Source organism: Panthera pardus, unplaced genomic scaffold (assembly GCF_024362965.1).
Source record: "Panthera pardus isolate Hobbes unplaced genomic scaffold, ASM2436296v1 HiC_scaffold_21, whole genome shotgun sequence".
NCBI classification, from domain to species: domain Eukaryota; kingdom Metazoa; phylum Chordata; class Mammalia; order Carnivora; family Felidae; genus Panthera; species Panthera pardus.
Window position 1 is genome coordinate 55,431,471 of NW_026526777.1, and position 144,179 is coordinate 55,575,649.

At 39.6% G+C, this 144,179-nt stretch overlaps 1 protein-coding gene and 1 long non-coding RNA gene across 2 annotated transcripts; both read right to left on the reverse strand.

Moving 5' to 3' along the window:
- Positions 1-3,557: 3,557 nt before the first annotated feature.
- Positions 3,558-6,504, reverse strand: LOC109250552 (uncharacterized). Its single transcript, XR_002073080.2, has 3 exons — positions 5,884-6,504; positions 4,959-5,120; positions 3,558-4,285 (listed from the first exon to the last, which is right to left on the reverse strand). It is a non-coding gene; the product is annotated as an uncharacterized LOC109250552 (long non-coding RNA).
- An 11,691-nt stretch (positions 6,505-18,195) lies between these two features.
- On the reverse strand, positions 18,196-101,915 carry MROH9 (maestro heat like repeat family member 9). Its single transcript, XM_019424614.2, has 21 exons — positions 101,824-101,915; positions 98,899-98,945; positions 91,207-91,286; positions 76,176-76,311; positions 75,529-75,615; positions 73,261-73,365; positions 59,066-59,201; positions 53,504-53,628; positions 51,017-51,166; positions 47,319-47,473; positions 44,568-44,733; positions 43,272-43,414; positions 42,138-42,275; positions 40,250-40,370; positions 33,258-33,395; positions 30,288-30,464; positions 27,266-27,418; positions 27,048-27,164; positions 26,345-26,447; positions 20,203-20,265; positions 18,196-18,688 (listed from the first exon to the last, which is right to left on the reverse strand). Exons 1-21 carry the CDS (start codon positions 101,876-101,878, stop codon positions 18,402-18,404), a joined length of 2,682 nt encoding a protein of 893 aa, XP_019280159.1. The 5' UTR covers positions 101,879-101,915; the 3' UTR covers positions 18,196-18,401.
- Between the last annotated feature and the right edge of the window lie 42,264 nt (positions 101,916-144,179).

The following is a 144,179-nucleotide window of genomic DNA, read 5'->3' on the forward strand; positions in this document are numbered from 1 at the left end:
GCTAATTTGTACATTTATATGTCTAATATCGCCTCTCTAGTAGATCGTAAACTTCATGAACTTATTACTAACTCAGTGCAGATGAAAGAATTGTAGGGAGTGTGTGTACCCAGGCTTGGCTTTGGAAAAGAAGCTGGGTGTCCTTCTGGCTCACTGGGCTCACTTCTGCTCCATATACCTAAAGGTACCTTAGTCTGCGACCAGGTCATAAGAAAGGTAATTTTTAAAATTTTAAGTAGCAATACAGTAAAACCTTGCATTGCAAGTAACTTGTCAGCGAGTGTTCCCCAAGATGAGCAAACGCTTCTAATAAATTTTGACTTGATGAATGAGCGATATCTTGCCATATGAGTAGTGCGTCATACCAAATGTCACATGACCGCAACTGAACCAATAATTCTTGAAATTCGCTTTGATAGACAAGTGCTCTGAGTTACCATCATGTTTCTGGAGCGAATTATGCTCACGAACCAAGGTTTTACTGTAGATCCTTGCTACAACAAATAACTGTGTTGTGAAGGTGACAGATGAGTAAAGTGTGGAGGCCGCTTTTAGGCAAACAGGCTCGAGCGATGGGATACAGAAAGGGCCTGGTGACCACCTGGCTGAATACAGACAGGCCCTTCGGGCAACTCACCCTGAAATATCCATAGGTTCTAACTGACCAGCCGGCGACTTGCAGCTAGGCACGCTTACCCAAAAAGGGAAATTCTGTACGTCACCATACCTCCTCACTTTCCCTCCTTGAAAGCGGCCCCTACCCTCTGCCTCCTGGCAGACTGCCTCTCCTCTGCTGTCCTGCGACGCCCCCTGTGGTGTATTCCATAAACTTCTATCTCCTTTGTTCTGCCTCGGGTGAATTCTTTCACCTCCCGTGCCACTGGCATCCACCTGATGGTTGCCCCACATTTGGAGGTCCCCATCGAGTTGAGAGACACCATTTAGGCACCACATTAAGGTTTATAATAATTAGGATCTTTAGATGAATGTAAGATACTGTAACCAAAGTGTGATGCCCTCATGTCATGAGCCTAAAACGATTGGAAATAGCAGAGCTTAACAGTCAAAAGTTGGGTAGGTGAGAGTCAGAAAGTTTGGGTTTGAATATTTGAACTTTGCTTACTGGTTATGTATCCTTGGGCAAACTACTGTCTGTGTGCCTTGGTTTCTTTATCTATAAAAAAGGAATAGGGGCGCCTGGGTGGCTCAGTTGGTTAAGTGTCCGACTTCGGCTCAGGTCACGATCTCACGGTCCGTGAGTTCGAGCCCCGTGTCGGGCTCTGTGCTGACAGCTCAGAGCCTGGAGCCTGTTTCGGATTCTGTGTCTCCCTCTCTCTCTGACCCCCCCCCCCCCACCCCCATTCATGCTCTGTCTATCTCTGTCTCAAAAATAAAAAAACGTTAAAAAAAAAGGAATAAAAAATTCCTTACCTTCAGAAGGCCAATATAAAGATGAAATAACACATATAAAGTGCTTGACTCTTAGGGGGTGTTAAAAATAAAACAAAATTCAACCAGCAATTTTGAAGATCTAACTGGCTTCCTTGAGCAATTCATGAATTAGGAAGCTTGCCGTCCAGCAAGTAGAGAGGTGCTGCAAGGAATTGCACAAGATGAAAGGTTTTTACAGGAAAGAGGTTGGAGCAAGGAAGCTGATTAGCAAAAGAAAAGAAAGATTTGCTGCATCTTCTTTTGGCAGGGAAGGGAAAGGCAGGGTTTGTTTGTTTGTTTGTTTGTTTAAGTGGGACACATTTGACACAGAATGCTACATTAGTTTCAGGTATACGACATAGTTCTTCAACAAGTCTATGCGATCTGCTATGCACGTCACAGGTGTAGTTACCACCTGCCACCGAACAACCTGCTAGAATACTATTGACCATATTCCCTCTGCTGTGCCTTTAATCCCCGTGATGTATTCATTCCATGTCTGGGAGAATGTGCCTTCCTCTCCCCTTTATCCCCTCCCTCTCGCTTCCCGCAACCATCAGTTTGTTCTCAGTATTTGTGGGTCAGGTTCTGCTTTTTGTTTGTTTGTTTGTTTATTCATTTGTCTTCTAGGTTCCACATATAAGCGGAGTCCTGTGGTATTAGTCTTTCTCTGACTTATCTCACCCAGCACAGTACCCTCTAGGTCCATCTATGTTGTCACAGATGGCAAGATCTCATTTTTGTGTGTGTGATTTGGTAATATTCCATTATATACATCTTTACCAATTCGTCTCTTGATGGACATTGGGGCTGCTTCCATATCTTGGCTATTGCAAATGATGCTGCAATAAACAGGGGTGCATATATCTCTTCGAATTAGACTTTTTGTTTTCTTCAGGTAAATATCCAGGAGTGGAATTACTGGATCGTATGGTGGCTTTATTTTTAACTTTTATGAGGAACCTCCATACTGTTTTCGACAAGGACTGCATCAGTTTACGTTCCCACCAGCAGGGTGTGACGGATTCTTCTCCCCACATCTTCCCCAACACTTGTTATTTCTTGTCTTTTTAAGACTAGCCATTCTGACAATAGTTCACTGTGGTGATTTCAAGGTGATTATTTCATTTGACAGAGTTGGTTGTGTTTTTTGTTTGTTTGTTTGTTTGTTTGTTTACCATGCAGATTGCTTCTAGCACTGATCAGGAAATTTCGAGATTGACTGTTAAAGGATCACATTCCTGAAATATTCTTGAAACTGTAGTTCTTGGTTTGCTGTCCTGGGGAGCCAATGACTCCATTTGGAACTTGTTGTTTCTTTTTTTTTTTTAACGGAAGAGCCCTGTACAAGTTTACTATGACCTGTTTAGACACAAAAGCATACTTCAGGGAACAGGTATGGGGAAACCCATGGAAATGACAGAACCAAGCAGATGTCGGTTATTTTGTGATTCTGGCTTAACAAATTAAAAAATCGCAAAGAAAGTTTAGAAGTCAATGTCTATGCTTCAAGAGAATAGTACTTTTTATAACTGTTTCATTTAGTAAAGCCTTAAGAGTTTGAAATACCTGTAATATCCTCTGAATGCATGATTGTGCTTATTTTAAACTTTTCTGAAGTAGAGAATATTTCATTGCTGGGATTAGCTTATGAATTTTTTTGTCACTAAACACATCTGTAAAGTGATAGACACTTTATGAGTAAGGAATGACCTAAAATACTCTCAAACTTCAATATATTATTCAATGGCTTTTGCAATTACTAATTTTGCATGTATTACTAATATTGCATGTATATTAGGCCTTTTGGAATTATGGTCTCTATATCTTTTTTTTTTTTTTTTTTTTTTTTTTAGAGAGAGAGAGAGCTTGAGCAAAGGGGGAGAGGGGCAGAGGGAGAGGGAGAGAGAGACTTAAGCAGGCTCCACACTCAGCTTGGAGCCCGATGCTAGGCTCAATCCCATGACACTGGGATCATGACCTGAGTCAAAATCAAGAGTCAAAGGCTCAACCAACTGAGCCACCCAGGCACCCCTCTGTATCTTAAAGAACACAGTGGGAGCACCTGAGTGGCTCAGTCAGTTAAGCATCCAATTCTTGATTTTGGCTCAGGTCATGATCTCACAGTTCGTGGGATTGAGTCCTGCATGGGACTCTGTGCTGACAGTGCAGAGCTGCTTGGGATTCTCTCTCTTTCCCCCTCTCTCTGCCCCTTCACTGCCTTGTTTGCTCTCTCTCTCTTGCTCTCCCTCTCTCTCCCTCAAAATAAATACATAGACATTAAAAACAAACAAACAAAAAAAGAACACTGTGAAACAGCCTTTCCTAGCTTATTTATTGCAATGAACATCATGGTCATTAACCACTGTTGGTCCAGGTAACCCCTATTACTTGGGGCTGTTCTCCACTTTCCTATTCTTCCTGTTTTTTGCTACTCTTGACTATAGTTATAACCCCTTAATGGAATACCTTCCTCTATAGCTTGACAGTTGGTGAAGGAAACTATGCTGGGACATATTCCATATCTGTAGGTGGTGAAAGGGAAAATAAAAGAGAGAAAGGCATTAACTGAAATCAAGCTGTAAAGAAATAGGACATCAAAATACCAGGGATTAAAGTCTCTGACACTGTGGGCTAGCTTAGTGCTTCTGGCCTCGAAAACATACTTCTAAGGAGCGGTCCAGTTCCAATCAATATATGATTATAGAATTGTGGTTCCCGTGTTTCTTGATGAAGGATCTCCAAAAAATAATATTTTTTAGCATTCTCCTTCCAAACTGTAGATTCGTAGTTCTCGACTTTTTCTCTATGTCGTGGTGAGGTGGTGGGGGAAGAGGGCCAGAGAGAAGGTTTCCTAGAAAAGGAATCAGCAGAGTCTAGTGAAACCAGAGCATTAGAAGCAAACTTATGAGTTCTAGCCCGGCTCTGTGACTGAGCATGGGGTGGCTGAAGGAAGCTGGCTTAATGTTTTGAGGCTGTACTTTTTGCGTCTACCCAACTCACTGGGTTGGGAGGAATAGAGAGGGATACTGCCTTTTGTGATAAGTGTGATGCTGAGTTTTGAAATAGTCAAAGTGAAAGGAAAATGTAAAGTTCCATCTCTTGTTCCCCGTGTCAGCCTGGACAGAAGCCCTCACGCGACCTCATTTGTCGGCGTGACTCACTTTCCTGACTCTACCCTTGCTTCTCCCGTCTCCAACAGTTGCCACCAAAAGAATGCTTTTCCTGAGAGTCTGATTAAATCACGGCTCTGCCCCACGTCGCAATGGCACCCTCCACAGAATGAGCTTAAATGTCTCTGCAAAACATTTTTTTAATTCCCCAAATATTTACCCTGTTCCTAATATGGACCAGGCATTGCACAAAGCACTAGGGATTCAATGAGAAATATGGCACAGCCCTAATCGCAGAGGAACTTGTAGACTAATGAGGAGAAAGCAGACAATTTCTGTCTTGGTCTGTTCAGGCCGCCATAACAAAGTACCGCACGGTTGGTGGCTTATGAACAACAGACACTTATTTCTCACCGTTCTGGAGGTTGGAAGTCCGGTTTCAGGGTGCTGGCACCTGGTCAGCTTGCAGACTTCTTACTGTATCTTCACATGGCAGCAGGGACTAGGGAGAGCTGTGGGATCTCTTCTAGAAGGGGTCCACACTCATGACCTCATCACCTCCAAAGACTCCACCTCCTAACACCATCACATTGGGGGCTAGGATTTAATATATGAATTTGGGGGGAACACTAACACTCATGCTATAGCAATTTCTTCATTTACTTTTTCAATGACACTGACTTATTTAAAAAATCATTCACCTGATCAACATATATTTGAGTGTCTATTTTTTTTAGATATGAAATTTATTGTCAAATTGGTTTCCATTGAGTGTCTATGAAACGATAGGACTAGGACTTGGGGTAACAGTGGTGGATGAAATTAAATATTCACCCTCTTAGTGGTGGCTTAGATGACTCCTAAAAATACTACATCTCAGAACTATAGAAAGGAAAATGCAAAAATTAACTTTCCTACCCTATATCTTTCTACTTCCCAAAGGTAATCATCATTAATGACTTTTTGTGTTTCCAAAATGTCCTGTGCTTATGCCAAATGCAGGACTATTTTATTTTTAAGCAAATAGATCAAGCTCTAACTCTACACAATGTATTTAACTGAGTCGTATTTAACACCATTGCAATAGGTATGTGTCTTACAATCAATATCATCTTATATTTCTGACGGACAGAATATTTTTCTTCTATTCTTTTCTTTTTGGTACATAAAATCAGGGTGAGTCTTAGGGTTGAGTCAATAAAATATGGTATTTTAATAGTACAGGACTTGACTACAAGAACACAATACTGAGCCAGTCAGGATTGCCATTAATTACATTAGACTACGAGTAACAGAGATTAAAAACAATAGCTAAAAAAGGAATGTAACTTTTCCTTACCTAGTAAGAAGTTCAGGAGTTGAGAATGCAGCGTATATGCATGGCTTTAATAACCCCCCAGGGTTCAAACTCCTGTTCTCTTTCTGCTTCTCATGGCAGTCACACTTAGTGGCTCTTTTCTTCCCAATAGAGTGACCACATTCCAGGCAGGGAGAAAGATGTCATCTGCCTCTAACCACTCAATATGCAGCAGTGGAGAAGGAACAGGTAAACGCAATAAACAAAAACTGCCATTCAGGAAAGGGGACGATGGGAAACATGTGGTGGTCACCGGTCCATAGCTATCATCAAATTCTGCCTGGCAGACGTGGTGAGGACTCTGGGCCTTAGCACAGGGGAAGCTCATTGGTTACACAAGCTGGCAACTCCCGAGTCTGCTTTCTGGGAGAATCTTCCTTGTGCATTGTCCTCTGTGGACCTCGATCTTTCCTCTCCGAGGTGAGGATTATAATGGATGCACTTCTAGGAGTTTGCCCAGCTTTTGAAACCCATTTATTTTGGTGGCAGTTTGAGTGCACTGAGATTATTCTAGCACCTAAAAGCTTTTACAGGCCAGGTTTAAGGCACCTTTGACCACTTTATTCTCTCTAGATTTTGCAAGCCTGCTGTCTGTTTGCTTCCAGTCATTTCCACACATCAGAAACAACAGCCAAAGATCTTGTGAAGACATGCTTTTTACATGTGACAATTCTGACCTTTTCCCCACTGGCTTCTGTGCTACCTTTTCAGATGGCTCCTGCTGTGAGGAAATTTGAGAAAATGGCAAATTCGATCACACCAGAAGCTTTCTGCTCTTTTATGAAAGTAGCACTGATTTTCTCTCCTAAGCCTGTACTTATAACGCCTTCTGTTTGAAGTAGGGTACCAGTTGGCTTTCTTAACTCTGCAAGGCTACAGACTATGGAAGGTTGTGCTGTCCCAGAATGGGTGCATTATCACCAACCCCCCATGTTCTTCTTACAATCTTACTGTGACACTCCTATTGAATGATGGGTTCTAAGCTCCTTCCTTAAGCATCCCGGTTGCTTGTGGCTACTGTACAAGTGACATTTTGGTCATAAAAGTGATATGGCTTCCTTCCATTCTCTTAGAAGGCTCACTCCTAGGACTGTGAGAAAGCCCAAGTCACACAGAAAAGTCACGGTAGCTATTCTGGACAACAGACCCAGCCCCCATCAACCTCCCTTCATATGAATGCTGGGGACTGTTCAATCAAATGAAATAAAAATAAAAATGTCCATTTTCAGAAAATACTGAAAGTAGACATAGATGTGTAGCACGTTGGGAGATAAAAACTAGTCTAGATGATGTTTGAATAAAGTGTTTCAATTATGGATCGATGAATTAAAGACATAAATCATTGTGATCAGTTAAAACTACTGAAGGGATAACCTCATAGGACTATTACTCTGAAAAACACTGACGGTTTTTTGCTTGCCCATAGCAAGAGTTTTGTTAAGATAACAAGTAATGTTTTTAAGGTTTGAGAATTCTCACTGTACATACTTTTTGAAAATATGCTTTTGAAAGATACTTTTGAAAGACAGTTCCTGATTTATTATTTAAAAAAATTTTTTTAATATTTATTTATTTTTGAGAGAGAGAGGAGGGGCAGAGAGAGAGAGTGAGGTACAGAATCTGAAGCAGACTCTAGGTTCTGAGCTGTCAGCACAGAGTCCAACATGGGGTTTGAACCCACCAACCACGAGATCATGACCTGAGCCGAAGTCGGACGCTTCACCCACTGAGCCACTCAGGTGCCCTGACAGTTGCTGAGATATTAAAGGGAATACTCAAAATGGTACACAGATAATTTGAAACGTAAGATTTTAAGGAAACACTGAATGTGTCTACTGAGGGTAAAATATAATGATAGAGAAATATGAAAGTTTTACATAAAAATGTTTTGAAGACCGTATATCTCAACTCATCTATTGTTTGATTTGTAGACAGCCATCATATGTGAACATTTGCCCATATATCTGAATTCCACACGAGACGCTATGTTAGTCAAGATAATTAGGATAAACTTTGGGAATACACAGACTTGGAAATCCAATGGTTTAACATTAAAAGTGTATTTTTTACTCACATAATGTGGGTTGGACACTTTCTCTGGGAAGTTATCCTCCAAATAGCGACTCAAGGATCCAAGGACCTTTCATGATATATTGCCATCATCTTTCACAAATGACCTTTGATGCAGAAAGGGAAGAGCAAGCATATCTAGTGCTCACACCTCGACACAGAAGTGACACTCGTCGCTCACTCGTATTTGACCGGCACTTGCCAACCTAACTGCAAAGGACTCTGGGAAATCTCCCTCTTCCTATGTACTAGAAAGGGTCAAGGACTTGCTATCGATCACATCACTCTGCTACAAACTCTATTATTAAACTGATTATGCTAATAAAATCCAAGCTCTTATAGACTTGTCCACCTTCTGCACTATGCAAAAAAAAAAAAAAAAAAAAAAAAAAAAAAAAAAAAAAAAAAAAGATCGGAATACAGCTCTACTGTTGTCTGTCCAATGAAGAGTAGCGCGTTGTATATCAGATCAGGCTACGGGAAGCCACGCCCACTGAGGAGTGGCCGCGTCACCCAGAAGTCACCGGATTCGAGCAGAGAGCATTAACTGGATGAAACTACTGTCTTTCTTGGGGGAAAGGGTACGTTCTGACGGAATGGGAGACTTGTGTTATGTTCTTCATTCTCCTCCAGAAAGAATCCTTTAAACTCACTTGTTTGAAGACACAATTGATGAGTACTATTTCATTAGGATAATCCTTAAGGTACAGCACTGACATCTCAACAGACAAGTTTTTCTGGCGAAGGATGAAAGATTTTAAAGCGTAACTTCGGGCTGTTTGAGCTGGGTGTTCGGAGTGGGGCTATATTCATCGGAGTGAAGATAGTTGTTTATTTCTGTGTCATATAAAAGTACGGGATGGGCAGGGTCTACTGAGAAGCCATCCAGATGCCCAGGCTAGTGGGGGCTCTGCCCTCGTCCAAAGAGCGTGTTACTGACTGCAGGGTTGAAGCTGAGTTCCACCTCCACATGCAGCCAGCCGAAAGACACAAAGCAGATGACCAGGCTGTGGGATTTCCTCTTAAGCAAGTGATGCCAAAGTTGTACACTTTGCTTCTACTCGTCTTCCATTGGCGTGAAATTTGGCCACCTCTAGTCTGAAAGGGACTGGTCTCTGCTTGAGAAGCTAAGTATCTATGTGGGGACATTCGGCAGACTCCGCCGTGGAGGGCTTTCCTCTGCTTTGAAATCACTTCTGAAGACCTTCCTCCCCAGAGAACTCCCTATTCAGAAGTTATACCTTGTCTCCCTTCTTTTCAAAAGGAAGAAGATACCTTAGTTGCCATGATAGGCACAGACCGAATATAGCAAACCATTCCCTGCAGTGTGTCCAACCATAGAAAGTAGCTTGTCTTTGGGTTTAGGCTCTGAAACCTTCACTTGCAGACTGGCCTCACTCGCCAAATACATTCATTGGCTGATCTGCGGGCCTTGTAAGGACACACTGAGGCCCTGATTCCAGATGCTTGCCCTCTAGGCGAAATGCACCTAAGGTCGCATAGCAGGAGGGAGATTTGAGAGAGATTCCTCCCAGGCCATACCATCATGGGCAGGGGGGAGTACATTCATAATTTTGTGCAACCATCACCTCTATTTAGTTCTTTCTTTTTTTAAAGTTTTCTTTTATTTTAATTTATTTTGAGAGAGAGAGAATGAGCAGGGGATGGGCAGAGAGAGAGAATACCAAGTAGGTTCCCTGCTGTCAGTGTGGAACCTGATGTGGGGTTCGAACCCACGACCATGAGATTACGACCAAGAGTTGTACGTTTAACTGACTGAGCCACCCAGGCGTCCCACCTCTTCCTAGTTCGAGGACATTTTCATCACTCTAAAAGGAAGCCCTATATATTAAACAGTTACTCCTCATTTCTTCCGGTTCCCTGCTGTGGCCCCACTAATCTGCATTCTGGTTCTCGAATTATCTGTTCTGAAATTTTGTATAAATAGAATCATACAGTATGTGGTCTTGTGTGGCTGGCTTCCTTCACTTAGCATAATGTTTTTTTGTTTGTTTGTTTTTTAAAGGTTTTTTTTTTTTTTAACGTTTATTTATTTTTGAGACAGAGACAGAGCATGAACAGGGGAGGGTCAGAGAGAGGGAGACACAGAATCTGAAACAGGCTCCAGGCTCTGAGCTGTCAGCACAGAGCCCGACGCGGGGCTTGAACTCACGGACCGCGAGATCATGACCCGAGCTGAAGTCGGCCGCTTAACTGACTGAGCCACCCAGGCGCCCCTGGCATAATGTTTTTAAGATTCATCCATGTTGTAATATGTATCAGCACTCCATTCCTTTTTATGGCTGGATAATATTTTTGTATGCCCATTTATCTGTTGATGGGCATTTGGTTTGTTTCCACCTTTTTTCCTTCTACTTTTGACACACACACTGTTATGTAATTTTTTTCCCCTGAGAATCCCAGTGTTCAGGTACCATTGACTTGTTAACTAACACACCAGGTGCTTTGGCATTTTGGCTCTTGGGAACAACCTGTCACACGGCCAGAGGAGGAGGCCAGAGGACCTCCAGCCACATCCTGGGAGAAGCCGGCTCTGTGGAATCCTGCAGAGCTGTGTGCGAATCCGGTGTCTCTGACCTTAGTCAAATCTTAGAGATTTTCTTCGTTGGCAAGCCTGGGATAATAAAGTTCGCCTTAAATTGTTACCGTGAGGATTGCAGGAGGTGAAATGTATATGAGGTAACCTGTACGCGCACGGGCACGCTTTGTGCTTGTCAGTTCCCTGCAAATGGGTAAAGGGCTTCGGATATGTTTCAGACGGGCACGCTTTGTGCTTGTCAGTCCCCTGCAAATGTGTAAAGGGCTTCGGATATGTTTCAGAGGAGATGGGCTGTGAAGACCGAATATGTGTTGCGATCACTGTGATATACGTTCCTGATCCCAGATGCCAACGGCAGGCCCTCGGGCCCAGCCCAGGGGCATCTGGCTGGTGGCCCTTGCTGGTGTCAAGTCAGCTAAAGCTTCCTTTTGATTTCAGGGCAGCATCGGCTACTCACAAATTCCTATTCCTCTCCTCGGGCCCTAAGGGTCGTCTCATTGCTTTATTCTGTGCTCGCTCTTTCATTGAATCTGGCACTCTACCAGGTGCACGGGCATGAACACAGAAGACTCTTTTTCTCAAAAGACTCCCATCTAGTGGACAAAACATCTGAATGCAGCAGTTGAATTTTTTTTTTTTTTAACGTTTATTTATTTTTGAGACAGAGAGAGACAGAGCATGAACGGGGGAGGGTCAGAGAGAGAGGGAGACACAGAATCTGAAACAGGCTCCAGGCTCTGAGCGGTCAGCACAGAGCCCGACGCGGGGCTCGAACCCGCGGACCACGAGATCATGACCTGAGCCAAAGTCGGATGCTTAACCGACTGAGCCACCCAGGCGCCCCTGAATGCAGCAGTTAAAATCTGCTATCATAGATACTGTGACTCTGGTGGGGAGCACAGAGGGACGCTGCCGCTAGTCTTAGGAAGCCAAGGAAAGGCACCAGGAGGGGGTGAAGAATTAGCCAAATCCCCAAATCAAGTGGGAATTAATGAAGTAAAAACACGATTCAGATGAAGCAGGCTGAAATCATTTGACCTTTCTGAGCCTCAGTTGTTAACGTCTGTAAAGTGAGGGCCATATTAGAGTTCTTGTGATAAGTGAAACATAAAAACACTATGTTTAAAATTCCTGGGGGCAGTACCTTGAAATTCATAGCCTTGTGATAAATGGGAGCCCTTGATTCTATTATTTTAAAGGGAAAGAGGAAGAAGAGGGTTGTAAGGGCAGGAACAATAATAAAATTAATAATAACAATGGTAGTAATGTTTATGAATGATTAAATATTAGACAGTGTACTTAAGTGGTCTTTGCGTACTATCTTAGGACAAGTTAGATGAGTGTCATCATACTTTAAGAGTTGGGTACAGTCCGGGGCACCTGGGTGGCTCAGTTGGTTGGGCGTCCCACTTCAGCTCAGGTCATGATCTCAAGGTCCACGAGTCTGAGCCCCGCGTCGGGCTCGGGGCTGACAGCTCAGAGCCTGGAGCCTGTTTCGGATTCTGTGTCTCCCTCTCTCTCTGCCCCTCCCCCGTTCCTGCTCCGTCTCTCTCTGTCTCAAAAATAAATAAACGTTAAAAAAAAAGAGCTGGGTACAATCCGTATCCCCATTTTATGGAGGAGGAAGCTGAGACACAAAAGTGTCAGCGATCCTGCCCGCACCCACGCAGAGCTAGCACACGGTGGGATCCAGGCCAACAGATTCTAAAGTTTTGGCTCCCAATCGCTGTGTGGGGACAGCTGCATGTGGTCCCTTAAGACAGCAGCATAGATAATAGGAGGAGGTCGGGACATCACGAGGCTAGAGAAGGTAAGCAGGGCCAGGAGAGGGAAGGTTTGCCAAACTCAGGAGTTAGAATTGCACGCTGAGAATAACGACTCACTGAGGACTTCTCAGGAGAATGACGTGCCTGGGTTTTCTCTGGGGGGTCCGACAAAAGGAGCAAGGCTTCTAGTGGTGACCCCCAAATCAGTGAGAGGCCAACAGACAGCGCACAATCCAGGGAGGGAGCTCGGCTGTGAAAGATCACCCAGCTATACGCTCTCTTAGTCCCTGCAGCCTGAATAGCTGAGGATGGGGGGAGGGGTGTGAACAGAGGGAAGGTGCATGGAGAGAACGTCTCTCCCAGCTGAGAGGCTTCCAGGAATAACCACCACTCTCAGGGATCCAAATAAGGGGGAAAACCTGCACTAGGGATTTGGCCTTTACTGACCCAACGCCTTATGTTAACACAATCCGTTCTAGGGCGTTCATCTATGATTACACCGTGAAAGCTTCATAATAATCCTGTCTCCTGGGGACTATTAACTCCGTTTCACAGCCAGAGAACCTGAAATGAAGTGCATTACCGAAGGCTTCGAGCTAGTAAGCGGAGAGCGCAAGACTCAACCCCACGACTCCTCAATGCGAGTCTAGGTTCTTCTATTATTATTCCGAGAGGGAGACCTTGGAGTAGTGGTTCACTTTGAACGCCGCCAGGCTTTAAGACCATCACGATACTTCCTTGCTCAAAACACTCCGTTCTTTATCAGACGTGCCTTCCTGTCTGCCCACGTGATCTTTGCCTCCACCTCAACACCATGCGCGTAATTTGCCTTCTATTAACTCGACATCGATGTCTATTTAGATATTGCAAAGAAAGCAAAATCTGCTGGAAAGTAAGCAAATTGATATAAGTGTAGTAAACATCTAATTTTTACTTTGTCAGTGTTTAGAGTCCTGACTATCCTAGTCCACACAGGAGCTCTACTTAGAATTTAGGTACTTTTTCTTTTTACAGGGAAATAGACTCTCTTTTCCTGCTGCTCACCGCGCTGTAGAAGAACTGACTGGCAATATCTTATTAGAATCGTGTATCTGGAAATGCTTAATTTATATCCTTATTCCCCAGGACAGTGCCTTGCTTACACTAGACACTTAACAAATGTTTGTTTATAAATGATTGGTTCCTGTCTAATTGGTTCCTAAGGTGCAATAAATCATAGATACATTTTATAAGGTTTTTCTTCACATGTCAGACACAGTGCTGGATGCTGGGGATACACAAATGTTTAAATCCAGTCTCCAGGATGAACTGATAACATTGATTTATAGTATTGTTTTCCCTCTAGATCACCTGGATTCTTTTTTTTTTTTTTTAATGTTTATTTTGAAAGAGAGAGAGAAAGTAAGCAGGGAAGGGGCAGAGAGAGAGAGAGAGAGAGAGAGAGAGAGAGAATCCCAAGCACAGAGCCTGGTGTGAGGTTCGATCTCATGAGGCATGAGATCACGACCTGAGCCCAAATCAAGAGTCAGACGCTTAACCAACTGGGCCATCCAGCTGTAATCTTAAAAAACACTGATGCCCAGGCCTCAGACTGGAAGATTCTGATGTAAATGGTCTAGATTAAAGTCAGCTTGCTGTTATTTAAAAAACAAACGAACATGGGGCGCCTGGGTGGCTCAGTCGGTTAAGCGTCTGTCTTCGGCTCAGGTCATGATCTCGCGGTTTGTGAGTTCGAGCCCCACTCTATGCTGACAGCTCAGAGCCTGGAGCCTGCTTCGAATTCTGTGTCTCCCTCTCTCTCTGCCCCTCCCCTGCTCATACTCTGTCTCTCTCTCTTTCAAAAATAAATAAATGTTAAAAAATTTTTTAAAAAACAAACAACTGTCCAAGTGATTCCAGTATATATAACCAGGTTTTATAGCCAGTGGGAAAAATCGATCCCTAAAAGGCAAATACAATGTGGTAGTGATTGAGATCCCTGGGTCTGGAGTCCCTGAGGCTAAATATCCTATCTTCCTCTCCCTAAGATGGTGACGATTTACACGACCTTTCTGAGACTTGGATTCCTAAAGGGTAAAATGGAAACAGTAATAAGAGTCAACTGCTGAGATATTTGGAAGAACAAATTTGGATCATGCAATAGAGCACCTTGTACAGTGTCTGGCATATAGTTGCCACTCAGTTTTATCAATTTCTGTCGCTATTTTGTTCGAAGGAAGTGGGCAGAGTGTGCAACAGGAACATACTGAGAGTTAGAGAGGGTATCTCAGTGGGAGGCTATTTCCTTCCCTGAGCGGGTGCCACCATCATTTTGTTGCATAGAAGAGAGGCCAGTGGTCTTTTCTGGAACAGTGACCTCACCGGGGACCACTTACATTCTCTCCAGCTCCGTGGACATCAAAGCTAATAGAGTATATGGTAGTGCCTCATCTGCACAATGGGGCAAAAATATCCCTTTTCCGGGGTTATTGTGAAAATGAATTAAGATAATCATAAGACAAATGCTGACCACATAGTAGGTATCCAACAAATGGGAGCCCATTCCTTATACCAGGGGCCACAACAATGTACCTAATCAAGCTTTGGCTGGGTCTTCCCATTATTATTATTACCAACACATCTAGCCTCTTAGTATCAGAAAACCTGGTTATGTGTTCATTCGTTCATTCATTCATCGATCCATGTGATAAATATATATTAAATATTATTATGCATAAGGCACTGTGCCAGGCCCCTGGTGGATACAGGGGCGACCAAGCAGACACGGTGCATGACCTTCTAGAACTGACGTTTTAGCAATGGGATCAGGGCATAGGCAACTCATTGTGAAATAAATTACTTTTTCCATTAATTTGTTCCATAATTATCCTAGTTATTACCCTAGTTATTCTAGTAATTGTGGTTAGTGCTACAGAGGCATATAGAGGGTTCTGTGAACATGAATTTTGAGTTGGCGTTTGCAAGATGGGTAGGGGGGCATCTGGGTGGCTCAGTGGATTAAGCGTCCAGCTTTGGCTCAGGTCATGATCTCATGGTTCGTGAGTTGGAGCCCTGCTTTGGGCTCTCTGCTGTCACTGCAGAGCCCGATTCAGATCCTCTGTCTCCCTCTCTCTCTGCCCTTCCTCTTCTCTCTCTCTCCCTCAAAAATAAATAAACATTAAAAGAAAGAAAGAAAGAAAGAAAGAAAGAAAGAAAGAAAGAAAGAAAGAAAGATGGGTACTAACTGGCTGGGTGATGATGTGTTTCAGGCACAGGAAGAGCATGAGCACAGGCCCTAATGCATGGGTCACACAGAGATGAGAAAGCCAGTGGCCCCGGAGAGCAGAGTGTGAGGGGTGAGTATTCCAGGACGGTGGCCACGTTCTGCACAGCACCAAAGGTCACATTCATGATTGCCATGGGGAAGCCTGCAAGAATTATTAAAATTTTTGAAAATGGCAGTAACACAGACATGTGCCAGCAGGGAATGTGCTATTTATTTAGAATCACAATTGGACCTCGGGAAGATAGGACGTTTTGCAAGAAGGCCTTTATGTCTTCAGAGCATATGGAAGTTCAGGGTATCCAGGCTAGAGTTGAAACCTGTGGAGAGCCAACTGTTTTACAACAAAGTGAAAAGAGCTCATGGTTCCTGGGAAGTCAAGGAATTCGGGGCGGTGGGCGGCGGGGTGGGGAGAAGAGATGGGAGGGAGAAAGTGGAGAGAGAGCCGGGAGATGATGAAGAGGCTGTAGTGTCAGTTGGGTGTGAGGATGGGGTGGCCTAATGGACTTTGAAGAGCATGTCTAATGTATAAATAGCACAGAATATCAGATCTTTTACAGAAACCTCGACATTTGCGTAAGGTCCATTATACTCATTGCTGTCTGTGTGCGCGCGTGTGTGTGTGTGTGTGTGTTTGAGTGGGGAGAGTTAGAGTTTACTTTGGTTTGCTTTGTTTCGTAGAAATCTAGGTATCTTAGTTTCCTATTTCTGCTCTACCAAATTTAGTGGCTTAAAACAGCATCAACTTATTATCTTACAGTTTGGGGGTTCAGATGTCCAAAACGCGTTTCACTGGGAACAAAATCAAGGTGTTGGTCGCATTGTGCTCCCTCTGGAGGCTCGGGGAGGGAATCCATTCCCTTGCCTTTTTAAGCTTCTAGAGTTGCCTTCCTTGGTTTCTGGTCCCTGCCTCCAGCTTCAAAGCAAGGGTGTTGCATCTCCAAAAATCTCTTTCCTCTCTGGCCTCCTGTTTTGTTCTTATAAAGAACCTATAATTATATTTGGCCTACCTGGATAATCCAGGCTAATCTCCTCACCTCAAGATCCTTTAATTGATCATGTTTGTAAAGCTCCTTTTGCCACGGAAGGTAAAATATTCGCAGATTCTGGGGATCAGGAATTGGATATCGTTAGGAGGGTTATTATGTAGCCTACCACACCAGGTATTCTGCTCGCTTAAAGGTGGGAAAGGAAGTTGCTTTGATTTTGAGAAGTGAGGTCTGGAACATCTGGGTAAGAATGAAGTAATATGGACTAAGGAGTAAATTAAAAGTATCCATTCTTTCATTATGTTTAATATTAACCAACGCTTATTAATATCTGAAAATTCTTACTGAAGCGTGAGGGCAACATGTCCCGTTAGCACTTCATTCATTGGCATGCGTTCACTGAGCATTCATCAGGTGCCAGGCACCGTGGGGCTCTAGAGTACTCCACCAGGCGTAAGATACAGCATTTACCTTTAAGAAACTTGAATGTTGTGGGGCAGGAAGAGAAAAAAAGCAATAATTTCACTACAAGCTGGTAAATGTAACGAGGGCACACAGAGCATTAAGGCAAAACACAGGAGCAACACTCCAAAGGGGCCTGGAAAGTGCATCTCCCATACACGGGTCAGGGTTGAATTAGAGAGGCACGACCAAGGATGTGACTGCAAGCAACCATGGGGGACGTAGTCTCTGCAAGACTGTCGTCTTCACATTGATGCCAAGCTTGAAGTCTCAAGCTCAATGCGGTTGGGAAGGGAAGGGGGGGGATGTAAAGTAGGACAGCAAGGATGGGGTAGAACCCACAGTCTTGGAGCTGCGGTAGTCTCCTATGGCTTCTACCGTCCATGGCTGTCCCACAGGAGAAGCTGGTGTCCTTTGTCAACGGAACTAAACCCACTGGCTCAGAAGTCAGAGAGGTGGAAGGAGGACCCCAGGGCAGATGCAGTGACTGCTACCCCACACCAGTGCGGTGGGCCCACGAAGCGGTGGAAATGTGCGAGCGTTGCGAGTTGACACATTACAAAGACACAACACCTGAACCGTGGGGGTTACCGGTAGTTTCCTGTAGCTGGAGGGGTTGATGCCAGAGAGGGAGCACAGGGTGGGAGGGAGGTACGGTGAGGGGAATGAAAGATGAGCCCAAGCAACAGGTCAGGCAAGACCACTGAGGACTTTCTGATGGGTCAGGATGGCTGGACACCAGATCCTGAGGGCAATGGTCACCACTAACTAGGACGGGTTATCCTATTTTCATTTCAAAAAGTTTAAAGTGATGGGCACAGCATCATCTTCCCCTCAGGCCTCAGCTCTCCCCATTCTTTCCTTGCCCACCTGTGTCCTTAACAAAGTCTCTAGCTCTCCCCCAACACTCTTCTTGCCTCAGTGTCTCCAACAAGAATGCAAGAATACAGGGGCTCCCCTTGGTCTTGCAGTGCAAGTTCCATTCCTTCCTTTTTGAAACTGCCCTGGGCAGCATTTGCCCAAGCAGGATGGAAACAGCCATGCTGTGACTCTCCTGAGAACAGAAACCCTGTTTATATCATCCAGATGTCCCCACCGCCTAGCATCGTGCCTGGTACTTGGAAGGTGTTCAGTAGACGCAGGTTGATTTGATCAAAATCAAGAGCTTCTCATCAAATGCTTTGCTTATATGATTTTTCAATTTTATTAGCGGATTTGATGAGGTGAACTCTCTGCTCAGCATCAAACATAAAGAAGCAACGGATTTCTCTATTTGAATAGAGAGTTAAGAAGCGACAGGAAAGGCTTCCAGCATCCTTCAGAAAAGCACGTACCTATAGACTCAAGTTATCAGGTGGGAAAGGAAAATCATTCCTCTTCTGGGAAGTTCTTCAAGTCTCATTCTTTACAAACATGTATACAGAATTCTCATCGGTAAGTCCTTCCTTATCACCATTGGTTTCCTTAATCTTCATAGGACTGCTGGCCAGGTTGTTGGGCCAGTTATAATTGTAAAGAGGCTTCAATTTTTTTATATAGATGAAGTGAAATAATCTTCGGAAGGTTTGTTTAACATGTGAGGACGTCAGTCTATGGGCTATTTCCTTAAAAATTTTGTGGGTGATTTCTGCCAACTGCCTGATGATGGGATCTTCATCCCAAAGCACTCTGTCAATAGCTGTTAAGAGCAGAAGAACCTTTAGTTCAAGACATCTCTTTCGTGGTCGAGAAGCTCTAACCCTGAACAAACACCATGTCTCACAGAGTCTCTCCTTCTCTCCTCTCCACCCTTAAATTTCACTATTTTGGCTAGAAGCAGCCAGGAGGTTTTATCTGCTATCCCCACCAGACCTCATTAAAAGAAAAATAGGAATTCTCACTAAACATTGACTGAGTGCCTGTCATGTGCTAAGCATTCTGCTACATGGCATAAATATATATTCATCAAGAGGCTCAGTAGTACTCATAATAATGAGAAAAGTTGGAATCTGTCTAAACATTCATCAACAGAGAACCACGTAAAAATCCGCCATATCATAAAATGAAATGGCACACACATATTACTACGATGATGCAAACCCCTGTTTCTTGGCATGAATATGTGAATATTGGCATGAATATATGAGGAAATGAGAAAGTTACACAACTTTTTGATAATTCAAAAAATAAATATATAATAGCTTATATTCTTTAAAAATATCTGAGATAATACATATACCAAAAGGCTAATGTCATTTATCCAGACACCAGGCTTGTGGGAGTTATTTTCTTCTTAACAAGAAGAAATGGGGGGGGGGGGGGGAGGGGAGGACAGATGTGGAAAAGGGAGGAGAAGGAGCAGGAAGAGAAGGAGGAGAGAAAGAAGATTCTGAGGACACGGAGGCAGAATTACAGGGCTTAGCATTTGCAGGTTGTCCACAGATAGGTGTTGAAGAAATTAGTGAATGGGGGGAATGAAGGAATAAAAAAGGAAGATCATAATGTGTCGATGTCGGTTCATCAGTTGTAACAAACATCTGGAGTGGGGGAGACGTTGATGGTGGGGGAGGCTGTGCAACATTGTGAGGGCAGGAGGTATATAGGAAATCTCTGTACCTTCCTGTCAATTTTGCTGTAAATCTAAAACTGCTTTAAAAAATAAAGTCTATTACACACACACACACACACACACACACACACACACGGAAGGGAGGGAAGTTGCCACCCTATTTTCTATCCCACCTGTTTGTAAATCTGATCCTGATGAGGACATAGAGGGTAAGAGAGAGATGCCAAAGTTTGGACGTCTTGAGAGCAAACACTGTTCCTTAATTCTCTCTGGTGCAAGTGGAGAAAGGGGAGGGAATGGAAGGGAGGAAAGGGAAGCAGAACAGGGAAAGGAAGAAAAGAAAAGAGAAGAGAAGAGAAGAGAAGAGAAGAGAAGAGAAGAGAAGAGAAGAGAAGAGAAAAAAAGAAAAGAAAAAGAAAAGAAGAGAAAAGAAAAGAAAAAAGAAAAGAAATAAAAGAAGAGAAGAGAAGAGAAAAGAAAAAAGATACCCTTTAACCTAGTTTTTCCGTTGATTCCTCCCTACCACCCTTCTCCTGTCCCTGGCACCATTATAGAACACATGTGAATTGAATCACAGAGAGTGAATTCATTTAGACTTATACATAACTCATACATACAGATTTCATTATAACTTCAACACTTACCTTCAAGCATGACTTCAATTTCATCTCTGAGCAGTAAATGGCCACCTGATTTTGCCAAGTACCCTACGCACAAAGTAGTATTAGAGTGACCCCAAAATACATTGTGGAAATGCATCCTCTAATCTAGCTGCCTCCATAGCTTTCCTCAAAGCAAACCATGTCTTAGATTATCCTTGGAACACCTTTTAGTGCTTTCAAATAATTATTATTTAATGATACTTTTTATGGAGATATATTTATGTGTATCAATGTGCATAAATCATATTGGCACAGCTCAGTGCATGATTACTGAGAACATTTCTAGCTCCACTTAGGTCATTAAATAGAAAAACTGCTACCATTCCAGAAGTCTCTGGCATGCCCTTCCCAATCTCCTCCCCCACCCCTTAGACTATTCTTTAGCTCAACTTGTTGTTGAGCATTATTGGGAGATTCATCCAACTTCTTTAATGAAGCAATAGTTCATTCATTTCCACTGCTACATATCAGGAGTTGGCAAATAAAGTTTTCTTGGAACAAAGACAAGCTCATTGGCTCATATATTTATGTATTATCCATTGCTACTTTTAGCCATTCTGCTTTTATGGCAGAGCTGAGTAGTTTTGACAGAGACCAGACAGTACTCATATTTTAAAATAATTACTATCTGTTCCTTTACAGAAAAAGTTTGCTGAACGCTGTTATATGATACTCCATCTTATGAATGCAGCATTTAAAAAAATCCATTCTGCTGCTGCTGAACAATTTGAGGCTATACGAATAATGATATTATCGTGGGCATTCTTGTACATGAATTTTGGTATGCATTTGTACGCATTAATGTTTGGTATGTAGCTAGCAGAAGACTTATTGGCTAAGGGATATGCTTATCTTCCCCTTTAATCGTTACCGTTAAACAGTTTCCAAAGTGGTTGTATCAATTTTCACTCCCACCCGTAACCATTGCTTTGCCTCCTACCACTTGACATTGTTAGTCTTTTTCCTTTCAGTTATTCTCATGGATTTGGTGGCATCGCACTGTGATTTTCTTTGCTGTTTTGGTCATGATTAATAAGAATTTTATATAGTATTTATTGGCCACTTTTATATTTCTTTTGTAAAATGCCTGTTCTAACAAGTCCCTTGCCTGTTTTTATATTGAGTTGTCTTTTACTTATATGTTTGTAGGCGTTTTTATTCTGGGTACTAATCTTTTTAAATGTTACATGCCTTACAAATTCTTCTCCTGCTTTGGGGCTAAACTTTTCCATTTTTTTTTTTTTTTTAATAAACAGAAGTCTTTAATTTTAATGTAGTCCAGTTCACCATCTTTTTATTTATGGTGAGTGAATTTTGGGGTCCTTATAAGAAATCTTTGCTGTCTCAAGGTCATCCTGATATCCTACTACTCAGTATTTACTTCTAGAAGCTTTATTGTGTTACCTCTTACATTTTTGGATTGTAGATCCAACTGTAATTATATTGCATAAAATAGGAGTCAAGATATTTTTTATATCCCTGTGTGATTAACCCAGAACCGTTAAAGCAAACACTGTCCTTTCCCTATTGCTGCGCAGGGTCACTTGTATCATAATTGTGTGTGTGGCGGGGGCGGGGGGGGGGGGTAGTGTCTTGACTTCATTCGATCACAGTGCCACTGCCACATTACCTTCATGGATACTGTGTCCTGATATCTACCCAGTACTATAAGTTTTCAACGTTGTGGTTCTTCCTTAAATCATCTTGGTTATTCTCAAACCATTACATTTTCATGTAAAACTTAGAATCAGCTTGTCTCATTTCACACGCAGACACAACACACACACACACACACACACACACACACACACACACACACACACACTCAGAGCCCCTGGCGAGATTTTGTTTGGGATTGCACTGAATTTACAGATCAGTTTGGGGAAGAGTTGAAGTTACCATACTCTCTTGATCCTTTAGTCCACCAACATTATGTATCTAAGTTTCTAAAAATTGTCTCAGGGTTTTCTGGTTTTCTGTGTACCCATCTTGGGCATCTTTCTGTAGTTTTATTTTGAGTTATTTCAGGATTTTTTGGTGCTATTGTATTAGGCATTTTCAAAAATTTGATTTCCCGATGGTTTATTCTTAGTGTATAGAAATCCAATTGATCTTTGTATTTTGATGCTATGTCTAGAAAGCTTGCTAAATTTATGTATTAATTCAAACAATTTTTCTGAATTCCTTCCAGTGTTCTAAATATTTTTAAATATAATTATTTATCTACATATTTTTAAAGTTTTATTTTCCTTTGTCCAAACCTAGATGTGTTATTTCTTGTTATTACCTTATTTCAGTTTTGGAAAATTCTTGGCCTTTACCCTTCAAATATTTTTGTCTCATTCTTCTTCCCCTCTCCTTATGGATGTGTATTTCTCACCTTTTCACCATGTCTCATACTCTTACGCTCTTTTCCTATTTTCTACTCTTATCTCTTCAAACTTTGATCTTGAAGCTGAATATTTTGTTCTGACAGATCTAATTCTCAAAGTCTCTTTTCAGGTCTTTCTAATCTGCTGTTCATTTTACCCACTGAATTATGCATTCCATTTTATTAATCTTTTAAACACATTTATAATTTCTATTTTAAAGCTCATACCTACTTCAAGAATTGTATATCCTGGATTCTATTTCCATTGTTTGGTTTTTTTCTTGCATGAAAAAATTCTTTCTATATGTCTGTTTTTTTAAATTTTATTTTATTAAATGTCAGCTATTTTGTACAGAATTCTATGCCGATAATGGGAATTTTTAGGAATTTCTTGTCTTTTCTCATGGACTTATAAAGAATCTTCGGACAGTGAGAACTCACCCTTCATTTGTGGTGTCATCTCAATTTGGGTTCTGACTGTTTATAGTGGTTTTGCCCTGCAGAAGTATTTACTTTTTTTCATAGTTTATCAATCTTTTCCTCATGGTTCCTAGATTTTGACCTTTACTTTAGAAAGGTCTTGCCCACCCCATGACTATACAATAAATTTTTCCAAACTATTCTACTTTTATTTATCATTATGGTTTCATTTTTAGCATATGAGCCTTTGACTATCTGGAATTTATTTGAAGTAAGTAAGATAGGAATGAAATAATTTTTGAAATTCCAGATGGCTCACCAGGTGTCCCGAAGCTATTTAAGGAAGATTCTATATTCTCATCACTGTTAGTTAAAGCCAATGATTCACTTTAAAACACTGCATGTTTTGATAGTTATTTCTGGACGGTACTTTGTTCTACTTGTTTGTCTATTTATTCCATGTGATTTTAAGTACTGTAGCTGTATTAATATCTGATAGAGCTAGTCCCCCACTCCCACCCCTGGCCCCATCTTTTTTTTTTTCTCTTGGTCAGAATTTCCTGGATATTCTTGCATGCTAACTTTCCACATTATTTTTAGAATCAACATGTCAGTTTTGCAAAAAGAAAGCCATACTGATATTCGAATTGGCAGTTCATTCCTTGCATAGATCCATGTAGGAAAGAATTGGCACATTTTATTTTCTTTGTTTTTTTTTTTTTAAAGTTTATTTATTTATTTTAGAGAGGGGGGAAGGGACAGGGAGAAAGGGAGAGAGCAAATCCCAAGCAGGCTCTGTGGAGCCCGATGTGGGGCTTGGATGCATGACTCTGAGGTCATGAACTGAGCTGAAATCAAGAGTTGGACGCTCAACGGACTGAGCCACCCAGGCACCCCAGAATTGGCACATTTTAAAATTTGATTCTTTCTTTCCCAAAATTTGGTTTATACCCTTCTATTTTTTCAGATCTTCTTTGTGTCTTTCAGTAATACTTGCAAGGTTTTTTGTTTTTTTTTCCATAGAAATATTGCACGCATTGTAGTTTCTTTTTCCATCCCCCTTCCTTCCTTTCGTCCGTCCATACTCCTTTCATTCCTTCCTCCCTCACTCATCTCCCACCCTCCCCCCGGGACTCTTATTTCTTTTTCTTTTCTTCCTTTCCCCCCTCTTTGCTGCTCTCTCCTTTTCCCTTCCTCCTTCTTTCCTCTCTCTTCTTTTCATTCCATTTAGGATTTTGTAGGCACTATTCTACTTTATTTTAGGGTTGAATACCGAAGTGGAGAAATCTAAGGCCAGATTTACTTATTTTGTAACTTATAGATGACATTTCCCCCCCTAAATGCTCAAAGAATTCTTTAACTGTGAAGTTCCATAACTTTATTAGGAAATGTCTTAATGCTGCATTCTGTATAAAATGTTTCTTGAAAAACATTTGATCAAACCTCAGTTTATTTAATTCTTTTATTTCTTAAATTATACCTTTTTTTAAAGTTTATTTATTTTGAGAGAGACAGAGAGCATGAGCAGGGGAGGGGCAGAGACAGAGGGAGAGAGAGAGAATCCCAAGCAGGCTCTGCACTGTCAAGGCAGAGCCTGACGTGGGGCTCAAACTTAACCAAACCATGAGGTCATGACCTCAGCCGAAACCGAGAGTTGGATGCTTAACCGACTGAGCCACCCAGGAGCCCTTTAAGTTATACCTTTGGAATGAATGCCTTTTTGCTCTAATCATTTTCTTTTTAAAATTTTTTTAAATTTTTTTAATATTTATTTATTTTTGAGAAAGAGAGACAGAGACAGAGGCAGAATGCGAGTCGGGGAGGGGCAGAGAGAGAGGGAGACACAGAATCCAAAGCAGGCTCAGACTCTGAGCTGACTGCAGAGAGCCGGACACGGGGCTCAAACTCATCAGCCATGAGAACATAACCTGAGCCGAAGTTGGACGCTTAACTGCCTGAGCCACCCAGGTGCCCCTAATCATTTTTCTTCTTCGGGGATATTTATGCATAGTTGGCATTTCTTTTATCTATCTTCTGGATTGCTCATTGTCCCTTAGCTTTTCAAACTGTTTCTTGCCGGTTTTCATTCCTCTTGCTAGCATTTCTCAACCCTGTACCTGTTGTTCCTTCCTTCCTAAGGTTCTCAACAATATATATTTTCTCTTTGCTGGTTATAGTGTACTAATGGTTATATAGTTTTTTTCTTACGCTTTCCCCCCATTCTTTGAAAGCTGATTTTTCCCGTGCTCCCGTTCTCCTATCATATACTGCCTGTGTGTTGATATTATACCTTAGATCTTTACATAACAAAGTTTTGGGTTCACAGAAATATATATCATGGTTTTTATCTGGTCTGTAGAAACATTTTCTAATTTTTTTTCTGTCCTCTATTTTCCCCATGGAAATACCTCTGTAGAAAGATAATGCCTTTTTCAATTATTTATTTTGGGATCTTGCAATATTAGTTATAGAGGACTGTTGGCAGAAAGTTCCAGGGTAGAATTCAGGAGAGGAGCTCTTTCTGGTTTGAAATAAAGTTCTTATGACACAGGATTTTCTGCACGTCTGTGTTGCGTTGCTCCTCTAAGCCCCAGAGAGATCATGAGCTCTAGTGATGAGCCTGGTTTGATTTGTCTTCTACCTTCGCTGACTGACAGACTCCTCTCTACAAGTCCGGCTGACATGACTATTTCCTCAGTCCTGGGTGCCCCTGCTACTCCATGATGCTAAATAGGGTCAAGGGAAGATCCCACTACCAAACAGGGAACTCACCTCCTGTCATTCCAAATAAAGGTTTATTAATTTTGATCTTTATGGTAACAAACTAGTGAGGGGGCAAAAAACCCCTGTTTGGTCAGGTTTGTACAAGATCAAAAACTTTAGCTGTCCTCTGTTAGAATCTTCCTGCACCTCCCCTCCCCCCACAACACTTTTGAAAGAACTTTATTGGATTGAGTAGCATTTCCTCATGTGTAATTTGTAGTTACAGTTGTCCTGTTTTATTGAAGATGGTATTTGTATTTTTTATATTCTTCCTGCTCTTTGGGTAGTGATTTTTAGGCAGCGAAGGGGAAGAATTAGCAATGGTTTGCCACCATCTTAAAATCTGAAATTCATCCTGTTGAATACACTTTGTATAATAATACTTACTGTGTTAGCAAATAGAACTCAATTCTCATCACATATCTAACTTTGATTAATAGATACCACCATGGCAGGTGCTGCCCCTCATAAACCAAGAAAATTTGTATTTTTTTAAGAAAGACTTCCAGCTGCTACCCCATTCTGTACCTTGTAAGGCAAATTAAAAAATGAGAATTGAATTTTATTTACCAATTAAAATAACTGATGCTTTCCTCAGATATATTCGGGAGCTTCTCAGGAACCCCAAGGTGTCAGATATCAAATCTGTAATGTAGTTCTCATGAGAAACAAGCTGAAAATAAAATGAGGGGGGGAAAAAAAACCTCAGTCATCGGCAAAAGCACGTTTCTTCTAGAGAGGCTTCCAGAAAAAAGAGCTTGGTTGCTTATACCAAATTAGGCCCAATTTAAACCTTGGAGATTTCTATGTATACACTTTACCCTTTTGTTTGTAGATGTTATTCAGTTTATTATATGATTCCTAAGCCCAACTTTGTGTTTCCAACTTTTACGTGGCATTCTTCCAGCCCCGCTTGTCTATTGCTGCAATTCATGCTGGTTTCCAGAGCACCAGCTCATTAAGATGATGACAGAGTAACTCCAGTTTTGTTTCTGGTGATCTGAAATGCTGTTCCTCCCTTTATCACCATCCGGAGCTCAAAGTAGGTGGGTTGGAGAAAGATAATCAGAGGCGATCCATGTTGGGGAAGAAGTGGAAAATTTAATTTTTTTCTGGTCTTAAGCCCTAGCTTGTAACTATTCGTGTCTTATCTTTTCTTCACATTCCTTCTCCAGGGTCCACTCCTGTCCCTGCCACACCTTTCATCACTTTGGGTCTCCTTTCAAGTTATTTCTAGAACTCCTAAGGTAGTAAACATTGTGGGGTTACTTACAAGATTGTTACAGATGTTGAGCACCACCAGCTCAAAATTGTAATATTTGTCTTTGAGCAAATAAGATGTTGACCAGTCTAATTCTGAGGTACAGATTGTTAATGTATGTCTACATGCCTGTGAAGCAGAAAAAGGTCACTGAAGATCTGCTCGTCTGATGTTACCAAAAACACTATGATTCTCTGCAAAACTAGGAAAAACGAGATCACAGGACTTACTTTAACTACACTGATATCTGTGTCCTCCAAAAACAGGATCAGGGGCACCAAGCCTCCGAGAACCACATCATTTAGCATCCACGTGTAATGACTCATGTCCCTGAGTAATTCACCAAAGTGTCGAATGGCCATACTCCGAATGCCTTCATTACTCTACAAATGCACACAGAGAAAGGTCACATCTGAGGATATTACTAAGGCTTTTTTTTTTTTTTATAAAATTTTTTTTTAACGTTTATTTATTTTTGAGACAGAGAGAGACAGAGCATGAACGGGGGAGGGGCAGAGAGAGAGGGAGACAGAATCGGAAGCAGGCTCCAGGCTCTGAGCCATCAGCCCAGAGCCCCACGCAGGGCTCGAACTCACGGACCGCGAGGTCGTGACCCGGGCTGAAGTCGGACGCTTAACCAACTGAGCCACCCAGGCGCCCCTAAGGCTTTTTTATTTAAGCAGTGGGAGATACATATCTCACACTTGTGTATATATGTTTAAATATATTTACATGTATATATACTATATGTGTATATATACCATGTAGATATATGTACATACATACATATATATAATTATAATTATCATTTATTTTTAGAAAAGATTCATCTCAGTCTAAGTAGTCAGCTTTTTTCTGATTGGAAAATAAAGATTCGCTTACTCAAATTCAGATGCATTATGAAAATTCCCTGTGAAAAGTGTTTCTTAAATTCAGGAAGACGGTATTTAAGAACGTTCTAAAAATATAAACTGGAATAATCTGTATAACCTGGAAGTAATTTCTATAAAGGTACTTAAAGTAACCATGGTGCATTCAAAGGCTGGAGGCCTTTGCAGATTACTGGTGAATACCAATGGCATAAGAACCAGGTTTCTAAGAGCTTGCTTATGCCAAATAGGAAGGTTTTGGGATTATAAAAAGCTAGGAGAGAAAAACTGCAAGTCAGAGAAGAGGTTAATCTTTAAAAATATCGTATCACTTCCCAGTTTTTGTTCATGATTTCATTAATTGCTTTTCCTTTCTGTTTTCAGAAATATATTAGATATATTCCCAGCAAAATACAAATGGCTAATGTGGCTTTGTATGTTCCTTCCCGGAGGTAACAAACGTGGATCAAAGCTCAAACCTAAAGCAATGGTCAAGTCATGTCCTTGGGGCTAGGAAGCTGATGTAAACAAGCAAAGCAGGTAGCAGGGAGAGGAGGGGGGCTTGAAGCAGAGGGCTCTGGCCTCTCTCAGAGAGGGCACCTAGCTCCTGCAGACCGTTGCCAAATGGGTTTGTGGGCTCCAGTATTCTCAAATCTTCTGGTATTTCATTTACAATTCAGATTTCTGGGAGAAATCTCCCAGTTTAAAAATAATGGACTCAGACAACAGTCTAAATGTAACACAAATGACATAAAATGACAGCCAAATGTAACACGCCCACAAAGTGCATTCATCTGTGGGTTACCTGTTGTATCCTTAGTCTATAGGAAGACATGCTAACCATTGAAAGCCTATCTGGACCAGTGGAAAGAGCTTTTAGTGCCCCACACCTGACGAAATCCTGTTTTTATTCCCCATAGATTAAGCTTGAGCAAATTATTCTTTTCTTTTAAAATGGAGACACATAGTGGGGCGCCTGGGTGGCTCAGTTGGTTAAGCGGCCGACTTCGGCTCAGGTCATGATCTCGCGGTCCGTGAGTTCGAGCCTCGCGTCGGGCTCTGTGCTGACCGCTCAGAGCCTGGAGCCTGTTTCGGATTCTGTGTCTCCCTCTCTCTGACCCTCCCCCGTTCATGCTCTGTCTCTTTCTGTCTCAAAAATAAATAAACATAAAAAAAAAATTAAAAAAAAATGGAGACACATAGTGTCATTGTTTCATTGATATCCAGTAGTTTTCAAATACTCTATGTCCAAGGGATGACTTAGGGTAAATCGATATTTGGTACTTTCCTCTCTGATTTTGCCTCTTTTCATTTGGTTTGGTTTGATTATTTATTTATTTAGTTTAGTTTAGTTTAGTTTTTTTTTCCCCAAATAATAAATAATTTATTACATGGACATTCCCACTACTTATTAGCCGTGTGAACTTGGCCAAATATTCATTTCTCTTTGCTTTATTTTCCTTACATGTAAACTGGATAATAGTAATAGAGCTGTTTAGAGAATTATATGAGGTAGTCCATGTAAATCCCTTAGAATAGTGATTGGTACTTAGTAAATGCTCAATAAATCCATTTACCATTATTATTACTATGTCTTTATGAAAATAATTTTTGCCACTAAATTTATTCTTTTTTTATAATTTTTTTTCTTTTTTTATAATTTAATAATCTGTGCCCTTCTTCAATGAAACCTGAATAATTAAGAGCCTATAAATTTTGGCAAAATAATTTTCTACGAAATAATTCTCTGGTTCACAAACAACTCATAGAAGTGTTTAAAAATAAATAGATTCTCCATGGCATATCAAAGTGTTGTTGCTTATTAAAATATCTTGCTTTCACCCAACTTTTCTAGAACACATTTACTATACAAAATGAGAATTTTCAAAATGCACAACTTTTTGATGAAAGACCTTTTACTTAGAGTTTTGTATGATAATAACTAACACATTTGGGGCATTGTACCCGTCATCTCTAATGCCCATAATACACGTGCCACTCTCTCTATTTTATAGGTGGAGAGGCTAGAACATTAAGAGACTAAATCACCTGCTCAAGATTTCACAGCTCATAAGAGGCAGAACAGGGATTTGAACCCAGGGAATCCAGACCCAGGGTTAGCCGAGATACAGCTACTGAGCTACAATTCCTCTTTCATGCAAAGACAGAGGCTATTTTTTGCTTCTCTTTTCTTATGGGCTGACTTTTCCAGGTTCTCACGGGTTAGTTTTATATGTATATAACTATATATAGAGAGATTGTACTTCTTTGACTCATATTGTTATCTCTGGAAAAGATGGTGCTTCTGCACAAAATGACTGTCTTCTGGGCCTTCAGCTTATCTATAAAACCGAATGATGTCACGTATATAACTGTAACTCACGTGATCCATCAGAGGGCAGTAGCTGGAAGCAATCCTAATACACAAAGAAGAGTAGGTCACCTTGTCCAGTTTGCCTAAGAGTCTTCGAAGGGTGAGTAAGGCCCGAATTATAACAGTCTTTTCTTTTGAGAGGAAGGCATCCAAGATGGATATTAATAAGCTGCAGACATTTTCTATCTATAGATACAAGAGGAAAATGGTTGGATTTTGGAGCTAGAAGGAGACTTGAGGTAGCATTTGGTACCAAACACACCAGAGTTTGGGCAGCATGCAGGGGTGTGGGGGGGTTGCCCCCAGACGGTCAACTGTCACATTGTCAAAAATTTTGTAAGCTGATTGTTAAAACAGACTCTCAACTCTAGACAACAAACTGATGGCTGCCAGAGGGGAGGGGGGTGGGCAGAGGGTGAAATAGGTGAAGGGGATCAAGAGTACACTTATCACAATGAACACCCCATAGGTGATGTATAGAGTTGTTGAATCGCTCTATTGCACACCTGAAACTAATATAACACGGCATGTTAACTACACTGGAATCAAAATTTAAAAAGTCACTCTTAAAAACCAAGTTTGGTGGGGTGCCTGGGTGGCGCAGTCGGTTAAGCGTCCGACTTCAGCCAGGTCACGATCTCGCGGTCTGTGAGTTCGAGCCCCGCGTCGGGCTCTGGGCTGATGGCTCAGAGCCTGGAGCCTGTTTCCGATTCTGTGTCTCCCTCTCTCTCTGCCCCTCCCCCGTTCATGCTCTGTCTCTCTCTGTCCCAAAAATAAATAAAAAACGTTGAAAAAAAAAATTAAAAAAAACAACAACCAAGTTTGGTAAATCTGTAAAGAAATAAAACAAAGGTAATAAATACTCAAAACTTATCACTTCCTATTTCTTTGCCTCCAGTTTACTCTTATATGCCATTGAGGGCATATGATACATGTATCCTATCTGTATGGTAGGAATATTAAATTGTGATGTGCTACTGTGTATCTCTCCCCAATTCTTTGTTTAATGACGCCCCTTTGACAGCTTGAAATTAGCCGCATTGAGAGTACCTACACCAGAGAAATTGGTGTTATTTCCAGACAGGTGACCGTTAAGCATTCACCAGCACATCACGAACAGTGTGACCTCTAAACCGGGTGCCAGTGACTTGTGTGGACGTGAGAGCCACTGAGCTGCTGAGCCAAGGCCTGGGAGTCAGAGACAGCAGATTATAAAGCAAGGAAAAAGGCAAAAAGGAGACACCTTCTCTTCTCAAAGAAGAGAAACAAAGGCTGGGAAGAAAAGAAGCAAAAGAAACAGAGACCATTTACCAAAAAAAAATAGCCAGAGGCCTTGCATCTGGCTAGAAAGTTGTCTTTACCAATAGATAGTATGTGATCTCAACCCAGCTCCCTCTCCACTGTTTCTCTCTTTCTCTCCTAGCTAACCTTGACATAGAATCTTCCTTTCAGTTGTTAATAACATTGGGAAGAGTGCCAGACAAGGCGATAAATAGCTCTGATTACTAATAGCATATACACTGACATGTGTGATTTATCTAAAGCAAACAGACCATGGCTCATGTCTCTCTAAGTGCAAAAATGGGTGCCCACTGACCGGCTTTGAGCATTCAGAGACCATGCTTCATAGATAAACAAGGATTTATTATTAAATTTATTATTCAATCAACAATGGGTTATGGAATCAGCATAATGCCATTATGCGAGATACTTTGGGATGGGTGAAGTAGGTGATGGGGATGAAGGAGTGCACTTGTGATGAGCACTGGGTATTGCATGTAACTGCCACTAAATTGTACATATGAAACTAATATTACACCGTATGTTAACTAACTGGAATTCAAAAAACAACTAAGGAAAAAGGAATTTATAAGAGAATTACAAAATGTAAGGGTATGCTCAGATTCAATCTTCCTGGAAAGCAAGAAGTGTTCACGTGATTCAGTAGGAAACAGCGTAAGACAGTGATTCTCAAGTTTAAACTGTGTTAGAATCACTTGGAAGACTTACAAAAACACGGGTTGGTGGCCCCCCCACCCCGCCCCCACCCCTGGATTCCTGATTCCCCCACCCCCACCCCAGGATTCCTGATTCCACAGGCCTGGGGTGGGGCCTGACAATTTGCATTTCTAACAAGTTTTCTGGGAGATGCTGACACGGCTGGCCCAAGCATCATACATAGAGGATTTTTTTTTTAAGTTTATTTATTTATTTTGAGACAGAGCAAGAGAGTCGGGGAGGGGCAGAGAGCGAGGGAGAGAGAGAATCCCGGGCAGGCTCTCCACTGTCCGCACAGAGCCTGACTCGGGGCTCGAACCCACAAACCGTGTGAGATTATGAGAGTCAGACGCTTAACTGACTGAACCACCCAGGTGCCCCATAGAGAATTTTTGATATGAAGTATTGTATAAGCGACTGCTGACAGTTGCTGTGGCTCTGAGAAGAACGAGGCTGCCAGGTCAGAATATTCTGCGGAATTTGACTTGAGCTGAAAAAGGAGACAAATGTGAATATGTGTGGGTGAAGGAGGAACGTGTTGTGAGGTGTGGAAGAAAAACCTTGAGCGAGGGCCCCAAGATTGGAATTAATATGTCAGCACCTGTGTGTATTGAAGGGGAAATTAACTTAACGTGTGCGTGGTTTCGACTGAAAGAAAAGAGTTTGTGTAGGACGATGCTGCTCGATTCCGAGGGCAATGAATGATTTTGTGGGGAAAATGTACACAAGGTCATTACGCTCCTGAATTTACTTACACCACCAGTTCTACTCAACCCAATTTTCTTGCCGATAAAACATCAGGCTTTGATACTGGTTTAGCTGTTAGAAACTGAGAAATATCAATGTTTTATCAGTAAAGATATTGAGCAATATCAAATCTCAGGTTAACTTTGATGGTGATGGCATTCACAAACCACACCCACCCCCCTCCCCACACACACACACACACACACACACACACACACACACATTCGCGCGTACCTCATTGATAACTGGCGCCATGTTGGCAATTTTCTGGAGGCTCAGTTTGCTAACTGCAGGATTGGAGTCATTGACCCAGTTTCTGAAGAGAACCAAAAATTCTTCTGGGAATGGGTCCTTGAAGAAGTTATTCAGAAGCTGCAAGAAAACAGTCAACAAGATCATAAGCAGAATAAAGGCCAATGCATGATTCAGTCATAAAAATGAAGACATTCTCAGTAAAACCATAGCATGAATCTCACTAAAATTCCAAATGCTTATATGTATCACTACACACATTTCTGTGTTCATAATTTCTGAGTTCTCTGGAAGGAGAAGTAGCAGTCATAATAGGAAATAAATGCATATATATCTATATATCATCTGTATCTATATCTGTATATGTCTCTAGTTGACCTTTGATCAACACAGGTTTGAACTCTCTGGGTCCACTTATATGCAGATTTTTTACACCACAGTACTATAAATGTATTTCCTTTTCCTTATGATTTTTTAAAATAGCATTTTCTTTTCTCTAGCTTACTTTATTGTTAGAATACAGTATATAATACATATAACATACAGACTATGTGCTAATTGATGGTTTATGTTATTGGAAAGGCTTCCAATCAACAGTAGGCTATCAATGGTTAGGTTTTGGGGGACTCAAAGTTACATGTGGATTTTTGATGGCATGGAGGTCAGTGTTCCAACGCCCATGTTGTTAGAAATTAAATATATATGTGTGTGTGTGTGTGTGTGTGTGTGTGTATTGTTTTTCTCTCCAGTCTCAGGAACTTAGTGACTCAATTTAAATTACCTCCCTCTCTCAGATTGTAGTTCGGTAGGTGAATTCCTTAACAGAGAATGGGTATATATACTCGGAGGCCGTGTCTACCATGGGCCAGGCACTATGCTAGTAAATGGGGAAACAGTAGTGAGCAAAACAGTCTCAATCTATGACCTTGTGGTCATGACTGGCAAGAAAGGCTGATACTGTACAACAATGCTATACTACACTATAAGAGATAGGATACTATGCCAATGAAAACAGAGTTGCTAATTGTGATCAGTACTAGCAAGAAAAGCTACAAGGTGCCACAAAAACATTTAAAGGAGAACTGAATTGGGGCGCCTGGGTGGCGCAGTCGGTTAAGCGTCCGACTTCAGCCAGGTCATGATCTCGCGGTCCGTGAGTTCGAGCCCCGTGTCAGGCTCTGGGCTGATGGCTCGGAGCCTGGAGCCTGTTTCCGATTCTGTGTCTCCCTCTCTCTCTGCCCCTCCCCCGTTCATGCTCTGTCTCTCTCTGTCCCAAAAATAAATTAAAAACAAAAACAAAAACAAAAAACGTTGAAAGGAGAACTGAATTTAGATTTAGATTGTGCATTTGTAGACTGAAATTAGAATGAGGATTGTTATTTAGATTTGGACTTGAAAGCAGAGTTGGCATTAGCTAGATAAAGTGTTTGGAGAAGATAACCCCAAGGAAGGTAACCCATGTGCAAAGGCCCTGCGGTAGATGAACAGGGTGTGTTTGAACATCTGAAAGAAGGCCAGAGTGATAGGATGAGAAGGGAAGAGAAGACTGAAAGGTAGTGAGGCTGGAGAGCGGGCAGGGATGGGGAGGCCAGTTTATGGAGTTTTAGTATTTAATAGCTAATACCCAAAATGAAGATGTGATTACCACCAGCCTTTATACATCTAGTAACTAGCAGCCAAAATATACATATTTTAAAAATGTCTTAGAAACACAAGTGACAGTTTAACAAAAAACATTTCAAGAATTTAAAATATGACTAAGGTCAAGTACACAGAAAAATAGAGAGCAAGAGAGCAAAAGTGAGAGGGAGGGAGAGACCATATATTCTTTTCAACATTCCAAACAACTTTCACAGAAATTGATTATCAGATCAAAAAAATCAATAACTTCCCTAAAACAAATCATTTAAAAAGCACCTTTAAAAAAATCATGATGTATGTAAGAAAAGAAGAAACCAAGAAGAAAGTTTAAATGGAAGAAAAAAAGCCCATAAGCACTTGGAAATTTAAGAGAATTCTCCCTTTTGTGGATCAAAATGGTAAACCACAGAGGAACTCAAACATACAACAAAGATTACTGCAGAACAATGAAAATGAAAATAAAATAGATGTGTACACGGTGGTTGGAAGTAAATGCACAACTTGACTTTGCTTGAAAAGAAGTGTTAAAAATGAATACATTATTTATTTCCTGAAATTATGAGAAATAAAATATCACAAGCAATAAGAACATGCTAAAGAAAACTGGTATAAGAAAATAACAAGGAGAGAAGCAGGGGTTATGGACTTGGGAATCAGAAACACAGTGGATTAATCAATCTAATGGCTGTGCTATGGGAAAAAAAAAGCATTATAATAGACAAATTTTGACCAATATCATATTAAAAAGAACAAACAAAATGAACAGTGAGAAAAGGGGTGTGACATAGATTGAACTTTAAAGAGAATATTGGATATTCTCTATGTCAATTGTTCCTAACCAAGATGCACACTAGGATCTTCTGGGACAGCTTTTCTTTTCTCTTTTCTTTTCTTTTCTTTTCTTTTCTTTTCTTTTCTCTTTTCTTTCTTTCTTTCTTTCTTTCTCTCTCTCTCTCTCTTTCTTTCTTTCTTTCTTTTTTAATGTTTATTTATTTTTGTGAGAGAGGGAGAGCACGAGTTGGGGGGGAGCGAACAGGAGGAAAAGGAGGAAAAGGGTTAGAAGCAGGCTCTGCCCTGAGACTAGAGAGCCCAATGCAGGGCTCAAACTCACGGATGGCAAAATCATGAGAAACTATATCCATTAGAAATAGACACTAAAGTGTACTCATTGCTTTTGGAATATCATGTCTTCTTGGCCTTTACTTGAACCATGATGTATTCTTTTTTTTTAGTCAGGAGATCATTTGGACAATGTTGATATATTCAGTTCAAGTCTAATATAACAGAGTTTATATTAGCTTTTTATGGCTTTATGTTTGCCTCATCTTTCTCTCACCTGGAAAAACTTGGTGCCAACAGTATTAATATTGCTTACTTGCTTTCTGCTGTAAAATTTATACCATAGTCTTAAAATTATAGCATCAACATACAGTATCTATAAACCTCCTGGATAAAAGTGAATATTTCTTTACAGAATTTTTTTTGTCCTTAGAATATATTTCACTAAGGATGTATTTATTGTCAAAGTACATGTTCATAGGTCACTTTATATCCTTCACAAATGTGTGTATTTGAGGGAGAGACACAGAGACAGAGAGAGAAATATACCATTCACTGAGAAAAACACCAGATCAGAATGGGTAAATGGGCAAGGGAGAGGTCAGATAATTCACAAAATGGAACTTTAAAGGCCAAGGCAAAAACACATGATTCAGGAAAGTAATTTGAACACAAGTAACAATATGGTATCCTTATTTTTCATACATCAGGATCATATACCTAGAAAATCCAAAGGAATTAACAAAAATATTACTAGAATTACTGTTAGGGCATAGGAGAGTAGCTGAATTTAAGACAATACAGTCTAATTTTCCTGAACATCCCCAGCAATAATGAGCTTGAAAATTGAATGAAAAAGGCCACATTTGGGAAAACAGTATGGAGGTTCCTCAAAAAATTAAAACTAGAAATACCAGATGATCCAATAATTCCACTATTGGGTATTTTCCCAAAGAAAACAAAAATACGAATTCAAAAAGATACATGCACCCCTATGTTTATTGCAGCATTATTTACATTAGTCAAGATATGGAAGCAACCCAAGTGTCCATCCATAGATGAATGGGTAAAGATGTGGCACACACACAGCGGAATATTATCCAGCCATTAAAAAGGTGAGATGTTGCCTTTGCAGCAACACGGATGGACCTAGAGAGTATCACGCTGACTGAAATAATTCAGACAGAGAAAGACAAATACCACACGGTTTCACTCATATGTGGAACCTAAAAAACAGAACAAACAAATAAACAAATAAGAAACAGAATCAGGTTCGTAAATACAGAGAACAAACTGATGTTTGCCAAAAAGAAGAGGGAGGGGAGAGGGACGGGCAAAATGGTGGAAGAGAGTGGGAGAGACAGGCTTCCAGTTATGGAATGCATAAATCACGGGAATAAAAGATACAGCACTGGGAACACAGTGGTATCGTAATAGCGTTGCGTAGTGAAAGCTACACATGCAGTGATCATAGCATAACGCGTAGAGTCATAGAATCACTATGTTGTACACCTGAACCTACCGTAATATTGGGTGGTAGCTATCTCAAAACACAAAACAAACCCGAAAACCTGTACCCAAAGTGATACTTAATAAAGATAAATTTGAGAACCAAAACAAAGAAGCCACATTTACACTGACAGCTTAAAATTATACAAAGTACGTAAGAATTCCAAAATTAATATGTAAGACTTATATGAAAATGGCAAAATATTGAATAAAAAAAGAGAAGTGGAAATATTGTAAAAATTCCTAAAAAGCACATCGCTTTAATTCAACTGCATAGTTTCAGTGAAAGTGTTTTTCCTTTAAACCTGACAAAATTATTTTAAAATGTAACCAGAAGGACAAATACATAGGAAGGACTAAAGACATTTTGAAGAGAGTGTAGGGAAAGTTGTTTTGCAAGATATTAAAGTTTACTGCAGGGGCCCCTGCGTGGCTCAGGACTGGTTAAGTGTCCGACTTTGGTTCAGGTCGTGATCTCATGGTTCGTGGGTTCAAGCCCCTTGTCAGGCTCTGTGCTGACAGCTCAGAGCCTGGATCCCGCTTCAGATTCTGTGTCTCCCCCTCTCTCTGCCCCTTCCCCACTCATGCTCTGTCTCTCCCTCTCTCTCAAAAATAAATAAACAAAAAAAAATTTTTTTTTAAATTTTATTGCAAACTGCCATAATTCCATTGTGATATTTCCACAGGAGTGAAAATATAAATGGAGCCTAACAGTGTAATCCGGGGTAAACCCTACTATGGGTGTGTGTTGTGTGTATGTGTGTATGTACATGAAATTAATAATAGAATTCATGAAGGTAGTATCACCAGTGAGTAGTGAATTTAAGGCTTATTAATTAAATGATGCTGGGATCGGAAGTTAATTATTCACTGAAAACTAAAGTTATATCCTACTTCATGGTATACCATATAAACTTCATGGGAAACGACATTACATGTAAAAATTTATATAAATGTGAATAGATTATAAACGAATATTTGTCAATTCTTCAGCCACAGATTTTTAATGCTTAATTTTTTTTAAAAAAAATCACGTTTCATAAACAAAATTAAAAGGCAAACAACAAACTGGGCCCCGGTTATCAACAGGCATTATAATTAAATGTATAACATACTTAACATCCTTCGCAAATTTCTGTGTGTGTGTGTTGTGTGAGAGAGAGGGAGAGACACAGCGACAGAGGATCACACAATTCATTGAGAGAAACACTAAGACTTTTGTAGGCAAACGGGCAAAGGAGAGATCGGATTGTTCAGATTATGGAAATTTAATTTCTGAATGATGATAGTTTTAAAATGTTCAACCTCTCGAAACATTTAAAAATTAAGGACAAGTCAAATCACATCCTCCTCTGAAATTGGAGAACTCATCAATAATGGCAAGAGTGCAGTGAGAGCACCCACAAACTGCACGGGAGTCTTCCAGAAATCAGTCTAGCAATAACAATCCTTGGCCTTGAGAATGCTTAGACTCTTCTGTTATCATTTCAGATACTTGGGATCTATTAGAAGGAAGTAAACTAAAATACTAAAAGAAAGAAGATTTAGGCACAAACATGTAAACTCTATGGTTACTTAGATCAGTAGAAAATTAGAAATAACATATATAAATAAATGTCATAAGCATCAATAGTACCGTGTTAAATATTGTTGGCTGACACGACTGAACTAAGGTAAAATACATAGATTGTGCGCTCAGAACAGCTAAAGGCCATGTCACCTCACAGTCAACTGGACAGTTGAGGATGGCCCAGAAGCTTCAATTAGAGAAAGCAGTAGAAGGATGTGGTCATTACTTAGCTCCTGGAAGGACAGGCCTGCCAATCTCCAATAGCAGTAAGCACTATATTCATGATTAGACAGGCAATCAGGGTTCGCTATCGTCTGTCACAGTAATAACGCTTCTATCTATAAATATAAATAAATCTTAGGTCATTTGTAAATTTCTTTTGAATGTATCATTTTATAGGAGCAATTATGTATGTCATATTTAGGCCTATTTAATGTTTGTATATACTTAAAGGACAATACAATGAAAATAATGAATCGTATAATAAAAGTAATGAGAGATTCAAATGGATCAAGCAAGTTTGAGACCATTGGTGATTTGGTACCGCAATGTTCAGTTAAACCGATTTATGTATATTTCTAAAAGCTTTAGAAGTAGGTAGTATATAATCTTTTATAGTTTATTAACTGTTTCGCTGACTATGATGTTTGAAATTACATCAAAATTTTGAGAATATTTAATATGGTGCCTTAGACCAGTACTTCATTATATATTACCTCTATGGAAAAATTATATTTGACTCAGATAGTTTCAACTTATACAACTTTCTACCTGCCTTTTAGAAATCAAAGGACTTCCTCAATTTGCTTGACTCTAGTATAGTATTACAATCTATGGTAGATATTTATACACAAATTAATGTAGTTCTATATCTTCATTTTACTCAGTCATTTGGACCATCCCTTTTTTTCCCCCCAGTCTGAAGTATCATTCATTTCCCAGATGCTACCTGCTATCTTTAAGTAAACTCAATTATCCCTTGATATACTTTCACAAGCATGCAGAGATATACGACTACAAAAATAATTGAGTCTTTGCAAATCCACATCTCCTAGGAAACGACTAAAGTTATCCGTCATTGTCTTAACCCTTGATAAGAATCAATATTCAGAGAGGGAGATAAAAGGTTGGAGTGTTGCCTTAAGTTTGCGTAAGGAAAGAGGACCTGGTTGTTCAGTCTCCTAATAAAACTCACTTCAGTGAAGAATATTACTGTGATGACACTGTCTTCTGACCGTCTAGGACCTTCCACTGAGAGCTTGTAGAGATACTGCAAAGTCTCTGGAAACTGTGGAAAGTTGTATTCACTGAGGGTTCTGTAAAAGAGAATAAGGCACTGAATTAGCAAAGACGATGAAAACTCTTCTTGCATCAGCAAATGCTACTGGTATGCTAGAGAGAAGCATTATCCTCATATTTTGTACTCCCAGGTAAAAATAAAGATCTTTTCTAATCCCTAGTCCAAGGCAAACTGCATCCCCATTCTGAATTCTATGCAGACTCCAGGGAATTATATATACCTGGATCACTGACATGTCTCTTTCCTTAACATCACTCCTTTTCCTATCTTTCCCCTCCTGTGCCACATAACAGAATGCCCTATAATACCGCAAGCTCCTTCCTGCCTGACCAAAAGAAGAGAAAACAAATAGCGCAAAATAAATACCCTAGCAATCCAAGATGGCTGCATAGGTCACCATCATGGTTTTAGACCAAGTCCTTCCTTGGAACGATACAATGAAGAAGAGAGTTTGGGACTATCGTGTGTTACTCGGGAGGAGGGGTGGTGAGTCCCGATTCACTAAGCCATTCTGGACAGTGACCAGGCTTACGGTTGTCCCGACACACCGGTCTGGATCAGATGGGTGGTGGCAGGCCTGGGAAAGTTGACGTGACAGGTTTCATTGGAAGACTCTGGGTTGGCATTCTAAACCAGGGCTTCTCAAACTTTAACGTGCATGCAAATTACCCAGGGATCTTGCTAAAAAGCAGATTCTGGTTCGGTGGGTCTGGAGTGGGCCATATGAGATCCTATTCTGCTTTCTATTTGTAACTTGCAGGTGCTGCTGTAGCTGCTGGTCTGTGGACCACACTTTGAGTAAGAAGATCCAAAAGTACTAAGGATATTGTGGTTCTTAACTAGTAGCCACTTGTGGGGTGCAGATGTATCATGCTTTTATAAAATAAGATGTGTTCCTGAAATCTATGTGCAAATAATATGCCATGTGAAATGCAGCAAAAGCCCAGAGACCATAGAGCCTGTACTTTCTGAGTTGTTACAACTTCAAATGGTCTATTATGTGGTCAAGTCCATGTATCTTGATTTTTGATCAGAAAATCTGATCCCGATAATCAGAAATTTGCTAACTAGAAAGAAAAAAAAAAGCCTCTGGTACAAGAAAAATCAAACTTCTCTTTCCTGCTTTTCCAAATTTGTCTCATTGAGAAGAGATTTCTATTGAACCTCTTTAAGTATTTAAAAAAAAATTTTTTTAACGTGTATTTATTTTTGAGACAGAGAGAGACAGAGCATGAACAGGGGAGGGGCAGAGACAGAGGGAGAAACAGAATCTGAAACAGGCTCCAGGCTCTGAGCGGTCAGCACAGAGCCCAACACGGGGCTCGAACTCACGGACCGCCAGATCATGACCTGAGCCGAAGTCGGACGCTTAACCGACTGAGCCACCCAGGCGCCCCTCTATTGAACCTCTTTAAAGTGGGAGCACATCCATAACTGATGCCTGCAGAGCAGGAATCAGCTCACAGTAGAGGAAAGAAAAAGTAAATTTACCTCGTTCTCCATATCTGAAAGAGAAACCTGCTCTTTGGAGGGAGGATGACTAGGTATCTTCATCATCAAGTAGGAGGACAAGGAAAGGGAAAACTATCCCAATAAGTAATAAACTCCTCAAAATAAGGAAAGCATTAGAAATCAAATGGCAATTCAGGACAATTTAGGAGAGACTGGGAAGTCGGAGTGGATATTGATGGCGTTCACACGTGGCTTCACTGAAGAAAGATGGAGACAGAGACAGAAAGATGAGATAGAGACAGAGAACCCTGTGCAGAGCCCCCGTTCTTACTTGGCAATAAGGTAGACCCCCTGATGGTGAAACAGCTCTTCGGAAAACTGGTTCCAGCAGTTCTTTTTCTTCAGAGCAATATCCACCTGCTGCAGTCCAGAACAATTCAGCAGAACTCTCAGGGCATCCCGGGCATAGCTAAGGTCCCAAAGAAGAGCCGAGTCACCACTTGACAGTGGCCTTCACATAGTGAAGTTCATGTGACCTGCCTTTTCATTCTGTCTGGGGCAGGATGCTGGTTTGGGGACAGGGGATGTTTCAAAGCAAACCAACTTTCAGTGCTCTCCGTCTTTCCTGATTAACAATACATGGGATTGAGGGTTCCATTGAAATGGTGGCATGTAAAATCTGGGATTAATCATGGAGCAGCTTAGTCATTTGTTAGCTTAACAGGTTATTAGCACAAAATATTAAATGATGTGACAATTTGCTGAAAGTGTCCGCAGGGTTTCTTCTTCAGATGCTTTAAATAAATAGATACATTTTCATCTGTGTGGGATGATTTGGTGCATGTCTGCTTGAAAGACAGAGAATGGGTTAAATATCTTAATGGGATGCATTGTGCTTTGGAGTTTTGCCTGGCTTAGAAGTCCACCCCCGATGCGGGCAAATAGCAGGCAGTGGGTCCAGATTTCCCTGGGGCAAAGCTAACTGTACCGCCTTGGGTGAAAGGGAACAGCTGAATCTTACATGGACAGAATGTGTACCCTCTTAAGCCCACACATCACATCACCAATCATAAAACTTCACAGTTCATAAAGCACATTTGCACGCGTTATTTTAATCTCACACGTACAATTACCACGAGAAATCACTTTCAGGGAGTAAATGGCAGAGCTAGCATGGGCCTGGCTTTGGATCTAAAGCTCCTACCTGCTCTCTCTCCCCTTGGTGCCCCCCAACCCGCTCCGACTGTGGCAGAAAGTGGGGGTGCTTCTTTATACACGCCACATACACTCAGGGAGGGTGCTAGCTCACTTCTAGGTACTCGGGGTAGTTTCACAAAGAAAACTGTAATAAATGAATGCATTGCGTAGGATTATAAGGAGTTCCACATGAACCCGAGGGACTAGAAATAGTTGACAGCTGGGAGCTTATTTCTTATTGACTCTGAAATAACCACTGCAATCTCACAACGGCCTGTCCTCTGTCACCAGTCTCAGTTCACTGATGTAGAAGACTTGGAGCATGAGGGCCATCAGGAGCTGGGGGAAAAACTGGGCCACTGCTTTCTTGTACGAAGCAACAGGCAGCAATGTGCACAGGGCCTGGGATGCCTACAAGGGAAGGAAAAAGAAGTCAAGAATGTAGCCATCTGCCTCTAAGCCCAGTCAGCCTTAGTGAGGGGGAAGGGAGGAACACCGCAATCCCTCCTGCAACCCCCTGAAGGCAGCCTGGAGCGTGCATGCATATTCATTCATTCCCTAACAGCTATGGAGTCCATTTTGAATGGAACTATGCCCAGTATTCTATGGCAATGGACTCTCAAAGTACTATCAACAACCCCCTGGGTGCCAGACTGGAAGAAGCAAGCTGGTTCCCAAGGACAGTATACTTTCCAGTGTCCCCTTCATATGTGGCCACGAAGGATGGTCCTGCCAATAACCCAGGTCCTTCCCGTGCTTCAATACTCCAGGCCAGTGAGATGGTTAAGAGGAGACAGGCCAGATCACTAACAGTTGTTGGGCCCAGGAACCACTGCAACACCCACCTGCCACATCAGAGAAACACATCCCACCACCTCACATTTGTGGAGCGCTACCCATTTTGTTTCCCATTGTGTCTCTGTAAGACTAGAATTTACTCCCAGGAGTGGTGAGTTTAGTCCTTGGGAGATACAAAATGGTGGGCGCAAATGACATCAGGGCTTCACATGCAAAGTCTATCCAGTCTAGCCGGTGGCTAGTCTCTGAGACCATCTCCAAACTTCCGCCCTCGCTCCATTCTCTCCTTTCAGTTTCCTTGGAGTCACTCACTTACTAGGCAAGCTCCCATCTATGGGGCTTTTGTCTTTCTGTCTAGATATTCTTCTCTCTTGCCCAGGTATTTGCAAGGATCACTCCTTCACTCTCTGACTGGATGTCACCTCAGCAGAGGCCCCTCCCCTGACCAACCTTCCTAAACTCCCTGTCACTTTCTTTTACTCACATCACTTTATGTCTTTTCTCAGCTCTATATCATCTGATACATAACACAGTTTTGTGTTCATTGTCTGTGTCTTTTACCGGAATGTATGCTTCCTGGTCGAGGTGTGGCATACAGTAGGCGCTCAATAAATATGTGTTGGATGAGTGAATGAATGAATGAATGAAGGAGAGGACAGTGTCCAGAAGTATGACCGAGTCCGTGGGAAGATGGGGATTTTCATGATCAGAAAAACAACACCAGGACAAGGAAGCACTTAGTACTTAATACTTAAGTATTACTTACCGCTACAGGCATCATATTAGTAGTATCGAGAGAGAAACGTCTTCTTTCCTGGAGGCTAGCATGCACTTCCCCAGGCTTTCCTTTCAGTATCAATAAGATTGTTTTCAGCACATGAGGGGCCACGCTTGACTCAGAACCTGCCGCGTGCCACATCAGTATCAAAGTGCTGCAAACACAGCCCCCACCCCCCGCCCAACCATCACGATGAGAATCAGGTTATTCATTTCCTGCTTAATACAGTGTCATGAATCGAAGTCTTGTTTTTTCTTTTACATGTTTATATACCAAAGAGATCACAGACAAGTCTAAACCAAACTGGTATGCTCATTTCCAAATGATCTCATTAAGTCTCTTGTCCTTGAAAACAGAGGAAGAGTGTCCGTGAGATCTTACGGAAAATACAGTCTGCAAGTCGGCAAGTTGATTTCCTACCACATTTAATTTTTAAAAAATGTTTATTCATTTTTGAGAGACAGAGACGGAGCATGAGCGGGGGAGGGTCAGAGAGAGGGAGACACAGAATCTGAAACAGGCTCCAGGCTCTGAGCGGTCAGCACAGAGCCGGACGCGGGGCTCGAACTCACGGACCGCGAGATCATGACCTGAGCCGAAGTCGGCCGCTTAACTGACTGAGCCACCCAGGCGCCGTAATTTTCTACCATATTTAAATATCTGTCCAGCTCAGTATCAAGAACTGATCAGCTTTCCCCACTCTGTACTCTGGTCCTCCCATCTTGTGACCTCGTTTGTCCAGGAATAACAGAATATTTAAAAAACTGGTATGGAAATACAAATTAACATATAAATAAATACATCAACTTAAAAAAAAACCCAAAGAGGTAGAAATACTAAGTAAAAGATTAACTATATAAATTTAAATATTAGAAAATTAGATTTAAAAAATTGAGCTCAGGGGGGTGGGCCCTTTAGTGAAAGGTCACACACATTCCAGTGGCACAGGTGTCACTAGCACCCTGGCTTCTCTACCTCCAGTCCCCTCCCTCCCTCTGCACACCTAGCCACTTTTCAAGATTATTTTTACTAGTGCTCATCTTAAAAACTGCTACACATCTCTGTGTGGGTACATTCCTGATACCTTGTCAATCCATGCGGGGTTCTGGATCCTACTGCTCAGTCTCTCTGAGTTTAGGTTCCTAATAGGGGGCCTGGTCCCCTGGAACAGAGACATACCAGCTCTTTAGAATCCGTTACTCAACTGTTCCTGCCTTTGGGGCTCAGCTTGCAACCAAGCTTAGACCCACATGGACATCAGTTGCACATGGTCTGTCTCATTCCCTTACCTCTCAGATCATACCTTCTAACCGATCAGACATTTCTTCTGTTTGTCTGTTGTAGCTCAACTCTAAATCCCACTCTTTTCTGCCACAGCCCTCACCTAGATACACAAGATCTGCTCATGACTATTTAAAAAAAAATTTCTTAATGTTTATTTTTGAGAGAGAGAGCGCACAAGTCGGGGAGGAGCAGAGAGAGAGGGAGACACAGAATCCAAAGCAGGCTCCAGCCTCTGAGCTGTCAGCACAGAGCCCGACGCGGGGCTCGAACTCACAAACTGTGAGACTGTGACTGGAGCCAAAGTCAGATGCTTAACAGACTGAGCTACCCAGGCGCCCCTGCTGGTGACTGTTTTAATGAAGTTCACTTAACCCTATGCTTGCTTTCTGTACTCCCTCATTTCATATCGTTTGTACTGGATTCATTGGCAACTTGTACCCATTTTCAACAAAATGCTCGAAGGCTGGTAATATTTAACATACAATGGGGTGCTTAATTCCTGAATGAGGAAACGCTGAGTCTTATGAAGATTTTTAATTTCCAGGAATTTTCTAGGTAGTAAAATACTTTGTGAGTTTAAACCTCCTAAATAAATACAAGCTTTCAGTTGGAAAAAGAAAGTCAGTCATATAATTGGTTTGGCATTTTGTGAGTTTTGATGTCCTTTTACAGATGTTAACTCATTTAACCCACAATAATTGATTTACAGATAAAAAAGAATTTTCCTCATTTCACATACAGGGAAATCTGATCAAGGAATTTAGAAATTTGTGTGGCCGGGAAGGAATTCAGATTCGTTTCCAAAGCCTGCATCCTTTTCGTAATGTAACTTCCTGCCTTTTACACTGCTAATAGTAGAGAAGTATTACCTTCCTTCTCAAGGTACAAATGATAGAAATGGAGTGATGTCCTTTACTCTGCTCGTCTAATGTGTGTTAGGCTCATACTGTCCCATAGGCTCACACTGGTATTCTTTTCTCCTTAATATTTTCTGTGATCCTGGATCATGAATTTCAGATAAACATGTAAGTAACAGGGGACTCTCCATTATATCTGGGAATTTTTAATGTTTCATTATTTTATTGGCAGGTGGAAATGCCTTCCATCTGCTCTTCATAAGTGAGAAAAAAAGCACTGTAAGTTTTATTACTTATGGGGAAAACGTCCATCATCACTCTGAGGAGTGATTTGTTCCCGTGGTATATGCAGCAGAACACAATTTAAAGCCTCAGATAAAAAATAGTGACGAGGATCATTTGTCAGTGGTCTATAGTATTGTGTAGATATCGTGCAAGAATATGAATAACATGTATGATCTTACTTAAGCTTTATGATCATCCTGTGTGTTACAAACATAGATATCCTCTTTGAGAAAAAAAAGAAGCCCGAGTCTAGCTCTGTCTGATTCTGGAGACTGGGAACAAAGCACTGTAGGAAGGGGTGAGGGGGCCTTACTTGTCCGCTGGAACTGGATAATCCATAAGCTGAAAGATGACCTTCTTTGGTGAAGTGCGTGTCAGCAAGGTAGTGACCCGCAGCATGGCTTGCCTCATCACATGAGAAGAGTTTTCACGCAGTTTCTTATAAATAGCATCCACAATCTTAGACACCTGGAAAAGTAATTTCAAGGGTCAAACAAGTGCCTCTTGTTCCATGGCAACCTGTCAACCAAGGCATTTCTTGGATGTAAGAATTCGGTCCTTTTCAGAATGGCCACGGCAGCAATCTACACACAAATACGCACTAGAGGAAAGCATATTCACGTGTGCGACTACACAATGTAAAATACTTATTTGGATGAGAAGAAGCCTATCTATTTACTATAGTGGAAAAATACCTGTTTTTTTAAATTTTAATTTATTTACTAAAATGTTTTAATGTTTATTTTTGAGAGACAGAGCATGAGCGAGGGAAGGGCAGAGAGAGGGGGAGACACAGAATCCAAGGCAGGCTCCAGGTTCTGAGCTGTCAGCACAGAGCCCGAAGCTGGGCTTGAACTCACAAACCACGAGATCATGGCCTGAGCCGGAGTCGGACGCTCAACCGACTGAACCACCCAGGTACCCCAACATACCCATTAAAAAGTTTATTTGGGGAAGGTAGGCTTCATTATATAAAACACATAGGCTCAGTGTAGAAAACATGTGTATAATTCAAGTCCTTTAAGAAGGAAGTCAAAATAGGGGGGCCTGGGTGGCTCAGTTGGTTGGGCGTCCAACTTCAGCCAGGTCATGATCTCATGGCTCATGAGTTCAAGCCCCGCCTTGGACTGTGGGCTGACAGCTCAGAGCCTGGAGCCTGCTTCAGATTCTGTCTGTCTGTCTGTCTCTCTCTCTGCTTCTTCCCCACTCATCCTCTCTCTCTCTCTCAAAAAATGAATAAACATTAAAAAAAATGGAAAAAAAGAAGGAAGTCAAAATAATGGAACAGAAAAACAATGGAACTGTATACTTTAAAAACTTTCTGGCAATTAAAGAAGACTTGAATGTGTGTATGGAATGGGGAAACTGTGTTTGGAAGAATGGCCCAGAATGGTAAACACTGAGTCATAAGCTTGCAAATTTTATTCATAGGTCCTATGTGTGTTCAATGTTTTCCCCTTTTTATGCATTCCTAAACAAGGAGATTTCTAGTTAGACCTGAAATTTGTCTCAAGCTAATGGTTGTAGATTCAACATCAATTTTCATCTTCCTGGATGCCTGCGTTTTTTATTTGGAAATATTCCTCAGAGAGCACAAGCTGAGATGTTGGTTGACGTAAATTTACATCCCATTGCGATTGCCTCATGTACAATTCAGTTACTTATCTGTGCACAGCCCTCTACTCCAAACAAAAGAAAAAAAAAAAAATAAGCGAAGTGTTAAGAGTGCAGGACATTCCTTCCGCCATATATGCTCCAAGGGGAGCACGAAGCGGGAGACAATTAAACATTACTCTTCTCCATAGACATTTTTTAAAACATTTATTTATTTTTGAGAGACGGCGAGAGAGCGCACGCGCTCTCATCCCCTTTTCTCCTCATCCCGTTCCTTTCCATGCAGCGCGCCCCCTAAAACAAGCCAGCTATGTCACTGTATGCTCAAGTGTGCAGTGATGATCTGCTTTCATTCTCGAGAAACGACTTGCTGTGTTGCGGTTATTTAGAGACTGGAAACCCACATACTGCATGTGCAGTTTCAGTGGTTTCCAGGGATAATTTTAACTATGCACAATTTCCCATTATAACTGATTTTAGAACCTAGCCCTGTTTAAGATGACAATCCACTGTACTTAGTACTTGAATTGTTTGTGGGAGCTTGGGTGGAGCGATGAATTGCTGAACCCCATTTCTGTTCAGTTGCTTTTGCTTTCTCTCTGTTTAATGATTTTACCGCGGCAGAGGCTAGTTTTACACGTCTAGTTTTCTGTGGGGCTCCTCTTCCCCTCCAGGGCCTTGGTATGGCTTTATCTACCCTCTCTTTCTCACCGCATGAGAGAAGAGCTTAATTTATCAAGGAAATGACTGTCGCCCTCCAGCTTTCCCCTTGGTCCTACTTGCCTTCTGGAATGCTCCTGGATGTAGCCATGTTGGGAGTTCTATTGAAAGCTTTACTTCCCCTTTCCTGCTCGCTGATTTTGAGTATGAACTCTCAGTTTATTTTCTTTTTTCTTTTTTTCAAACATTTTCAAACATTGATTCATTTTGGAGAGACCGAGCGCCCATGGGGGAAGGGCAGAGTGAGAGGGAGACAGAAGCCAAAGCTCTGTCAGCACAGAGCCTGACATGGGGTTTGAACCCATGAGCCGTGAGGTCATGACCTGAGCCGAAGCCGGATGCTCAACCGACTGAGCCACCCAGGCTCCCCTCTCAGTTTATTTTCAGTCGAATAACACCCTGTGTCAGCACCAGAAACTGAGAGTTCAGCCCTCATGTCACCATCAGATCAGGGCTGGTTTCATGAGCATGTGACCTATGCATTTGACAGGGTTCCGCACTTAGAAGGTTCAGAGCTTTGCTGTCGCCCTCTCGAATATTGAAATAATTTTATTTTTGAGCTTGTGTTTTCGAAGTGAAGTCCCATGGGACCATAGAGCATGCACGTGAGCCGGGAAGTTGGTGGCTGTGGCTCCCGTGTGCAGTCCCGTTCACATGCAACGTGCACAGTCTAAGTGTACAGACTTCCAGTGGACCCGAGATGTGTAGCAGTCAGTGGGAAATCACAGCGCGTATAAGATAAGCATTCATTGAAGCCTCAACCACTTAAATGGAAAATGATGACTCATCAATAAGCTGAAGGTAGAAGGCGTTAATAGAAAGTGTGAATGTCAGAAATGAAATACAAATAATCGAGTTAGTTTTGTGTATTGCTTCCACTCTTTTGGTGCGAATGAAAACATATTCGTGTATGAGCTGTCACTTGCATTATTTTCTTAAGTTAAACACTTCTGTGTTTTCACCTGTAAATGGCATGGCACGATGTAAAAATGGCTGGTAAAATTTGTGCTACTTTAAAATTTTAGTTTTTTTTTTTTTTTTTTTAACTTAAAGACATTAAGTAGAAAATAAAAATGCTATGACAAATTGAGAGAAAGAGAGAGACCATGGAGGAAAGGGGGGGAAAAACTTCATAGGACTGTATATATATTTTAGGTTTTCATTTAAATTCTAGTTAGTTAACATATAGTGTAATATTGGTTACAGGAGTAGAATTTAGTGACATATGATTGTATATTTAATGGCCCTTTAAATAATAGCACATGTTTTGAACAGGAAGCCCCACGTTTATTTTCACTTGGCCCCACAAATCATATAGCCAGCCCTGCAGCAACCTGAGGGTCCCTGAAAACTTTCCTTAGCGGTTACGCAGGAGATTTCAGTTATATCTGCATTATTCTCCAGTTATTAATGTATTTCTTTAAAAAAGCTGATGCAAATGTGGCAAAATGTGATTATTTGGTATGATTGGCAGGTGAACATTCATGCCATTGTGTCCCACACTTTCTGTATGCTTGAAATATTTTTTCACACAAAAAAAACCCTCATTTGATCAAAGCGACATGTTGAACAGTAACAAGAAATACACAGGAAAAGAAGTAGCATGTAACAAAGGCAACAAGAGAATAAAGTTAGAGAATCAACTCTGTGCCCCCTACTCATGGTCAAGTGTCTTACCATGGTGACCTTATGGGCATGAGACTCCAGAGTCATTTTCAGTATGGTTGACGCCTTGAATGCAGTTACACAATTAGGTGAAGACAGCGTCATCAGGAGGTTCCACACAAAGTCAGTCAGCAAGGACGGCATTAAAGTTTGTCCTACGCTCTGAAACCAAAAGGAGAGCCATGACCTCAGGGCTGACCAACAACAGCATGAGAAAGACCGCTGAATTCTATCATCCTGGAGAAGCTCCAGGCCCAGGGGCCGGGTACCGCTACGTGGTTTGGGGGGGGCTTAGGCATTTTTGCAGTTCTAGCCCTCTTCCTTCACTCAAAATTGTTAGAAATCATATTTCACAAGTGTGGTGATATTGAGATGACTAGAATTCAAGTGGAATTGCATTTATTTTTTTTTTTTTTCTTCTGATTTTCAAAGCGGCTCAAATATTTTCATCTGGATAAGTCAGCTGTGGGGCCAGGCCAGGAAGAAATGAAAAACTATGAACCGCTTGCAAGAGGCTCAGAGGAGGCTGCCCATCCACTCATTAGCCTAATCATGGCACTCAGGGTCCCGAGTCCAGGGCACTGGATGGAGGATGGAAGGAAGTAGAAGAACTTTCTAGTAAATTCTAATTTTTTTTAATGTTTATTTATTATTGAGAGAGAGACAGATAGACAGACAGAGCATGAGCAGGGGAGGAGCAGAGAAAGAGGGAGACACAGAATCCGAAGCAGGATCCAGGCTCCGAGCTGTCAGCACACAGCCCGATGCGGGGCTCGAACCCACGAACCGTGAGATCATGACCCGAGCCGAAGTCGGTCACTCAGCCATCTGAGCCACCCAGGCGCCCCTCTAATAAATTCTAGATGCTTGGTTTCTTCATGTAAATGGATAACTTCATAGTCAACCAGGCTCGTGATTTTTGAGGTGTGGGGTGGGTGAGAATAAATGCTTGATTCTGGAAAAATGCACTATCATCTGTATCTCTTTGGTGAAATGACTCAGTAATTCAAATTCAAATTTAAGGTGCATATTTAAGACATCTATGCAGTATTTTTGACTATGTTATGTAAGGTGTATCACTTCCACATCTCAGCTTCACACGATTCTATCCCCTCGGCCATGGGAGGAGAAGACACTGCTTCACGTATGTACTTTTTAGCAGGAACCAAAAGACTCTCCCACTTCCAGAGATGAGCTAGCCTTGAAGGGCGTCCCCAGCAACTGTGCTGAGCCGTTGGCTCCATGTGTGTGGCTAGAGGGCCAGGTATTAGACAGCCCAACCTAGGCTGCAGAGCTGGGTGACCTCGCAAGTGTGTGGATAAGCCCATGTACCTTGAAGAAAGTGAGGGAGTATGCAGAGCCCCATAGGTTTCCCCAGGGGTTGGGGTCAGTGTAAAAATTATTTATGCAGTACTGAGGTTTATCACTTCAACTTAAAATTTGTTTTAATAAGGTTTTTATTTTTTAGAGAGAGAGTACAAGCAGGGGAGAGGAGCTGAGGGGGGAAGAGAGAGAGAGAGAGAGAGAGAGAGAGAGAGAGAGAGAGAGAGAGTATTAAGCAGGGTCCATGCTCAGTGCGGAGCCCAATGTGGGGCTCGATCTCACGACTTTGAGATCATGACCTGAGCCCAAATTAAGAGTTGGATGCTTAACCAATGGAACCACCCAGGGAACCCTAATAGGTGTCTTAAAACAAAATCTAAAGCAAGTTATTTGATGTTTGCTGAGTAAATTATAATACTATTGAAAAGTCTGTTGATTGATGACTCCACTAACTTTGCTGAATAACCAGAGTTCCCCATCTTTAGTGACATATTTATTAATCAAACAAAAGAAGTATAAAACTAGAAAACACCTCATGTGCATGCTATAAGGATTACATAAAAATAATATAAATTGCTATATTCAGGAATATTAGGCATCGTTCTTACTCATAGAGATGCAAATCATGAAAGCAAACACTCTACATATTATTTACTCTGTGCTTCACTGAACTTTAAAAACATGGAAAAATTTATTAAAAATAGAAACTGTTGAAATCAGTCGCCACTAGGGACTCCTGGGTGGCTCAGTCGGTTAAGCATCCCACTTCCACTCAGGTCATGATCTCACTCTGGTGGGTTCAAGCCCTGCGTCAGGCTCTGGGCTGTCTCCCAGTCTCTCTGCCCCTCCCCTGCTTACTCTCTGTCTCTCTCTCAAAAATAAATAAACATAAGAAGAAAGAAATAAAGAAAGAAAGAAAGAAAGAAAGAAAGAAAGAAAGAAAGAAAGAGAAAGAGAGAAAGAGAGGGAGGGAGGGAGGGAGGGAGAGAAGGAGGGAGGGAGAGAGGGAGGGAGGGAGGGAGGGAAGGAGGAAGGAAGGAGGGAAGGAAGGAAGGAGGGAAGGAGGGAAGGAAGGAAGGAAGGAAGGAAGGAAGGAAGGAAGGAGAAAGAAGTTGTCACTAAAAGTAATAATACACATGAAAGAAAAGCCATTGGATAAAGCAGGGGGTAAGTTACCTGGACAATTTTAGCTCTGTCTCGTTGCAAGACTTTGGGTACAAATTCTGTATCACAGGATGGAGACAGGAGGCAGTGATTTCCATGCTTCTCATACTTTGTAGATTTAGTTTTTTCAATGTCCTCTGTATTGAGAAAAAGAGTTTAAGGTTTTTGTTGATCATCAGTTCCTTCTATGACATTGCTGTTTCCAATTTCTCCTTCCTATCCGATTCTGGAGATATAAAGTGTTCTGAACATTTCTCTCTGCTGACAGTTTGATCGCATCAGATATTATGACAGCACAGACTCAGAGTCTATAAAGTGTTTAAGTGAGGCCTCTGTGAAATATGAATGAAAGACATAGATCATTTTAATAGGTTCAGCAGATATTGAATATATTTCGGCCATCAAATGCATCATTCAGTGCCCTGGAAAAGCTGTCGCTAAGGTGGAGGGTTTCTTGATAGGAGACCAGACATGGAGGCATTTTGCAAAGAGCTGGGGAAGTCATATAGCAGGAAAGCCAGGAGCTCTCAGTGAAAGCTTCAGGTGCTGATGTCTTTAGTTCCAGAGAAGGTAACTTGTAACGATTTTTGTTTGTTAACAGCTCCATAGGGATATAATTGACATCCAGTTTGTCTAAAATGTACAATTTGGTAAGTTTTTATATATGTATATACTCACAAAAACTGCAATAAAAAAATAAATAAACGAAAAAAAAAAAACCCAATCGTATTCATTGCTTCCACCACACCTGCTCCCCTGTACCCACCCCTGATCCAAAGACATCCACAGATCTGCTTTCCATCATTGGCTTTCTGTCAAGTGTGTACTTTCTGATCTTAGATAAGTGGATTCATATAGGATGTACTCTTCTGTTGTGTCGCATGTTGCCCTCAGCGAAATTGTTTTGTGATTCACCCAAGTGGTTATAGGTATAGGTATAGGTATAGGTTATCATTCCCGTTTTACTGATGAATACTATTCCATCGTCTGCTTACCCATTTGCCTATTGATGGACACTTGGGTTGTTTCCAGGGTTTTGGCTTTTCCAAATAAAGGTGCTATCAACATTTGTGTACATGTTTTGCTCTGGGTATCTGCTTTCATTTCTCTTGGCTAAATCCCAAGTTATGGAATGACTGGGTCATTTGGTCGATGTGTGTTTATCTTTTTAGGATAAATGGCCAAATTGTTTGCCAAAGTTGTTATACCATGTCACGCTCCCTCTGGCAACGCGAGAGTCCCAGCTGCTTCACATCTTTAATAACATATGGTATGGTCAGAGTTTCCATTTTAGACATCCTAATGAATATGTAGTGGGATCTCGGGCAGTTTTTAAGCTACACGTCTTTTATGACCAAATATTGAACATCTTTTGATGTGTGTCTTTGCCATCTGTGTCTCTTCGGGGAAATGACTCAGTAATTCAAATTCAAATTTACCATTTTTTAATTTGGTTGTCTGTTTTCTTACAAAGTTTGGAGTGTTCATTTTTAAATTCTGGGTGTGAGCCTTTTGTCAGATATGTAACTTGCAAATATTTTCTCCCAGTCTGTGGCTTATCTGTTCTCTTAGCAGTGTCTTTCAAAGAGCAGAAATACTTAATTTTTCACTTTTAAAATGTATACGTCATGCTTTTGGTGTTGTGTTTAAGACATCTTTGCCTAACCCAAGGTACAAGGACTTCTTGTTTCATAGTTTTAGTTTTATGGGTCCATTTTGAATTAACTTTTGCATTACATATAAGATATAGACCAGAGTTCTTTTCTTTGGCATAGATACATAACCAATTTTTCCAACACCATTTATCGATGTTTACTCTTTCTCCATTGAATTGCCTTTGACTCTTTATCAAAAATCATTTGACCATATATGTGCGGATCTATTTAAAAACGTTTGCACTTATGTTCTTGAGGAACGTTGGTCTGTAGTTTTTTGTTTTTGTTTTTCTTGTCATGTCTTTATGTGGTTTTGGTATCAGAATGTTGCTGGCCTCCTTGAATGATTTGGCGTGTTTCCTCATTCTCACATTTCTGGGAGAATTTGGGTAGGATTGGAATACTTTCTACCTTTAAGTGTTTGCTAGAACATTACAGTCTGGAGTTTTCTTTGTAGGTATTTTTTCATTTGGTTCAAAATGCTTTCAATTTCTACTTTTATTTCTTTTTTTTTGACTCATGGGTTACTTAGAAGTGGATTACCTGGTTTCCGAATATTTTGAATTTTCCAGGTATCTTTCTAGTTTTATTTCTAGGTTAATTCCATTTTGGTCAGAGAATCCATTTTGGACGAATTAAAGACTTTATACTTTCTTAAGATTTGATTCATGGCTTGAATGTGGTCTATTTTGGTAAGTTTTCTGTTTTTTCCTTGAGGAGAATGTTCGTTTTTCCATTATTGGTGGAGTGTTCTCTATATATTAATTAGGTCAAGTTGGTTCAAGTCTATATCCTTAAAAATTTTCTGTGTGATTATGAATTATTGAGAAAGAGATACTGAATTCTCTGACTATAATTGTACATCTGCTCCTTGTAGTTCTATCCTTTTTTAAAAAATTATTTTTAGAGCGAGCATGTGCACAAGCGAGTGGGGGCAGAGGGAGAGGAAGGGAAAGTGTCTCAAGCAGGCTCCCTGCTCTGCATGGAGAGTGTTGCGGGGCTCAATCTCATGACCCTGAGGTGGTGACCTGAGCTGAAATCAAGAGTCAGATGCTTAACCGACTGAGCCACCCAGGCGCCCCCTAGCTCTATCCATTTTTGTTTAATGTATTTTAATTTTTATAAATTTTTAATTTTAGGGACATACATGTTTAGCATTGTTGTCTTATTAATTAATTGACCCCTTTATCATTATGAAATGATCCTCTTTTTCCCTGGAAGCATTCTTTGCTCTGAAATATATATTTTTTGATATTGATTCAGCCACTCTAATTTCTTTTTGACTAGTGTTACTGTGCTATCTTCCAACTTTTAACTTTTATTCTATTTATGGCTTTGCATTTAAACTGGGTTTCTCATAGGGCAGCATAGAGTTGAGCCTTGCTTTTTATCCAATCTGATAATCTCCACCTTTTCACTGGAGGTGTTCAGAATATTTACATTTACTCTAGATGGCTTTAAGTCTTCACTATTTGTTTTCTATTTTTCCCATCTGTTCTTTCTATTTTTCCTCTTTTTTGTCTTCTTTTAAAGTAGTTTTTAAAACATTACATCTCAATTTGGCTTACTATATGTACCTCTTGGCTATATTATTTAGGAGGCTGCTTTAAGGTTTATATTACACATCTTTAACTTATCACAGTTTACTCGTTAAGTGACACGTCACACTCTGTTTGCAGGAACCTTAAAAAGTAATCCTACTTCCTCTTTCAAGCCTCTATTGTTGTCATATAGCTTTTACATTATTATTTTTTGCCTTGAACAGTTGATTATCATTTTAAAAGATTAAATAATGAGAAGGGGCACTTGGGTGGCTCAGTCAGTTAAGCATCCGACTTTAGCTCAGATCATGAACTCAACAGTTCATGAGTTCGAGCCCCATGTCGGGCTCTGTACTGACAGCTCAGAGCCTGGAGCCCGCTTTGGATTCTGTGTCTCTCTCACTCTCTGCCCCTCTTCCCACTCATGCTCTCTCTCTCTCTCTCTGTCTCTCAACTAAATAAACATTAAAAATTTTTTTTAAAAATAATGAGGACAGAATATTTACCTACGTAGTTGCAACCCATTACTCTTCATTCCTTTATGCGGACCTAGATTTTCACCTGGATGTTTTTCCTTGAGGGATTTCCTTTAATATTTCTTTTAGTGCAGATCTGCTGGCAATGAATTCTAGCAGCTCTTGTATATCTAAACATGTCTTTATTTCACTTTTGTTTTTAAAAGAATTTTTGCTGGCTAAAGAATTCTAGATTGCCTTTTCCTCCCCCCTGTACATTGAGAGGCTGCTCCATTGTTTATGGCTTTTACTGATAAGAAATTTACTGTCATATTTACTTTTGTTCCTGTGAATGAAATGTGTCGTATTTTCTCTGGCCCTCTTGAAAATTACACTGTTAATTTTTGCCAGAGTGTTCTTCACCTCAGATATTATGCTTTTAATCTCCAGATTTTCAATTGAGGTCTTTTAGAAATTTTTCTATGTCTCTGCTTAACATGTTCATCTTTTTCTTGGACTCCTTAAATAATTGGAATACATTATAACAATTGTTTTAACGTCCCTTTCTACGAATTCTATCATCTGAGTTATTTCTGGGTCAGTTTTGATTCATTTCTCTCCTCATTATGTGCTGTGGTCTGATTCTTTGCAAGTGTAATAATTGTTATTGGACCCTGTGAATTTTAACTTGTTGACTGCTGGAATATTGGTATTCCTAGGAGTAGGTTTGAGCTTCATTCTGATTAACATTCAAAGTATTTGGAGATAACCTGATCTTTTTAGATCTTATTTTTAAGGTCTGTTAAGTGGCACCAAAACACAATTTAGTCTAGAGATCGTTTTTTCCTTCTAATGAAACAAAACCCTTTGGGTACTCTTCCTCATTACTTGTGCATTATGAAGTTTTAAATGTTGGCTTATCGTCATAGGCACTATTCCCAGCCTTTGCGAGTTCATTGGATTTTTCTCCTTAAACATTCCCCCCTGGCCTCAGGTAGTTTCCTTCACATTCGTATTCTTTTTTGTTGTTGTTGTTAAGTTTATTTACTTCTTTTGAGAGAGTGAGCATGAGTGGGGGAGGGGCAGAAAGACAGGGGGAGAGAGAGAGAGAGAGAGAGAGGATACCAAGCAGGCTCTGTGTTGTCAGTGTGGAGCCCGACACAGGGCTCAAAGCCACGAACTATGAGATCATGACCTGAGCAGAAATCAACTAACTGAGCCACCCATGCATCCTCTCACATGCGTGTTCTGACCACTACATACCTGAATAAGGAGAACCCTGTGCAAATCTCTGGAGCGCTTTGTGCACTCCTCTCTGGCCCTCAGACCTGTGAGCTCTAGCTATCATGACCTCTCTGGATCCCTAATTCTGTCTCTTCTTGGTGACACCATTGGGTTGCAGTCTACAAACTTACTTTAGGTGGTAAGCTCAAGCAACTGTAGACCCCACCTCATTTGAGGCTAAATCTTTTCTCTAAGTTATTTGGAAATAGTATGATACTTTCAGGACTTGCTTTTATGCTTTGTTAGGCAGGTCACAGCAGCATTTACTGCTGGTGGCTAATTTTCCCCCACCCCTGAAGCAAGAATCTGAATATTCCATTTGATGCCCCATTAGAGGGGGAAAATATACCTCCTTTTTAAAAAAGTCCCATTGGTACCATTTCTTCTCTTTCTCCTCTTCTTCCCCACAGCCTTCCTGCCCCCAGCATTAACACCCAACACTAATCCAAGTATAGTACTTTATAGATCTTGGCATATCTTGATCATTCTAAAAAGATTATGAAAGGCGTGTTAGAAAGTGGAGCTATAGATGTTGGGGCAGGCTTTAGAAATCTAGACATAGAGCCTTCTTGGGACCCACAAGGAGAAGTTAGGGACAATTTGTAGTACCCCTTAGAAGAGGTGGTAAATCATTCTTACCGTTCTGACACTTTGCAATGCAGAGGAGGTGATGCAAGCCCAAGGATGCTTGTTGTGTGATTGAGACGTCATTATGGCAACACAGAAGAGACAGTTCTGCTGCCAGGACACCCAGACAGGGAGCATCAACACTTGCCTAATGGGAAAAAACAAGGGAGAAAAATGCATTTTCTGTGCCTAGTCAACATCGAATGTTGGTATCCAATCCTCTAATATCTATATTGGACTAGGGTTAGAGGATGAGCTTCCAAATTACCAAACCTATGTTCAAATCTGTTACTACCTCAGTTTCCTCCTTTGTGAAACGTAGATAACAAATGCTACCTTGTAATAGTTATCGTGGGGACTATTTACGACAAAAAAGCAAGTTCTTAGCAAAGTGTTTGGAAATAATGGGAACTCAGCTAATGTTAGTTTCTATTCTGTAAATCAGGTAGCAATTTTCAGGCAGCACATTCCAGGATATTGGGGCAGAGGGAGGATATCCAAAAACTGTCATGTGCTCTTGTCTATGTATGACACACTTCAGATGCCTCTGTAAGCCACTGGAGAAATGTAACTTTTCCTCCTGGAGTTGTTCTGATTCTTCCCAAAGAAATTCATTTTTTAAAAATTCAGAGCATTTACTTTTGATGTCAAAGCTACCATCACAACCTTCATGTATTTCTTCCTACAACGTCCTGTGACACAGGCTGTTCAAATAGTTAGATTTTCATCTTGATTGACTAGTCAAGAAGAAAGGAGAGGTGGAAGGGACATTCTGGTTTTGTGAAGGTTTGAGTACCATTACCAATTATTTTTTTAAACAAAGGGGGCTCTGTTCACAGGTAGGTTTGGTAAACTAGTAGGTCTTCTTGTTTCTAAGACAGGTGATTATTTTTCTTAAATAGATGTTTCGAGGATTAGAGCAAATTTTGGTGGTAAAAGTTAAAACCGAGTCAACCCTCTGGGAGGATCCCACAGCCTGTTTCTCTTTCTTTCTACTTCTCTCATATGTCTGCTTAGCCCTGCCTCTCATGTTGCTTGACCCACCCCTTTCTCTCAATCTTAAACACACACACACACACACACACACACACACACACACAGTCATTTCTAAAGAGGAATGTGAAGTGAACTGGGTCATGGGTCAAGGGCATAACTGAACAAGGATACTGGGAACGATGGTCTCAGCAGAAGAAGGAGAGATAATCCTTTACTTCTGTGGATTCTTTGTAAGGCTGGCCTTGGGGTCCCTCTACTCTAGGAGTCCTATGAGTTAGGAGAATCTAGAAGCAGACAGTACAGACATTACACTGGGCTCTAGGGAGACATGTTTTCCTTCCCTGGGTGCTCTTTTCTTTGGAATTGCAGCCCAGGTTTCTTTTTCCATCTAATGGCAAGATTTTAAGAACCACCATCACACTGTGGGACTGAGTGGTACTTCTCTATCCGGCCTGATGGGGGAGTAGTCCTCTCAGCTTAGTTCACAGAAGTTGGGAACCATTTACAAGGGATTGCCCCTAAAGTCTTATTTGCCTCAAATGGCTTTTCTGATTATGCCTCCTCAAGAACTTGTGGATGTGTAATTACCAGGTGTTTTTGTAAATGAAGCTATCAGTGGTCTATCTATTCTGTTTGCCAGGTTGGGTCTGTCTAATTTCTGTCTCTATTGTAGGTGTGGCTGTTTCTAGATTGCATGGCACGTTTGAGGAGGATGGGGAACATGACAGGAGAAAGGTTCTGCACTGTGGAGCACACAGATTATGCCCTTCGGAAGTGTACCAACAACAGCTATACTCTCTCCAACACAAGACTTTGGGAACTTCCAATACAATATGGCCCTGCTTTTATAGAAAATCTATCCAAGTGCTGAAAGGAAAATAAGCATTAAGATCTGGAGAAAAAAAAAAAAAACTTCTCAGAATCCATCCCTAAGCTGGAGTATTTCTGCTCACTTTTCTGATCCTTTCTTAGTGGATTCCTTCTTTGTAGATGCGGCCTCTCCAGTTCCTTGTCTTAACAATAATGGTAGTTTAGGTACTAAATTCCATAGGCAACCACTCCTAAGTGTTTTTAGCTGCTTCTTCTGGAGGTCACCTTTTTATCTCTAAATAATGGACTCCCATTTCTGTTCTAATATCAGTTTGGGACATTGCCTATCTATTCCTGCTGTGATAAATTAGGGGTTATCACATCTTTCTGTTTTACCACCATCCTCTCTATATAGCTTGTTACTCATTATGGCACATTACTATTTGTAGTCCTTCCCTTTTCTGTTTTCATAATATGGCAGTACTTTTATTTCTTGTTTCATAGATACAAATACCTTGTTGATCTTCTGCTTTATGAAGTAAGTGTTTTGGAGCACTTGTATTTCCCTTCAACTTTTTTCTACCATGTCTTCTACTTTCTTACTACTTTTGCCTGTACTTTATTGTGCATTTATTTATTGTGGCAAAAAAATATACATAACCTACAATTTACCATTTTAACCCTTTTAAAGTACCCAATTCAGTAGCATAAATCACATTCACAATGTGGAACAACCACTACCTCTCTCTAGCTCTAAATCTTTTTCATCACCTCAAGTGAAAACCGCTAACCAGTCAGTCTTTATTCTTTGGTAACCACAGTCCCTGTCAACCACAAAGCTGATTTCTGTCTCTGTGGATTTGCCTATTCTGCCATTTCATGTAAATTTCATAGAACATGTAGGCTTTTAGGTCTAATTTCTTTCACTTAGTGTAATGTTTTCCAGTTTTATTAATGTTGCAGTATATATCCGACCTCATTTCTCTTTTTGGCGGAGTAATATTCCATTGTATGAATATACCACATTTTATTTGTCCATTCACTTTGTTGATGGACATTTAGGTTGTTTCCACGTCTTGGCTATTGCGAATTATGCTGCAATGAACATTTGTGTATAAGTTTTTGTTTGACCAGCTCTTTCAAATTCTTTTGGGTATATACCTAGGATTGCTGGGTCATACGGTAATTGTGTATTTAACTTGTTGAAGAACCACTAAACTCTTCCCTGCATTTTTGCTTTTGCATTGTTAAGTTTATAGCATTTGATGGGATTCGATAACTTATTTGAGTTTTCTGTGATTGATCCTAAAAGCTGAAAATCAATAATGTGGTCTTATTATTATGATTAAGTAAAATTGTTTAATGCATAGGCCATTTTTACTTTAATTATATTTTCTTTTGGCATATAAATATGTTTTCTCTACCCTTTTCAAGGCTAAATTCTCACCTGTGACCTGAATTGACTCTTTATTTTGATAATCATGTTTCTCTCTTTATTTATCTTGGGCTGACTCTGGTATTTGGAGGGGTTAATCCAAATGTCTGACAAATCTTGGTTATCTAGTCATACTTACAAATGCAATGCTTCTTGGCAGAATTTATGTATGTGAGCAAGGCTCATCAACAGGTGGGCTTTGCTTTAGAGTGGTTAGGTGGGGACGCTGGGGTTACACTAAAATATTTCTGAGCAATCAGGATAATTTTCTCAGGGGATTTTCTAGCCATTTTGAGGAAGAAGTCCTCAAATTTTATCTGCCAGTGGATCTGCCAGTGGACCCAGGTCCCTGTGGAATATAGTACATGTGTAAAGGGGGATGGAAGGCAATAGAGTCTTCTGTATAAACTTTCAGTGAATCCTTTCAGTTAATGCATGTATTTTCAACCCTGCTTTGCCTCTCACCCTTTGTCATTACTTGGACCTCCAAGCTCCAGCTTCTCCAGAGTTGCATTGGGCAAACTGCTTCCTAAAAAGCCGTACCCCATCCTAATGTTCACGTGCACCTGTCTTTCAGCTTCCTTTGTGAGGCTTTGTCAGTTACCATTTTCTATCTTTTCTATCATCCTGTTGACATCTAGCCCACCTAAAACTTTTTACTAATTTGACAAATTTCATCACTTCCATTTTGTGAGGACTTTAGAGGGAGAGGAGAGAAAGGCATGCAGATAATCTGTTAGCTTTGACTGGAAATCCTCCCCTCATCTTTTATTTATTTATTTATTTGTTTATTTATTTATTTATTTATTTTAAAATTTAATCCCAGGTAGTTAATATACAGGGTTGGTTACATTACTTTCAGGTGTACAATGTGATTCAACACTTCCATACATTACCCGGTGTTCATCATCACAAGTGCACTCCTTAATCTCCATCACCTATTTAACCCATGCCTCTCTCCACTTCCCCTTCGGTAACCATCAGTTCATTCTCTACAGTTAAGAGTCTGTTTCTTAGTTTGTCTCTCTCTCTCTTTTTCCCTTTGCCCATTTGTTTTGTTTCTTAAATTCCACATATGATTAAAGTCATATGGTATTTGTCCTTCTCTGACTTCTTCTATTTAGTCTTATACTCTCTAGCTCCATCTATGTCATGGCAAACAGCGTGATTTCATTCTTTTTTATGGCTGAGCAATATTTCATTGTGTGTGTGTGTGTGTGTGTGTGTGTGTGTATAGATACCACTTCTTTATCCATTCATCAGTTGATGGACATTTAGGTTGCTTCCATATCTTGGCTATGTAAATAATGCTGCTATAAACATAGGGGTGCATGTATCTCTTTGAATTAGTGTTTTTGTATTCTTGGGGTAAATACCTAGTAGTGCAATTTCTGGATCAGAGAGCAGTTCTGTTTTTAACTTTTTGAGGAATCTCCATTCTGTTTTCCACAGTGGTTGCACCAGTTCACATTCCCACCAACAGTGCCAGAGGGTTCCTTCTCCTCCACATCCTTGCCAACATGTGTTGTTTCTTATGTTTTTGATTTAGCCATTCTGAGATGTTGGAGGCGATATCTAATTGTATGAGTTTACATTTCACTGATGGTAAGTGATGATGAGCATATTTTCATATGTCTGTTGGCCATCTGGAGGTCTCCTTTGGAGAAATGTCTATTTATGTCTTCTGCTCATCTTTAATTGGATTATTTGTTTTTTGGGTGTTGAGTTTTATAAGCTCTTTGTATTTTGGATACTAACTCTTTATCAGATATGTCATTTGCAAATATCTTCTCCCATTCAGTAAGTTGTTATTGTGCATGGTGTAAGAAGGGGTCAGTTTCATTTTTTGCATGTAGCTGTCCAGTTTTTCCAATACCATTTATTAAAGATACTGTTTTTTCCCCCACTCAATATTTTTTCCTGCTTTCTTGAAGATTAAGTGACCATGTAAATGTGGGTTTATTTCTGGGTTTTGTATTCTGTTCTATTGATCTATGTGTCTGTTTTTGTGCCAGTACCATAATGTTTTGATTACTACCGCTTTGTAATATAAGTTAAAGCTCAACATTGTGATCCCTCCAGCTTTGTTTTTCTCTTTCAAGATTGCTTTGGCCATTTGGGGTCTTTTGTGCTTCCGTACAAATTTTAAGATTCTTTGTTCTAGTTCCGTGAAAAATGCTGGTGGTATTTTGATAGGGATTGCATTAAATCTGTAGATTCCTTTGGGTAGTTTAGACATTTTAAAAATACTTGTTCTTCCAACCCACGAACATGGAATGTCTTTCCATTTCTTTGTGTCGTCTTCAATTTCTTTCATCAGTGTTCTATAGTTTTCAGAGTACAGGTCTTTCACCTTTTTGGTTAGGTTTATTCCTAGGTATCTTATTATTTTTGGTGCAATTATAAGTGGGATTGTTAATTTCTCTTTCTGCTGCTTCATTATAGGTGTGTAGAAATGCAAATAGATTTCTGGATATTGATTTTTTTAAATTTTTTCAATATATGAAGTTTATTGTCAGATTGGTTTCCATACAACATCTGGGTATTGATTTTGTATCCTCTGACTTCACTGAATTCATGGATCAGTTGTAGCAGTTTTTTGGTAGAGTTTTTAGGTTTTCTCTATACAGTAACATGTCATCTGCAAGTAGTGAAAAGTTCACTTCTTCCTCATCATTTTGGGTGCCTTTTATTTCTTTCTGTTGTCTGGTTGCTGTGGGTAGTAGGACTTACTTCCAGTACCGTGTTGAATAAAAGTGGTGAGAATGGACTTCTTCCTGACCTTAAGGGAAAAGCTCTCATTTTCCCCCTATTAAAGATAATGTTAGCTGCGGGTTTTTAATACATGGCCTTTATTATGTTGAGATATGTTCCCTCTAGATGTACCTTGTTGAGGGTTTTTGTCATGAATGGACATTTTACCTTGTCGAATGCTTTTTCTGCATCTATTGAAATGATCACATGGTTCTTATCCTTTCTCTTATTGATGTGATGTATTACACTGATTAATTTGCAAATATTGAACCATTTGCATCCTGAGAATAAGTCCCACTGGATTGTAGTGAATAATTTTTTTTAATGTATTGGTGAATTCAGTTTGCTAATATTTTGTTGAGTATTTTTGGATCTATGTTCACCAGAGATATTGGCCTGTAGTTCTCTTATTTTGTGGTTATATTTACCTCGTTTGGGTATCAGGTTAATGCTGGTCTCATAGAATGAATTTGGAAGTTTTCCTTTCTCTTTTATATTTTGGAATAGTTTGTGAAGAACAGGTATTAACTTGTATTTAAATGTTTTATAGAATTTGTTTATGAAGCCATCTGGCCCTGGCCCTTCATTTTTTGGGAGTTTTTTGATTACTGATTTCATTTCTTTGCTGGCTATTGATCTGTTCGAAGTATCTATTTCTTCCTGTTTCAGTTTTGGCAGTTTATATATTTCTAGGAATTTATTCATTTCTTCTAGGTTGTCCAATTTGTTGGCATATAGTTTTTAATAATATTCTACTATAATTGTTTGTTTTTCTGTGGTGTTGGTTGTTAGTTCTCTCTCATTTGTGATTTTATTTATTTCAGTCTTTTTACTTTTTTTCATGATAAGCCTGGCTAGAGGCCTGTCAATTCTATTGACCTTTTCAAAGAACCTGCTCCTGGCTTCATTGATTTATTCTACAATGTGTGTGTTTTTGTTTCTACATTTTATTACTTATTATTCTATATTCATTTATTCCTGCTCTAATCTTTATTATTTCTTCCTTCTGCTGGTCTTAGGTTTTGTTTCTTGTTCCTTTTTCTAGCTCATTTAGGTGTAAGGTTAGGTTGTATATTTGAGGTAGGTATGTATTTCTATAAATTTCCTTCTTTTTTTTTAAATTTTTTTTAACGTTTTTATTTATTTTTGAGACAGGGAGAGACAGAGCATGAACGGGGGAGGGTCAGAGAGAGGGAGACACAGAATCTGAAACAGGCTCCAGGCTCTGAGCTGTCAGCACAGAGCCCGACGCGGGGCTCGAACTCATGGACCGCGAAATCATGACCTGAGCCAAAGTCGGCCGCTCAACCGACTGAGCCACCCAGGCGCCCCTAAATTTCCTTCTTAAAACTGCTTTTGCTGTATCTCAAAGGTTTTGAACCACTGTGTTTTCATTTTTATTTGTTTCCGTGTAATTTTTTATTTCCTCTTGTATTTCCTGGTTGACCCATTCATTGTTTAGCTGCATGTTATTGAACTTCCGTATGTTTGCGGTCTTTCTAGAATTTTCTTGTAGTTGATTTCTAGTTTCACGTGTGATGGTCAGAAAAGATCATCTTTTTTGCATTTGTTGAGACTTTTTTCCTGGCCTCATAGGTGATCTATTCTGGAGAATATTCCATGTGTACTTGAAAAGAAAGTGTATTCTGCACTTCTAGGATGGAGTGCTCTGAATATATGTTACATCCATATAGTCAAGTGTGTCATTCAAAACTACTGTGTTCTTATTGATTTTCTATTTGGATGATCTCTCCATTAATTTAAGTGGGGGTGTGAAAGTCTTTTATTGTTATTGTATCACTTTCAACTAATTCCTTTATGTTTGTTATTGTTTTATGTATTTGAGTGGTCTCATGTTGGGTGCATAAATATAATTGTTGTACCATCTTGTTGAATTGTCCCTTTTATTATTTTATAGTGCCTTTCTTTGTCTCTTATTACAGTCTGTTTTAAAGTCTAGTTTGTGTGATCTAAGTTTTGATACTCTTTCTTTTGACATCCATTTGCATGATAAAAGTTTTTCCATCCCTTTGCTTTCAATCTGCACGTGTCTTTAGGACTGAAAGGAGTCTCTTGTCTTTAGTTCAGTTTGTCATCCTATGTCTTTTGATTAGAGCACTTAGCCTATTTCCATTCAAAGTAATTATTGATAGATATGTATTTTCTCTGATCCTTTCTTGTCTTTCTTTTGTAGTTGGCTCATTTTCTTTAGTGATATATTTGGAATTCTTTCTCTTTATTCTTTGCATGTTTATCAGTGGTTTTTGATATATGGTTGCCATTAGTTTGTATATAACCTCTTCTGTATGTCACAGTCTATATTAAGTTGATGGTCACTTAAGTTTGAACCCATTCTTTTCTCCTCGCCTCCCCACGTTTTAGTCATATGTTGTCATATTTTGCATCTTTTTATTTTGTGACTTACTTGACTGATTTTTTTTTTTTTTACAGAAATAGTTCTTTTTACTGCTTTTGTGTTTCCTACCTTCGTATTGTCAGTTTTGGTCTTTGCTTTCCATTCACAGAGTCCCCTTTAGTATTTCTTGCAGGGCTGGTTTAGTGGTCATGAACTCTTTTAGTTTTTGCTTGTTGGGGAAACTGTTTATCTCTCCTTCGATTTTGAATGATAGCCTTGCTGGACAGAGTTTTCTTGGCTTCAGATTTTTCTCATGCAGCGCTTTGAATATATCATGAACTCCGGCCTGCCAAGTTTCTGTTGAAAAATCTCCTTCTGGCCTCATGGGTTTTCCCTTGTAACTGACTGATGCTTTTTCTCTTGCTATTTAAAACATTTTTTTCTTTATCACTGTATTTTGCCATTTTAATTTTGATATATCTTGGTGTGGATCTGCTTTTGTTGATTTTGTCGGGGAATCTCTGTGCTCCCTGGAGCTGGATGTCTGTTTCCTTCTCCCCAAATTAGGGAAGTTTTCAGCTATTATTTCTTCAAATAAATTTTCTCCCCACTTTTTTCTCTCTTTTCTTCTACTGGGACCCCTACAATATGAATGTTATTATGTTTGATGGAGTCACTGAGTTCTCTAAGTCTATTCTTGTTTTGCATAATTCTTTTTTTCTTTTTTCAGTGTGATTGCTTTCCATTACTCTGTCTTCCAGGTCATTGATTCATTCCTCTGCTTCTTCCAGTCTGCTATTCATTCCCTCAAGCATGTCTCTGATTTTATTTATTCAGCCCTCTATCTATGCTATGTAATTCTTTATCATGTGTTAATGGTCTCACTGATGCTTTCCACTCTCTCTTCAAGACCAGCAAGTATCTTTATGATCACTACTTTAAATTTTCTATCAAGCATGTTATTTATATATTTTTTACTTAGATCTGCCTGTAACCTTGTCCTGTTCTTTCACTTGGGACAAATTCCTCTGTCTTCTCATTTTGTCTAAGTCTCTGTGCCTGCTTCTCTGTGTCAGAACAGTCAGCTATGTCTCCTGTTCTTGAAAGTAATGGCCTTATGAAGAAGAGGTCCTTAGTGCCCTATAATGTAAGCTCCCTTATTCCCCAGGGCTTGTCACTTCAGGGAGTATCTTCAATGTGTGCTGTATGTGCTCTGCTGTTGTGTCCTGGCCACTTTATCCTGCAGCTCAATTGTCTGTCTCTCTGCCTATTGTGGGAAATGTTTGGTCCTTGGCTCGAATGTGACAAGTTTTAACTAGGTGTGCTCTGGTCCGCTTGTGAGATGATACCCATTGCCACCTCTACCAGAACTGAAGCCCTGCAAAACTCTTGGGACAGGAGACTCAACGTGGGCAGGGGTTTGGGCCAGCCAGTTTTCTCGGAAAGGGCACCTGCTGGGCTGGGACCAAGCAAGCATGATTGGGAAGGGTGATTCTGCTGGAGCATGGCGGCGGGGGCGGAGCTTCATGTAAGCAAATTAGGTAGTGATTGCGCTGTCCTGGTTGCTGCACATGGGTCTGTGTTAATGCTGAGGGGAAGGAGGAGGAAACGACATCTGCCAGTTCCTTTGTTCATGGAGGGGGGTTTCTGCATGAATGTTGCCTTTCCGGGGCACACTCAGAGAAGAGCAAATAACCTCCTCACTGTGTGCCCCAAGTGCTTTTCATATCACTGTTTCCATGCTGTATGTCCATAGGCTGCCTGTTTGCTTTCCCTCTAAGAGCAGCACAATGTCCTCTAAGCTCTTCTAGAGCCAAGTCTGCTGACCTTTAAAGCTCCAGGCTTTAAGCCCCAGTGATTGCAAGAACTCATGAAATTTGGCTCCTCTCACTTTCCAAGCCAATTGCCATGGGGATTCATCTTCCCCGTGTGCTACCCACTGTGCTAGTCTGTCTCTTACCCTTCTCTTCGACCACATCTCCCTCCCTACCACAGAATTCATGATTTGTTTCTTTCCCAAATGGTGTGTCCACACTTCCTACCATCTTTGATTTGGGCTCTTCTGGACTCTTCTCTACTTTTAGTTGTGGAGTTTATTCTGCCAGTCTTCAGGTTGATTTCTAGGGTACTTAAGATGATTTGATAGTCACCTACTTGTATGTGTTGGACAAGGCAAGCCTAGGGTCCTCCTACTCCACCCCCATCTTCCTCCCTAAATCCCACCTGTCTTCTTTTGGTGGGGGGGGATTCCCACTCATCTAATTATTATTATCATTATTATTATTATTGCTGCTAAAAGCTTTATCGTTTACATTTGGCCCATAGCTTGGGAGAGGGCTGCAGGGTGGTTAAAAAGCTGCCTAGTGGCTGCAGGAAGAGGCTCAGGCACAAGCCCTCCCACCAGGGGGATGCCAGAGGGCCCCTCAAAAAGGCTGCTGGGCTCCAGAAGCTCTTACTTATGCTTGGGGGTGAGGCTTTTTAAGATACTCGTTCAGCCCAGCCTAGGGGTCAGCCAGCCTATGGAGGTTTGTCAGGTGGTCGCCCATCTTCTTGATGACTTTTACCGCTTCATCGAGGAAATGATTCTCTAGCAAGTCACAGAGATGGGGGTCTGCATGGGCACAACCCAGGGCATGCAGACCCAAAAGGGGCTGGTTCAGGCTCTTCTCCAGAACCAGGGCGGCTTCCATGGAATCCAGGGTTTTACTCCCACTCATCTTGATATGACTTCTGCATGTTCTAGAAGAGGGCATGGCTGCCACACTGGTTTTGCATCTTCAGGAGACGCTCAGTGCCCTCCCACTTCTCCTCAGCCAATTCTTGAAAGAAGTGGCTTATGCCTTTAGAGCCACATCCTCATGGCCAAAATAGAAGCCCAGAGAGAGGTAGGTGTAAGAGGCCCACAGATGTCTGTTGACGAGGCAGTTGACAGCAGCCTCCACCTCTGTGGAATAATTCTGACGAATCTGGGTGCTCGTGGTTGATCGGTAATAAGGAGTTAAGCTCAAAATAGGGTATCGGCTGGTCCTGGAGGCAGAGGGTGGCCAAGAAGATGGCTCCAAAGGTTGCAACTGGAAAAAAGTTTGGAGAGTGGTCGGAGGCTGATAGAAGGGGCGCCCCTGAATCTGTTCCATCCAAACACTGTTGAAACAAGAGAAAGATTGGCAGGACCACTGGTGCGCTGCCCCACCCATCTCTCAAATGCTGAAAGACTGTGCCAAAAGAACAAACCCAGGAAAAGTCTTTCTGTTAATGATATAAGATGACACGATTAGCTCACGTTTCTTTGCCTGTTTGAAAACTGAATAGTTTAATTGAAGGGACAAATACTCTCTGAGTGTGGAAGTTCCTCACCTTGATAGGCACATAGGTCATATAAGGAGAATTACTGCATGAAAGAGTATTTTTGATAGAATATAAATGGTAGTTTGGATTATTTAATAATACAAGGGCCACTGAGATTCTGGAAGGTGTAGAATAGGGTAATTTATTTTTTTATGTTTATTTATTTAGTTTTGAGAGAGAGAGAGCGAGCGCCCACAAGTCGGGGAGGGGCAGGGAGAGAGACACAGAATGTGAAGCAGGCTCCAGGCTCCGCACTATCAAGTGCAGAGCCTGAAGCGGGACTCAAACTCATGAAGCATGAGATCATGACCTGAGCCGAAGTCAGACGCTTAACCACCTGAGCCATCCAGGCACCCCAGGATACAGTAATTTATGGAAAAAAAAAAGTCTTTCCAGTGAACGGACAGCACGTGAGCACAGAATAGGTAGTTACATATAATTAGAGAAGGGCAAAGCAGATCTTCACTGATTATCTACAATGTGTCAGACATACAGATACAGAGACAAGGCCTGGGGGAAGCCTAGTTTTTAATTTAATAATGCATTCATCTGTTTTATTTCATATATTTGTCCTCTCTCCCCCATTAATTTCACTGACTTAACCATGTTTAGAGGACATTATCATAAAGAGAAAGTTAACCTAATAAAGTTTTATGCCTGCTTGACTATGACGAACTGGTTGATGCTAGCTTTGCTTCTATGTTCTGGAAAATGCTGGTGTGCTTCCACCTGCTGGTCCTTAGTGAACATTGCAGAACAAAGTAATCCGTTACCCTATTTGACTTCTCAAATCTCAGTTGTAAGTAGGGACACCCAATTTATGACAGGCTTCTGCGCACATGTGAATTTACAGATTTATTTTTTTAACAGTTGAGGGATGAGATGTGTGTAGGGGAGAATGAACTTCATGAACATAATCAAAATTGAGAAGAGGTGATAGAAGATGACAAAACTCCAAAATGTCATACCTGCTACCTGAGTGGAACTCACTAGAATATAAATGAACAAGTATATGTATACTGAATACAAATGCAAAAGCAGACAGCCGCTCATGAATAGATCTCGGTCAGACAGTCGCCATCAAAGACTTGCTGAGTGCATGAAACATTTAGAAACTGTTCAGAAAACAGGCTGGAGTTGCGATCTGCACTTAATCTCAAGCCTTGCTGCAAAATTTTGAATGACTAGCCTTTCAGACATATGAACGGACAACCAAGCCATTTTAGAAATAGAAGGCTGCCTTCCCTGGCCAGGCAACCAGAAGATTGAAGCAAATCACTCCCTCTCTCTTTTGAAATAGAGAATTAGCTGATGCAAGAACATCCTGGACTGCATTTCCTCCTGTAAGTAGATTATGTTACCTTCCAAAGCTGATTTTAAACAAAACAGTAAAAATTCAGATATATTGTAAAGTGTATCTAGGCTTTTTGTCTCTAGAAGCTCTCTGTATAAGAGGTAGAAAATGGGTACGTGAAGGTGTCATCACGAATGTATGTTTCTGGCCCCCTTTATTCTGAACTCCTGAATGATTCAAACAATCAGATGAGCAATTAGAAGACTTATGTTTAAAAATCACAGTTAAGAATGAGTTGCAAAACAGAGACTGGATACACGGTATCCAAAAAGGAGAGAAATGTTCATAGACGGCAAGGATTTTTAGAAGGCAAGGAATGATGTTATTAAAAATACAGAAGGGGCGCCTGGGTGGCTTGGTCGGTTAAGCGTCCGACTTCGGCTCAGGTCATGATCTCTCGGTCCGTGAGTTCGAGCCCCGCGTCGGGCTCTGTGCTGACAGCTCAGAGCCTGGAGCCTGCTTCCGATTCTGTGTCTCCCTCTCTCTCTGACCCTCCCCCATTCACTCTCTGTCTCCAAAATAAATAAAAGTTAAAAAAAAAAATTAAAAAAAAAATTACAGAAAACCCTAGTACATACTGGCAATGATGAGATGCCTGTTTGCTCTCCAGCTGAAAGGCAACCGTTAGAAAGTCCAATAACATCCCAGTGTTGGTGAAGGTGTGGGCAAATGATTACTCTAATATCCACAGGAATACAAACCGGAGGATAATTTTGTAATGCTAAAACTGTAACCTATCCATACTCTTTGATCTATTATCTTTCTAAGCATTTCTAAGTGAACAAACACTTGAAAAAAGATAACCATTTGTATATAGTTTGAAGTAGAAAAAAAAAAAACCAAATATACCCGAATTTCCATCTATAGTTAAATTACAATACATCAAAACTACGGGGATATATGCTTTGGCTGAAAGAATGAGATACACTTACATACATTGCCATGAAAATATCTGAGGGACATATCGTTCGGTGAAAAAATCGAGTTGCAGAGCCATGTAAAATCACGCAGGATATTGACTCTTTTCTCAGTATCCCAACCTGCCCGCATGCTCATACCAAGCAGGCATTTAGAACTCTCCAGCCTCAAGACTTGGAAGGCAGCACTACAGAGACTCGGCCTTCAGGAGCGGGTGGCGTAACTGCACTGTCACTTACGTATCCCCTGACTTTCCTGGAGGCAAAGCTCAGCACCCTGCTGATGACCACTATGGCTCTCTCCTGCAGGTATGAACTGTCTTCATTCATCCACATGGCCATGTCCTGTGGAAAACACAAGAATCATCCTAGAGCGTGGTGTTTCCATTTCTACAAGTCCCCTCCTTTTAGTCTCCGTCTCCACCATGTCAAGGGTCCCCGGGGGGCTCCTGATTATGTCACATCTAACCTACATTGCTCTCAAAAAGACGGACAACCGGCTGGTTGTATGCTACAAGCTATCTAGCACACTTCATCTATTGTAGCAACTACACCTGGGTAGCATGTTACTAATCTATTTGTTTTCTATTTACTATGATATTTTTAATTTAAATTCCAGTTAGTTAACATATTGTGTAGCATTGGTTTCAGGAGTCGAATTTAGTAATTCACCACTTACATGTACCACCCTGGGCTCATCCCAGTAAGTGTCTTCCTTAATGCCCATCACCCATTTAGCCCATCCCCCCCACCCACCTCCCCTCCAGCATGGGTTGTATGTTACTTAATTCTATCCAACGAGTCTTTACTAATGTGCAATCTAACGGTCGCTTTGTCAGTCATCATAAAGAGCTTAACATGAGGCTGTGATGGGATTATCCGCTGCTTCTCCTCTTTTTCTTTCAAAGTACTATCCTCTCTCTTTAATCACAGGATCTGACTTTCTATTTTAAACGAGACTTGAAATGTCATCTGATCCTGAAATGTCATTTTACTCCAGAATTTCCTCTGCAGATTCAACACTCAGTTATTTTCTGGCTCATGGGTGCAGAAAATATTCCTGGAGGCAGCTCGGTTAGAAGGTTCTTGCTAATTTTGATTCAACTCCATCTTGCTGTAACTTCTATTTGTTCTAAATCTCCAGATGCAGGGACATATTTACAAGCTTGGGAAGGGAAGAAGACTGCCTATGCCTCACATGCCAGCTACCATCAACAGATTTCTTAAGGCACTCTGCTGGAGTCCATGGAATTTATGCTAAATGTCCTCCTTTCACTGGCTCCTATTGTATAAAACTGGTCTGAAGTCCATTTCCCAGGGCAGAAGAGTCTAAATCCCTGGAGGTCAGTCTCTGCCTTTTCTACGTGTGGGCTTTCAGCTTTCTGAGGATCAAGAGAGTTTCTAGACATGGAAGGTCTAAGAGCAACATGGTTAAGTACCAGGTTACCAAGTTCGAGTAGCTCCCCCATTCATGAGCATTGTACATACTACTCCTCCTCTCTCTGCTTCCATTTCCTTATCTGCATAATGGGGGCGGGAGGGATGATGGTAACTTCCTCATAGGTTTATTGTAAGGATTAAATGAAATAACCCATATATGAAGTACTCAGCTTAGTGCCTGATGTAAAACAAATGCTCAATAAACAATGGTTTATTGGTTGAAAGAGCATGCATGGGGAAATAGTTGTAAGAATGGAATAATCACAACTACTTTGAAGGGCTGTGAGGTGAAATTTTTAAAGTACACAGGAAATATTTGGCTTAAACTAGGCACAAAGGAACTCAGTAGATTTTATTTTTCCTCACATTCCTTCTTGTCTTCATAAATACCAATTCTGCTTCTTGACTTGAACGTATTTTATAGTTTGCACAGACTCATAATGCTCCTGGTAGAATAAGTCACTCTGGTTCCCCAGTATTTTCAGACAGGTTCCCCTGATGCCGTCTTGCTAGAAATGCACAGCTAAAGGTCGTCAGATATCCTGAGCAGTCTCCTGTCTCTGACTGAGATGTTAAAAACAATGAAGTCTTGATGTAAGTGGGGTTTGGCGCAGCTGTTACACCTTCCTCTGTTAGTTATCATGGTGTCCATGAGGATGGGATGCTCATGGGATTCTCCAGTCCCAGGGCTGTGGGGGAACAAGCAATCATATAGACACTATCGAAGTATGATTTAATGTCGCACGGACCTGAAGGTGATTTAGGCCAGTCACCCTCTCCTCTCTGTTAACCCATATTGGATTCACTTTTACATTGCCACATAACATTTGTCTTAAGTGTCTGGTGATGCCATTCTCCCCAAATTGCATTCTTAAACGTGTGTCTCTGTAATCCAAATAAAGGGAAGTGATTTCATTTGGGGCATATTTTACACCTTCGGAGGGAAAAAAAATCAGCCACCAAATACTTGAAGAAGATGCAAATATGACAAAAGGGAAATGATTAGTGAAATACAGTGAGCTCTTTTAGATTTCAGACCAGAGAACAAAGTGCTTGCTTTCCCTTTACCTTTAAGATTTGCAGTTTGTAGAGGTCTTTAGACACTAAGATGAGAAGAGTGTCTTCATACATGTTTAAAATATTTTGATACAAATTCTGAAAAACAAAAATATTGCACAAACAGTCGGCCAGATAAAATTAGATATAATTGTACTCCACGTGTATAGTTTTGTGTCCCGGGGTCCTGAGTTATCCCCATACACTGAAGGCAAGAAAGGAACGAGGTAGCTATAGAGATGGGACCTCACTCAGTACAATGTGCCGTGAACCGCTCCCTCATCTTACAAGGCAGGTGCACTGTGTAGCTGTGCTGAGGAAATGGAGACCAGAGGTGTTGTTGACCTTACTGTAGGGCTCTTCCTCTCTCCACCTTTCTTTGCTCCTCTTTTCTTCTTTGCAGCCTTGGCCCATAAACTCTGTCCTTGCTAAAACAATTAACCTAAACTCTCTTCACTCATTTGTTCTCATAACTCCTATACGATCCATTAAATCCCAAGGATTGTGGAATTCACAAGGAGTCCAGAGGCACTGGAATAGACTGTTTATTATATCTCAAAAGAGTGAAGGAGGTAGCAAAGGGCATTTGGTGCAAGGGCATTTGTCAGGATTGCTGTGGCGCATAACAGTGCCTCTTCATAACTGAAGCGGAGACTTACCTCTATGTCCTCTTTGTCATCTTCACTGTTCCCCATTTGCCTCACTTTCTCAAGACTTGGAATAGAAAATACCTTTTTAAAGGATGACTCTATTATCTTCAGTTGGGATTCAAATTGCAGTGAGGGATCTACAAAGCTAATGAGAAAAAAGGTACAATTATTCAACAGAGAAGATAACAAATGCAACCTAACTTTGGTGGCTCGTCCTTGGGTCAGAGAGAACGTGCTAGAAAATGAGACCCAGCTCCTGGCTTTATATAACACGTGGACTTTTAAATATTCCCATAAAAATGACAATGGCACTGTAAATATAAAGGAATGAATTTCTTTGTAAAAAATCATCTGTAATCAGATATTTAGAAACCAGAATATATTTCTCCATAGACATAATAATGTAAAGAGTGGTTACATTTCCAGGCAAGCCCACAAAGCCATGCTGAGCTTTAGTTGAAATGTATTACTGCCACATTTTCTCTAAACCACCATACAACGTTTCTCACATTTAATATTTCTGATACTATGGGGTTGCATCCCTCCAGTTATTGGCAAAAGAAACATGCCCATCAGCAGTTAGAAAGACCAATTATGACATAATTGTTATTCCTTTGATATACGTGATGTGGATAACAGTCCTTCCTGATTTTTTGGGAGGTGAAAATGTTTTCTTATTTTTTGAAAAGATGGTGATATTGATGGTAAGGCAGGAAATTTTGTGCTGGACTCGGAATATCTTTTCTCTACTGGACAGGAAAATTGAAATATCTAATACCCACTGTTTGAAATGGAAGCTCTTAGAATATATTAGATCATTTTCAAATCTTGGGAAGATTAATTTGACTTCTTTATGGTTTATGGATGATCAGACTCTGAACAGACTCCCAACAAACAAAAGCTCAGGACCAGATGGCTTCACAGGTATATTCTACCAAACATTTAAAGAAGAGTTAATAACGATTCTTCTCAAACTTAACAAAAAAAAAAAATAGAAGAGGAAGGCAAACTTCCAAATTCATTCTATGAGGCCAGCATTATCCTGATACAAAACCAGATAAAGATACCACACACACACAAAAAGAGAACTACAGGCCAATATCTCTGGTGAACATAAATCCAAAATCCTCGACAAAATACTAGCAAATGGAATCCAACAATACATTAAAAATATCATTTATCACAATCAAGTAGGATTTATTCCCTAAATGCAAAGTGCTGTTCAATATCTGCAAAGCAATTAACATGATACATCACGTCAATCAGAGACAGGATAAAAACTATATTGATTGTTTTAATAGATGCAGAAAAAGCATCTGACAAAGTATAACATCAATTCATGATTAAAACCCTCAACAAAGTACATCTAGAGGGAACATATCTCCACATAATAAAGGCCATGTATTAAAAACCCGCAGCTAACATCTTTAATGGCAGAAAAACTGAGAGGTTTTCCTTTAAGTTCAGGAAGAAGTCCATTCTCACCACTTTTATTCAACACAGTACTGGGAGTAAGTCCTACCCACAGCAACCAGACAACAGAAAGAAATAAAAGGCATCCAAAATGATGAGGAAGAAGTGAACTTTTCACTACTTGCAGATGACATGATACCATATAGAGAAAACCTAAAAACTCTACCAAAAAACTGCTACAACTGATCCATGCATTCAGTGAAGTCAGAGGATACAAAATAAATACCCAGAAATCTTTGCATTTCTACACACCTATAATGAAGCAGCAGCAAGAGAAATTAACAATCCCACTTACAATTGCACCAAAAATAATAAGATACCTAGGAATAAACCTAACCAAAGAGGTGAAAGACCTGTACTCTGAAAACTATAGAACACTGATGAAAGAAATTGAAGACGACACAAAGAAATGGAAAGACATTCCATGTTCATGGATTGGAAGAACAAGTGTTGGTAAAATGTCTACACTACCCAAAGGAATCTACAGATTTAATGCAATCCCTATCAAAATACCACCAGCATTTTTCACAGAACTAGAACAAAGAATCTTAAAATTTGTACGGAAGCACAAAAGACCCCAAATGGCCAAAGCAATCTTGAAAGAGAAAAACAAAGCTGGAGGGATCACAATGTTGGGCTTCAACTTATATTACAAGGCAATAGTAATCAAAATATTATGGTACTGGCACAAAAATAGAGATATAGATCAATAGGACAGAATAGAAACCCCAGAAATAAACACACAATTACATGGTCAATTAATCTTCAAGAAAGCAGGAAAGAATATCGAGTGGGAAAAAGTCAGTCTCTCCTAAAATGGTATTGGAAAAACTGGCTACATGCAAAAGAATGAAACTGCTCGCTTTCATACACAATACACAATAATAAAGTCAAGGTGGATTAAGTATATAAGTGTGAGACCTGAAACCATAAAAATCCTGCAAGAGAACACAGGCACTAATTTCTGACTTTGGCCATAACATATTTGTAGATAGGTCTCTTGAGGCAAGGAAACAAAAGCAAAAATAGACTATTGGGACTACATCAAAATAAAAAGCTTCTGCACAGAAAAGGAAACAACAAACAAAACTAAAAGACAACCTACTGATTGAGAGAATATATTTGCAAATGACATGTTCAATATAGGTTTAGTATCCAAGATATATAAAGAATTCATGAAATTCAACACCCAAAAAACAAATAATCCAATTTAAAAATGGGCAGAAGACATGAATAGACATTTCTCCCCAGAGGCCATCCAGCCAACAGACACATGAAAAGATGCTCCTCATCACTCATCATCAGGGAAATTCAAATCAAAACCACAATGAAATATCACTTCCCACCTGTCAGAATGGCTAGAGTCAACAATACAAGAAACAACAGGTTTGGGCAAAGATGTGGAGAAAAAGGAACCCTCTTGCGTTGTTGGTGGGAATGTAAAATGGTACAGCCATTGTGGAAGAAAATATGGAGGTCTTTCAGAACATGAACAATAGAACTACCCTACAATCCAGTAATTGTGCTACTGGGTATTTACCCAAAGAATATGAAAACACTAATTTAAAAGGATATATGCACCCCTATGTTATAGCAGCGCTGTTTACAATAGCCAAATTATGGGAGCAGCCTAAATGTCCATCCATAGATGAATGGATAGAGAAGTGCGCACACACACACACACACACACACATACACACTAGAATATTATTCAGTCATGAAAAGAATGAAATCTTATCATTTGCAACAACATAAATTGATCTAGAGAATATAATGCTGAGCAAAATAAGCTGGTCAGAGAAAGACAAATGTCATATGATTTCACTCATATGTGGATTTAGGAAAAAAACCACAAATGTACAAAGGGGAAAAAAAGAGGCAAATGAGTAAACAGACTCTTAACTGGAGTCTGGTAGCAGATGGTTACCAGAAGGGAGGGAGGTCAGGGGAATGGATGAAATAGGTGAAGGAGATTAACATTATACTTATCTTGCTGAGCACTGACTAATAATATATGGAACTGGTGAATCACTTACTATATTGTATGCCTGAAACTAATAAACACTGAATGTTAACTACACTGGAATTAAAATAATAAAAAATTAACCAATTTCATTTATGAGTATAAAATTAAAGTTTTTAGAATAAGAGTTTTTTCGAAACGATAAAATAATTTTGAAATGCTACCAATTATGGTTTATCATTGGAAGGTAAGGGTGGCCCAATGTCTTAAAAACTATTGATTAGCACATGCCTATTAATAGATTAAATAAAAAAAAATCATGCTTTAGTCAATCTTGGAAAAGGAATAAATATCAACATCATATTCTAAGGAAAAAGATCTGTAAAATAATTTCTCGAAAGGTTTTATTTAAACCAAGATCCACCATTTTGCTAATTGAGAAGTAGTGTAAGAGTTTTTATTAAAAACAGGAACAACATAAGGGTTCAATTTCCAATTTAAAATATTATGTCAGAGTTTGCTGTATTTCGAATAAGACATGGTCTAATAAAAGTAGTTCAGTGAGCTCAATCAAACACAGGATAAATATACCCCCCTAAAAATCCCATATGCATCCCAGTATATCAGAAATTGCTGTTCAAACAAAATGGGGGTAAACCCTGAAATATAGTATAACTAAGAAGCTATTCTAGTAATGTGCAGAATCTATGTCAAAAATACCTCAAACTTAAAAAAAAATTTAATGTTAATTTATTTTTGAGAGAGAGAGAGACAGAGACAGAGACAGAGCATGAGCGGGGGGGGGGGGAAGGGGGAAGAGAGAGGGGGAGACACAGAATCTGAAGGAGGCCCCAGGCTCTGAGCTGTCAGCACAGAGCACAACATGGGGCTTGAACCCACAAACCGTGAAATCTGACCTGAGCCGAAGTTGGATGCTTAACTGACTGAGCCACCCAGGCACCCCAAAGATACAATCAACTTTTAAGAAAGAACATAAAACAGAACTTGAATAATTAGAAATATAGATTTACAAAGAGGAAGATCATTTATAAATGTCACTTAATCTCAAATCGTTTTACAAACTCTGAAAATGCAATTAAAATTTCAGGACATTTTCACCAGAAGTTGACAAAATATGTTTACCTTTCACTTAGAAAATAAAAATTTATCTTAGGTTACCATGCTGGAAATGATCAATAAAATAAGGAAAATCCAGCTTGATCGGATAATAAAATCTATTACAAAACAGCCCTAAATCAAAACACTTTAGTGGTGGGACTACAACAAAATTCTAAACAATGGAAGAGAATGTATATTCTAGAGAACACCCTAACATGGGAATAGAAAATATCTAGATAAATACTCCATTGCCCTTACCAGGCCAAATGTGGGATTAATTTATTGTGATAGTATTTCATGTTGGGTCAGAACGCGCTTTTAGAACACTTTTTTTAATTAAAAATTTTATTGAGATATTTGTAGATTCAAATACTGTTGTAATAATACAGAGAGGGGCACCTGGGTGGCTCAGTCGGTTGGGCGTCCGACTTCAGCTCAGGTCATGATCTCACAGTTTGTGAGTTCGAGCCCTGTGTTGGGCTCTGTGCTGGCAGCTCAGAGCCTGGAGCCTGCTTCAGATTCTGTGTCCATCTCTCTGCCCCTCCCTTGCTCGTGCTCTGCCTCAGTCTGTCTCTCTCTCAAATATGAAAAATAAAAAAATAAATAAATGAAGGAAATAATGCAGAGAAACATCTAACACACTCACCTCAGTTTTCCCAAACGGTAACATTCTCCAAAGACTATAGTATATCACCATCAGAATACTGATATTGATTCAATCCACCAATCTTGTTCAGATTTCCCCAGTTTTATTTGTGCTCGTGTGCATATGTGTGTGTGTATTTAGTTCTATACAATTTTATCACACATGGAGCCTCATATATCACCACTGCCATCAAGATGCTCAAGAACAGCTTAGAACCCTTAAACCCATAGCTATTCCATTACACAGATGAATTAAAAAAAAAAAAAAACAGAGTTAAATAAGCCTTTGGAAATGAGGCATTTTATTTTTTTTTATTATTTATTTATTTATTTATTTATTTATGAAATCACATATCAAGTTTATTGTAGGGAAAAAGGAAAATATAAAAATCAGATATATTTACCCACTTAGCCCATAGACTTATTGGTAGTATAGTCATATATAAATTCCAAGATTTTTTCATGATGCTAATAAGCACATTGAATGTGTGTTTTCTGTCTCTTAGTCTTTTTTTTTTCCAATATATGAAATTTATTGTCAAATTGGTTTCCATACAACACCCAGTGCTCATCCCAACAGGTGCTCTCCTCAATACCCATCACCCACCCTTCCCTCCCTCCCACCCCCCATCAACCCTCAGTTTGTTCTCAGTTTTTAAGAGTCTCTTATGCTTTGGCTCTCTCCCACTCTGACCTCTTTTTTTTTTTTCCTTCCGGAAATGAGGCATTTTAAATAAGTGTTATCTGTATTGGGGTCAGCCAACATTGTCTGTAACTGCCCAGATAAGAAGTATGTTAGGCTTTGCTGGCCAAATTGTCTATGTCTACTTAGTTTTGTCATTGTGATGTAAAAGGAGTCATAGACAATACGTGAATACATAAACGTAGCTGTGTTCAACAAAACTTCCTCTATGGACCCTGAAATTTGAATTTCATATAGCATTTACATGTTATGAGATAGTTTTCCTCTTTTAAACCCCCTCCAACTATTTAAAAACGTAAAAGACATTCTTTTCTCTCAGAATGTACAAAACCAGGAGGCTGCGGAAAACAGCAGGATTTAGTTCATAGACCATAGTTTGTTGACTTCCGGTCTGTATTATGGAATTGGAAAGATATTTTAAAGTAGTTCATACATAAAAATATCTATTATAGACTGGAGGGTAACAAAAATTGAATCACAGAAAACTAGGAGAAAGTGAACATAATATTAAAGTGCAATGGAGAATTAATTTTATACCAGATATCACATAAAACATGAACAAAAATACAGCTATGACTATAAAATCAATTCTAACAAGATAAAAAAGAATAAAAAATTTTAAAACCATAAAAATACCATGAGAAGCTTACTAAATATATACCACCACTAAAACCCTAATGAAGTGACAAAGATAATGAGAAAATTCTCACATGAGAAAATTTATAAATATATAAACATACAGAAAATATTGAGTCTTGCTTTTTTGAAAGGAATACAAATTAAAATAATAATGAGGTATACTTTTGAACCTATTAAATCAGAAAAGTATAAAAATGTATTTATATATCTGTATCTTCTTGTGGCTAGGCTTTGAAGAGCCATTATTAGTGAGGTTTTTCTGGACAGCAGACTGACTCCTTATGAAAAGCTCTAAGAAACTTTTCATCCCATCTGTGTTAGTTTGGGTCCAGGGGAAGCAGACACCAAAACAGGATTAGAGATGCCTGAGATTTCTAAGAGAGAGAAGGAAGGAAGGAAGGAAGGAAGGAAGGAAGGAAGGAAGGAAGGAAGGAAGGAAGGAAGGAACGTACGTTTGGGTAGAAAGTAGCTGAGACTACATCAAGTTCCAAAAAGGCTTCAGCAAGGTGGATGGGTTTCCTCAATTCAAAAACACTCATCAGAATTGACTCGCCCACCATGTTGCCTGGACAAATGTGCTGATGAATCCACATAGACAGCAGCTGGGATTGTCAACTAATTAGGGTCCCCAGCCAAAGGGCATTTTTGTAGTTACCTATCATCTAAATCAGTAACCTCACCCTCAGAAGGCTATTTAAAAAAAAAACAGAGAAGATACGATCTTTTATATACAAAGATGATTATCATAATATTGGTAAAATAAAATGTAATTTAGAAAATTTCAAAATTTGAGAATATTCTAGTGCCATTAAAATGAAAATATGATTAGGCAGAAAAAATAAACTTAAGACATAGTGCCAAAAGGAAAAATATTACAGAAAATTGAATTGTACAATCTTATTAAAAATTTTTTTTTAATTTTATTTTTTTTAATTTACATCCAAATTAGTTAGCATATAGTGCAACAATGATTTCAGGAGTAAATTCCTTAATGCCCCTTACCCATTTAGCCCATCCCCCTCCCACAAGCCCTCCAGCAACCCTCTGTTCTCCATATTTAAGTATCTTATGTTTTGCTCCCCTCACTGTTTTTATATTATTTTTGCTTCCCTTTCCTTATGTTCATCTGTTTTGTATCTTAAAGTTCTCATATGAGTGAAGTCATATGATTTTTGTCTTTCTCTGACTAATTTCATTTAGCATAATACCCTCCAGTTCCATTCACATAGTTGCAAATGGCAAGATTTCATTCTTTTTGATTGCTGAGTAATACTCCATTGTGTGTGTGTGTGTGTGTGTGTGTGTGTGTGTGTGTGTATATATAGATATATATATATATATATATATATATGCATGCCACATCTTCTTTATCCATTCATCTATTAATTGACATTTGGACTCTTGCCATACTTTGGCTATTGTTGATAGTGCTGCTATAAACATGGGGGTGCATGTGTCCCTTCGAAGCAGCATACCTGTATCCCTTGGATAAATACTTAGTGCAATTGCTTCGTTGTAGGGTAGTTCTATTTTTAATTTTTTTTTAACTTTTTTTTTTAATGTTTATTTACTTTTGACAGAGAGAGAGACAGAGCATGAGCAGGGGAGGGGCAGAGAGAGACGGAGACACAGAATCCGAAGCAGGCTCCAGGTTCTGAACTGTCAGCACAGAGCCCAACGCGGGGCTCGAACTCACAAACCGTGAGATCACGACCTGAGCCGAAGTCGGTTGCTCAACCGACTGAGCCACCCAGGTGCCCCTAATTTTTTGAGGAACCTCCATACTGTTTTCCAGAGTGGCTGCACCAGCTTGCATTCCCACCAGCAGTGCCAAAGAGATCCTCTTTCTCTGCATCCTCGCCAACAGCTGTTGTTGCCTGAGTTGTTAATATTAGCCATTCTGACAGGTTCGTGAGGTGGTACCTTGTTATGATTTTGATTTGTATTTCCCTGATGATGAGTGAAGTTGAGCATCTTTGCATGTGTCGGTTAGCCATCTGGATGTCTTCTTTGGAGAAATGTCTATTCATGCCTTTTGCCCATTTCTTCACTGAGTTATTTGTTTTGTGGGGGGTGTTGAGTTTGATAAGTTCTTTATCGATTTTGGATACTAACCCTTTATCTGATATATCGTTTCCAAATATCTTCTCCCATTCTGTCAGTTATCTTTTAGTTTTTCTGATTGTTTCCTTCACTGTGCAGAAGCTTTTTATTTTGATGAGGTCCTAATAGTTAATTTTTGCTTTTGTTTCCCTTGTCTCCAGAGACGTGTTGATAAGAAGTTGTTGTGGCCAAGATCAAAGAGGTTTTTGCCTGCTTTCTCCTTGAGGATTTTGATGGCTTCCTGTCTTACATTTAGGCCTTTCATCCATTTTGAGTGTATTTTTGTGTAGGGTGTAAGAAAGTGGTCCAGTTTCATTTCTCTGCATGTCACTGTCCAGTTTTCCCAGCACCACTTGCTGAAGAGACTGTCTTTATTCCTTTGGATATTCTTTCCTGCTTTGTCAAAGATTAGTTGGCCACACATTTGTGGGTCCATTTCTGGGTTCTCTATTGTGTTCCATTGATCTGAGTGTCTGCGTTTGTGACAGTACCATACTGTCTTGATGATTACAACTTTGTAGTTTAGCTTGAAGTCCGGGATTGTGATGCCTCCTGCCTTGGTTTTCTTTTTCAAGATTGCTTTGGCCATTCGGGGTCTTTTCTGGTTCCCTACAAATTTTAGGATTATGTGTTCTAGCGCTGTGAAGAATGCTGGTGTTATTTTGATAGGGATTGCATTGAATATGTAGCTTGCTTTGGGTAGTATCGACATTTTAACAATATTTGTTCTTCCTATCCAGGAGCATGGAATCTTTTTCCATTTCTTTTTTTGTTTTTGTTTGTGTATGTGTGTGTCTTCTTCAATTTCTTTCATAAGCTTTCTAGTTTTCAGTGTATAGATTTTTCACCTCTTTGGTTAGATTTATTCCTAGGTATTTTACGGTTTTTGGTGCAATTATAAATGGGATCGATTCCTTCATTTCTCTTTTTGTCACTTCATTGTTGGTGTATAAGAATGCAATCGATTTCTGTGCATTGATTTTATATCCTGCAACTTTGCTGAACTCATGAATCAGTTCTAGAAGTTTTTTGGTGGAATCTTTTGGGTTTTCCATATAGAGTATCATGTCATTTGCCAAAAGTGAAAGTTTGATCTCCTTCTGGACAATTTGGATGCCTTTTATTTCTTTGTGTTGTCTGATTGCAGAGGCTAAGACTTCCAATACTCTGTTGAATAACAGTGGCAAGAGTGGACATCCCTGTCTTGTTCCTGACCTTAGGGGGAAAGCTTTCAGTTTTTCCCCATTGAGGATGATATTAGCATTGGGTCTTTCATATATGGCTTTTATGATCTTGAGGTATGATCCTTCTATCCCTACTTTCTGGAGGGTTTTTATCAATAAAGGATGCTGTATTTTCCCAAATGCTTTCTCTGCATCCGTTGAGAGGGTTCTTGTCCTTTCTTTTATTGATGTGATGAATCACATTGATTGTTTTGCAGATATTGAATCAGCCCTGCATCCCAGGTATAAATCCCACTTGGTCATGGTGAATAAATTTTTTAATGTATTGTTGGATCTGGTTAGCTAATATCTTGTTGAGGATTTTTGCATCCATGTTCATCAGAGAAATTGGTCTATAGTTCTCCTTTTAGTGGGGTCTCTGGCTGGTTTTGGGATCAAGGTAATACTAGCTTCGTAGAAAGAGTTTAGAAGTTTTCTTTCCATTTCTATTTTTTGGAACATCTTCAAGAGAGTAGGTGTTAACTCTTCCCTATGTGTTTGATAGGATTCCCCTGGAAAGCCATCTGGCCCTGGACTGTTGTTTTTTGGGAGATTTTTGATTACTAATTCGATTTCTTTACTGGTTATGGGTCTGTTCAAATTTTCCATTTCTTCCTGTTTGAGTTTTGATAGTTTATATGTGTCTAGGAATTTTTCCATTTCTTCCAGATTGCCCATTTTATTGTCATATAATTGCTCATAATGTTCTCTTATTGTTTTTATTTCTTCTGTGTTGGTTGTGATCTCTCCTCTTTCATTCTTGATTTTATTTATATGGGTCCTTTCCTTTTTCTTTTTGATCAAACTGGCTAGTGGTTTATCAATTTTGTTAATTCTTTCAAGGAACCAGCTTCTGGTTTCATTGATCTGTTCTACTGTTTTTTTTTTTTTTCTTCTTCTTTTTTGGTTTCAATAGCATTAATTTCTATTCTAATCTTTATTGTTTCATGTCTTCTGCTGGTTTTGGGTTTTATTTGCTGTTCTTTTTCCAGCTCCTTAAGACGTAAGGTTAGGTTGTGTATCTGAGGTCTTTCTTCCTTCTTTAGGAAGGCCTGGATTGCTATATACTTTCCTCTTATGACAGCCTTTCCTGCATCCCAGAGATTTTGGATTGTGGTGTTATCATTTTCATTGGCTTTATGAAATTTTTAATTTCCTCTTTAACTTCTTGGTTAGCCCATTCATTCTTTAGTAGGATGGTATTTACTCTCCAAGTATTTGTTACCTTTCCAAATTGTTTCTTGTGGTTGATTTTAAGTTTCATACCGTTGTTGTCTGAAAATATGCATGGTATGATCTCGATCTTTTTGTACTTGTTGAGGGCTGATTTGTGTCCAAGTATGTGGTCTATTCTGGAGAATGTTCCATGTGCACTGGAGAAGAATGTATATTCTGCTGCTTTAGGATGAAATGCTCTGAATATATCTGTTAAGTCCATCTGGTCCAGTGTGTCATTCAAAGCCATTGCTTCCTTGTTAATTTTTTTATTAGATGAACTGTCCATTGCTGTGAGTGGGGTGTTGAAGTCCTCTACTATTATGGTATTACTATCAATGAGTTTCTTTATGTTTGTGATTAATTGATTTATATATTTGGGTGCTCTCACATTTGGCGCATAAATATTTACAATTGTTAGGTCTTCTTGGTGGATAGACCCCTTGATTATGATATAATGCCCTTCTGCATCTCTTGATACAGTCTTTATTTTAAAGTCTAGATTGTCTGATGTAAGTATGGCTACTCCAGCTTTCTTTTGGTGACCATTAGCATGATAGATGGTTCTCCATTCCCTTACTTTCAATCTGAAGGTGTCTTTAGGTCTAAAGTGGGTCTCTTGTAAACAGCATATAGATGGATCTTGTTTTCTTATCCATTCTGTTACCCTATGTCTTTTGATTGGAACATTTAGTCCATTGATGTTTAGAGTGAGTACTGAAAGATATGAATTTATTGCCATTATGTTGCTTGTAGAGGCGGAGTTTCTGGTGGTGTTCTCTGGTCCTTTCTAGTCTTTGTTGCTTTTAGTATTTATTTATTTATTTATTTATTCATTTATTTTTCCTCTTTTCTCCCCTCAGAGAGTCCCCCTTAAAATTTCTTGCAAGCCTGGTTTAGTGGTCATAAACTCCTTTAATTTTTGTTTGTCTGGGAAACTCTTTATCTCTCCTTCTATTTTGAATGACAGCCTGCTGGGTAAAGAATTCTTGGCTACATATTTTTCTGATTCAGCACATTGAATATATCCTGCCACTCCTTTCTGGCCTGCCAAGTTTCTGTGGATAGGTCTGCTGCAAACCTGATCTGTCTTCCCTGGTGGGTTAAGGATTTTTTTCCCCTTGCTGCTTTCATGATTCTCTCCTTGCCTGAGTATTTTGTGAATTTGACTATGATATGCCTTGTTGATGGTCGGTTTTTGTTGAATCTAATGGGAGTTCTCTGTGCTTCCTGGATTTTGATGTCTGTGTCTTTCCCCAGGTTAGGAAAGTTTTCTGCTATGACTTGCTCACATAACCCTTCTGCCCCTATTTCTCTCTCTTTCTCTTTTGGGACCTCTATTCTGATGTTCTTCCTTTTTAATGAGTCACTGATTTCTCTTAATTCTTAAATTGTGCTCCTTTGCCTTAATCTCCCTCTTTTTTTCTGCTTCATTATTCTCCATAAGTTTGTCTAAATCGCTGATTCTCTGTCCTGCCTCATCCATCCTTGCCACCACGGCATCCATGTGAGATTTGAGCTCAATTATAGCATTTTTTAATTTCATCCTGACTAGATTTTACTTCTTTTATCTCTGCAGAAGGGGATTCTAATCTATTTTCAACTTCAGCTAGTATTCTTATTATCATGATTCTAAATTCTGATTCAGACATCTTGCTTATACAAGCAAGTGTTAGTTAAGTCCCTGGCTGTCATTTCTTCCTGCTCTTTCTTTTGTGGTGAATTCCTTCATTTCATCATTTTGAAGGGAGAAAAAGGAATTTGATGGGAGAAAAGAAGTAAAAGCTAGTCAGGATGAAATTAAAAAATGCTATAACTGAGCTGAAATCTCAAATGGATGCTGCGGTGGCAAGGATGGATGAGGCAGGACAGAGAATCAGCGATATAGACAAACTTATGGAGAATAATGAAGCAGAATAAAAGAGGGAGATTAAGGCAAAGGAGCATAATTTAAGAATTAAGAGAAATCAGTGACTCATTTTCTCCCTTTTCTCCCTTCAAATTTCATCATTTTGAAGGGAGAAAAGGAATTAATGAGGTAAAAAAAATTAACATTAAAAATATATTAAAATTTTAAAAATATATTAAAATTAAAAAATTAAAAACAAACACACACACAAAAATCAAATAAATGATGCTAGATCCTGGGTGTTTTTTGGTGTGTGTGTTGAAAGGGGCTTGATAGATTAGAGAAAAAAGGAGAAAGAAAAAAAAAGGAAATCTTTTGAAAATTTGAAAAAATGAATACACTGAAGTAGACAAAAATGAAACAATGGAACTAAAATAGAATTTAAAAAAACTTACACAAAAGTAAAAAATACAGGAGAAAAAAATTTTAAAAAAATATTTTTAATACAAACTGAAAATAAAAATGAATTTTTTCTCTGTCTGTATTCAAGAAAAAGAAAAGAAACGAAAAAGAGAAAAAAGAAAAAAAAAGAAAGAAAATTGAATAGATGGACCAGCAAACAGACTGAAATACGACTGAAATTACTTTGTTTTCCCCTAGAAGTGAAACTATGAAGGGCTTTATAGTCCATAAACTAAGCAGGCAGAGAGACTTGTGTCCTGAAGAGGGAGGTTGGCCCTTTGGGCGGGGCTTAGTGTAACGACTCCGTTGTCCACTAGATGGCGCAGCTAGCTTACTGGGGTGGGTTGTTGTGGCGCTGCAGGTGTGTGTAAGCTCGCGCGCATGCGCGGGACGGTGAAAATGGTGTCACCCGGTTACCCGCTCTCTAATATGGGAACTCTGTTCTCCCTGATCAGCAATCGCGCACCCGTCTTCTGTCTTCGGCTTCTGCCCACTCCCTGCTCTTACACTGTCCGTGACCAAGCCCCAGACAGCTCCTCCCCCCTGAGTTTTATCTCAGATGCGGCTGTGTCTCCCGACCCCTTACTTCTGAGGGACCGCAGCTCTGACCCTTTCTGCCCCTCTGCGGAGGATCTCACGGAGCGATGGCCGGGTGCCGGCCGCACCCGGGAGCGTTCGCGGGACTGTGCTGCTGCTGACACCCCGAGACTGCAGCCGGGGGGCCAGCCCGCCCCAGAGAAAGTTCACGCGATCGTGTAGCAGTGGCGTTTCAGGGATTATGGAAGATCACGACACGCATCTGGCACCGGGCTCCGCCCCCAGCGACCTTGTTCCAGCACCAGCGAATGTGGCCGCTGTCCCAGGTCCGCCGGGGTCTTTGCCTGTGCGGGGGCCACGCCGCCTCTACCAGCTGTCCTCCCAGCAGGGAAACTGCCTCTCCCGTGTGGCCCGAAGCCCCCCGGACCCCACTCTGCTCCTGGGGATTCGCCCTTCCCACCCGAACGCCGCCAGGTATGGAGCTGCGGAGTTTCAGCCTCTGCTCCCCCTGTTTATACTCTTAAGGGAATTTAAACCCTCTCCTTTCTCCTTTCTCCCTTTTTAGTTCAGTCCCTGTGGGTGTTTCCACTTTTCCACTTTCTCTCCAGCTGCTTTTGGAGGGGTGCTTTTCCCGTATTCTCCCCCCTGTCTCCATCCTCTCTCCGCACACAAAAGTGGCTCCTTGCCCTATGTGGCTTCTCTCTCCCCCAGTTCGCCTCTCCGCGCCGTGTACCTGCTGAGTTCTGTGGTTCAGGTTGTGCAGATTGTTGTGTGAATCCTCAGATCCGTTTTCTAGGTGTGCAGGACGGTTTAGTGTTGGTCTGGGTGTATTTCATGGATGTGAGACACACAAAAACTTCCATGCTGTTCCGCCATCTTGGCTCCTCCCCTCTACAATCTGCTTATTTTTCTACAATAATTAGACTGTCTGTTTATCCACGCAAGACAGAAGAATTGAGGAAGAACATGAGAAAGAAAGAAATAACAGCTGCTGAGTTAGGAAGGTAGGATTTGGAGTAATTTTCTGTTTTTCACAAGTGTGAGTTTTCTCTATTGTGTTTTAAAGATATTCAGTCAGTGAAATGCGAGAGCATTATAGCTTCTTGTACCTGGAGTTCACGGCGAGGATCATGGCTTGATCACCGAACAGGCCTGAGTATACATCCCATAGGCTGGTAGCTATGTGCTCCTGGAAAAAAGAAAAGAATACATGATGGCAGCCCTTGAGGCATCACACGTAGTTCTCCCCTTCACTGAGAGCAACGGACCAAACTGGACAGGACTAGAAGTCCAAGAGTTCATGGTGTTGAGACCAAATTAATTTAAACTCATGATAGCATCTTGGCCTAAATGGTGGCCTTTTACAGCCAACCACCGTGCTTCTATAAGTAGCATTTCTGGACAAAATGTTGTCGAGGATGCCCTCGACGACACCGTAACTGTTGAGTATAGTCTACTTGGTGTGGGGTCTCTTGATAAAAATACCAGCAGGATGATTTAAATCAGGACTTACTGAAGAATGTCTTCTGCTATAGAGTGAGAACCATGTTATAGGTTGATGTACAGTGATTTAAACTTATCAATTATAATCAGTGAGATCCTATGCAGACTTTCCAGATCTTTATTGAAGAAACTGGAGACCTGAGGCAAGTCTGGTGGAGGAGTATCTCTTTTCTTGCGTGCATCCTTATCTTGTTCATACAAGCCTCTGTGGCAATGTCACTTCTTGCATCGGAACCAATAGTGCTGTTTCCGGAAATTCCCAGCCTGTACTTCTGAAACAACTCAACGTTCTTTTTTAGGTGCTGCTGTAAAATAATGCTATTTCTGAGGGTATTTATTCTCTCTAATGCATAGGCAAACACCAGCCACTGACTACTTATCACCCTGAAAAAAGCCCTGTCCTGTCTGCTCAGTGCCGTTCTTCTGACTCCAGTATTGAGTACCCTGTGAGGTCTGTGTCTTACCTTTGTGGGATGTCAGAATTAATCCAGTAGATAGGGCTATATGCCTGTGAAGTCCATGTTATGGACTGCAAGCTTGTGTCCCCTCCAAGACCATATGTTGAAACTCGAATCCCCAATGCGATGGTATTTGGAAATGGGCCTTTGGGAGATAATGAGGCTCAGATGAAGTCATGAGAGTAGGACTCCAAGATGGGATCCGTGCCCTTATAAGAGAGATCCAAAAGAGCTCACTTTCTCTCTCTTTCTGCCACGTGAGGATGCAGGGAGGTGGCCGTCTGAAAACCAGGGGGACCAACCTCACTCAGACATTAAATCTGTCGTATTCTTTTTAAAAAAATTGTTTTTAATGTTTATTTAATTTTGAGACAGAGAGAGAGAACATGAGCAGGGGAGGGGCAGAGAGAGGGGGGAGACACAGAATCTGAAATAGGCTCCAGGCTCTGAGCTGTCAGCGCAGAGCTGGCCGCAGGGCTCCAACTCGTCAACTGCAAGATCAAGACCTGAGCCGAAGTCAGACGCTCAACCGACTAAACCACCCAGGTGCCCCAAATCTGTCGTATTCTGATCTTGGCTTTCCCAGACTCTAGAACTGTGAGACACCTCCGCTGTTTAAGCCACTCAGTCCATGGAATCTTGTTAAATCAGCCAGAACTAAGACATTTAAGAAACTTCCTGTTTGGGATTGGAACTAAAAACTGGCATTTCTCCACTAGGCACAAGTATCCTGCCATGACCTTCCTGGGTAACAGCACCCTGAACACTTTCTAACACCACCCCCCCCCCTCCCTGGGCTGTGCTGAGACCGAGTGGTGTAAAAGACTTATTCTTCTTTCTCTAAAATATTTATATCCATACCTATCGTTGATTCCTAACAACACCAAATGTGATTTTATTCAATCTTAAGAGAATAATTCTTTGCTATGTTGTTTATTAGCATATTTCACATTATCATTACGTAGAGAACATAAAACCTATATGGCAGACAACTCTCACTGTGACATGGGAACTATAAATGGTGGTTTGTCTAGTTTGAAATTAGACATTTTTGTCTTTGGCACTGTTTTCTTTCAATTTGGCCAGAAATACACTAGTATTTCTCTGGGCAGTGACTAATAGCATGTTCTGTCACTATATAAGCAATGTTCTTCTGGGACTATTGCCTCAATGCGAACTTTCCTCATAGACAAACTTCTAATTGGGTGTTAGTCCTTGGAAATCAATTTGTAACACTTCAAATTGAAATCCGTGGTTCTCAACCCTGGCTGTACACTCAGGGCCTGAAAAATAACCAATTTTGATTCCTGGGCCACACCTCCAGAGATTTAAGAGGTCTGTATTCAAGATCACACACGCACACACACACACACACGCACACGCACACGCACACACACACACACACACACACACACACACAGAGCAAGGCTTCCAGGTGATTCTGAAGTACATCCAGGATTGAGCAGCACTTTTTAAGTGAACTATTTCCACTCAACCCTGGAGCTTGCTTCACAGTAATACATTGTCAATTAGTTGATCTATAATAACACAGACTTCTGTTCCCCATCTGTTAGCCAGCTTCTCTTTATTTTCATGGAGCCAAATTTGTTACTACAACTCCATCACCAGGTTATTGTTCTGCTCACATTACCTTCACATCACACTGTTGTTGATTAACTGAGTTACAGCACACCCCTGCCTTCTCGTGAACATGCTTTTGCCTGTGCTATAGGGACCACTGATATTAATGTAATACCCAAAGCCAGTGCGCATCTCCGTGAGCAATAGGTTTGTCTAACATCTATACGTGGGTTCTGAACTGGTGTGAACCTAGGAAGTTACAGGAACTGGCGAGGAATTTTACCTGCTTTCCCCAGTTAGGCTCTTTGTTATTATTCAGACTACATAACATGCTCACCGGAGTTCCCCTCTAAATTTCTCAGTGCCACCTCTGGGGAGTTAGGACTATCATTCTGGCTTTAACTTCTGTTATATGGATAAGTTCTCTTTCATCTCGTTTTCAATTACTCCTTCATCACTATGGCTCTTCACTGGAAACCCACAGTAAATGATAAGATGGTCACAATCCTGGAAATCTATACTTTGTAATATATTTCATAATACTAGCTTCTAGGACCAGCCTGGTAGGACTTAAGCTTCCATATTTATTATTTTGGCTTTCTTCTTTAAGCTGACCATCTGCTTTTTATATATATCTTATATCACTGACATTTTTGTTCAATATCTGTTGTCATTCTTGGCCAGAAAAATTGGAGTCATGCCAGTTTGACTAGTTCCTTAAACCTCAGATGTTTCAAATCACAGACATTATGTGTTTCTGATGCCACCTTAGCCCGAGGGCAAATGGTATTATCATAATAATCATTATTCTGAGGGAATTTGAACTCCCTTCTAGTAATTCTCAAGCAATCCTGGGAATGCTCAAAGGGAACCATTTGGTTCCATTCCAACCATTAACATTGCAGTGGCCGAAGGGATCCAAGAGGACTTGGTCCTCTAGAATATAATGTGAGTCTGCACCTTTTCCTTCATCTCTAGCTCCCTAGAATGTCTCTTTTCTTTGACAAAAGCAAAATACTAAAGTGCAGAGAGATGAGGAATCTGAATTGTGGGCATGAATATCCATGCATTGAGAAAGGGTTTAATGCTTTCGAGAAGTAGCTCTCAACCCTGGCTGAGCCTTAAAAATCATCTTCGGATACCTTCAAAAGATCCACGTGCCTAGAACTCACCCCACACCAGTGAATCCAGACCTCTGGAGGTATGGCCCTGGCAATAGTTTTTTGTTTTTGTTTCTGAAGCTCCATATATAATTGTAATATGAAGTCGGAAATGAGAACCACTGTGTTACAGGACACGAAAGAAGGCCTTCTGGCCAGAGCAAAGCATGCTAAGTCATGGGCCCAGAGAGGCCAGATCACAGCAAGTCCTCTTGTGAGGCCTAAAGATTTGCTACTCATCTTTAAGAACAAGTGCGTGTGTGTGTGTGGGGGGGGAACGTAGTCATTTAATCAAAAGGGGGACAAGATCACAAGGCCGCTTGATTGAACAAGGTAAACTGATTACAAGGAGAACAGTTAAGGCTCATGTTACCCAGGAGAGAGACTATAACAGAAGAGGGTTGGTTCCGGTGTCGGCAGAGGAAATAAGAGAGATTTAAGAGCTACATAGTCACTGGTGACAGTGCTTAAAGGTCCCAAAAGAAAAAGGCGGAAAAACATCTTTAGGATTTGGAGCCACAAAGGCCACTGGAGACTTGGGTGGATGAGTTCGGTGCAAAGTTGTGTCGATCCTCACATTGGCGGGTTCTCTATGCTGAGCCTTCAAGCGGGTCTCACGTTTGGATCTGGGATCCTCAGCTATCCTCAGACACAAACGGACAAAGAAAAAGGCACTACTGGCCAAAGGTTACTCTTCCTTTCTGTAAGACCAAAGTCAACACATGAGGCTCAAAAAAGCAAGTCTATATTATTGTGGCAAAATCAAAACCATGTGTACTTGATATAGTACCTGCCTTTTGACTGATTCTGGTGTAAACGATTAAGACTCATTGGGGCACCTGGGTGGCTCAGTCGGTTAAGCTCTGACTTCGGCTCAAGTCGTGATCTCACAGATCGTGAGTTTGAGCCCTGTGTTGGGCTCTGTGCTGACAGCTCAGAGCCTGGAACCTGCTGCGGATTCTGTGTCTCCCTGTCTCTCTCTGCCCCTCCCCACTTGCATTCTGTCTCTGTCTCTCTGTCAAAAATTAAAAAAAATTTACGAAAAGATGAATACTCACTGAAGAAACCTTGACATTGCGTGCCTGGAGACCTCAGACCCTTCTTTTTATCATTTTTTTCAGGTAGACTTCTGTGCTTTCTCTGATTCCTCTTCCCCAAACAGAGCAGTGAGCGTTCCTGCTGAACTGCATTAGTAAAGGCCACCAGAGTGCACTCTCTTGAGGTAACTCAAAAGTTACAGCATGCCTGTAAAATCAAAGGGTGTCTACAGACCCAGAGACCCAACTATCCCTGACTTCCTAAATGGGAAGGATTTCCACTTTCTTGACTGGGGCCTGCAAAAAGAGGAACTTTGTTTTTAAGCTTAAGTATACATGGATATCATAACCGAGTTAGTGTGTCCCATGTCACTGCCTGGTAATATCTACTTGGTACTTGTTAGTCAAAGTGTTGTTTTGGGTCCAAATCTCAACGTGACTTCATTCGTGCAATTCTCAAACTTGCCGGTGGTGGCCCACTGTGCAGCCCTATGTTCACAGATATCTGTATCAGTACCTGATAGAAGCCTGCTGATATAACTTCCTGCTTTCTTCCCCTCCCACCTCCTTAATGCCATCTTTTAAACCCTCAGAACTTGTAATAGATATCACTTGGTGTGTAATATAAAAAAAGAAACTGAGTAAAACAGATCATGAAAACCATCACGTTCGCATCAACTCCGACAGCTCACGAGGGTGCGGGTCTCTGATTATTCTCATTTTTAAAAATAAGAGTGTCCTACTTCCATAAAACTAGAAGAACATCGAAAATTTATCGTATATCCACTTCACAAAGAAAATCTCTTTAAGTTCCCAGAGATAGAAATTATGCAGGTCACGTTGTTTTGCAACAATGCGGGATGTGAAACATAAGAGTGGGACAACAGAGATTCATATGTAAAAATACAAATTGATATTTTTACCTCATGCCTACACAAAAAGAACTCAAAATGGATGATAGATCTAAATGTAAAAGCCAAAACTATAAAACCTTTAGAAGAAAAATAGGATAACATTTTTGTCATTTTTGGTTCAGGGACAGTTTTCTTTGATATGGCTGCAAAACACAGTCAATAAAAGGAAAAAAATGATAAATTAGACTTGATTAATGCTAAAGCCTTTTGCGCTTCAAAAGATACCATTGAGGAAAAGATAAGACAATCAAGGTACTGAGAGAAAATATTTGCAAATCATATAATCTACACTCACTAACCGTACAGTCTATAAAATACCCCAAAATAAATGGTTAAGAAATGTCCAAGGTCTACATGAAGAAAAAAACTTTACTGAAGATTCAAGTAAGGGGAAAGAAACATACATGTGCCAGATGACAAGACAGTAATTTAAAGAAGTAAATTCTCTATAAATTAATCTGTAAATTTAGTGCAATTCTAATCAAAATGCCAAAGAAATTCTGGGAGAAATTTGACAAGTATATTCCAAAGTCCATCTGGAAGTACAAATGAGTAAAATTAGCTGATGTATTTTTGAAAAAGAGAAATAAGGGGATAGATCTGTCTAATTAGAGACAGAAAGATTTTGGTTTATATATTTGAGCTATCTTTAGTAGTTTTAAAGTGTGATGACTCCTTTATTGCTGACTTGCTATGATGACATCGCCTATCCCTGTGGAAGCCAAAACATGGTGCTGAGGCTGTTCCCGCCCTCTGGTCAAAGGCATTGATGCTGCTGCTAATCCTTGCTGATAGGGTCCCATGGCTGCTGGTAGCCATTATCAAGAGAATCGGGGTCGCACAAAAGGGGCTCTTGCTTTAGAGCAAGAGCCACGGGCAACCTCGTTTACTATCATCGTTTCCAGCTGCTTGTTGCTTTTCTCTCTCATAGCAGCCCCATCGTCCTAGGACTCAGCCGCTGCCTCGGTGAGAGCCTCTCCTCCCCTCTTCCACCATCCGCTTACCCTTGAACCACACCTTGATAATCTCTTCACTTGAGATGTGCTCTTTTCCTGCAGGCTCTTTCATTTGTTAGTTCTGTCTCAATGGGAGTGGTTCAGACGTGCTTGAAGCCTAGCAGGAACTCAATTTAGGCTCAAACCCCGACGCCCATGTCAAACAAGTTTCTGTTTTATATCCTATGGGCCATCTGACCATCTTTTTCTTTTGTTTCCTGTATTCGACTATTTCCAACCTAAGTCTATGTCACAATTTGATTTCTGGACTTGATCGTTTCCACAGCTAAGAGAAATAGAGACCCTGCTCCTGAAAACAAAGTAAGGCCTGAATGGTAGTGCAGTTTTCACCTTTGTAGGACCATGTTCTTGAAGCTGTCTCACTAATTCCTACTGTGACTCCAGAGACCCTGGAGTCTCTCATGGCTCAACTCCATGAGTTTGTATCCTGGCTCTGCCGCTTGGCAGCTAAATGGGCCGGTCACTTGCTGCCCTGTCTCTTCAATTGCCAGGAGGGGATAGCAGTAGTACTCACCGTGGAGGGCCGTCACAAGGATTAAATGACTTAGTTATTTAAAGCCATTGGAGCATGACTTCCATGTTATAAATGCTATGGACGTGTTAGCTGTTCTCCCTATGATTGGAGCAGGGAAGGGGTTCCCTCTCTCATGGCTCCCCTCACCTTCTTGTCTTTATTTCTCCAGGTCATGGCTGTGAATTGGGAAAAATAATTTTCTTTTTCTGTCCGCTCATGGCATTACTTCTGACCCAGGTTGGTGGGAAGGGGTTTCACAGTGATGATGGAAGGAAGGATATGAGGCTGTTGTAGGAGATCATTTAGGAGATAGGGGGTGGGTAAGTGGGGAAAACAGTGGGATGGTGGGTCAAAACTTTCATCCTTTTGAATTAGTGTTGAAAGTCATTTCCAGGGGGCACATGAGGGTAAGCAAGAATATGATTCTTCAGGGAAGAAAAAACTAAAGCCAGTTTTCAATCAAACTGCCTCTTTCCTTGCCCCAGATACATGTATTTTAAACACGAATTATGATATCCTTGTAATAGAGACAGTGAACAAGTTATTTTGTTTTACTTTATTTTTTTTTTTTACCCGGGAGATTTCAGTTACATTAATGTCTTCTAGAATCTCACTTACCAGGCGATGCCATTTCACGCTGGACCGTAGACACTGGAGACCGGTTACTAGTCAGGGAGAAGAAGGAGACTAGTTAAAAGGGAATCAACTTAATCTCTTATCATCTTAGCGGGATGTATCCCCAAATTTGAGGCTAGTATGATCTTGATGGCAAAGCCCATCAAGGATAGTATGCACACACACCCACACACATGCACACTAAAACTTCAGATACTGAACAACACTTAGTAAAAAGGTTAGCAGACAGAATACAGAGACACATTAAAAGAATAATAAACTATAACCAAGTGGTATTTATTCCAAACATGCAGGGATGGTTCAATAAAAGAGAGCTCATAACACAATTATTAACATTAATTGCTTTAAAAAGAAGAAAATTTACATAATAATTTTTGTGAAGGCAAAAAAATCTGATAAAATTGTAAGCATATTCTTTTTTTTTAAGTTTATTAATTTATTTTGAGAGAGTCAGAGACAGCACGAGTGAGGGAGGGGAAAGGGGGATGGGGAGAGAGGGAGAATCCCAAGCAGGCTCTGCACTGTCAGCACAGAGCCCGATGCGGGGCTCGAACTCATGTACCCAGAGATCATGACCTGAGACGAAATCAAGAGTCAGATGCCTAACTGACTGAGCCACACAAGCGCCCCGTTTTGTAAGCCTATTCTTGATAACAGTTCTTAATAAAGTAGATATGTGGTTAATTTCTCAATGTGATATATAAGCACAAAAGCTAGGACCAGATATAATAAGGAAATAATTCGAAGCATTCTCATTGAAATAAAGAATGAGACAAAAATTTCTACCACTATTTGCCATTTCTGCACATAACCATCCAGTATTTTTATTTAAAAAAAATTTTTTTAGTTTATTTATTTTGAAAGAGAGAGCAAGAGTATTAGCGGAGGAAGGTCAGAGAGAGAGAGACAGACAGAATCCCAAGCAGGCTCCGCACTGTCAGCACAGAGCTCGACTCGAGGCTCGATCTCACTAACCGTGAGGTCATGACCTGAGCCAAAATCAAGAGTCAGATGCTGAACCCACTGAGCCACCCAGGTACCTCATCATCCAGTATTTTTAGAAAATAGAAATAATATATTACAAAGGAAAAATACATTATTTTTTAATTATTTACTTCATGGACAATAATGTGAATGCTCTTTAAATTTCTCTATGTTATCAGAATGACGAGTTAGATTGGAGTTATCAGTTACTGAAATATTTGGAAAATTCTTTTATAGAAACTTTAGGACCTGGGATAATTTTGTTTGTTTGAGGAGATAGCCCTTTGGTAATTATTCTTACTTCTTCCATTTTAATTGCTCTGCCTAGATTTCCTAGGTCTTCTGAAGTTCTTTAGATTTTTTTTTTTTTGGAATAATTTTAGATTTTCAGAAAATTTGCAAAGCTAGTAAGAGATCTCATATACTCCTCACACAGCTTCCCCTAATGTTAGCATTGTACGTTACCATGGCACATTTGTCAAAGCTAAGAAATTAATATTAGTACGGTTCTATTAACTAAACTATAAAGTTCATGTGGATTTCACCCATTTTTCCCATTCCAGGATCCCACTGCATTCAGTCATCCTGCTGCCTTAGTTTCCTCTGACCTATAACTGTTTTGCAACTTTCCCTTGTTCATGACCTTGACAGTTTTGAAAAGGACTAGTCAGGTATTTTAAAGACTGTCCCTTGATTTGCATTTGTCAGGTGTTTTCCTCATAATAAGACTGGGTTTTTAGGAAAGAATCTCACTCAAGTGAAGTGTCCTCTTCATCATAAGAAAGTATCAAAATTTGAGCTTTGTAGTCTTCTTATTCCTCTCATCAAATTCAGGAGTTCAGCCTTGTCTTTATGTATGCCTTCTTTTTTTGTTTGTTTTTGTTTTGTTTTTAAATATGAAATTTGCTGTCAAATTGGTTTCCATACAACGCCCAGTGCTCATTCCAAAAGGTGCCCTCCTCAATGCCCATCACCCACTTTCCCCTCCCTCCCACCCCCCATCAACCCTCAGTTTGTTCTCAGTTTTTAAGAGTCTCTTATGCTTTGGCTCCCTCCCTCTCTAACCTCTTTTTTTTTCTTCCCCTCCCCCATGGACTTCTGTTAAGTTTCTCAGGATCCACATAAGAGTGAAAACATATGGTATCTGTCTTTCTCTGTAGGACTTATTTCACTTAACGTAACACTCTCCAGTTCCATCCATGTTGCTACAAAAGGCCATATTTTATTCTTTCTCATTGCCGTGTAGTACTCTGTTGTGTATATGAACCACAATTTCTTTATCCATTCGTCAGTTGATGGACATTTAAGCTCTTTCCATAATTTGGCTATTGTTGAAAGTGCTGCTATAAACATTGGGGTACAAGTGCCCCTATGCATCAGCTCTCCTGTATCCCTTGAATGTATGCCTTCTTTTTTGACTGCCTTTTTTGGATTTATGTACTTACTTATTTATTTTCTAACTTCTTGCTTTGGATATATGATTCAATTACTTTCATTCTTTCTGGTAGTCTAAATATTTAAGGTTATGGATCTTTTTCTGTTTGCAGTTTTGGCTGTGTGCTGTAGGTCCTGCGATGTGTTACCAACATTCTGCAATTTCTGTATTAATTTCCTCATTGACCCAAGAATTGTTCAAAATAGAGTAGGACAGATGGCAAAATGGTAGGTTGTTTTTTGTTTTCGTCTTTGCTTAGTCTCATAAGTTTGTTATTACTTTCTAATGTTTTGCCTTGTGATCAGAAAGTATTTTTGCTATTTCTACATTTTGGAACTTATGCAGAGATTTCTAACCTAACAGGGTGATCTTTTGTGAATAGACCTTTTGTGCACACTAGGAAGAAAGATACATTCTCTGTTTTTAATGGATAGAGACTGATATACAGATCTCTCTCACACAACATACACATACATACACATATTTACCTTTGTCTTTGCTGTATCCTAAATTCTTACTTGTTTTCTGAATCTTTGATGTCATGCTGACAAAGGTGAATTAAAGTTTTCTAATAGTACTGCAAAAGAGTGTTTTGTGTTAGTATATAAACTAGTAACGTTCTTATAGTTTTGTTTTGCTTTATCATTTTTTTTGCCCAAAGGTACTTTTATTAAGGGGTAATATACACAAAGTGCATAAAATCTTAAGAGTACAGCTCAATGACTTCTTACATATTTATACAACCATGTAACCATGAAGGTGTAAAACATTTCCAGTGTCTGAAAGGGTACCCTTGTGCCCTTTTCAGTGGGAACCCTTCCCCCTCGCACCCTCCCTGTCCCCCCCTCCAGCCCGAGATAACCACTATTCTGACAGCTAACATCAGAGGATTAATTTTGCCTTTTCTTGAACTTCACGTAGGTGAGATTGTATCTTTTGCACACTATTTGATTTCCTGTAAGACTTTTTTTTGTGCTTGGTGATTTGTAGTTGCCTTATGATTTCAGGAATACGTGTATTATTTTCCATTGCTTTATCGTTTTCATGCTACTATGTTATACGGAATGCACATTGTATTTATTTTCTTTTGCTGTGTAACAAATTACTACAAGCTTAATGGCTTAAAAAACCATCCACTTATTGTTTGGCGGTTTCTACAGGTCAGAAGGTTTAAGCTCTGCTTAGGGTCTCACATGGCTGGAGTTGAGGTGTCGGCAGGGACTGCAATCTCATTTGAGGCACAGGATCCTCCCCTAGGTCATTTGGGTGTTTGGCAGAAATCAGTTCCTTGAGACCGTTAAGATGGAGGGCCACTCTCTTGCTGGCTGTGTCTGAGTGCACCTTTCAGCTCCTAGAGGCCATCCCTTGCCACGTGGGCAAGACCTTCTCTCACTCCAACCTCTGACTTCCGTCTCCCATGTTTAGACCCAAACTTGCACCAGGCCCACTAGGGCAACACCCATTTTGATCAACTCAAAGTCAGCTGCCTAATAACCTTTATTGCATCTGTAAAATCCCTTTTGCCATATTATGGAACATTGTCATATCTCATCACAGGCAGAGAGCAGCCCACATCCTGCCTTACCTTTCCAGCTTCATGGGGGAGGGATTTATTCAAAGCATGGATACTGAGAGACAGGAATATTGGGGGGCATCTTAAAATTCATCTTATGTAGATTTTTATAATATTTTGTCTTCATTATGGATTATACATTTTCTCATTAAGTGCTGCTTAAAAATACATTTAATGTTTTAAAGTCTTTTTTTTTTTTTTTTGAGAGAGAGAAAGAGAGAGCTCGAGTGGGGAAGGAGCAGAGAGAGAGAGGGAGAGAGAGCGAGAATCCCAAGTAGGCTCCAGGCCCAGTGTGGAGCCCAACGTGGGGCTTGATCTCAAGACAGTGAAATCAAGACCTGAGCCAAAATCAAGAGTTGGAGACTTAATGGACTGAGCAAGCCAGGCATTTATTTCCAAGTGTGGAATTCAAGTTGTCTGGGTTAAGATCTCAACTCCTAATTTGCTGTCACAATTATTTGTGTACATTTTCCTGGAATGCTTTTTTTCCATCTTTTTATTTACAACCATTTTGAGATCTTTTGTTTTATAAATGTCTCTAGTATGTAGCATATTTCTGGGTTTTATTTGTAATTCAGACAGATTCTTTCCTTATTTTTTTTTTAAATTTTTTTTTAATGTTTATTTATTTTTGAGAGAGAGAGAGACAGAGCATGAGCAGGGGAGGGGCAGAAGAGAGAGGGAGACACAGAATCTGAAGCAGGCTCCAGGCTGCGAGCTGTCAGCACAGAGCCTGACACGGGGCTTGAACTCACAAGCCGTGAGATCATGACCTGAGCTGAAGTCAGACGCTTAACCAACTGAGCCACCCAGGTGCCCCAGATTCTTTTCTTCTTATAGGTGAGTTTTGATGTATTTCCATAATGGATTTGGGTTTTTACTTTTGTTCTATTTTTAAGTTCTGCTTTTGTGGTAGCTACCTTTAAATCCTTTATGATTTGGTATTTTCTCCCTTACTTTGTGTGTGTGTGTGTATAATGTGATGTGTTTGTGTGTTTCTTTAATACGAAAGGCTTATGTTCCTCTTGTGATTATGATTAATATGACTAACTTTTTGTGATATATTTATTCTTCAAAACTTTAGAGCGAATCTGTCGAGTCCCAACTGTGAGCCAAGATGAAATTTTTGAAATCAACAATGAATTTTTATTTCCTCCCCTCCCTCTTTCTCCATACAATTTTAACTGATTACTTAGTGAAACCTTTATGCTTTTCTGTTTATATTACAGTGGACCCTTGAACAACAGGAGTTTGAACTGTATGGGTCCATTTATATGTGAATTTTTTTCAGTGTATACCATAGAGTACTATAAATGTATGTTATCAGTAAGGCTTCCAGTCAACAGTAGGCTATCAGTAGTTAGGTTTTTGGGGAATCAAACATTATATGCAGGTTTTTGACTGGCACAGAGTTTGATGCCCCTGACCTCTGTCTTGTTCAAGGGTTGACTGTCCTTGATAACTTATTAATCCCTAAGCTTTAATAATGAAGAAATCAATGTCCTGACATTACCTTCCCTTTTGTTTTCTAATTTTTATGTTATTAGTTATATCATTTCTATATTTTCAAAGTTTATAATATTTATATTCAGTTCTGAAATAATAATCTTCATTTTCCTTTATGTCTTAGCCCTACATTGAGCTAGATCCAGTCATCGGCCATGCTTTGCCCGTTCATCTCTAGTTGGGTTAAAGTTCATTTTCTGTTAGTCCATTGAGGAGGGGAATCACATGAGTTCTTTCATGTTAAAAAATGTTTGTTACATTCACTCTGAATTAAAGTCTGGCTGAGTCACAACATTGTTGGGCCACAGCATCTTCCTCAAGGATTTTAGAGGCTCAGCTCCAGAGTCCTCTAGCATTGAATAGATTAATTGAACGTTTTTCCTTTTCTTGGATTTCCAAAGCATCTTTTATTTACCTTTGAAAATCACCATTTTCTTAAAATTTTTTTTTTAACGTTTATTTATTTTTGAGACAGAGAGAGATAGAGCATGATCGGGGGAGGGTCAGAGAGAGAGGGAGACACAGAATCCGAAACAGGCTCCAGGTTCTGAGCTGTCAGCACAGAGCCCGACGGCGGGGCTCGAACCCACGAACTGCGAGATCGTGACCTGAGCTGAAGTCGGACACTTAGCCGACTGAGCCACCCAGGCGCCCCGAAAATCACCATTTTCGATGTGATTTCAATCAGCCATTTTCAATGGCTATAACTCACCATTGATTGTCATTGAGTTAATTTTTCTGGGGATGTAGCCTGGTTTTCAATCTGTACATTCATGGAAAGTTTTACTAAAATTTGTATTTAAATACTTTCTTCTGTTATTTTAGTTCTCTTCTTTGGTGATACCAATTGTGCTTACATATGATGTCTTAAAAAAAATTTTTTTTTTTTTTTTTTACTGTTTAATTTTGAGAGACAGAGTGTGAGTGGGAGAGGGGCAGAGAGAGAAGGAGAGACAGAATCCAAAGCAGGCTCCAGGCTCTGAGTTGCCAACACAGAGCCCGATGTGGGCCTCGAACCCACGAACCGTGAGATCATGACCTGAGCTGAAGTCAGGCGCTTAACCGACTGAGCCACCCAGGCACCCCAAAAATGTCTTTTAAAAAGTCTTTCTAGCTGACCTCAATTTGTCCTTCCTGCTCCTTATCATGTTCACAGCAATGTTTATTTTCTTTGTACTGTTTCCGACATGCCCTTTGTTTTTGTAGAATATTTCTCTCCTCCATTTCTTTTCTGAGCTGCACTATTCTTCCCTGAATTCTTATATCTCTATTTTATCCTCACATTTTATAGATAAAGTTGTTTCATTGAATTGTAAAGTCTTTGTCATCTGCTCTTTGAAAATATTTTTCTAAAATTATTTGTCATTTATTTTTATGTTACTTTCCTGCTTTTTTTCTTGTAAAATCTTTCTTTGATTCCTTTGTAATCATTACTCAGTATCGAATGAGATGAACTGTCCTCCGATCAAATGTTTGTTGGACCTTCATGTGGAGGAATTCTCCTCCTGACCCAAAATTGTGTGTGTGTAAATTTGCTCTTTCAGCCTTATTCTTCCCCAGCTATTTGATCCTGTTGGCTTCAAAGCTACTACGGAATTTCTCGTATCCATCCTGAGCCCTCTGCACTAGGGCTTATCTTTGAGACTCCTTGCTTAGTTCAGCTTCACCACTTATCCTTGGTTCAAAACCAGAACCAAAGGTTATCCATTCCCAGGGAGGCATGTCTGGATCCAAACATGGGAACAAAAGCCTCATCCCTGAGATGTTGTATGTGCTCACCATTTAGCTCTTTTTTTCATTTGTTGAGTGTTTTCATTGTCATTTCCAAACATTTTGCATCTTACTAAATGAATGTGCCTAGTCTATCCCACCAAAGACTTCGCTTTGGGAAAAATTCACTCTTTAAAATTCTCATGGGATTAAATGCATAAATTTTAAATTTATGAATAAATTTTAGGACAGATCTAGGATTTTCTCCCTGATCTGATTTTTGTTATTCTATGCTTCTATGTGTGTCTGGTTTATTTTAATAAATTGTGATTAGCGTTTCTTAAACTGAGTAGTCTCACGGGCTTTTCACCACCTGATGGGTTTGTTTCCTGACTCCTTGAAGTCCAGCTTCATTGAAGAAAATGAAAGGTTTTCTGGATGGGAATTCAATTTTAGACTTTGGGTGCTTGGGTTGAGTCCAAATTTTGTGGGTGCCAGCCAATAGGTGGTTTAGATGGCCATCAGCTAACACAGGAGCTCAAATGCCTGCAAGGCAGAAGAGATGTGGGCAGGTGGTGGAAAAAATGATAGACATGAAGTCAGGAGATCAATGAACGAAGATGAACTCTTCCAACTGGCAAATTTGGTAAGAACTTTAGAAGAGGGTAGATGGTGAGGTACATCCTCATGTATCCGTACTTGTTTCTTTTTTTTTTTTTTATTAAAAAAAATTTTTTTTTAACGTTTATTTATCTTTGAGACAGAGAGAGACAGAGCATGAACAGGGGAGGGGCAGAGAGAGAGGGAGACACAGAATCTGAAACAGGCTCCAGGCTCTGAGCTGTCAGCACAGAGCCCGACGCGGGGCTTGAACTCACGGACTGTGAGATCGTGACCTGAGCCGAAGTCGGAGGCTCAACCGACCGAGCCACCCAGGCGCCCCCGTACTTGTTTCTTTTAACAATACAAACTAAGGAAAGTAGTCACCTGAGAAAGAAGACAGGCCTTTGACTGACTGAAGGGTTAATAGGAGAAAAATTACTTACTTGTGTGTAACCTCTCTGTTATTGGTGATGAGGCACAGTAGTGAAAAGAAACTCAAGTACTTTACCTCTTAGCCAAAAGTAAAATACTCTGTCAACTAAAGGAATCCTTTGGGATGTTGTCATTTGTCATGGTAACCATGTGTTTCAGAGATTCCATTCTGGAATGGATGTGGTTCCCTCTCGAAAGCACTGACATGTCCAAGTGGCTACTAATGCTTACTTGTCACTGCTGTAGAGGGAAGCTTCTGGTTCATACATCACCAGCACTGAAAGGTAGTTTTGCACACCACCAGCCCAACAGAAGCCGGGCAAAGAATATGAAAAAAATTCACAGAAGAGGAAAACTGATCAATAAATATTAAGGGATGCTTAAGCTGCCTTGAAGTCACTGGAATGTAAATAATAAGATAGCATTTCACAACAAATAAGTAAAAATAAAGATACAATTCACACTCCATAAAATTCATTTTCTAAAAGTTTGCAATTCAGTAGTTTTAAATATATTTACAGAGTTGGGCAACTATGTGTCCTATCCAATTTTAGAATATTTTCATTAATCCCAAGAGAAACCCTGTGCCAATTTGAAGTTACTCACTGTCTCCTTCCCCTAACACCTGGCTGTCACTAATCTATTTTTTGTCTCCATGGATTTGCCTATTCTGGACGTTTCATATAAATGGAATCCTACAACATATAGCTTTTTGTGACTGGCTTCATTCACTTAGCATAATGTTTTTAAAATGCATCCATGTTGTGGCCTGCATGGGTACTACATTCCTTTGTATGGCTGACCAATATTCCAGGGTATAGATAGGCCACATTTGTTTATCCGTTTGCCAGTTAATGTAGATTTGGGTAGTTTTTTTACTTTTTGGCTATTATGAATAATACTGTTATGAACATTCATGTACAGAGTTTTGTGTGAACCTATGTTTTTATTTCTCTTGGGTATATACTGGAGAAGGAAAGTTGCTGGTTCATATGGTAGCTTTATTTTTAATTTCTGAAGAACTACCAAGCTGCTTTCCAAAGTGGCTTCACCATTTCAGAATCTCATCCGCAATGTCTGAGGGTTTCAATTTCCCCATCTGCTTGTCAACACTTAATATCATCTTTTTTTATTATTATTATTATAGCCATCCCTGTGGGTGTGAAGTGGTATATCTCACTGTAATTTTGATTTGTATCTCCTTTGTGCATGTTTTTATCTACTAATTAGCTATTTGTGTATCTTCCTTGGAGATGAGTCTACGTAAGACCTTTGCCTATTTTTAAATTGAGTTATATTTGTCTTCTTATTGTTGCGTTGTAAGTGATTTTCCAGATACTCTGGGTACGAGACACTTACCAGATATATGATTTGCAAATATTTTCCCCCATTCTGTGAATTCTTGAAGGGTCCATTGTAGCACAGTTTCTAATTTTAATAAATTCCAATTTATCTGCATTTTTTCTTTTGTTGATTGTGTTTTTGATGTCAGATCTAAGAAAAAATTGCTTAAACCAACTACACTCTAAGATTTAAACCTATATTTTCTTCCAAGAGTTTTACAGTTTTAGGTCTTACATTTAGGTGTTTGATGCATTTTGAGTTAGTTTTAGTATATGATGTAAAAATAGGAGTTTATTCTTTGCATGTGCAATACCTACTTATCTCTACCATTTCTTTTTTTAAATTTTTTAAAAACATTTATTTATTGAGAGACAGAGAGAGACAGAGCATGAGTGGGGGAGGAGCAGAAGGAGACAGAATCCAAAGCAGGTTCCAGGCTCTGAGCTGTCAGCACAGAGCCTGATGCGGGGCTCAAACCCACTGAGCCGAAGTAGGATACTTAACTGACTGAGCTACCCAGGTTCCCCAATCTCTACCATTTCTTAAAAAGACTATTTTTTTCTCTATTGAATTGTCTTGGCATTCTTATTGGAAACAAACTGACTAAATGGTAAGGGTTTATTTATTTCTGGACTTGGCTCTATCCCATTGATCTGTCTATATGCCTATCCTATGTCAGTACTGTCTTGATTACTTTTCAGTAAGCTTTTCAGTAAGCGACTTTTCAGTAGCTTTTCAGTAAGCTTTAAAATCACTTTAATTTTTTTTTTTTTACTTTACTTCAAAATCACTTTTACTTTTAAAATCACTTACTTTTCAGTAGCTTTTCAGTAAGCTTTAAAATCACTAAGTGTGAGTCATCCAAACTTGATCTCCTTTTTCAAGATTGTACTGGCCATTCTGGGTCGCTTCCATTTCTATACGCATTTTAGGATCAACTTGTCAGTTCCTACAATGAATACAGTGGGCATTTTGGTAAAGATTGCATCAAATCTGTAGATCAATTTGAGGAATGTTGCCATCTTAATGATATTAAGTTCTGATACATGAACATGTGTCTTTCCATTTATTTATCTCACATTGTTTTGTGGTTTTCAGTCTACAAGCCTTGCATTTCTCTAGTTAAATTTGCACCTGTTTATACTTTTTAATGTGATTCTGAAGGAAATTGATTTTTCTTAATGTCATTTTTGGATTGTTCACTGCTAATGTGTAAGAATACAAGTGATTTTTATATACAAGATTTTTTTTTTATCTGCAAGTGAAAAGAGTTTTACTTTTTCTTTCCAATCTGGATGCCTCTTCCTTTTTTTTGTCTAATTACCCTGGCTAAAACCTCCAGTACAGTGTTGACTTGTAGATATAGATAGAAGTAGTGAGGGAATTCAATTTTTCACCACTAAGTATGGTGTCAGCTGTGGGTTTTCATAGATTCTTTTTATTAGGTTGAGGAAGCCCCCCTTCTAACCTTAGTTTGTTAAGTATTTTTTATCATGAAAGGATATTAAGTTTTGTCAAATGTTTTTCTGCATCTATTGAGGTGCTCATAAGGTTTTTGTCCTTTATCATATTAACATGGTGTTGTGCATTAATTAATTTTTGGGTGACAAATCACCATTGCATTTATAAAATAAATTCCACTTGATCATGGGATATAATCCTTTTTATACGTCACCAGGTTCAGTTTGCTACTTTTTTGTTGAGGATTTTTACATCTATATTTATAAGAGTTAGTGATCTGTAGTTTTATTTTCTTGAGATACCTTTGTCTGGCGTTGCTTTCAGAGTAATGCTGGGCTCACAGAATGAATTGGACAGTGTTCAATCTTCTTGTTTTTTGTTTTTGTTTTTGTTTTTTAAGAAGAGTTTATAAAGAATTGATGTTGATCTGTCTTTAAACACTTGGTAGAGTTCACCAGGAAAGCCGTCTGTTCTTGAGATTTTTCTTTGCAGGAAAGTTTTTGATTAATAATTTAATCTCTTGTTATAATTACATCCAATCTAATTTTTTTCTACTTCTTGAGAAGTTTTGATAGTTTGTGTCTCTCTGGAGATCTGTCCATTACATCTATGTTATTTAGTTTGTTGTCATGCATTTGTTCAGAGTGTTCCCTTATAATCCTTTTGATTTCTAGAAGGTTGATAGTAATGACTTCTTACCATTGATTTTAGCCATTTCAGTTTTTCCCTTTTTTCTTGGGCAATATAGCCAATGGTTTATGATTTTGCTGTCTTTTCAAATAGCCAAGTTTGGGTTTCAATTAATTTCCTTCCCTCCCCACCATCTCTATTTCATTTATGTTCACCCTAATCTTTGTTTCCTTACTTCTGTTAGCTTTGGATTAAGTTTGCTTTTTTTTTTTCTCTAGTTTTTAAAGTAGAAAGTTTGTTGTTGATTTGAGATCCTTTTGCATTCTTTATTTTTAAATTTATTTATTTTTTATTTTATTTTTTTAAAAAATGTTTATTCATTTATTTTTGAGAGAGAGGGAGACAGAGAATCCCAAACAGGCTCCACACAGCACAAAGCCCAACAGAGGGCTCAAACTCCTGAGTCATGAGATCGTGACCTGAGCCGAAGTCAAGAGTTAGATGCTTGACTGAGCTACCCAGGCACCCCTATTTTTTTTTTTTTTTTTTTTTAATTTTAGAGAGAGAGAGACAGACAGACAGACAGACAGAATCTTAAGCAGGTTCCATGCTCAGTGTGGAGCCTGATGCAGGGCTCGATCTCAAGATCCTGGGATCATGACCTGAGTCGAAATCAAGAGTCGAACATTCAACCAAGCCACCTAGGTGTCCCCTTTTTTTCTTCCTTAATATATGCATTTACTGCTATAAATATAGAGATGTACTGAAGGAGCCTGAGTCAGGTAAAGGCAAGCCCTGTGAATAGTATTTTTCAAGGGGACAACAAACAAATCAAACAGGGGTGGTTATTTGGAGGAATTAGGGGGAAGCTATACTGCCCTTTCTAGCAGCGTCTGGGCTCCTAGTTGTCACAGCTACTGTGGTTTTAATGTTGTGGATTTTCATCCTTTTTTTTTTTTTTTTTTTTTTTTTTTAGTAAATAGTCCTTAGATGATTGCAAACCTTTGACTGGTTCCCCAAATTCTGAAAAGAAGTTGATTTTGACAATTTTGCCAGTGTCCTCATCTCTTTTATGGATGAACAGAGTTTTAGAAGTCCTTACTCCACCATTACAAAAGTACCTGCACAGTATTGTTTCCAATAGGAAAAAAAAAAAATACTGTTGGGAAAAAAATTTCTTATAGTAAAGAGAATGGACAGATAAATTGTGATCTCTTTATACAATGGAATTCAGCAGTTCAAATAAAGGACTAAGATTATATATCCATACATGAATAGCTATAAAAAACAAAGTATAGAATGATACCTACAGTACAATAATATTTATATAATTAAAACACACACTGAATAATATTTTTGATGGGTGCATATATAGAGAGAAAATTGTTTCTACAAAACATTGGCTGGGAGAATAAATACCATATGCATGATAGTGATGGGGAATGGGATTGGAATGAAGGAAAAAAATAAGACCAACTTTTCCCATAATATTTTCTTTATTTTATTAAAGAAAATGGGGACACATGAGTGTATGCTATATTATTTTTGTGCTTTTTTTCTACGTACAAGTTAGGAAGAAAGAAGAAAGTCATAATGGATTAGATTCCTCTGTTCTCTGGGAATTCATTTAACTCTGCCCAATTTTTTGTGATCTATGGGTTGAGAGAAAACAAAAGACAAGAGTAAAATAAATTTCAGTCGAACCACAATTGGATCTGTTATAAAATGATTTTGAAATAGCTTTCAAATCTGGAATGCCAAATTCTGGTTTTCGTTTTGCTTTTAAATAATTACAAGTTCAAACCAGACAGAAAAATGTGAATCATTGGATTTCTTCCTCTCTAAAAATCTCCATAGTATGTCTCTGCTCCAACCAGGGAAAGGGAATGGAAACTTTTGGCATTGCTTTTCTACTTTTCTCCATAGTGTTAATTTGTAACACCTTCATAGTTTCCTAAAGTAGGAAAGGAAGTTGCTTTATAATTACCACTTGAAAGAACATAGTACCTCTCTTCCAGAGATATTTGACATTCTATCAATGATGTGGGGGCACAAACATTCTATTTTGCCAGTCGGAAGTGGGAGAATCTGAATTTCCATGATACAAAGACATTTTTCCCACCCGACTACTTGACAAGGAGGTTAAAGGTAAAAAACAAATCCCAAGCCTAACTCCTCTTGGCCCATGATTTCAGCCCCGTAAAGGATCAAAGCTGAGATGTTCGCATTATAATATGTAACCACTAGATGTCACTAAAGATAAAACTTGTAGGCACTGGCCATTGTAACTGGGAAAGCGGAACAGGCAAGTGAAATTCACCATGTTAATGGAGAAAACTGCAATTTATACCTTTAGGTGAGAAAATGGAAAGAGGCCTCTCTCTAGCCCAATACCCCTAGGAAATGGTTTCAGACTCTTTCTTTCATATCTGTGTGTGGACGCATTTGGGTTGGCATTACCTTTTAACCGAAAAATAACTATATGAGCTCACAACTCAACAGATATGTTATAGGATGACTGTTACTAAAATGAAGTTAAAATTCCAAGCTTCAAATGCTGGAGTCCCTCCTGGGAATTGCGTCTAAAATTCCAACAGCTTCTCCCAGGTGGTAATGAGGCAGATACATCGAATTCTCTTTAGACAAGAAGTGATTGAATTCTTTTTAGACCAGAGATGTGAGATAGAGATTCTTTTTTTTCAAATCCACTTCTGTTCGCTCTGATGTTTTCCCCCTCCTATGTTTTTATTCTGAAAACCATAATTGGCAAGTAGTATGAATTCAATGCATAGTTGTGGAAGGAATAATAAGAATCAAGGGAAGGAAACCAACATTTATTTAGTGCCTCTCTAAGCCTTGTTCTCTGCAACTTTCTTACATTCTTCATGAAAAATCCTGCAAGGGAGTTCTTGCAACCACTGCTTTGTACAAGCAATGCTCACAGGATATAATCACAAATGATCTTTGCTTTTATTTCTCATTGTTCTTTTAAACTTTATTCAGAAGAAAAGCTCTTTCCCTGATCCTGGATAAAATCCCCAGGTGCATCTGTGACATTTCTGATCTCTCGCATAATCACTTTTACTATCACAACTTAGTAATTAAAACTGTCCAATTTGGGGGCTTCTCAGTGGCTCAGTCAGTTAAATGTCTGACTCTTGATTTTGGCTCAGGTCATGATCTCACAGTTTGGGGGTTTAAGGCCCACATCAGGCTCTGTGCTGATAGCACAAAGCCTGGTTGGGATTCTCTCTCTCCCTCTCTCTCTCTCTCTGCCCCTCTCCTCTTTCAAAATAAATAAATAAACTTTAAAAAATGTCCAATTTTGTGTAAGAACTTATTTCAATCAAAATCACAGCTTTCTCCTCCCCAGGCTAGGGCTGGTGTTGGTCTGGCCACCTCCATGAAGGGGTAAGGTAAGTTTCTTCTCTTTCTCGTTGAATTCCTCCTCCAACCCCTAACATGGGTTGGACAGGGTGGGAAACAAGGAGAAATGAGGAGGGCAGTAAAATTTCTTTCTTTGAACAGTGCTTTGGAGATATGCAGAGGTTCCTACTAGAAACATGTAATTGCACACTTCCCAAGGTAGAAGAATTTCTGGCTGGCCATTCTCCCTCAGTTTTTTTGTATACCTTATTTTCTTTAACAGTTTCATTTATATACTTTTCTTTCCTTTAACGTATCAAATGGTGTGGCATTTTCTTCTTCTATAATAACAGAATCCCCAAATTTAAGCTGGATACATGGCTGCTTGGAATAAGGACTACATTTCCCCACCGCCCTTATCATGGTCCACATGCAAATTCTTGGAGGCATCAGTAAATGGAGAGATTTTCTTTGTTTTCTTTTTCCTCTTTCCTATTGTCTGCATGGTAATTGCAGACTGGACAATGAGATGAAAGCCCCATGCCGAGAGCCTCGGTGATCACGGGACTGACTTGATAGCCTTGCACTGTCCACCTCTGGGCCATATTCATAAACAAACAAACTTCCAAACTTCTATTTTAAGTTTTTGTCACACGCAAACAAAGTTCTAACCGATAGAAATACACAACTAAGTGAGATTTAATTTTAGGAACGCTTTTGCTGATAAAGTCACCAACTGAACAACGAAAGTGTTTTCTCAATTTGTGGATAAAAGGTGGAGAAAAGTTCCTTAGTTTAAAATTATTCTTTCATAAATCTCGCTTGCATATTTGGTGTCATTACTGATGATCTGTTTAAATAGATAAATGAGTAAGTACCAAGCATTATTACTGGGAGAAGTTTTAAGCAACCAGTCAGTCTTAGATTCGTGGCTTCTTTTTCCAAAGTAACAGTTTTCACAGTTGTGATTTTATATTACGCATCTATGGTAACACAGATTTGTTAGAAAATTATTCACAGATTTTTGATCAAATACATTTTGATACTACTTCATGGTGAGTCTCAAACTACAACTGAGGAGCTGGAGAAACGCTACTTTTTGGGTTGACTGGTGGACATTTGAAGGAGCAGGAAGGCTTGGGGCACCCGGGTGGCTCAGTCGGTTAAGCATCTGACTTTGGCTCACGTCATGACCTCATAGTTTATGGGTTCGAGCCCCACATCGGGCCCTGTGCTGACAGCTCAGAGACCGGATCCTGCTTCGGATTCTGTGTCTCCCTCTCTCTTTCTGCCCCTCCCCCACTCGCACTTGGTCTGTCTCTCGAAAATGAATAAAGGTTAAAAAAATTTTTTTTGAAGGAGCAGGAAGGCAGTTGTGTATGGGAGGGGGAAATTGGTTTCTTATTAATGAAAACTTTCAAAAGCTCACCTTTCCTATGTTTATAAACTAAAGTGTCCCAAAGAAACTTTGTTGTTTTCTCCTCCCATGTTCCACCCCCCACCTTTGCTCTTTATTTTCCTTCCTTTCTTTCTTTCTTTCTTTTTTTTTTTTTTTTTGTCGTGTTTCAAAATAGAAAGGGCATGGTTAAGATGAGCAGAGACTGTTCTGATTCTTTTATTACCTAGCATTTAATTATAGGAATGGTTAATATGTGAGGCTAAAAATATGGCTAGTGGAAAACCATACCTAATGGAAAACCCAACTGGAAAGCAGCAGGTTGGCACCAGCCATGGCATGTGCATTAGAGCTCAGTTCTACTGTGTGTCTTATTTCATTTAGCAATTTTATTTACTTTTTTAAAATAAAAAAAAAAATTAAATGCTTGTTTATTTTTGAGAGAGAGAGAGAGAGAGAGAGAGAGAGAAAGCAGGGGAGAGGCAGAGAGAGACAGACACAGAATCCGAAGCAGGCTTCAGGCTCTGAGCTGTCAACACAGAGCCCGACATGGGGCTTGAACTCACAAGCTGAGATCATGACCTGAGCCGAAGTCAGACACTTAACCGACTGAGCCACCCAGGTGCCCCTTATTGAATCATTTTAAACTTGGCTTTTAATTAATAAAAAAACTTCTTCAAGACTACAGCAAATAATTATGCCAAGTTTTGGTAAAACAAAACAAAACAAGAACTCCCCTTCCCACCTTTGCACTGAAGAAAATTACCCAAATCATAGGCCCTAGTTTTGTAAGTTCTCCTTCTAGAGATGTGGAAATTTGGGAGGAGGGTGGGGCAACTAGTTATACAACATTTTCATTTAGACATGGTAATTCTTAGAACAGATTATTGAATTTAGAATGAAATTCTTGTGCCGGGAAATGGGAAAAAAAGAGGAAAGTCCATAAACAATTATAACACACAATTTGTTATATCCTATTATACAGCGAAATTTGAGAAGTGTTGCAAAAGGACAAGATTCTCCCGTGGAAGTCTTTAAATATGAAAAATCTGTAATATTCTAACACCAAGTGTTTATTTTTAAAAGACTTTTGGTAAAATGCAGGGCACAGAACATTACATAATAATTTTTCTCACCTTTTATACTACCAAATTTCAAAAGTAGATAGAAAACATAGAAACTCATCTACATTCAATAAAAACAAACAAAAAATGACTCTGAAAACTATGATCTACTTAAACACCTGGAGTTGTTTTTTCCCGCCTGAGCATTAAGGAATGAAACCCTCAAAGAACGCTTTGATGGGATTATGAATACAAAAACATAGAGACTGAAGATTTACCAGCGAAACAAAGAAACTTTATTGCTCTCATGGTCTCCTTCTAGTGTGGGGAAATGGACAATAAACAAGTAAATGAATACAAATGGTAGTATGCCATCTAGTTCTAAGTGTTACAAAGTAAAACAAGGTAAAAGCAGAGGCAGAAATTTGGGGCATAAGAGGAGTGAGTGTAGTTTGCAGTTTTAAAGAGTGTGGATAGCAAATGCTTCGGTGAGAAAATGATATTTACGCAAAGGCCTACAGGGAGTGACAGTGAGAGCCATGCATCTACCTGGCCAAGGGGCACTTCTGGTAGAGGAGAGAACAAGTATAAATGCTCTAAGGCCAGAACATGCTTGCACTGCTCAAAGACCAGCGAGGAGACCACTATAGTTGGACAGAGGTGAGAGACAGGTCAAGCATTAGAAGAGGTGAGAGGGGGATGCCACAGGCTAGGGTAAGGACCTCACCATTGTATGCCATTGGGAAGGGCAAGCCATTGGGAGCTTTGGGCAGAGGAAGGACAGATGTAACATACCTTTCTGATGCTGTTTGGAGAACACTCTTGAAGTTAGCCTAATGCAGAATTACACAGACCAGGTAAGAGATGGCTGTAATAACTTAGGCAAGAGGTGATGGGGCTGGAGCAGAGTGGAAGCAGTGTCGGTAGGAAGAGTGGTTGGATTCTGACTGTTTTCAATGTAGGGCTTCTGCATTAGCTGAGTGGATTAGATGTGGTGGTGTGAGAGGAAGAGAGAAGTCATGAGCAAATAGAAGAATGTATGCGCCATTATGTAAAACAGGGAAGCCTGGGAGGGACGGGAGCAAGGACGGTACAGAAGAAAAGGAGGCCTGTTTTATACGTTCATTATGCAGATGTTCAAGTAGAGATGCTGAGTGGACACTTGGATATGATAATTTTTTTTAATGACATAGGATGCATTACAAGGCTCTGGGGAAGGTATGGATTAGACAACAGAGAGTATAGGCAAAACTGGTTATTCAGGGGACAGCAACAGAAATTTAAGTTGGATTAAAGAGATGAATTCTGGGGCACCTGGGTGGCTCAGTCGGTTGAATGGCCGACTTCAGCTCAGGTCACGATCTCGTGGTCCGTGAGTTCGAGCCCCGCATCAGGCTCTGGGCTGATGGCTCAGAGCCTGGAGCCTGCTTCCGATTCTGTGTCTCCCTCTCTCTCTGCGCCTCCCCCATTCATGCTCTGTCTCTCTCTGTCCCAAAAATAAAATAAAACGTTAAAAAAAAAAAAAAAGAGAGATGAATGCTTTTAAAAAAATCACAGCAGAAAATATGAACAAATTTCTGACCTGAATAGAAAAAGATCTGAGTCTAAAAATAATGGAGGGGCACCTGGGTGGCTCAGTCGTTTACAAGTCTGACTCTTGATTTCAGCTCAGGTCACGATCTCACAGTTCATGGGATTGAGCCCCACATCAGGCTCTTTGCTGACAGCCCAGAACCTGCTTGGGATTCTCTCTCTCCCTCTTTCTCTGCCCCTCCCCTGCTCTGTCTCTCTGTCTCTCTGTCTCTCTCTGTCTCAAAAATAAATAAACTTTAAAAAAAAATTCAAAGGTCATGAAGATACAATTTACTGAAAAAGAAAAGGCCAGTAAATATATTCTCAGTGTTCAACCAATAATCAAAATGATGAAAATGACTACATAGCTCTCCCCATCTTTTTTTGCTTATCAAAATGTGTGTCCCCAGCAGCATGGGATGCTGTCATTCAATGCTGTGGGGACATGGTTGGACCTCCTATCACAAAATTAGGAGACATAAATCCAGACCCTTGGAAGAGTTCCTACTTTGTGATATCACAACAATCCCACTTCAAAAGATCTAAGAGAGAGAGACACACATTCAAAATCTTGTTTACAGAGGCTTTCGTTGCAGTGTTATTTATACAGTGAAACATAGGAATAATGTAAGTCTCAACAAAAGAAATATGGTTAACTCAATTATGAGGCATACCTAAAACCAAAGAATACTGTGCAGCTATTAAAATTTTGTTTTGGAGAATTTTTCAAGATGGAGGAAACTCTAACAATGTAATTTTTTAGTAAATAAAATCAGAATACGTAACTGTGCACAGCATGAATCTAATGACATAAACATTAAAGAAAAAATATGTGGGTCAAAAACTGTTCCCCATATAAAAAAAATCACTGGATGCCCCATACACCTAATAGACTAGACGATAGAAATTACCCACAACCCGGAGATGTAAGTGAAACCATCCTAGACCATCAAGCCTCAGCTGAGCCATCCCAGACCTGGAGAATCTCACAGGCAACCCAAAGGATTGAGAAACCATCAATATTGAAAAATAATAAATCTTTGGTCTTTTAAGCTACCATGTTTCGTGCAGTTTGTTATGTCACCAAAGCCAACTGATAACACTTCGTTCCTCAAGCTCAGAAAGCAACTGTTCTTTTTCCCGTGATTATGGCATCTAGGAAAGGAAGGATCTTATTCTCAACAGGATGAATGGTACCAGTGAACCGGCAGGCAAAGGGCACACCTTGCACCCTCTTACCTCAAGAAAAGCAGGCTTTATCATGGATGGAAGCTTCCTCCTGTTAACTTTGGGCGGTAACATCATCTTGCCCTGGCCCTTTGAGAAGCCGGTGAGCAAAGGCTCATCAGAGGTTCAGTACTTCCAGAGTATTGCCTGCCTCCCTCTGCCTTATTCTAGGTGTCCCTGTGGTTTGTGTAATGGGAAGAAAGACTGGACCTAGTTAATTGAATGAATAAAGTCATACTTCAGGGTAGAGGAAAGCAGCTGACTATCAAACACTTTTCGTCAGGTGCCTGAGAAGGAAAGGCAGGCAGAGAATTCAAATGGCATTTGAGTGTTGGAAAAACAGGTTGTCATTTTTTGGCAACACATTCCAATGCTTTCTTAAGGACCTCTGGTGGACGTTTTTCCCTCCCTTCATTTTTCAGCCCATTTATGTTTCCAGGGAAAGGCAATCCTTATGTTTCTGATTCATTTACACTTAACTCATCACAGTGTTTTCCAAAACTATTTCCAGTGGGTCTTTAAAACATGATTCCATGTACCAAGAGAATGAGTTACTAATCCTTCCTATCCCAGATAGCACACAAAGAAGTGACATTCCCTAGGAAAATTATTAGAATGCAGCTTCACAGGGCAAATAGGTCTCGGCTGGATAATTTGCTTTACTGCTCCCCATGCTCAGTAGAACTCAACAAAGGAAACCAGAAGGTCCTGGTGGCCCGAAGCAGCTTGGAATTAGTTTGGTGGGGAGAGACAACCAGAACTGTCCTGGATATGTTGACAGATTCCAGGCTTAGGACGATGCACACGTCACCTCATCTGACTGAGTGGGCTGTCGGTAGCAACTAAAATTGTAGTGAGGGCTCTGGGGTGCAAGAGCTCCTGACTCCTCGGGTTGCCAACAGACCAGGCTTGCCCACTCACCCCTGACAAAATCCAAAGGCAGAGAAACAAGGGCTGGTGAAAAAAGAATTTATTTCAATGAGGCCAACACCAGGAAGATAGCCGGCTACAGGCTCAAAGACTCTCCAACGTGCTGAAAATTCTTCCAGGTTTATATAAGAAAATGCGGGGCAAAGGTGAGTGAGTGCCTGCAGGTAGGCAACGAAAGTCAAATCAGTCACTGCCTTGAAGTCAGTCATTGGTGGCATCTTGCTGGCTCAGGGCAGGGGGTAGTTTTGTTTCCCATCGGAATGCTTTGCCCTCGGGGTCTTCTGCCTGAGTCAAGGGACAAGCTGGAAAGAAGAAATTAGAAAAGATGAGGTCAAAATAGAGGCAGCTGAAGTTGTCTTTACAATAACTCACTGGAGCAGTTCTTATAGCCAGGCATTGAGTTATATTCTCCTGGACTGGATTAAGCAACCTACTTAATGGCAGTGAATAAACGCAATCTGATGAACACTTACAGAGAAGCATTCGCTGTCTCAGAGAAGTGTTGTCCTACTTCCTTTGCTTAACCAATTTAACTACCTGGACTCTATCCCAATGCAATTTGATTCATCAAGCATCCTCTCCCTTTTGTATTCTTTCTCAATTGTTTCCTTCCAGTCAGCATATAAGCATGCATGGCCCTCCATTCAAATCCTCTTCCTTAAACCTCTGTTTCTACCATTCTACCTTCTTCCCTTCAGCTAACATTCTAGGAAAATTGACTCATACTCCTACTATCCATAAGTAAACTTGTATTTGCAGTCAGTAAGGAGATCACAGGGAATGGCTTCCAAAGTTGTGACTCTCCAAGAGAGGGTGAATGGGTTTCTTTTGTTTCGGGTTAGGATGAATATTTAGATAAGGAAGCCTTGTCATCCTATGTAGAAGTGGGCATAAGGTCACGTATGTGCCTTAACGAAACATGCTTAGACGTACATTGTATGTGATGTAAATGAGGCTGAGGCTCCTCCTTGGGCAGAGATTTTAGTATTATAATGAGGTAAAGGTAATTGTAGGTCATGCCAGAGGTCATTCCATGGTCCATCTAGGCAAGTATGAGTCAGGTTAGCTCAACCTGTCTGGGTGGTCTGTGCCTGCAAGAGGTCTTGTCAGGGCAGTCGCCATCGACTGGGGGTTGGTTTTCAGGTTTTATTTGTGTGTGTTTTTTAAATTTTTTTTAACGTTTCTTTATTTTTGAGAGAGAGAGAGAGAGAGAGACAGACAGACAGAGCTCAAGAGGGGAACGGCCAGAGAGAGAAGGAGACACAGAATCCGAAGCAGGCTCCAAGCTCCAAGCTGTCAGCACAGAGCCCGACATGGGGCTCGAACTCACGAACCCCGAGATCATGACCTGAGCCAAAGTTGGATGCTTAACCGACTGAGCCACCCAGGTGCCCCTCGGGTTTTATTTGTTTGAGTTAAGGGGAAAGCTCGAAAGGAGAGCTTAGGGGGAAAATGTGAGACAAAGGTTAATGAGTACAAGCAGGTGGGCAGTAGAGGCCAGGTCTTGGGGTCTCACTGGTGACAGTTGCACTGCATATCACTCTCGATGTCTCTGCTGCATTGAATCTTATAGGAATGTCTCCCTACATTGATGTGTATCACCAACAAGGAAGCTCAGTTGAGTTTCTGTGTCCAGAATTTTATTGGGGTTTCATTACATAGGCATGATTAATTGAATCATTGATCATGTGATTGAACTAGATCTCCAGCCCCTCTTCCCTTCTGGTGACAGTTCTGGCACGGCCAGAAACCATCTAGAGGCCCACCGTGAGTCACCTTGGTAGCGTAAACTCAGGGGTCCATTATGAATAACAAGACACTCCTATCACTAAGGAAATTCCAAGTGTTTGGAGGCTGCCTCCCAGGACAGACAGGGACAAACACCAGCCAAATTCTTTTTTACACAACACTCAACTAAAACCTTTGCAGCCACATTGGAATTCTGTAGGGTAGGGGTGGTTTACAGAAGGACGCTATAGGGTTTCAACACACATGAAGCATGCGTGTTTAAAAAGAATCTGATGTATGGGGGCGCCTGGGTGGCTTGGTCGGTTAAGCGTCCAACTTCGGCTCAGGTCATGATCTCACAGTCCGTGAGTTCGAGCCCCACGTCGGGCTCTGTGCTGACAGCTCAGAGCCTGGAGCCTGCTTCGGATTCTGTGTCTCCCTCTCTCTCTGCCCCTCCCCTGTTCATGCTCTGTCTCTCTCTGTCTCAAAAATAAATAAACGTTAAAAAAAAAGTTAAAAAAAATAAAAAAAAAAAAGAATCTGATGTATGGAAGTCATATTTATAAAAACAAATTGAATACAACAATAATGGAAAGGTATCAAATAACCATATGACAGTTTAATATGCAGGCATTAAAATTACGCTCAAAGAATTAAAAAAAGGGTTTTTTTAAATGTTTATTTATTTTTTAAAGAGACAGAGAGCGAGTGGGCGAGGAGCAGAGAGAGAGGGAGATACAGAATCTGAAGCAGGCTCTAGGCTCCAAGCTGTTAGCACAGAGCCCACACGGGACTTGAACTCATGAACTGTGAGATCATGACCTGAGCCAAAGTCGACTGACTGAGCCACCCAGGCGCCCCCATCACAAATTTTTTTAAAACAAAATAATACTTAGATAACGTTAACCTTTTCACATGGACAAAGAACAAGCAAAAAGGACAAAAACACAGTGAATGAATGTTAGCAATAACTGTAGTTGGGAAGGAGTGGAAAATGGTGAAGGAGGCATGACTCTCTCCAGTAGAGTCCAGGCCCAAGGGCTGGAGCTCAGGGGGCAGGAGGCTCTGAAGTCCATACCGGCTGTGAGATTAAAATGGTAAAGCTTTGTGTCGTCTCCTATATATCAGCATGAGATAGGAAATAAAGCTGCAACCTAGCCTCATTAAAGGCAATAATGAGGAAAAAATATAAAACACTTTTGTGCTTTTATTTCTACTGAGTTCAGACTGCTTAACTGCTTAACTGGTTTAATGAGAGGGAGGGAAAGAGAGAGGGAAGTGTTAACAGTGGTTTCCATTTTTTTTTTAATGATTCCTATTTCTTTATGCCAACTTTTATTAGTAAATTTTAAATTTTCACAAATTTTTTTATAGTGAATATGTATTTTCCTCTTAAAAAAATCCCATAAGTTACAAAATGGTAACGTGGCATTAAGGATGATTTTTCTAGTGTCTTTCCTCACCCCCTTTTCCCCCTTTGCCCCCAGAAAAAAATGTAAAACACTTTCTACGTGTTCTATAAGGAAAAGGCTTTAGTTTTATGCTTAGAAAAGACAACCAGTAAACGTTTAAAGAAATAGGAAGTGATTACCTGCCTGACAAAGGTTCATCTGAGAATTCTTTTCAAAACCAAGTTTTCTTGATGAATATTTGATACATCGATGTGCAAAACTGTGCTATCCGGTTGGCCCACACACCTATTGTATCAAACTAGCTATATTTGCACCTAACTTGGCCTTATCTGTTACATTACTTTGGTGGAAATTTCCCCCCAATTATGAGGTTAATAATAGAGTTGCTATCCAATGCCAGTAAATTGAAGGCACAGATTTTACAGTTCTTTGAAATGCTAATGTGCAATTCTACAAAAAAGGAATGATCCTTCTTGAATACTCTACAAAAACTTAAAGTCATTCCTCGATTGACTAAGAATTGTCACATCCAATTTCTTCCCATGGTAGAAATTCCAAATGTATTTTTCACATTTCAGATGCAAAATGCTTTTATTGTATTTAATGTAATTTCTCATTTTGTATTCGATTTTTATCTATTTACATTTCCTTTCTTCATTTACCGCTTAACTATAGGATCAGTTTGTAGCCTGCCCTGAAGATACTCTCTTCTATCTTCCATTAAAGGTTACTTTTGATAGAACCCAAGTAGGAATTAAGCTCTTTTTAAGAGCCTTTTCTTCCTCACCTCTCCTCTAGTCTTTATTCCTTTTTTTTACTTCAGATTATAGTCTGTCAGAATCTATATGCTATACAGCAGCAGTTTTCAGTGTCATCAGCGGATGATTTGTTGGCCTCTGAGACCCTATCAGGGGGTCCATGAGGTCAAAATGATCTTCATAATAATGTATTTATGGTCAAAAGCATTGGTAGATAAGACTGCTAGTCCTTTAACATAATCAATACAGGGACCCCACGCTGTTCCAACAAGCACTGTATTTTTCACCACCATACACTCACAGTAAAAGAAAAATAAAACAAAGCTAGTGTGTGTCCTTTTAATAGTCTGTGTAACAAAATGGGAAGACGCACAAAGCACTTCTCTCTAGATAATGAAATATGGCGGCTTACTATGTTTAAGGATAAGCACACATGTGATTATTTGAGTCGTGAGCTGAGCTCTCCGCCTTTATTCATGAAACCTTTTTTTTTTACTTGAAGGAAGGAAGGACACACTACTGTTAAACAACAAAATTCAACTGTGGAAATTTAAAGATCAAATTGGCTTTATGAAAGGATTTATGAATCAGGCAACATCCCATCTAGTAAACAGAAAGGAGCCCCAAAGAGCTACAGAAAAGGGAAAAAAATTAAAGGCAGAGGAGGGGTGGGACAAGGAGGTCATGAATTAAAAAAAGGATTATTTTGGGCCAGGACATGATTTTGGGGGAGACAAAAGGTCTATTAAATGGATTATTCAACTGTTGCTGCAGGGAATCCCAGTCTGTCTAGTTAAAATTGTATTCCTGGGCGGGGACTAAAACAGCAATTAAGTTAGGCATGAAGTTTTGGTTTGGTGACATCAGCTTAGCACAAGTGAGTCCATTTTGGGTGTGTCATTTCTTTTTTTAACACTGTGATTATTCATACTCAGGTATTTGGCGGACATTTTCTCAAAAAGAAGTGAAGTGAGTTTGTCACTTCAGGGAAAACAAGTATCTGTTGCCAATGATAAAATTAAAGGTTTAGAAAGAAAATGAGAATCTTGGAAAATTTTGTCTGCCACCTTGAGTTTGACAGCTTCCCGATACATAAAGGTTTTTCTGATGAAATTGGTGGTGATATTAATAAATGTGATTTGGTAAGCCAATATGTTTCAAATTACCAATGTATGATGTCACAAAATCAGACATGAGTGAAAGATGTTCTCAGGGTACAAGAAGATAAATGGATTTTAATGTAATAGAGTATGAAAAGTTTGTTGATATGGTTTCAGGTTCCACATTGCAAGTAATTTAAGAAATTACTGCTTATTAAGTTTTAGCAAAGAATAGCCAAAAAGGCATGTGAAAAGGCACATGGAAAGACATGATGTCCAGGGGGCTACAGGTAAGTTCAGTCATTACTAGAACAGTGGTCCTTTTGCAAGCGTATTTGCTACAGAGAACTGTTTTTAAGACATCAAACTACTTTGTGAAAATTACTGCTTAGTTTATGAAGTGCTTCCCTGTGTGCAAATGGCCTCTAAGAGCAGTAACTGGTTCATAGTTTTCTTTCCCATCAAAAATTTACATGGTGAGGATACATGAAAAGGGTTGATTGACCTTTGTGAAGGGCCGTTTTGCTTAACAGTACGTTTTAAAGACAATATTTTGAATTGACTTCAATTTTTAATTTCCTTGTGAACATTTCTTCAATTTAAGCCACTGAAATGTCCCAAGAAGAAATGACCTGTTAACAGATAAGTTTAAAATGTCTTTGAAATACACTTTCACTCTCAAGTGCCTCACAGATTAAAGCTTTGTTCTTGGCAATGCAAGAAACATACACCCTTCTTGAAAACTGTTTTTGGGAAAGAATATGCTTACTTTGGATGTTCCTCGTGAACAGTTAGGACACTCTCAAATAGAACAAATGTTTCCTTTATTTCAAGGCAAATGAATGATATTTTCAGATGCCTCCAAACAGACCTCAAAAATGATCCCTGCCCCTATCATTATTGAGTTCTTGGAGTGACCATGCAGAGGGGTCTCACTGGCCATAAAGGAAACCAGAGATCTAAATGGTGATAGGCACTAATGTGTAGGGTTTGACCTATAAAATCCTTTGGAAACTTGACTCTGCAAAACAAAGAGATGAGTGGTGGGGAATGATTCAGTTTCCTACTAACCAGGGAGTGGTGTTCCGGTGTCTGCTCCACCCCTCCTCAGCCCCACCACACTGATTCCGTTCTCTCTTTCTCAAGATTTTGGGAAATCCCAGAATAAGATAGCTTGTGACTCTAGTCATAATTAGATTCATGGGTGAATGCACTTTCCTTACAGATGTGATGTTGGGATGTAAGAAACACATAACTTGTCTTACTGGGATCTTGAGATCTGAATTCTATGGGCTGTAGAAATGCCAGCTGTGTGATTTTTAACACGTTACTTGACTTCTCTGGGCCCTAGTTTTCTCCTCGATAAAAGAAAGGGAAAGCTAGTTTCACAGTGCTGTAGTTTTATGAAACTTGTCCGATCTTTGGTTCTTGGACACCACAGAAAAGAGTTGGTAAGTATCTCCACACACACCTAACTTTCCCACCTTTGCAGACCTAAGCCGAATTTTCTTTTTTTGTGCTCACATTTGGTCTCAAAATCATACTCATTTCAAGACTTTAGGAAGCTATGACCAAATGATTAGAGTTGGAAAGTTTTCCAGTTGAGCTTCAAAATTAATTCCTGGTTAGAATGACCTCTCTTTATTTTTTATTTCTTTTAAAGTTTATTTATTTATTTTGAAAAAGAGAGAGAGGGAGAAGGTGGGAGGGGCAGAGAAAGAGGGAGAGAATCTCAAGCAGGCTCTGCACCATGAGTGCAGAGCCTGATGCCGGGTTCCAATCCATGAACCGTGAGATCATGACCTGAGCCGAAACCAAGAGTCTGATGCTTAACTGACTGGGCGCCACCCAGGCGCCCCAAATGACTTCTTTAAATAGTTAACATGTATCAATATAAACTGTGTATCTGTCACAGTTCTAAATGCTTTACATGTATTAATTCATTGAATCTTGGCAACTTTTGTTAAGCAAGGACCATTACTATGCCCACTGAATGAATGAAGAAACTGAGGAATAAGATTTTTTTTTTGTAGTACTTATTACTGTGGTTACTCAGCTGATAAGTAGTAGAGAGCTGCAGTCTGAACCACAATCCTGCATTGTTTTAAAAATTCATTTCTGCTTGTTATTCCCTTTTTTTACACTGTTTATTATGGAAATATTAAAACATATGTGAAAGCAGCAAGAACATTATAATACCTATCACCCAACCTCAATAAGTATCAAACATGACCAAACATGTTTTAACTATACATTTCTTATCTTCTCCAGCTAGATTAATTTGAAACAAATCCCATCTATCATATCCTTTCTCCGCGAACACTTCAATAGGTATCTGTAAAAGATTCCCACCAATACCATTAAATAAACTAACAAATAATTGCTCAATATGATAAAGTATTTAGTCAACACTCAGACTTTCTTGATTGCCTGATAATTGTTTAAAATTTATTGTTTGCAGTTTGTTCAAATCAGAACCCAAAAGTGTTTACACTTGCATTCGATTGATACATGTTTTAAATCCCTTTCAAACCATAGGCTTCTCTCCCTCTTGTCGTATATTTGTGGAGGAAATTGGTCTGTTTATTGCGTAGGATTTCCTAAGGTCTGGATTTGTTTATTGCATTCTGTGGTGTCACTAACGTGTTCCTCTGTCCCCTGCAGTTCCTGTAAGCTGGAAATTTGATCTAGAGGCTTGATAAGATTCAGATTTGATTTTTGGCAAGAATACCTGGCAGATGTATTGTGAATGTTTTATGTATCGTACCAGTAGCCACGACATGCCTGGCTATTTTTCTTTTTGTGATATTAAGATTGATGGATTCTGGTATTGTCAGCCTGAGCCATCCATTATAATGTTCCCTTTCAGCCTTTCAACTAATGATTTTAGTATCCACTGATGATTATTGGTTACATCTGCTATTTCATTAAGGCTTGCAAAATGGCGATTTCTTTTTTTTCCATTCATATAAAGTGTTTTTAATTTTATTTTTAATATGCTTATATAAATAAATTTATTAATATAAATTTATTTATATAAACAATTTATTATCGATATAATTTATTGATATGAATTATATATATAGTTTATTGTCAAGTTGGCTAACATACAGTGTATACAGTGTGCTCTTGGCTTCCGGAGTAGATTCCCATGATTCATCACTTGCAACACCCAGTGCTCATCCCAACCAGTGCCGTCCTCGATGCCCGTCACCCACCTCCCTGCTCCCCACCCCCATCAACCCTCAGTTTGTTCTCTGTATTTAAGAGTCTCTTGTGGTTTGCCTCCCTGCCTGTTTGAAACTATTTTTCCCCTTCCCTCCCCCACCATGGTCTTCTGTTAAGTTTCTCAACTTTCACATATGAGTGAAAACATGATGTCTGTCTTTCTCTGACTGACATATTTCACTTAGCATAATAATCTCCAGTCCCATCCATGTTGCTGCAAATGTTAAGATTTCATTATTTTTCATTGCCAAGTAGTGTTCCATTGTGTATAAAAACCATATCTTCTTCATCCATTCATCAGTGGATGGACATTTGGGCTCTTTCCATAATTTGGCTATTGTTCATAGTGCTGCTATAAACATTGGGGTACACGTGCCCCTATGAATCAGCACTCTTATATCTGCAAAATGGTGATTTCCAATTCTATCTTTCCTTCTGTATTTGTTAGCTGGAATTCTGATACAAGAAAGAATCTCTCTTTATGAACTATTAGCTTAAGGTAGAGGTCCCATATTTTTCTGCCTATCTTTATGTGGTTGACATATGTGTCTCACCTTTGGCTTCTGAAGCAATGCACAACTTAAATTAGTTACAGTAAGATTCATATGTTGGATTTTGGAAAAGGCAAACAATAAAATAGAAAGATAATAATAAAATATCATTGCACACCAGTCTTTCGACAACTCATCAAAAATTATAACACATGAAAGATGTGTTCATACTAAATTTTTATCTTAACTTTTGATTCCAGTCTGGACTGGTTTACTCACTTGTTCATTTATATGTTAAAGGTATGTGAATTGAGACCTATTGCAAGGTGCTGTGCCAGTCACTGGCTACACAACATCAAACAAAATGGTCTCTGTTCTTTCTGGGCTCCCAGTCTAGTGGGAAAGAGAAAAATTAAGTAATTACACAAATGTGACTTGCTGTATGAATGCAGAAAAATCTCAGAGGTGGAGTGGCTCATCAAGGAGTCTGTTATAAGTCTTTTTTTCTTTAGAATCTCCATTTCTAAATCCTGAACCATGTAGGCAGAACACTAATGCTTTAATTGTTCATGAAAATCACAAAATGACCAATTAGACTCACTACAATAACTTCACTGAAACTTGCTAGAGAATGCTGTTTCTCCATAGCTTAATGATTATATTCCACCCCCACCCCCACCCCCAAATGGCTAATGATCAGCAGAATGTTCCATGATCTTGATGGAAGCCGTGACGGAGGTAGTGTGGTGGAGTGTGGAAGGGGGTGTGGTTCAACCACAGTGACCTGCTAGCATGTGTCTTCTCAGCGCTCTGTGCAGGGAGATGAGAAGAACTTACACGCGGATGTTCCTTGGCTTCCAAGTTAAAGTTCTCAACTTCAAAGTTCTGAAATGAGGAATGATATTAAAGCTTTCTTACTGACACTGGAAATTCCACGATGTCAATTTTATAATTGCCAAATACTTGCTTTGGTGATATATTTTAGCAACATACAGCATTTATATGGCCAGAACCTGTTAGTGTGGGGACAGTAGTATCACCATTTGCATTATTGAGGATGAGATATTAGGATTAAAAAAAATTTTTTTTAATGTTTATTTTATTTTTGAGAGAGAAAGACAGAGCATGAGTGGGGGAGGGGCAGAGAGAGAAAGAGAGACAGAATCTGAAGCAGGCTCCAGGCTCTGAGCAGTCAGCACAGAGCTAGACGTGGAGCTTGAACTCACAAACCAGGAGATCAGGACCTGACCTAAAGTTGGATGCTTAACCTACTGAGCCACCCAGGTGCCCTACGATATTAGGATTTTTAAAATTATTTTATTTTATTTTATTTTATTTTATTTTATTTTATCTTATTTTAAGAGAAAGCATAAGCAGAGGAGGGGCAGAGAGAGAGGGAGAAAAAGAATCTTAAGTAGTCTCCATGCTTAGCGTGGAGCCCAGTGTGGGGCTTGATCCCCTGATCCTGGGATCATGACCTGAACTGAAATCAAGAGTTGGTCACTTAACTGACTGAGTCACCCAGGTGCCTCGATATTATGATTTTCAAAAGAACGCTAAGCTGACCCTGTAGTCACTCACAGAGGTCTCAGTTGTTCCACATTTGGGGATTTCCTTTTCTCTCTGGAGAAAGAAATCAATGATTTGTTAAGAACTGAGAAAAGCAAGACTAAGCAGAACAAAACAAAATAACACACATAAGAGAACTAAGAAATGCTTCCACTGCCAAATGGAAACAAAAAATGAGGAAATTATTTGGAAATTAAGGTTGAAACCTTTTTTCTTGCCTATTTCAAATGAAGCTGGCAGAGTTGGCCATTGACACAGCACTGATTTCAGTGAGAGATGTCAGCATCCGGGGTTCAGGGTTGATTAGGAATATCTGGAACTATCTGAGAGAGTCAACAAATGCTCTGATTCCTAACAAGCTGTGAGTTGATTTTTTTCTAATTTAGTAAACTAAAAAAGGAAGAAAAGAAGCATGTGATAAAACGATACTTCGTGCTGATGGAGTGTATGCTAACTTATTTATGGTCACACACTCACTAAGAGGTAGAATTGGGTTTTGAAACCAAATATTCTAATCCTGGGACCCCACGTTATATCTACTGTGTTACACTTTGTTCAGGAAGAATCGACTGACCTACACATCAGGTTGTCTTTACCGATCAAGAAGTAAATACATGGGCTGACAAAATTTGCAAATAATACCCCTAAAATAAAGTAATCATCATAACAAAAACTTTTAATACTAGGATTTCTGATTATTGAAAATTCTGATGACTGAATTTTAAATTGATATAAAATTAATGGTCTTATGAATTGATCGCTCAACAAAAAGCCTGCAGAAATGTTGCTTTAGGTTATACCACTGTGGGGGCACCTGGGTGGCCCAGTTGGGTAAGCATCTGACTCTTGATTTCGGCTCAGGTCATGATCTCAGGGTTTGTGGGATCGAGCCCCACATTGGACTCCGTGCTGACAGCATGGAGCCTGCTTGGGATTCTCTCTCTCTCCCTCTCTCTCTCTCTCTCTCTCTCTCTGTCTCTCACTCTAAGTAAATACATAAATAAACATTAAAAAAGACTATACCACTGTGAAGAAAAATAAAATCCATGAAGACTAGCTCTAGTATATGGATACCAAGAAAAAGAAAGGGGCAGGAATAAAGAAGTAGAAGGAGAAGAATACAAGTGTCTCCTTGAGGTTCAGAATAGAATTGCTTGATCTGGTTTTGCCTGGGGATCTCAGGGCAAAAAGTCCTCAGAGGCAGGACGTAAATGCCATGAAGGTGGGGCCTATACCCATTTTGATCACCAATGGCTTACCCAGTATTTTAGGCACACACAAAAATTGCTGAAGAAACAAATGAGTGTTATAAAAATGTTTGGCTCCTCGGCAATGAGGCCCAGTGGCTTCACAGGGAATGGGGAAAGAAAAGGTATGAGCTTCCCTTGAAACTGAGATCCAGAGGTTAAAAATGGGTACTATCCAATAAAGTCAAGTATTTTTGCACGGAAAAAGGAAAAAAAAAAGTACTAATCCACTTTCTAGAGTCAAGGCAACATTTTACAGAGAACTTCAATGCCTTTAGGGTCTATTGGGGGCTGTAGTTACATCAATCAGTGCATGTGTATTTTTGAGGATAACTTGCCTAATGTTGTAGCCATTAGCCACATGTGGCTATATATAAAATAAAAATCCGGTCCCTTAGTTGCTCCACCCCCATTTTTCAAGTGCCCAATAGCCACATGTGGCTAGTGGCTACCAAATTGGACAGCTCAGCTCTAGAATACTCTCAGTATTACCGAGAGTCTTACTGAATATTGCGGCTATAAGGAATGAACAGAAAATAATTATTATGTTCAAAGAGTGGATCTTGATAGAGTTCAAACAAGCAAGTCAACTGCCACCATCCATGCTGACAGCAGCACAAGAAGAGTCCTTATTTTTTACCCACACCACTAGATAAAATTGTCTTTCTGGGGTTTGCCGCTTCCCACCTCTGGGCGGAAATCTAGAGCAGTTCCCATGAGTTTTGTGGTCACTCTCAAATGTGATTTTTTATTCATGAAATTTAGTTCAGTAGTTATTTTGTCTAATTTTACCTCATAATCAAAACTCTAATCTTCACTACTAAGATTAACTACTAAGAGTTCCCTTAATGAGTTCCCTTAAGAGTCCCTCTGGCTGGCAAACACCTCTCTCTCCTCTGGCCCTGGTTTTCAAGCCCCTGTGAGATTGCCTTCTTCGGAGATGACTCTAGGCTGGTCGTTGGGAAAAAATTCATTGTTGTATTTCCAGAACACATAACAATGCCCGGCACTGGTACTCAATATGTCCTTGTAGTTAAATAAAGATAGTCACTAGTTTTGTAAGTAAATGAAGTTTAATTTTATACCCAAGTACTCATCAAGAGTGGAAAAAAAAAGGGGGGGGTAGGCATTTAGGAAGAGATGGGATCAAAGAACAAAATTATAGTATGAGTTTTTTTTTTCATTATAAATCTTAAAATGAAAGTATAATCTATATCAAGTAAAATGTACAGAATTTAAGGGCTGAAGAGTTTGCTCAAATGCATACACCTTTGTAGCCCATATTTCTTCCAAGATATGGAACATTTTAATCAGGCCAGAGATATCTTTCCTGCCTCCTTACAGTTAATACCAGTTAATCATTACCCCACCCCTGAGAACCATAGATTTGTTTTAACTGTTTTAGAACAGTTTAATATAAATCAAATACCATTACATAAAATTAAATAATATCAATTCCTTTGTGTCTGGCTTTTTTAACTCTGCATAATGTTTCTGAGGCTTAGCCATGTTACGGGTGGTATTACACTCTATGGATGCGCGACATTTTGTTCATTCATTTGTTAGTGGACATTTGGGGCATTTTCAGTTTTTAAGCTATTATGAATAAACTTGCTTTGAACATTCGCTTTTTAAAATATAGGCTTCCATTTCTGTTGGTTAAGTACCAAAAAGTGGAATTGCTGGAATATAGATAAGTATATGTTTGACTTTATGAAAGACTGCCAGAATGTTTTCAGTGTGGTTTTACCCTATAATATTCCCGCCACCAGTGTATTAGAAATTTGATCATTCCACATATTCATTGGAATGAACACCACAATTGGTGTTATCAGTCTTTCTATTTTAAACATTCTAATGAGTAACAACTGGTATCTCGTTGTGATTTTTTTAAAATGTTTTTTTATGTTATATTTGAGAGAGAGACAGACAGAGGACAAGCAGGGGAGGGGCAGAAAGGAAGAGAATCTGAAGCAGGCTCCAGGCTCCAAGCTGTCACCAGAGAGCCCGAGGTGGGGCTTGAGCCCACAAGCAGTGAGATCATGACCTGGGCCGAAGTCCCAGGCTTAACTGACTGAGCCACCCAGGTGCTCCAGTATTTCATTGTGATTTTAATTTGCATTTTTTTCCCTGATGACTGATGATAGAGTATTTTAAACTTTTTCATATGCAAATTGGCCACTGGTATATCTCCTTGTACAATGCTTGTTCAAGTATCCTGTCCTTTTAAAAATGTATGTATATATAAATTAATAGTAATATATAAAAAATAGAATATATATACACATAATATATTTTCTCCCAGTCTGTGGCTTGTTTTCAGGTTGTCTTAACAGAATCTTTCAAAATGTTTAATTTTGCTGAAGTTGATTTAACATTTTTTGTTTTATGATTAGTGTTTATTAGGTCATGTTTAGGAAATTTTTGCCTGCACCAACATCAGGAAGATATTTTCCTTTTGTTTTTTTTTTTTTTTTCCTAGAAACTATATATGCTTGACTTTTATATTTAGGTCTATGATCCATCTCAAAATAATTGAGGTATAGGTTGAGGCTCATTTATTTTCATATAAGTAGTAGTTGGTCCAACACCATTTATTGAAAAGACTTTCTTCCACTGAATTCCTCTGGATTCTTAGTTTAAAAAAAAAATCAGGGAGCCTGGGTTCAGTAGTTGAGCATCTGACACTTGATTTCGGCTCAGGTCATGATTCCAGAGTTGTGGGATTGAACCTGGTGATGGGCACCACACAGAGCATGGAGCCTTCTTGAGATTCTCTCTCTCTCTTTCTCTCTCCCCCTCTGCCCCTCTTCCATGCTCGCTTGCTCTCTCTCTCTCAAAAAAAAAATCAATTGGGTGAAAACTATGGGTTGATTTCTGAACTCTTATAAGATGGTCTTATAGGGACCATAAGATGGTCTTATATCTTCCTTTCCAATATGCATGTCATTTATTTATTTTTCTTGTCTTAGTCAATTGGTTGGGATCTCCAGTAGAATGGTGAATAGAAATGGTAACATGGATTTCTTTCTTTGTCACTTCCAGAAATCTATATTGAAACTTTGGCCAAATCATAAGCTACACATGCTCAGGGCAAGAGTCTATGAGGCTGGACAAAGTAAGACTACCAGGGAAGAATGACTACTGAGGCACTTTGAGCTAAGCAACTACTAGAGCTCATGCAGGGGTAGAAAATGTTCAAGGTTCAACAGAACGAGTAGAAAGACCTTATTTAATAGCCTAAAAATCCAATAAAGATCTAATAAATGCCAAGCCTACTTAGTGGCCTGCTCTCTCCATCATAATAAAGTTGGAACTATCCTAATTCACTCATACATCAAGCTGTCTATGATACTTCATTTTCCTTTCAAGGTACCATCTAATGATTACCTTAAACAGATATCACTTCTTGGGGGTTGGGAAGTCCTCACTCAGATTCTTTAACATCTTCTCCCTTACACATACCTATCCCTACTCTCAGTACATTAACTATACGAAATGCTTAAGTGCCTTTCTTAACATGAAGGTCATAACCCATGTTAGGATTACAGCACAATATAGAAGAATGTAGTTCAGAGAAGTATGAGTAGAAATTTTGGAAATGAAGAAAAGAAAACCAGAATCAGAAAGAAATAGTTAATAAGAAGAATCACTAGATTGGGAAGTCATATCCCAGAGAGAGTAGTGAGAGCATTACCATAATTTAAGGTTAATTTAATTCATAGAAGTCTTAGAATACACAGCATAAGAATAACTCTTTGGCCAGCGCAATAGAGAAGATAACTTACTTTTTCTCAGTTTTGGAAAATACCGCATTACCACAGTTAAAAAAATAATAAAAGAAAGAAAAAAATACCACAGGCAAAATTTGAGTTTTTTGCCTTGCCAAGAATAACAGGAAGACACTTATGCCATCACTCAAAGCATAAAAATACAGCGAACTGCGGTCGAAATCCATCATCTGCCTTTGACACCAAATTTTTACCAGCCATATAGTCTGTCTGCCTTCTTTATCTCTTTGAACTATTTGGAGAGTAATTTATTTTGAGCCACTTTGGGCTGATGCTGGCCCTCAGTTCTGTGCCTGCCTCTCCCAATGCGTGTTTTAGGAATTGCATCAGCACACATGAAAGGAATTCCAGGTCGGGTTAGTCTTTCTGGCTTTATCCAGCCAGGGGAAGCTATGGGTGTAAACAGTGAAGGCGAGGGAGTACAGTGACGAATGGGTTGAGGCATCATTGTCTTTTCAGTCCACAGTAGAAGGGGGTCTTTCCCTACCATTTTATATCTCTCTGCAACATAGTGCATTATACACGGATAGGGAGGTCAAGGCACAGTTCCGTAGTCTGGAGGATGTTTTTAGAACTAGTCTGTAGCTGAAGTGTCTCTTATTTTGAGTTGCAAAGTAATCGTAAGAATGGAGTGGATCGCAAGAAGAGATTAGTGGGATAGACTGAAATGGTCAGGACACAGAAACTGGCTCCAATCGGTTGTCAAAACAAAGAGGGATCTAAAGCAAGTAATAGGAGCTGGGCTACAAAGCCAAAAGATCAAAGGCCCATGAGATGAGAGATAGAAAAACCTGGTCAAGTGAGTAAGTGAAGAAGTTGGAGGGTGCTCACAGCAAACACTGGCAACAGAGAGCCATTATGTGGGGCGGGAGTTTTACTTTCTCACAGCAGTATGAAGGTGGACCAAGATTAGAGCAAGCAGTTGTGTTCAGTTAGATCCAGCTGATTCTACCTGGGCTGAATTGATATAAACTGAAAGAATGGAAAGGAATGAATAGAAATTGTATTGGATTTCACAATTTCCCTTTAGAAACAGTTTATATCACATATATTTATATTTATAGAATATAATATGCAATATACAAATTTTAATGTCTGTTCCTAAGCCTAAGCTTACGAATAATTTAGACAAAGCATTGTGGTATCTGAATTTAATAGTAGTGTCTGGGTATATAAAATACTATCTATTATATACCATTACGTATAATGGTATTTACATATATTATCTGTGCCCCTGCTCTTTGTACCATCTTAACATGGTATAATGCTATCGATGCTTCACTATGGAAAATAACTTTGTAAAAATACGAGCCCAAGGATGGGATGAGGCAAAAAGAATGAGACAAAAAAGAAATTGTAGACTGAATTAAACAGATTATGAACTAATAACAGCATTGCAAAATTCATAAATGAATTAGACAGGACAAGGAAGTGAATAGGCATGATTGAAAGCGGAGATAATGGCATGTGGCAGATGTTGACAAAAGATTTGAGCCATTAGGGGAAGACGATAGTTGAGAGAGACAAATATAATCTAGCATTGAAGGAAGTATCCCTGAGATAATAACAAAAATTTTCCTGAAATAAAAGAATGAATTGAATTTACAGCTTGAGAGGGCACTTTGCATATTAAAAAATGATAGAAAATTAGTGCTATCTAGAATCCTGGTTAAATTACTGAACTTAAAAAAAAAAAAAAGCTTTTTAGAAAAGAATTGCTTTAGATAAATAGGCAGGAAAAGTGAGACACCAAAGGAGGAAAAAAATTCCAGAATATCGTGAGGCAGGTCTACAAGCCTCTATAGGAACAAATGTCAGACCCTAGAATATTTAACCCAGCCAATCCAAGAAATAAGAGAAACGACCAACACCTCATATATGAAAAAGGTAAGGACTATAGAGCTCAGTGAAGATTTCTTGACTAAAACATTCAATAATAATAAAAAGAAAACCCAGCCAATTAAGTGATTTTTAAAGAAATTAAGAAACACCAGATTGGAAAACTGGTCAAGTTAAACCAAATGCTGGTGGCTGTTGAATCCATTTAAAAATACGAAGAAAAAAAAAATTGTAGGCATTTATGGTTGCAAAACACAATATAAATGTTGTAACCCTTACATAAAAATAACATAAGTAACAAAATCAGGAAGGTGGGGTATTAAAGGAAGTGTAGTGATACTAATTGCTTCATTGTTGGTGGGAGAGAGGAAAATGGGTCTGATACCGGGAATGTAGCTTCTAGAAAAAGTGGCACCAATTTAATTTTCTTCATATATTCCTATTAAAATTAGATTTTTAAAATCAATAAGTGACACAGAAGAAATTATACCTCATGTTTAGTAATTTATTTGCTTCTTTTTCTTCTTAAAGTAAAATTAAATGTTTGGTATTATTTAAAATAGCATAAAGAGTATGATCCCGTTCTTACAAAATTAATTCCGTCTATCTACCCTGCTATCTGATACCCTCGATTGCTTTGTTGTATTCAAGTTTTATTAATTTCTTTTCTTCTCTAGAGTTAATTTTTCTTTTACTTCTATTAAGCAGCACATTAGCAAACAAATTACAATTATCCTAACAATTTTTTTAAATTATCCTAAAAAATTACAAAATTTAGTATTTTCAACATTAGTTAGTTGTAAATATATTTCTATTTTGTTTTATACCATGAGTATTTTTAAGTTTTTTAAAAATTTCATATAGAGGGGATACTTTCTCTTTTTGTTATTAATTTTTCGTTTAATTCTATGCTATTGTGTGGTTAATTTTTTATACATATTATTTTTTTGGGGGGGGAGAGAGAGAGAGTGCACGTGGGGGGAGAGGGACAGAGTGGAGAGAGAGAGAGAGAGAGAGAGAGAGAGAGAGAGAGAGAGAGAGACCCAAGCAGGCTCTATGCCCAGCATGGAGTTCAATGGGGGGTGATCTGTCTCATGACTGTGAGATCATGACCAGAGCTGAAATCAAAAGTCAGCCACCCAAGTGCCCCTATACATTTTATGTTCTTAAAAACAGTGTATATTTTCTAATTAAAGGGAGAAAATTTCTATGGATATAAAAATAGAAATATGGATATTAGATCAAGCTTGGTAATGGTTGATTCAAATCTTGTATATTATGGTTAATTCTTGGTTTGGTCTGATGGAGGACATATTTATTTCAGATTTCTCTTTATATATTAGAAACTATGGCTTTCAGGTGCATATACATTTTTGATCATAATTCTCCTTGGTTATTTCTCTTTATATTGTTGTGTTGTATTACACTTTATTTATATTAACTTTCTCTAAATTCTATGTTGTCTGGTATGAACATTATAAAATAAGCTTTTTTCCCCTTAGAGTTGTATGGTGTATCTTCTTTTCATAACTGCATTTCAGCCTGAATCATTTTATTTTAGTTATATGTCTTATAAGTAGCAGATAGCTGGATTTTATTCTTTATTTTATCCAAAACTTCTCATCCCTATCTTTTAATAGTTACTCTCATTGCATTTACACTTATTTTAATTATTAAAATGTGGATTTATTCCTTCGGTCTCATTTTGTGTTTTTCTATTTACTACTGTTTCTTTTCTTCATTCCCCCCCCCCCTTTTTTTTGTAGGATCATTAAAGTTCAATATATTTCCCTTTTATTTTCTTCTCTCAGTTCAGAAACTAAATATTTCTAATCCTTTAGTGCCTACCCTAAACTTTCTATTGTTTTACTGTGCATAATCAGCTTTAAATATTTTAATGGCATATAAAGTTATTCATTACTTGTGTTCTTCTCTTGAATAATAGGATGTAGCACTCATTGAACCTACAAAAGTTAATCATTAGGGGGTGCCTGGGTGGCTCAGTCAGTCAAGAGGCTGACTCTTGATTTCGGCTCAGGTCATGATCTCTTGGTTCATGGTATTGAGCCCTGAGTTGGGCTCTGTGCTGACAGCATGCATCCTGCTTGGGATTCTCTCTTTCCCTCTGCCCCTCCCCACCTCTCACTCTCTCAAAATAAATAAATAAACTTATGAAAAAATTAGTCATTAGTGTTTTGGGTTTTTTTATAGTTGCTGATTAATTAATTTATGGACTTGGTTTATTAATTTCATACCTCCTGCTGTTTTTTATATTCTACTCCTGCCTCATAAGCTCCTCTTTCTTCTAGACTTCCCCTAATATTTACAGGGCTTTGAACAAAAATATGAATAAAAGTCCACAGATCCTGTGTTTAAATATGTAATAGTTGTAAATAAAGCCCATCAATTATAAGTAAATGGTATTCTAAAATCCTTCTTGACAAATATGCCTTTATAACAACCTCAAAGTCTAGGTTCAAATTCAGATTTCTTGGACTTCCAAGCCAGAAAATCATGGCTCGGGAGAGCAGTGTCCTACAGCTTGCACCCATTCTGCTCTCAATGTGGCTCCATCCAACACAATTAAAGACCTTACGTACGTGTTTAAAGATCTCCCCACCATCCATCCACGCTCCATCCACACCCTTGCAAACAGTTCCCTTTTGGTCGTCTCTTGGGTCACAGGGATGTGACCACTGGTGGCAGCTCCCACTCTTGTAACGACAAACTAGGGAAAGAGACCTATACAGGATCTGTAAGTAGGCTCAGGGCTGTTTGGGCAGGAAATTCAGAGGTTCTGGGTATTGAGACCAGGGTCTAGAAGGTGGGCACATCCCCTTAGCTCTATAGATTCTGCCTGGTAGTAGAGGTACAGAAAAAATGCAGAAGGAAAGAGCTATAGCTTAGGGCTTAGGAGAGTTACCTGATTCTTTAAGTGAAAATGTCATGAAGCACATCCTTTGATAATATTTTCAGTGCAAAATTGCATAGTAAGCTGTGTTTTCCCTTTCCCTCTTAAATAATAGTTTAGTTAAGTAAAAAAAATCTAGATTTATGATTATTTTCCCTTCACCATTGTTCTGATTTCTACCGCTTGAATTAAATACCTGATTTTAATCTCAATGTCATTACTTTATAGGCAATCTGCAATTTCACTTCATGTATCCGTTTGAAGGGTTGTCATGAAATGTTAGCCCTTGTCGTTTATGGACAGCAGTCTCATCAATCCATGGATGCATAATAAATACCAGCAATGGTCTTAGAAGTCATTTGTGGAGGAGAGAAATTGCAATGCTCTTCTGCTTCTTCTCCATCCCCTGCTTCTGCCTTCGTTTATTTGGAAGGGGAAGTTCACCCACATTTTTGACCCTATGTTCCTTTGAAGTTGGGTGGCTGAGCAGGCTAACTGTTCTTATCCACAAGGCTAGTTATTTCAGTAAATTTAGAGTATGCTATGCTAATTATGCTAGATGGGAGTAGGGAGAGAAGAGCCCAGTCCTGCCTCAAAACCCAAGATGGCCGACAAACCCTCCACCTGAAATGCTGGTATGTCATTCCATATTTGGCTATCTGGCCTTGCTCCACCATCTCCTTCAACAGAGAGCCCTGAGGTAGGGGCAGGGTGGGATTTAGACACTAAAACCTCCCGCTGGAATCTTTAGCAGAATTAAATTCATCTTCTTTATTGGATAGAAGAGATGGTACAACTGAAGCACAGAGAGGTGAAACTTTATACCCAAGTTATAAAGTTCATTACTGAAGTAGCAGAAAATTGAACTTAGATCTAATGTCTGGCTCAGGAATAATTCCAGGATCCTTTATTGAGCTTTTCACTTCTCTATTTTCTCAACCTGCTTCCTTCACCAAGGGAGTTTCCTGCACCACATTCTCTACCAATATAATCCTTAAGACAACTGCATGTGTATGGAAGGGGCAGAGATTTTGGAGTCAGGAAGAGCTGGGTTTGAATTCTGCTTCTACCATTTGCTAGCTCTGAAAAACTACAAGTGTTAATCTCTTGGAGCCTCAATTTTTTCATCTTTAAAATAGGGATAAGGACACTTGTTTCAAAGCGTCCTTCTAAGGTCACTATGAAGCTCCTAGCTCTGTACTTGGCCCACAGTAAGAAACTAAATAAGTGATTGGTATTTTTATTGGTGTTTTTTTCAATTAGTGTTTTTCATTTGAACGCATTGACTTTGGCCCCACCCTGACATTCCTCTTTTCTTTAAGGGAGCTCTTATCTTCATCCCATATTTGCCTTTGTGGGTGTTTAATGAATATATGGAATGTTCTCCGGGTAGAGATACATCTCATTTGCTGAGCGGGTAGAACTTCATACATTGTACACGAAGACTAAGAAGTGGTGATTGATATTATTATGTGATAAATGGAGAGTTGACAAATAGAACATAGCCATTTGATGCAGAATTCGTGCTTGGAGTTTGTTCATAACTCATGAGTCTGCTCCCAACCCAGTATATGAGTCATAGCCCCTGGATGCCAGCCTCGGGGACATGGAGACCAGCTTCTCCTTGACCGCATAATGTCAAAAGGCCCTCAGTGTGAATGTGTTAAGATGCTCAGCTACTGCATAATTAGTTCTCCTTCCTGGATTTCCAGCATTTGCCCCCATATCGCCCTGGGTTGTGTCACCCTGTACTGCCTCTCACTTGACATTCTCATGGGAATTCCTGACTGATTTCTGGAAAGTGGGGGATGGGACTAAGTTATGAAAGTTTAAAGGATTTTGTTACAGATCCGTGTAAGTCATCAGAGAAAGAGAGCGTGGGATAGTCGGGATAGCATTTTAACTCCAAAGGTGGAAATTATATTACTCATCCTCATGGTTCTTGGGAAACAAGGAGAGTCTCTGCTTCTTGGCCAAAGTTCATGAGATCCAAAAGCTACACATACTCTAGCTTCTGGAAACCAAAGTAGCAGACTGTCATTATGAGGAGACCCAGTCAATGTACAACTCCAGGAACTTCAAGGGAGAAGTGGGAATGGGTACCATCGTCCCCCCAAATTATGATAATGTGGTTTCAGATTTTAAATACATGGCCGTGAAGTCCCTGAGCTTTGATGTATTAGAGTCAGGCCTTCCTGAAGGACACTTTGAGTGGTGTGTAAGAGACAATAGAGAACATGTATGAATGTTGACTTTCAATTAAGACAGATTCCTAATCTCATGTTGGCATTTACTACTAACTGACTGACCCCGGTAAGTTATCTGCCATGTATAAGCTTCAGTTCCACATCTGAACACTGGGGATATTTAATACCTATTTCAGAGAGTGCTTGTTTGTTTTGAGGATTAGAGGAGCTCATGTGTCTGAAACATTCATCACAGTGAATGGACCTTATTAAAGGCTCAATAAATGGCAGTTTTCTTAGGTGGTTAACCAAGTCACATATGTCTGTTGAGCTAAAGTAATCGAATATTTATTAAACACCGACTCTGCATCAGACACCTTGCATCAGATACTAAGCACAGAGATGATCTTGTTGTTCAGTCCTCAAGATGCATGGGTCTATGTGTCATGTCTTATGACCATTTTGTTTTTATCTCCAAGATTCCATGAGAGCAGAGACTTTGTATGTTTTCTGCTAATGCTTCCCCATGGTCCAGAAGAGTAAATCAATTGAACAAATATTCACTGAAGTTTTATTTCTACCAGGCAGTGTTCTAGGTATGGGTATATGTAAATGTACAAATCAGTCCCAAATCTGTAAGTTCCTTGAGGAACTTACATTTTGGAGGAATGAAGCTACTTAATAATAATAATAATAATAATAAATTTGCCACAAACCTTTTTTTCTAACTTGTGTATAGAAACTTTCCCTGAAGAACAGAGGTAATTCAGAAATACCTGGGCCCCAGGTAGCATGATGCCATTTATAAGCCACCACCACAGATACGACGTTTTGCAAGGTCACCAAGCCTCGTTACAGCTTCTCTGAGGGTGACATGTAAATGTGGGGTCTAAGAGAACATTGGGCTCATTTGGGGAGAAGGGTTTCACACTTCCAGCTTAAGAGTCTGGTCTCCAGCCCATAGGACCACTTCATCGTTCCCCACCCTAGAAGGCAGCACGGGGCCAAGCCTGGGGCCCCAGTGGGGGGTGGGGGGGCGGTTAAGAGAACTTGCCCTGACCAGTAGGTGTGTGCCTGCTGCATTTCTAGATTTGTTCTCCTCGGGGACTGAGTGCCTCCTTCATCAAGAAAGCTGCCAGCATTCACAATTGGAACATATACAGGCCAGCAGGTTCTGATTAATCCAAATTGGAACTATTCAAACAGTCACAAGAAGAGATCTTTTCCCCTGAAGGAATTTACATGTGAGGAGAGACTAAGATGGGAAATAAACATTTCTATAATGATTAAAGTTAATTGGCTTGAAAGGATGCCTCTGAAAGAAATGCTTTCTGGTTTTAGTTCCAATCTATTTCGGGACAAGCCTGTTTTTCATAAGATTGGTAACTGCAAACAGATACTGCCCTTTCATTGGAAACAGATGGCACAGGACATAATTAAAGAAGTATGCACTGGCATCTCAAATAACTGCTTTCAATTACAGCATTTCAAGAGTATTAAGGGGAAATATTTTAAACAAGACCACTGCAAAAATAGATTTTGTCATTAACTTTGAAATAATATTTGACTTAAGGCTGAAATTTCCATGTGCCAGGTCTGGATCTCACAAGCTGATGCTGATTGGTGCAAGAGAAATTGAATCATTATGGTCCTATCGTTCAAGGGGGAAAAAAATCTTCTCTCTCTCTCTCTCTCTCTCTCTCTCTCTTTTTTTAACACAGAGAAAAACTGTATTTTTCCTCTGGTAAGACTCGCGTTTTATTTTGCACT

Bases quoted from the DNA above. Each gene is read 5' to 3' on its own strand.
- MROH9 (XM_019424614.2), bottom strand. From the start codon at position 101,878: ATGACATCAAAGATTCAGAAAACAAGTAAGAATTTAGGATACAGCAAA. The intron at 59,202-73,260 runs GTAAGTGACAGT...TTTTCCCATTAG, and splicing joins CCAGGAAAGTCAGGGGATAC to GCAAGTGTTGATGCTCCCTG. The intron at 18,689-20,202 runs GTAAGTGTTGAA...TGCTCTTAACAG, and splicing joins AATTGAAGTCATGCTTGAAG to CTATTGACAGAGTGCTTTGG.